At 38.0% G+C, this 135,000-nt stretch overlaps 5 protein-coding genes across 7 annotated transcripts in view; 3 read left to right on the top strand and 2 right to left on the bottom strand.

Moving 5' to 3' along the window:
- Window positions 1-3,053: 3,053 nt before the first annotated feature.
- LOC143021445 (putative oligoribonuclease) lies at window positions 3,054-10,457 on the top strand. The gene is made up of 5 exons (XM_076178913.1): window positions 3,054-3,233; window positions 6,097-6,258; window positions 6,499-6,592; window positions 9,847-9,973; window positions 10,299-10,457. The coding sequence occupies exons 1-5, from the start codon at window positions 3,075-3,077 to the stop codon at window positions 10,417-10,419; spliced, it is 663 nt and encodes a 220-aa protein (XP_076035028.1). The 5' UTR covers window positions 3,054-3,074; the 3' UTR covers window positions 10,420-10,457.
- Window positions 10,458-15,770: 5,313 nt separating this feature from the next.
- Window positions 15,771-65,785, bottom strand: LOC143021444 (calcium-activated chloride channel regulator 1-like). The gene is made up of 15 exons (XM_076178911.1): window positions 64,940-65,785; window positions 53,266-53,395; window positions 52,604-52,765; window positions 51,021-51,186; window positions 47,927-48,026; window positions 45,066-45,187; window positions 43,020-43,122; window positions 42,339-42,569; window positions 36,314-36,595; window positions 35,923-36,123; window positions 35,649-35,825; window positions 34,754-34,847; window positions 31,478-31,621; window positions 19,351-19,566; window positions 15,771-17,527 (listed from the first exon to the last, which is right to left on the bottom strand). Exons 1-15 carry the CDS (start codon window positions 65,168-65,170, stop codon window positions 16,554-16,556), a joined length of 3,333 nt encoding a protein of 1,110 aa, XP_076035026.1. The 5' UTR covers window positions 65,171-65,785; the 3' UTR covers window positions 15,771-16,553.
- Window positions 65,786-71,418: 5,633 nt separating this feature from the next.
- LOC143021342 (zinc transporter 6-A-like) lies at window positions 71,419-88,836 on the top strand. The gene is made up of 11 exons (XM_076178770.1): window positions 71,419-71,437; window positions 72,323-72,460; window positions 73,684-73,733; window positions 75,142-75,295; window positions 75,437-75,479; window positions 79,406-79,588; window positions 79,712-79,855; window positions 80,492-80,611; window positions 80,757-80,859; window positions 80,991-81,257; window positions 87,912-88,836. The coding sequence occupies exons 2-11, from the start codon at window positions 72,409-72,411 to the stop codon at window positions 88,434-88,436; spliced, it is 1,641 nt and encodes a 546-aa protein (XP_076034885.1). The 5' UTR covers window positions 71,419-71,437; window positions 72,323-72,408; the 3' UTR covers window positions 88,437-88,836.
- Window positions 88,837-88,994: 158 nt separating this feature from the next.
- On the bottom strand, window positions 88,995-94,890 carry Dhpr (dihydropteridine reductase). Its single transcript, XM_076178771.1, has 6 exons — window positions 94,747-94,890; window positions 91,682-91,784; window positions 90,271-90,357; window positions 90,041-90,181; window positions 89,718-89,910; window positions 88,995-89,585 (listed from the first exon to the last, which is right to left on the bottom strand). Exons 1-6 carry the CDS (start codon window positions 94,828-94,830, stop codon window positions 89,486-89,488), a joined length of 708 nt encoding a protein of 235 aa, XP_076034886.1. The 5' UTR covers window positions 94,831-94,890; the 3' UTR covers window positions 88,995-89,485.
- A 32,174-nt stretch (window positions 94,891-127,064) lies between these two features.
- The window catches only part of LOC143021791 (E3 ubiquitin-protein ligase KCMF1-like), a 36,302-nt gene continuing 28,366 nt past the window's right edge, over window positions 127,065-135,000 (top strand). For all 3 annotated transcript variants that reach the window (XM_076179527.1, XM_076179529.1, XM_076179528.1), the window contains exon 1: window positions 127,065-127,311. In XM_076179527.1, coding sequence (XP_076035642.1) covers window positions 127,296-127,311 — 16 coding nt within the window. In that variant the 5' untranslated portion in view covers window positions 127,065-127,295. The remainder of the gene's footprint in view (window positions 127,312-135,000) is intronic.

Here is a 135,000-nt window from a genome sequence, read left to right on the forward strand (position 1 = left end):
CCTCCCATAAGCCTTCCCAGTGACAGTTAACAAGCTAATCCCCTTGAAACTACTACACTCACACTTGTCCCCTTTTCCCTTGTAAAGTGGAACTATACAGGCATTCCTCCAGTCCTCTGGCACTCTACCCTCTCTTAAACAAACATTAAATAACCTCACCAGCCAGTCCACCATCACTGTACCTCCTTTTTTCAGACATTCTGCATGACATCCATCAACTGCCTTCACTTCATCTTTCCATATTTCTCCTCCATTTTCCTAACTCACCACAGTCATTTTCATAGCACTTCCCATTGCAACTACCTTTCCCTCTGTAAATTTACATATAACATCTCCCTAAAATACTCTGCCCATCTATATATACATATATGTATATATATATATATATATATATATATATATATATATATATATATATATATATATATATATATATATATATATATAGACTGAATATCCCACTATCAAAGAAAAGAAAGGTGTTTGAAGATATATATATTGTGGTCACTATATCCTTTTCAGCATGGTTTTACAGAGGGTGAGTTAACTTAGATATACAAAGAGAAGCTACACAAAGGGGATATAGGGAAGTAAGCATACTAGTGCATGGGCCGTTTGAGCCCAAGTCGTAATGACCCTAAGATCAAACTGACCCTGGGTCAAATGTTTGTGCAACAGGTGGTAGGTTCAGGTCTGGGCAGGCAACTTGATGTGTAATATTGTTGACAGCCAAACTGGTAATGGTATCAGGGGACCATTGTCTTTTGAAATATGGTTCCCCGACCCCATTACCAGCTTGGCCGTCAACAATATCATACATGAAATTGTCCGCCCAGACCTGAACCTTCCACCCGTTGCACAAACATTTGACCTGGGGGCAGTTTGACTTTGGGGTCATCATAACTTGGACTCAAATGGATCACGTAGTAGTATGCTTACTTCCTCATGTCCCTTTTATGTATCTCCTTGTAGTATATTTAAGTTAATCCACCCTCTGTAAAACCAAGCTGAAGAGGATCACATTTAATTACCACAATATAGGTATAATTCAAGTATCTTTCTTTTCTCCAATAGTGGGATATTCACTCTATCTTACCAATGTGTTAGAACATTCACCCACACATATATATATATATATGTATGTATACACACACACACTCATCAATTTCAACAGTATTTCTTATACTTTTTCACACATGTAAAGCTGAATACCAAGAGCTGCTCCTCTCCCCTTACCAAAGTTCCAGAGAGATCTGTGGGGTCAGGTTTTGCACTTGATAAAACTTGAGTCAAGAATTAATTAGTTACTATCTACACAAGTAAAATTGAACCTTATTTAATGTAATTTTGTTTTTACACTGCAAGAACAAAAACCATATTAGAAATAGAAAAATAGAAATGAAAAGATGTTTGGGGAATCAGACAGGCAAACTGTCCAAATTTCTTAAGTTATCCATCTTAAGATAAAGACATTGCTTAAGTCTATAGTACTTAAAGACTTGTTGAGATGGTGTTTGAGAACTGTGATAGGTATTACAAAAATGAATCTAGTGACAAGTGTGGGGAGGCAGAGAATGGGGATGGAAAGAAACCTGTTAGATAGGGTACTAAAAGATTAGCAAAGAGTGTATGGAAAGCAGAAGCAGATGGAATGAATTTAAGAATATGAGAATGAGATTAATAAATGGATTGATTGGTAGATTGCAAAGTATCAATATGAACATCCATCCATAGTTTGCTGCAAGAATTAGGATAGAATTCCTTGGTTATTCTTTAATAAAAGTAAATATTGTAAACATAATGTAAATAGTATGTTACGGTGCTTTTACATCTCATATATGGACCATTTGTAGAACATGTTAAATCTTGAAAGACCACTCAAGTTAAATTTGCACATGTTATATGGACATTTAAGTAACAGTGACCTCTTTCAGAAGCTTTTTGTCTATATAAGATTTTGTCAACATAGTCATCCATTTTTGGTTGTATTCCACACGTAAATTGCAATAGTAGTGTGCAAGTTTTTTTTCTTTTTTTATTATATGATAACATGACAGTTCAAATAGATTTGTATTTTCTCTGTATCAGAATATTTCAAAGATTTATGTATCTATTTTCTACTTTCTGATTCGAAGAAAATACAAAATGGAAGGGGTGATAAGTGTGTTTCGGATAAAAGTCGGGGGAAATGCCCTTTTTGTATGTATGTATGTACATGGAATGTTTTATACAGATACAGATATTATGTACATTGTAATCATACATTGAAATGTATTCATCTCAGTAATAAAAATGCAAATATATATATTTTTTTATTACTTTGACCTGTATGCGTAGGAGTCTCAGATGGTTTAATAGTAACGCACATCAAGAAGGCAAGTTGGGTAAAACAGCAGATATGATTGAAAGACATTGTGCAAATAAAGTTGATAAAATGGAATTGGGCAGGAAAGGTAGACAGAAAGGATGATGGGAGATAAAGCAAGTATGTTACTGACTGGACGCTACGAAATGGAAAGCTCATGAGGAAGATTAGGCTGGTGGATATGAGACAAATTTGCAGGAGTGGCGTGGCACAAATTGGCACACTCATGCGACTTAGAGAGATATTAGGAGAGACCTTTGTCCACCAATAGATGTCGAGCGGCAGATTGATGGAAGCAAGACCTTGGATGGAAGTACCCTTAGCAAAATAGTGCCTGTCAGAACGTTCCCAAGTAAACAGTCAAAACGTCCACGGGTAAACGTTCCTGCGTCGAAACATGGCATTACAATCACGTTTTTAAATTAACCACATTTCTGTAGTTTATCAGCGTAATATCCCAGGCCTGGTGGTGCTGTATTCTGTAACTTCAGCTGGTGATCGGGAAAACTGGCTCTTTCTTACAATTTGTTTCAGTTTCACGCAGCATTTATAGGATTTATTCTTCTGGTTAAAATAATATATATTGACATCAAATTTTCTTTTAAGTGCAGCATCATAATTTTCACACAAAATCTGTACATTTCTCCTGTTTAGTGATTAAAATATACGCGTGATCGATTACCGTCTATTATTTTCTTACGATGCTACAATGTCAAGGGTGGCAATAGCACGAAGCTTAACACAATTTTGGAATCTCAGGCAAAGGACCGTGTATTTGAGCAAGTTTGTTGGGACTATGGCATCAAATGGAGCAACACCAGCAAAATTTCCACGACTTGATGAGAGACTTGTATGGGTGGATTTAGAGGTATCGATTTCATGCAAGAATTATGTTAGTATTATGGGTAATGAAAGAATTGGACAGTCACAATGATTTTGCCAAGTGCGGCACTTTAAATTAATTGCTTGCTTTTCAAGTAACTCGGGAATTAGCAAGTTATTCTGTTTAGATATGGTCAATTACAGAATTATCCACAACATCACATATTATGATATTTCCATTACTTCTGTCTCCAAATTGATATACGTTATTTTAGATTTTAGATTTTATTGTATCATCATATCATCATCATGGTATGATGGTTACGGTATAGATAGATAGATAGATAGACTTTATTTGAGCTTTGGCAATGAATCAATGTACATGAAGTGCAAATAATGACAAGAACACATAGTTCGGAATAATAAATAATTTTACAGTACAAATCATTTAATCAGCAAAAGATGTGATTAACAAATGTGTGGAGTATAGACTGAGTTACAGATAACAATATAATAATGTACTAGGGGTATAAGTTAAAGGCCTAATTCTAATTATCTAATAAGGGGATTTTGGTAAATTTTTAGAGGTATTATTTTAGTTGTGCACACCTATGGCTATGCAATATTTATGGCATTAGAAAATTATAATACATGAATGTAATATGGGTTTTTCTTGGCCGAAATAAATAACAACCTTGCTACAAGCAAATCTATTAATCATATAATGACCAAAGCCATTAGGATACAGTCCAAACGCCATGTTGTTGTCAGTCCAGTCCAGTCACTGTCAGACGATGGCTTTCACGTGGACTGGGTAGTCTCCAACTCCAGGTGACATTAATTATACTTAATAAGTGCTGTTACAAAGACAATAGGGTTTCCGTGCCAAGGAAGCCCTATTGTCTTTGTAGCAATATTATTATGTTGGTGTCCAAGGTCTAAAAGCGATACAGAAACAAAATTGGCTGCTTGAGACTCCATCTTTGTTTTAGTAGATGCAGAGATCAAAGAAATTAAAATATGATAAATTTGTCTATTCTAACCTAACCTATCTACAAAAGCAGCATTTAATTTTCTAATGCTATATTGTGTAGGTGTGCACTTCTAGAAAAAATACCTTTGTTTCCATTGAGGTCCCTAGGAAAAGTTAATAAAAGTATACAAAAATGCAAATAGGAAATAGCACTGTAATACATGTATTGGTTTTACACCAGTATTAACTAAATTCAGAGAACAAAAAAGTTGACTAGACAATAAAAGTATAAATACGAATGCTATGACCAGACAATAACAGTTTTATGTTTTATTAAAACAACCAAAATCAGCAAAACGGCAAAACCCACCAAAACCCTCCACATAGTATTGTCATGTTTTTCTGAAACTTCCTATGTATATGTACTTTGACTTGTTCTTTTAAGTGGTGAAACTAGTTATTATTTATCGGATAATTTTTTGTGAAATGGCCAGTTTTGTAATATTCCACCAGTATCACTTGTAAAGCTCATGATCATGAAGTTTTCCATTTGTTAGGTTAAGATATATCTTAACATTTATCTTTTTTAGGAATGTCCCCTGTGGGGCTACAGGGAGAAGGATGCCTGGTCCCAATCCCCGTCCCATTTTTCTCGCCTTACGATCAAAGTGGAAATACTTGGTGGCAGTATGCTTTTCCCCCCACCACAGGGTAGAGGCCTTGCTGTGGATGTGCTGTGTCTTGTGACACTGCCTCTGACCCAGGGCAGTGGACAAGATGCAGGGATGACCCATCATCCAGGAGGTGCCAAGATAAGAGGAAGTGTAGAGGGTGGAGGGGAGTGGAGTGTATTTAGGGATGGAATGGATGGGAATGGTTTTTATGCCGGTCAATTTTATGCCTTTTTCATTTTGGCTATCTCCCTTGTAAGGGGGAAAAAGCCTTTGGTATATGTATGTATGTATGTTAAGATATATCTTAACATTTCATAATGTAACTATTTTCAATATTTACCAATTCAGTACGATGACCCCTGCATAGGCGTCACAAGGCATGAGTGGGTACAAGAGGATGCCAGCGTCGGCATCTTGATTATATATATTTTTTGTAATTGTACATAAGTTACCCCTGGATCCTGTTAACTGGTTTGATCATGTTTTCTGTGTTTATTATTTCTCCAAATTAAAGAGAATGAGTAATACAGCAGTGCCTTTAGTCATTCCATGCGAAGTGGTCCAATTTTAGAAATCTTCTTCACCTGACCATTTGGACAAAACAAACTAATTCAAGTGCCCAGGATGTAACACTACACCCCATACTATTCAACACGTCATGAAAGACTGCATTATACACAATCACGCACACAAACAACACAACATACAATCCATAAAGGATTTGTGGAAAAACCTAGTTTCAGCTGTGGCATTCCTTGGGGAGACCAGACTTCTTGGACAGACAATCTAGGGAATGACAACAACAGTTGCAGTGTAATAAGTAGCATCATATCTCTATAAAGAGAGATTTCCTCTATCACAGACAAAATGATGTGTGCCTCTGGTCCTTAGGGATGTCCCATATAGACCCTAAAGTATCAGCTGCATGCAATACTGAGCAGATTTTAACTTCACAATAACATGCAGCCAATACCCCAGATGGGAAATTACTTGTGGGCAGAGAAAAACTTATTTATTTAGTGAGTCACAATTACTTTTATATATAATGTAGCAGAAATAATTTATATGCTGCTTGTCGGTCATTTAGAGTTGCTTATCAGTCCAACTATATTACTTGTCAGTCCTTGTTTGCCCTTGTCAGTCTTTAGTATGACTGTTTCTTTTCTCCCACCTTGCCCCCCACCAACAGTGGAGTATATAATAAATAGCCAGGGTGACTTCATATTCATTCCAGTCATGTTTTGCATTATTTTCATTTGCAGATGACTGGTCTGGATGTAAGCAAGGAAAAAATAATGGAGGCTGCAGTCTTAATCACAGATAGTAAACTTGAAGTGGTAGCAGAAGGACCAAACATTATTATCCATGTTGATAATGAAACTTTGGATTCCATGGATAATTGGTGCAAGACACATCATGGAGAAGTGAGTTTAATTATTTTGACCACTTCACCTTAATGGCATTTCATGGACCTCATATTGAGGAGCTGCAATGTCTCTTGTAATAATAATGATAAAGAGTTTATTTGGCAATGAATTAAATACATGTAATGTTAGTGAGAAGTTGGTTTAGGTCTATTATGATGCAAAGTAATATTTTTATCTTTTATTGACATCAAGACATTCATAATGCATTTTGTTGATCATTTCCTTTTTACACAATAGTCAGGGTTGACAGAGGGATGTCGAAAGAGTAAAATCACTCTTGAGGCTGCAGAAGATCAGTTACTTCAGTTTGTTGTGCAACACACAGACAAAGGTCAGTTTCAAGTTTATATAAATGATTTTATATTGTCAAGGGATTTACTGAAATGTGTTATGCAATTATTACTTTCTCAACAGCTTCACCCCATCCATCCATCTCAGTCATCCCCTCAAATTTACTCCCTCCACCTCTGCCTTCTGAACCTCTTGTACTAATCTTTCTTCATTCATTCTTTCCATGTGTCCAAACTATCCCAATACTCTAGTAACCCCTACCATACTCTCTAGACATTTCATCTCAAACACATTCAAATTTTTCCTCTCTCCCTATCTTTATATGTCTCTATCCCATACAAACTGTTGGCACCTCCTTATACAATCTCCTCTTTGCATCCATTCCCAGATGTGTATTTCTCATGACACTTTAATCTCCTAAGGTATTTACATGCTTCTCTCAATCTACAGTTTACCTCCACCTCAACTCCCTTTCATGCCACATGCAATCCCAAATACCTAAATCTATCAACTTCCTCCAGCCTCTCTCCTTTAAGACTTCCAACTCTGCCATCCTCTCCCCTTGTATATCCCATCACCTTACTTTTACCAACATTTACCTTCAACTTTCTCCTATGGCATACCCTCCCAATCCCTGTCACAAACTCCTTTAATCCCCCATCTGACTCTGCCACAAGCACAGTGTCATTGGCAAACAGCAACTGGCTCACCTCCCACTTCTCTCCATTTTCCTTAACCATTTCCAGTTCCATCCCCATTACTCTCATATTTATCTCCCACATCACCTCATCCATGTACAAATTGAATGACCACAGCAACATGACACATCTCTGATGCATTCCTACCTTTACCTCAGACCATTTGATCTATCCATTTCCCACTCTAACACAGGCTCTACTACTCTCATAAAAACTCTTGACTACCCTTAACCACTTCCATACGGTGATGCCTACGTAGGCGGCATGAGGAGCAAGTGGGTACTTGATGATGCCGACGTTGGCATCTTGATTATATTTATTGTAGTTGTACCTACGTAACTTCCATTCTCTCTAAACTGGCTTCATCATATTTCTATGGTTATCAAAATACGGGTGAAAGAGAACGAACGATTGAGCACTGACTTTATTTTTTATAATGCGATTATTATGGCACAACATCTCACGTCGGGCAGCTAATGCTGCCAGACGTGCGATGTGCCCCAGAGTGAAGAGGTTAACAGCTTTCTCCCAGTCTCATATATCTGCAAAACCTTCCACAGTGCCTTCCTGTCTACCCTGTCATAAGCCTTTTCCAAATCCATAAAGGCCCAAAAAGCATCTTTACCTTTTCCTAAAGCTTTCTCACATATCTGCCTTACCACAAAATCTGAGCCAAAACCCACACAGTTCCTCACCAATTATTCCTTCTGTTCCTCTCATAATCCTTTCTATTAAAACCCTCCTATATGCCATAACTACACTTAACAGACTGATCCCTTTAAAACTACTACATTTACATTTGTCTCCTTTTCCCTTGTAAAGCAGAACTATACAGGCACTCCTCCAGTCCTCTGGCACTGTACCCTCCCTTAGACATACATTAAACAACCTCACTAGCCAATCCACTATTACTGTACCTCCCTCTTCAGAAACTCTGCATGACACATATTTAACCCAACCTTGCCAATTCTCATAATTTTTGCACAACTTGCACCTCATCTTTTCTTATTTCACCTCCATTTTCTCACCCATCACTGTCATTTTATGAGCGTGTCCCACCATTACCACCAATTCCTCCCTATCCTCCACATTTAACAGCTCTCTAAAATACTCTTCATCTTCTTACTACCTCATCTTCCATTAATATCTGTCCATCTGCACCTTTTACCTTTACTTCTCTACTTGATTCACCTCCCCTTCTTCTCTTAATTTCCTTCCAAAACATCTTTTTATTGCTTTCAAAATATACCACTGAAAATGCAATCAAACTTGTTCTTGATAAACTTCTCTCTTTCTCAAAATATAAATAATTAGCTTCCAAAATGAGGGTGAGGCATGATCAAGCCTGTACATATAATCAATTATTTCTCTCTCTCTCTGTCTAGTAAGATGTGAAAAAAGAAGTAATACACACAAGTCCACTATCTGTTATTACCAGCTGCCCAGTACACAATAACCCAACACAAAATGAGGGTGGGGCATGATCTAGCCAATTTACGTGATTGGTTGGAACAGGAGTGGTGGGTGGAGTAGAACCTCAAAGACACTAATCAGAATCTTTGGGGAGAGCTACACAGAATATGGGATCACTCAGCTACAACTACAAACTATATGTAATCAGGATGTCAATGTCAGTGTCCTCATATACTCACTCCTGCCCAAGGACACCAACATCAACATCCTGGTATACTAAGGGTTAAATCCTTGGTCTCCAACCCTTGCATCAATGCCTAGCCACCTCACATAGGGGATAACAGTTGAAAACTTGACATAAGTGTACAAAGTCATATTTAGTGACTTACAGTGAAGCAGGGCTCAGATACACAAAACTTTTCAACTACCTGTATTACCCTCTATGTGATCTGGCTAGGCATTGATGCGAGTGTTGGAGCAGATAGGCAGGGCTGATGAAAGAGTATTGGAGTGGTTCAGACACAGGGGAAGAATGAAGAGAGATTAGTAAAAGAGGTGTGGAAGGCAGAGGTGGGTGGAGTGAACTTGAGGGGATGACCAAGGACGAGATAGATAGATAGGGTTTTGAGCAAGGAAGGGAGATAGCAGGAGATAGGGAGAGTGGAGAATGGCCTTCTATAGATGTTACTTTGGTGCAAGGAAGGGAAGGGGTATGGGATGGGGGGGAGTGGGGAGCGTTGTGTGTGGATGATATTTTGATACAGCTTGAAGGAATTTCTCTCCATCTTTTCTATTTTCTGCAGGAGGGGACAGGGAGGGGGTCGCCGATTAAATGAAGCAACCTTGCTGTGGATGTACTGTGTCTTGCTGCATTGCTTCAGACTTAGGGCAGTGGTAGGGAGACAAGAGATGACCTTTCATTTAGAAGAACCTAAGATGAAATGGTGGTGGATTGGGTGGGAGTGGGTACATGCCTTTTGACAAGGCCAGTCTCTCTTATGAAGGGGGAAAGGCCTTTTGTATTTAGATAGAAAATATGCAATGAAACTGAACAGAAACTTGAAAGGTGAAATGCCAAAAATTCATCGCAAATCTTGCAAATGTAAAAGTTTTGTGTTTCTGGGCACATACTTTTTGGATATGAAAATTCTAATGTGTTATTATTATTTGTTTTTTCTTGTAGGGAAGGCACCTCTAGCTGGAAACTCTGTACATGCTGACAAAAAATTTCTAGACAAATATATGCCCAAGTTGATGAAGCATCTACACTATCGCATTGTTGACGTTTCCACAATCAAAGAATTGTGTAGGTTAGTATGAGATGTAACCCAATTTACCTAGAATTCCTTGCATGCCATGCCTTACAATTTCATTTTTTCTAGTTTATGTCTGTTAAATCTATGAATATGTACCAATTTGTATACCAAAATTTTATTTATTTATTTATTTTATTTTTTTTATTTTTTTTTATGGATAAGGGTATAGGGGAATAAATGCTACTAAAAGAAATGGAAATAGTTATCAAGATTTTTTATTCATTAATCAGAATATATTCATTAATCATCATTCCTAATATTCTATGCATTGGGTACAGGGACAGATGTTTTTCTTATCTGATGATGGACATTATTTCAGGCGGTGGTACCCTGCAGAATTTGAAGGAGCACCAAAGAAAAAACTTGCTCATAGAGCATTAGACGACATCAAGGAAAGCATAGCAGAAATGAAGTATTACAAAGAAACTATTTTTAAGTAATGATCTGTCTTTTGAAATGAATAAACCTAAAGAAGATGTGTTGAATTCTTGTAATTTCACCACAGTGTTCAAATAGAAGGTGAACTTCTATATCTATTCACTACTACCACCAATCCTCCCATCTCAACTCCTCATGGATGACAGGTCATCCCTGCATCTGCCAACTGCCTTGGGTCAATCTATATATATATATATATACACACACCAAGCCCACCCCTGACCCCGAAGTCCACCCACTCCCATTTCCCCTCTCACGTATTCCTCATGGATTACAGGTCATCCCTGTATCCCACCCACTGCCCAGGGTCAGAAGCAATGTAGCAAGACACAGCACACCCACAGCAAGGCTGCTTCACTTAATTGCCAATCCCCCCACCCCCCATCCTCTCGTGCTTAAAAAGAGAAGACAGAAATCCCTTCAGGTTGAGTGAACTTGAGGGGATGACCGAGGATGAGATTGATAGATGGTGTGAAAAGGGTGTTGATTAAGAAGGGAATGTCTGTTGAGCAAGAAAGGCAGGAGATAGGGGAGAATGGAGAATTATTTCTCTCTGTCTTCTATTACCTTCTGCTAAATTAAAAAAAATCCACACATTCTTGCAGTTGAAACCCAAGTAACAAGCCCTCAAGGTCGAGATGAAGTTGTAGGTGGGCTCAAGAGATAGGTAGGGGAGGGGAGAGAGTGGCATCAAAGATGGATACCAGCACAGTGATCATGTAAGGAGGATCTCAAGAGAACCATCTATGTGCTTCCTATTTTCAAATGCACACAATTCCTCGTCCATCTTCCAATATGGGTGGTCATGATCCAATTTCAACTTGTTCCTAGGGAAGGCAAGGATAAGTGTTCATAAGGCAGATGTAGGAGTCCTCTCCAGCTCATATATGCATACTGAAATACCAGGTAAGGGTAGTGCAGGGGGCTCATTTGTGGTGTGCAGCTCATAAGGCACCTATGCAGGCTGCTAAGTACACTTGACCTAACTAGCCAGCTTATTGTCCACTGTAACATCCTCTGGAGAACAATGAACTTGGGGCTCATATTAGGTACAGCATGCCCTTCTCCATTAGAGGGTAATGTAGGGATGTATTGTACTACTAGAAGAAAAAATATTCATGAAAATTTAGGGAAAAAACTTAATGACAGGAAAATGTACTGCTAGTATATATATATATATATTTACATGTACATATATACATACCAAGGGCTTTTTCCCCCTTACAAAGGAGGTAGCCAAAGTCAAAGGCATAAATCTGCTCCCACCCATTTCATCCCCACACACTTCACTCCCATTCACCACCACCCCCTCCCTCCCTTCTTGGCTCCCAGATAAGTGGAAAGGTGGTAAGGTAAACAAAGAACAGTGAGCTTTTATTCTATGATGTTTCATCCTTACTGGGACTTCCTCAGAGTACAGGTTAGAAGATGTCCTGGTAAGGGTGAAACATCAGTGAATAAAAACTCCAACTGTTCTCTGTGTTACCAAAGAACCTTTCCATTCATTTGTCTTCCTTATTTCAATATATATGTATATATTTTTTTATAACCAAAATGTGACGTTGTTTACAGATCACCCCTAATAGTGGATCAGCCTATATAAGGTGTGGGGACATACCATGCAGTTAACCCCTTCCATACGGTGCCGCACACGTAGGCGTCATGAGGAGCAAGTGGATTCGCGACGCTGCCATATCGGCGTCTTGATTATATTTATTGTAGTCGCCCCTGTGTTTTTACATTCTCCCAAATGCGCCCTTAATCCCATTCTCTGTGGTTTTCAAAATTCGCGGGTGAAAGAGAGAATGATCGATATAAGTGGCGACTATATTTTATGATGCGAATATTATTTCGTTACGTCGTACGGCTGGCATTGGCTGCTGCCCGCGAGATTTAAGTCCCGTATTGAAGTGGTTAAATTCATTCATACAATAGTTATGAAATGTGAAATAAAAGTTACTATCATTTAAAAAAGAATACACATAATGCAGGATGAGCCTTGCCACACTGCTAAGCTTTAAGAACTGGTTTGATTTTGTGCAAGTGGATTACATTCAAGACTGGCCTGGAAATTTGCCCGATTTAAACCCCATTGAGAACTTGTGGGCACAAATGAAAAACAAGTTATGTGACCAAGACACATCATCAATCCCTAAGCTTGAGGCAGCCATCCAAGATATTTGGAACAATATTGACCCTCAGTGGCTCCAGCACCTAGCACAGTCTGTCCTTAGGTACCTTGACAAGTGTGTCAAGCGAGAAGGGTACCCAACAGTACTAGAGAGGAGGTAAGTACCTGTATTTAGTTTATTATCAATTTTTTATGGCCACAACCCTTTCATGCCAAACATTTTGACTTAGACTGTAAATGCCCTGAAAGGTACAATAGCCTACCCTGTATTTACCTACCCAATTGTAGTAACTGTATACAGGAAAGGAACAACATTCAAGGGGTTCCATCTCCTACTCTCCAATTTATCATACCTAGCCCCAAATTCATGCAATGTTCTGACAAAGTATGTAGTTTACCTAATATTTACACAGTTGCCAATACCACTTACAATTGCATACATCTCAGATGAAGAAAGATATGTACCAAGAATTGATGGGGGAAAAATTGGATAAAGTGTGCATCTTATAAAGATGAGATGTGGCTTAGTCTCTCAATATCACCAACTCAGGACAACTCCAAAAATTGTATATGCTAGTATTTACCACATGCTATGGTGTGTTGAAAAACTCAATCAGCCATCTTGAATCCACTTCTTAACAAATACTTCTCTCATACAGATATAGTGATTACTTATAATTTTAGCATAATGTTTTGGCACTTTCAAACCTGACATATGAACAAAGACTGGCCACACTGGAATTGCCAACCCTGGAACAAAGAAGAGAACAAGGGGACCTACTAACCATCTACAGAATTATAAAAGGAAAAGAATGCCTTGATAGAGAGGACTTATTAAAGTGGTCCAGAGGAAAAACAAGAGGACATACAATGAAACTCAAAAAGGATAACTACAGAAGAGACCTGAAAAATAACAGCTTCCCACACAGAGTAATAGATATATGGAACAAATTGGATGAAAGAATAGTGTGTGCAAACACAAAACAAGAATTTAAGAACAAACTTGATCTTGTGACATGCAAAAGGTGGGTCACCACGAGCACAGCTCCCCTTCCCGAATAATACAACTAGATAAATGCAAAAAAAGTATATATATATATATATTTTTATAGGGAACATGATATTTTTCACAAAACAATCACAGTAAGTACAATGTACAATTAAGTCACTTATATCACAAATTGTGCCCATCTTGACATGAGACACCAGTGATATAGTTACCATTTTGATGCTGCTCACATTTTGTCAATACTGTACTATAAACCTTCTGAGAACTCAGTTTGGTGCACTTTTTTCAGTATCCACCTAAGTTGGCACAGCCATTTTGCAATTATCTTGTAAACAGTTGTCCACCAAACTGATGGGTTTTTCACTTAAGCCATAAAACAGAATTTGTGGATGACGCAAAGTTATTAAAGAGAATAAACTCCAACATAGACCATGACTCATTACAGAGTGATCTGAACAAAGTCTCAGAGTGGAGCAAGAGATGGGATGTAGAATTCAACATCAAGAAGTGCAGTATAATTGAATTTGGAAAAAGCAAAAAGATAATATCTGGACAGTATAAAAAGGATGGAAAAGAAGTAAAGAAAATGAATTCTGAAAGGGACCTAGGAGTAATCATCACCAAAGACATGTCATCAGGTAAACATAATTAAAATAGTTGAAGAAACATACAATTTGTTGAGATCAATAAAGGTGGCCTTTAAATACCTGGATAAGGAAATGATTAAGGAAATATTGCAAACACTGATAAGGCCAAAACTGGAATATGCAGCACTGATATGGTCACCCAGTACAAAAAATAATATAAGAAAATTAGAAAGAATACAAAGAGCAACGACAAAGGTGACCCCAACACTTTCAAACCTGACATATGAACAAAGACTGGCCGAACTGGAATTGCCAACCCTGGAACAAAGAAGAGAACAAGGGTACCTACTAACCATCTACAGAATTATGAAAGGAAAAGAATGCCTTGATAGAGAGGACTTATTAAAGTGGACCAGAGGAAAAACAAGAGGACATGCAATGAAACTCAAAAAGGATAACTACAGAAGAGACCTGAAAAAGAACAGCTTCCCACACAGAGTGATAGATATATGGAACAAATTGGACAAAAGAATAGTGTGTGCAAGCACAAAACAAAAATTTAAGAACAAACTTGATCTTGTAAGATACAAAAACGGGTCACCATGAGCATAGCTCCCCTTCCTGTATAATACAACTAGGTAAATACAAGTACCAGGAACATGCAAGTCATTGTGGATGGCAGGATCATTTAGGTAATGTATTTCATACATCAAATCCATATTGTATGTGTCCCCATGTGGTAGTTGGCTCAGTATTTGTGATTCTTGAAATTATCTCAAAATGAATGTGAAGGTGTCCATTGTGGTTTCAGCACTTTTCACTGTATATCTTTTGGCTACTTCAAGTTCGGTCAAATTTTGAGCATAATTTCTCATGGATCACATATTTCTTTTGTTGCCATCAGTTTTCCATGCAGCAATTGTTCCTTTTAAAACACACGAAGTATATATATTTTTACACTTTTGTATATTGTACATGTAACCTTATATTTATAATTTCTGACCACCTTGTATAGTAGCAGTTATTTCCATGTATGTATGGAGCTTAAGACTAGGCTAAGTGAACATTAAAATGAGTTTTACTTTATTTGTGTAGTTATATATACAGTACTACCTCTCATTAACGGACGTTAATTAGCTGTGTTTGCAGTGTTTTCGCTGTGTTTTCAGTGTTTTTGGTGCTGTTGTTTAGTGCGTGCAATCACTATGCCACCCAAAAACCACTCCAAATCAACGGATTATTCACATCAACGGACACCATTACCCCCCTTTTTGTCCGTTAATGAGAGGTAGTACTGTATATATATTATATATAAATATATATATATATATATATATATATATATATATATATATATGGGATAATTTTGAGCCTACAACCCTCCACAACCTAGCTGCTTCACTTCCACGTCGTCTTGAGGCTGTGTTAAAGCGCAAAGGACTCCCAACCAAGTATTAGGTGAGTAAAAATCCAATAAATATAATGATTAATTACATTTTTGTGCATTTTTGTTTAGATTCGCTGAGGCGCCGCGAACTTTTGTCGAGCACTGTATATATATATATATATATATATGTATATATATATATATTATGTATGTTTATATATGTATATGTATATTATATGTATATATATATATATATATATATCAAGGATATCTATCCCAATGAAATTGAGCAATTTTCAGTTTTCTCAAGTAAAATTTCCACAATTTAGCACTTAGAATAATAATATATGATTATGTAGGTTTAATATGTGAGCACCTTGTATTGAATTGTGTGAACATGTTTTTATGACATGAAGTGGAACCTCTGTACTACAAAGTATTCATGAGCTACACTCATTAAGGAATGCTGAGGTATTCTACAACTTTTATTATATTTTGTTTTTGCTGTCTTTCTTAAATGTTTTCTTTACCTCTCCTAAGACTCCATCTTGTCTTTTCTCATACTCCTGTTGCGTGGGGATAAGACTGCCACTGTCTGATTCCCATACATATCATAAAAAGAGACTAAATGGGATGGAACAAGAAGACTGTATTTACCACAAGGAATGAAGCTTGCTTTGATGTAACCATTCCCTTGCAAAGGGGGTAGACACATACATACATGGAGTACTGCAATGCTATTTTCTTTTTCTTTTCTTTTTTCTATACAAATATGAAAAAAATAACAGTAAAAAACCCAAGTTTATGACACATTAGGATAGTGTCATCAGTTTGGCCTATTCATTATCAAGTTAATTAGTAATTAGCTCCTCTGGTATTCTTCGTGGCATTGTATCATTTGCAGTTATGTATGAAGCCCCCAGGTGGCAAAGACTGAGATCAATTTGATTATGGGATTACCTTGTATTTTTCAGTGGTGATAGAATTATGATAACTGTTTTCTGCAGTAACATGGATATCTATTATACTTCCGTTTTCAAATGTGGTTTTCGATTTGGCAATACTGGCTGTATGTATGCTGAGGGTTGTACATAGTAACCATCAGCATTGGCAGGGTTTACAGAAACATAGTCTTCATTTCCTCTTGGGTCATAGGCATATGCAACTGTGCCAGGGTTGTTGTTTAGCCCATTATACGTAAATCCATTGTTGTAGCCTCCCTCATAACCTTGTTGAGCCAACGAACTAGTGCTACTCATTCCAGAATAGCCATAGTTATCATAGGCTGGAAGCCCAACAATATTTATTGGTAAATCAGCAGCTGTTTCATGCTGTGGTATTGATGAGTTCTGACTGCTTTGATCATTGTAGGGTGATGGTTGATCCAAATTGTTAGTGACCTGATAATTTGATTTTGCAAAACCTCCATCATCATCATCATCATCAGCTTCCGTATGTCCCTTGTGTTTAGCAGCTAGATCTGGCTTGGCATACAAATCTGCAACACTTTCCACAGGTTTAGATGGTGGTACCTTTCTTCGAATGACATCATTCTGTTTTTTAGAGGTACGATTCTTAATTCTCTCTTCTCTGCAAGATTTGCATGTCAACCATTTCCAAATCAGAAGTTCATCCAAGTGGTCCCGGTTGAGCACGAGGTACACAATGAGAGCAATGATGAGTATCACCAATAATACACCTATGATAATCCCTATAATGGCTCCAGCATCTAGCGTTTCAGGGCTGTTATCAGTAGGATCTGGCTTAGGGGGTGGAGGGGGAGCACAGGGAATAAGGGCATGAGCACGATTGGATGGGAGAGCCTCTCTATTTGACATTCCAATGGGAGAAACCGTGAATACTAGGACCATATTACAAGGAGGCTTGAAAATGATGGTTGTTAGGCTACCAGATGCGATACTGTTGTTGAACTGTTGTGATTGGTGTGTTCCTGTTTTGTTACCTAATTCCCAGTACTCCACTTTTATTTCATCAGCTGAAAATAAAACAAAAAAATATTAATGTCAGAGTTGGTACACTATATGTGGAGGATGGACAGAGACATCTAGTGGAAATGAAACTACCACCATTAATACCATTGATTCATCACTATTAAGATATCCCTTAGCTATAGTGACACTACAATTTTTTTCCTAGCTGATATAGAATTATTTTATTCTTCGGAAGGTAAGACCTCATGCTGATGGGATGACAAATATATATGTTAACCCCTTTTCTTTGATGATGCTTTGTACAGATTTGATCTGGCTAGGAACCAATAATGGGAACTTGCATGCAATAATGTGGCAAGATGGATATTGAAGAGAATCATCTGCCATTTGTCTTCAAATCCTATCAACATCTTCACTTCCACCTAGGTACTCAACTGCATGGAGCTAGTACTTATTCCCTGAACCAGGCCCAAGATCTCCTTTTATAAACTTTGACTATCTTTCCTCCTCTTTTTTTAATACAAAAAAAAAATGACGACAGGTGACTTCTCTCCTCCTCCTCCCACCAGAGTTAATTAATTGTTTATTTAATTTTACTGACAGGAAACTTGCACCCCCACAGCAGCTGCCAGTGGTACTTGGGCCTCATATTGATCTCTCTGGGAAAAAACCTTAGACTGCCTGCATTATATTAATATCAAGCTGTTTCTGTGTCATTGGCTGGAAGTGGCAGGAAGAGGGGAACAGTTACCAGTTGCCAGCTCTCCTTGTGTTTAAATGTGAAGGAAATACCAATTAGATAAAGAAAGATCTTGGTCTCCATCCAAAGGCTGAGTGTCAGCCCCCTCAAGGGTGCAAATCTAAATAGATATTAGAAGGTTGATGGGGTTTGAAGATGGAAATAAGAAGATGACTCTGATGTCCTTTTCACAGGATACCCATTTTCAGCACCTCCCTCTAAAGTGATTGGGTTAAATCCATTTCCATTAAACCTCTTGCAGCATCCTATGACTGGTTTTTATTCTAGCTGCCACAAGGTGATTGAATTCATTGGAAGGGAATACCCTCTACAGTGAAATAGTTAATATTATATGTTTGCATCTTTGTGACATAAAACATATCATGTACAGTATCCTTTTCTTGTTTTACGACATTCTGAAGATTTAATACATATATGCAGGAATGTCTCAGTACCAGTGATGCAATTTTTTTCTTTTTTTTTTCTTAGGAAATTGGTAAAAGAGGAAATCGTTGTTTACTTTAAGGATAGATGGAATAGTTTCAAGAGAGGAGCTACAAAGGATTCTAAGATAAGTTATATCTGAAAGAGAAAAGGAAACAGAAACCCCACCAGAACCCTAATATACCACCCCGGGGCAACATTCTTAGTGACATACCCACCATCATCACTTCCCATCACCACCACCCCTTACTGCCTATGACCTTAATTTAATGCAACATGATTATAAGATACCAGTATACATAATAAAAAAAAAAATGCATTTGCTGTGCGTGCCATACAATTAAGTGAAAATTAAAAAGTAAAAATTATTTCATTCTAATGTAAAAATCATTGATTACAGTAAAATATTCAGGGCTTCTTTGATTTCTTTTTTTTATTATCATTATTTTGTCAGCCTTGTGGGCAGGAAATCCAGGCTAGAATTGCTGCCCTCCTAAAAATGCTGCCCCTGGGCTATATATGTCTCCACCCCCACCCCATGTGAAGACCCTGAACCCATCAATATGATGTAATAAGATTGTGGGTGGAAAATTAAGAAAAGAGAGGGAAAGCTCATATTGTGCTTGACCAAAGTATTAAGTTGTAGTAAATTTTTAGTCAAAAAAATATTAGAGTAAAATATACCTGTGCCTTGATCCAAATTTTTACCAGATGCTGTGAAAGTTAGTCTTGCGTTATAATCAGCAGGTTCAGCTATCAGATCACGGACAGGGGAAGGGGGAAAACTAGAAGGTAGTGAATTCCTGATGTTTGCAATGACATTTCTTGATAAAGAGAAGGCTGCAGCAGGAACAGTATTGGTGATGTTTAGAATGCTTCCACAGCACACTGGATCCACAACTGTTAAAAAGATGCAATCATGATAACAATTCCTTATCAGTTCATAGAGCCCTATGGGATAAACTAACTAAATGAATGGGTTAGTAGTACATACATATACCAAAGTCTTTTTCCCCCTACATGGGGGGTAGCCAAAAAGAAAAAGGCATAGAAACCACTCCCACCCATTTCATTTCGTATATATTCCACTTCCCTCCACCCACCTCCCTCCCTCTTATCTTGGCACCTCCTGGATGACGGGTCATCCCTGCATCCTGTCCACTGCCCTGGGTCAGAAGCAGTGTCACAAGACACAGTACATCCACAGCAAGGCTGCTTCATAAGAAAATGAAAGTATAAACACTAAAATGCACAATGCCCATTATGTGAATATAGGACCCTTTAACCTTACCATTATCTTAATCCATGTTACTTCCATCAGTAGACAGGAAGGCACTGTGGGAGGTTATGCAGATATACGGGATAGGAGGAAAGCTTCTGGGAGCTGTCAAGAGTTTTTATGAGAATAGTAGAGCTTGTGTCAGGATTGGAAATGGAGAGAGTGAGTGGTTCGAGGTAAAGGTGGGACTTCGTCAAGGATACGTTATGTCGCCCTGGCTGTTCAACTTATACATGGATGGGGTGGTGCGAGAGGTAAATGCAAGGGTAGTGGGCAAGGGATTGGAGATGGTTAAAGAAAATGGAGAAAAGTGGGAGGTGAGCCAGCTGTTGTTTGCGGACAACACTACGCTTGTGTCAGGATCGGAGGAGGGATTGAGGAAGTTGGTGGCAGAGTTTGGGAGAGTATGTGATAGAAGAAAGCTAAAGATAAATGTGGGTAAAAGTAAGGTGATGAGATGTTCAAGGGGTGAAAGTGGCAGTAGACTGGAAGTGAGCATTAAGGGAGAGCAACTGGAGGAATTGGATAGTTTTAGATACTTGGGTGCAAATGTGGCAGGGAAAGGTGGAGTGAAAGTGGAGGTAGAATGTAGATTGAGAGAAGCGAGTAAATGCCTTGGTGGATTAAAGAGTGTAATGAGGAATAGACATTTGGGAATGGATGCTAAGAGGAGACTGTATGAAGGAGTGATTGTGCCAACAGCACTGTATGGGGCAGAAACATGGAGCATAAGAGAGGAAGAGAGAAGGAGTTTGAATGTGTTTGAGATGAGGTGTCTGAGAAGTATTATGGGGGTTACTAGGCTAGATAGAGTGAGAAATAAGGAGGTGAGGAGGAGAACAGGGGTGGAAAAGGAGCTGGGAGATAGGGTTGATGAAAGAATATTAGGATGGTTTGGACACATGGAAAGAATGAGTGAAGAAAGACTAGTAAAAGAGGTGTGGAAGGCAGATGTGGAGGGAGTGAACATGAGGGGACGTCCTAGGATGAGGTGGATGGATGGGGTGAAGGGGGCTTTGGGGAAGAGGGGAATGTCTGTTGAGGAAGGACGGGAGAGGACAGAAGACAGGGGTGAATGGAGAATGGTTGTATATGGATGATGTTGTGATTGCATGAGGTGGAATGGGCGGGTGGATGGGGGGTGAGGTAGTATGTGTGAGCAAAATTTGACGCAGCCCGAAGGGATTTCTCCCCGTCCTCTCATTTTATGCAATGGGGGGACGGAGAGGGGGGGTCACCGATTCAATGAAGCGGCCTTGCTGTTGGATGTGCTGTGTCTGGCGACACTGCTTCTGACCCAGGGCAGTGGACAGGGTGCAGGGATGACCCGTCATTCAGGAGGTGCTAAGATAAGGGAGGGTGGAGGGGTGTGGAGTGTATTCAGGGATGGAATGGGTGGGAATGATTTTATGCCTTTTTCTTTTTGGCTACCCCCTTGTAAGGGGGAAAAAGCCTTGGTATATGTATGTATGTACAGTACTTCCATCAGTATTTGATCCATGACCACATAGTCAATCATGCATCTTTGTATGTTCATCTATATACACACACACATATATACATACATTAAATGACATGGATGAAGGTGTGGAATGTTATGTGAACTTTTTCACAGATGATGCAAAAATACTAAAGAAAGCAAGTACAGGAGATTGTGAATCACTACAGAAAGACCTAGATAAAATCTGGAAATGGAGTCAAAAGTGGGAAGTGAACTTAAACATCATTGTAGTATAATGAAGTTTGGAAAAAATAAAAATAGAATATAGAGGAATTATAAAATTGGTGAAGAAGAAGTAAAAAAGTGAGCTCGGAAAGAGACTTAGGAGTAATTATCAGCAAAGATATGTCACCAAACAGATCAATCAAATATTCAAAGAAACCTTCAACTTACTAAGGTTGATGAAAGTGGCTTTTGACTATTTGGATAAGGAAATGGTCAAGAAAATATTAGCTACGCTGATAAGACCAAAATTGGACTATACTGCGACACTATGGACACCCAGTACTAAAAAGAATATAAAGAAATTATAATACAAAGGGCAACAACAAAGATGGCACCAACACTCTCCTAATTGACATACGAACAAAGCTTGTCTAAATTGGAACTACCCACTCTGGAACAAAGAAGTGAAAGAGGAGATCTATTATTTATAGAATTATGAAAGGAATGGAAGTCCTAGATAGAGATGAATTATTAAAGTGGGACAAGAGAAAAACAAGAGGACTTGAAAAGAAATTCAAAAAGGATAGCTTTAGAAGAGATCTGAAAAAGAATAACTTTCCACACAGTGGTGGATAAATTAGATAAGGCAACAGTGTGTGCAAATACTATTCAAGAATTTAAGAACAAACTTGATACTGAAAGATACAAAGATGGGTCACTATGAGCATAGCTTCCTCCCTGTATAATACAACTAGGTAAATACATAGGAGAGACTGGCTATATTGAAACTACCAACTTTGGAACAAAGATGAGAGAGAGGCAACCTACTGACCATCTACAAAATCATGAAAGGAATGGAAGTCCTTGATAGAAAGGACTTACTAAATTAGGACAAGAGAAACACAAGAGGACATGAAAAAAAAAGTTATAGAAAAGACCTGGAAAAAAAAAGTTTTCCACAAAGAGGGGTAGACATCTAGAACAAACTGGACAAAACAATAGTGTGTGCAAAAACCATACATGAATTTAAGAGCAAACTAGACACTGCAAGATATAAAGACTGGACACCACAAGCATTGCTCCACTTCCCGTAAGATACAATTAGGTAAATACATATACCAAAGGCTTTTTTCCCTCTTACAAGGGAGGTAGCCAAAAAACAAAGACATAAAAATCACTCCCACCCATTCAATCCCCACATACTCCACTCCCATCCACCTTTTCCCTCCCTCTTATCTTGGCTCTTCATGGATGACAGGTCATCTTGCCCACTGTTCTGGGTCAGAAGCAGTGTTGCAAGACACAGCACATCCACAGCAAGTCCGCTTCATTAAATTGGTGACCCCCCTCTCTGTCCCCTCATGCAGAAATGGAGAAGACAGGGAGAAATCCCTTCAGGCTGTGTCAATTTATTTCTCACACATACTCCCTCACCCCCCATCCCCCACCCACTCCCTTTCATGCATCACAGCATCATCCATACACAACCATTCTCCATTCACCACTATCTTCTGTCCTCTTCTGTCCTTCCTCAACAGACCCTCCCCTCTCTCCCAATCCTTTTACTCCTTCCATCCATCTCATCCTTGGTCGCCCCCTCATGTTCACTCTTTCCACCTCTGCCTTCCACCTCTTTTACTAATCTTTCTTCACTCATTACTTCCATGTGTCCAAACCATCCCAATACTCTTTCATCAACCCTATCTCCCAACTCCCTTTCCACTCTCATTCTCATCCTCACCTTGTTTCTCCATTCAGCCTAGTAACCCCTATCATACTTCTCAGGTACCTCATCTCAAACACATTCAAACTCCTCTCTTCCTCTCTTATATTCCATGTTTCTGCCCCATACAGTGCTGTTGGCACAATCACTCCTTCATACAATCTCCTCTTAGCATCCATTCCCAAATGTCTATTTCTCATTACACTTTTTAATCCCCCAATGCATTTACTTGCTTCTCTCAGTCTACATTTTACCTCCACCTCCACTCCCTTTCCCGCCACATTCGCACCCAAGTATCTAAAACTATCCACTTCCTCCAGTCTCTCTCCCATAATACTCACCTCCAGTCTGCTGCCACCTTCTCCCCTTGTACATCTTATCACCTTACTTTCATCTACATTTATCTTCAACTTCCTTCTTTTGCACATCTTCCAAAACTCTGTTACTAACTTCCTCCTCTGATCCTGCTACAAGCACAGTGTTGTCAGCAAACAACTAACTTATCTCCCACTTTTCTCCATTTTCTTAAACTATCTCTAATCCCTGACCCACTACCCCATGCATGTATAAATTGAATAGCCCAGGTGACATAACACATTCCTGATAAAGTCCCACCTTTACCTCAAACCACTCTTTCCATTTCTGATTCTAACACAAGCTCTACTACTCTCATAAAAACTCCTGACTGCTCCTAAAAGTTTTCCTCTTATCCTATATATCTACAATGCCTCCCACAGTGCCTTCCTGTCTATCCTGTTATAAACCTTTTCCAAATCCATAAAAGCCCAAAAATCATTATTACCTTTATCTAAAGCTTTCTCATTATATCTGTCTCACCACAAAAATCTGATCCACACAATGCCTACCTGTCCTAAACCCACACTGTTCCTCACCAATTACTCCCTCTGTTCCTGTCTTAATCCTCTCAATCAAGACCCTCCCATAAGCCTTCCCAACTACACTTAACAAACTAATCCCTATTAAACTACTACACTCACACTTGTCCCCTTTTCCCATGTAAAGTGGAACTATACTGGCACTCCTCCAGTCCTCCAGCACTCTACCCTCTCTTAAACAAACATTAAATAACCTCGCCAGCCACTCCACCAAAACTGTACCTCCTTTTTTTAGACATTCTGCATGACATCCATCCAACCCAGGTGCTTTACCTTATCTCATCATCTTAACAACTGCCTTCACTTCATCTTTCTTTTTTTCTCCTCACTTTTCTTCACTCATCAGTCATTTTCTTAGCACTTCCCACTGCAACTACCTTTCCCTTCCTATCCTCCTTTATATTAAGCAACTCCCTAAGATACTCTGCCCACCTTCCTCTTACTGCCTTCTCTTCCATTGTCATCTCTACATCTGCAACTTTTACCTTTTATTCTCTAATTGATTCACCTCCTCTTCCTCTCTTTAATTTCCCTCCAAAATATTTTTTAATACTTTCAAAATTTTCTGTCATACACTTACCCCATTTCACATCTGCTCTCCTCTTTGCCTCCTTTATCTTATACTTTACTTCTTTTTTCTTTGTACCTGTCATATGATTCTCTTGTCCTATGTGTATAACATACACACACACAATCGTCGGAGTGACGGTGAAGATTGGAACTCCGGAAAAAATGCAATTTTTGTGGATTTCAACAATTAGGGAGTACCTTTTTGTATATATAGGGAAGGGGAAAGCTTGTGGTGTAGTGGGAAGGTGATGAAAAAGAAGAAAAGGAGGGATTACTGAGGGAAATGGAAGGAAATGAGGAAGGGGAGGACTTGGTCCAGGCAGGCAGACACCATGTAAACAAATGCGGGCCAGATGAATTTAGTGACAAAGAAGGGATTAACAAAAATGTAAAGATTAGAAATATAGATAAGAGCAGCACAATGGAAAGTGAAGATAAGCCAACCCTCCCCAATTAGCAAGCCTAGAAGAAAAAATTGAGAAAATTGTCAAACATTGGGAGGATAGGTTCGGTGAACTCATGCAGATCACGCAGAGAGTTGAAAAATTGGAAGAATTAGAGAAGGTGAACCAAAAACTAACTAAAGAAATAGAAGTATTGAAAAGACAGTTAAAGGAAGTAAAAGATGAGAATGAGGAATCAAAGAAGAAGAATAAAGAGTCCAAGTTATTAAAGTGATGAGACAGAAGGAGAATATAGTAAGAGACTTAGCAGATAAAAAGAAATGTATAATTATATTAGGAATGGAAGAGAAGTATAATCTAAATAGGACCACAAGAATCAAAGAGGAAAAAGAAAAAGTAAACAGTTTATTAGAATTAGTTCAGGAAGATGAACCTGAAATCGGGAAACAAATTGAAGAAATGTATAGGCTCGGGAAATATAGTACAGATAAGACCAGACCAATTAAGGTTAAATTCAGGTCACAAACAACAGCAGAGAATATCTTAGCAAAAACAGGGAAACTAGCAGACAGTGAACAATATAAAAAGGTATGGATAAAAAGAGAAATGAATAAAGAGGAAAGAGAGGATGAGAAGACAAAAAGACAAGAAGCTAAAGAAAAAAACGAGATGAGATCAGAGTCAGAAAAAGAGGAATTCTATTGGAGAGTAGTGAATATGAAAGTGAGGAAATGGGTCATAACAGAGAAAAACAAAAGGGAAACAGAAAATACAATGGAAGTAGCAGAAAATTAAGTGTCTTACACAAATATAGATGGATTAATAACAGGATTGAACGAACTGAATGATTATCTGAAGGAAAAAGAACCGGACATGATGGGAATTGTTAAGACAAAATTAAAAGGTCCACTACCACCCAACAGTGTAGGACATGATACATATAATTATTGGATTAGAAACAGAGGTAAAACAAGGGGGTGGAGTTATGTTCCTGACTAAGAAGGATATAAAAGTGAGGAATGTTACATATGGAAAGAATAGAAATGATTATGATCGAAGTGGAAGACAGAGATAAGAAGAGCAGAAAGTTTATAATAAATTATGTGCCTCCAAGAACAGCCTCGTGGGAAGAGAACATAAAAGTATGTTAGAAGACACAAGGATAACATTAGATAAGATAATGGAAGATGGAGGAAGAATAGTTATGATGGGCAACTTTAATTGCAAAGAAGTCTGCTGGGAAGAGATGACAGTAAAGGGTGGAGACAACTCATGGAGAAATGTTCTACTTGAGATGATTATTGACCATACAATGACACAATCGATCCAAGAGAACACTAGGTATAGAAATGAAGAACCATCGAGACTAGACCTAATAATCACATCGGAACCTGAAATCAACTCATGGAGAAATGTTCTACTTGAGATGATTATTGACCATACAATGACACAATGGATCCAAGAGAACACTAGGTATAGAAATGAAGAACCATCGAGACCAGACCTAATAATCACATCAGAACCTGAAATAGTGGAAAAGATTGAATATAAGACTCCAATAAGTAAAAGTGACCACATACTGATTGAACTGGAACTAAATGAGGAAAAATACATGAAAAGAAATGAACAATATAGAAAAGGAAGATTGATATATGAAAAAACAAATTTTGATAAAATAAGAGAATTCTTTCAAAAAGAAAACTGGGAAAGAATATACAAAGAGGATACAACAGTGGAAGAGAAATGGAATATTTTGACAAAAATTTATAAAAAAAGGAGTGGAAAAGTATGTCCCAAGACAAAAACAAGAAAAAGAATATGTAAAGTGCTGGTATAACAAAAGTTGTAGGGAGTTAAAAGACAAAAGAGATAAAGCTTGGACAAAATTGAAAAAGACAAAAGACCTGAAAATTTTCAAATATATACTAGTTATAGAAATGAATATGTACAAGTGTGCAGAGAGGAAAAGAGAAAATATGAAAAAGATGGCATAGAAAAATGTAAAGATCAACCAAAACTATTTTACAGATTTGTAAACAACAAACTGAATAACAAACAAGAATTGGAGAAATTACAACAAGAAGTTGAATACACAGAGGAAATGGAAATGGCAGAAATTATGAACAAGCATTTTAAATTGGTGTTTACAAGTGAGAACATACAACCTTGAGAGATTGAATGGGAAGAGAAAGTCCCCCCTATGAAAGAAATAGAAGTAACAAAGAATGAAATAATGAAACACTTTAGTAATCTTGATGTCAGAAAATCGCATGGACCAGATGAAATAGCAAACTGGATTTTGAAAGAATGCAGGAATGAACTGGCAGACAAAATACATAGCATAATAAACAGTTCCTTGAAAGAAGGAAAAGTTCCAAAAGATTGGAGAAGATCAAATATAGTACCTATATATAAAGGGGGAAATAAAGAAGACCCTACCAACTATAGACCAGTCTCTGTAACAAGTACATTAGCAAAAATTTGTGAAAGAATTATCAATAGTAGATGGGTAAGGTATTTAGAAAAAAACGTGCTAAATCCAAGGCAATTTGGATTCAGACAAGGATGATCATGCGTCACCAATTTAATATGTTTCTATTCAAGGCTAATAGATATAATACAAGAAAGAGATGGATGGGCTGATTTTGCATTTCTAGACCTAAAAATTTTTTTTTGACAAAGTATCACATAAGAAGTTGCTTAAGAAATTAGAAACTGAGGAGGAATACAGGGCAAACTGCTTAAATGGATCGAAGACTTGTAAGAGAGACTGGTCTATAGTTTGTAGGATCTTCTTTGTTTCCCCCTTTATATATTGGTACTATATTTGCTCTTTTCCAATCTTCTGAAACTTTTCCTTCAATGAACTGCTTATTCTATGTATTTGTCTGTTGGTTCATTCCTGCATTTTCTCAAAATCCAGTTTGCTATTTCATCTGTACCATGCAATTTTCTGATATTGAGATTACTCAAGTGATTCATTATTTCATTCTTTGTTACTTCCATTTCTTTCATGGGGGACTTTCCCCTCCCACTCGACACCTCTAAGCTGTATGTTCTCTCTCGTAAACACTGATTTAAAGTGCTTGTTCATAATTTCTGTCATTTCTATTTCCTCTGTGTATTCTATTCCTCCTTGTCTTAGTTTCACTAATTCTTGTTTGTTTTTCAGTCTGTTGTTTACAAATCTATAAAATAGTTTTGGTTGATCTTTACATTTTTCTATGACATCCTTTTCGTATTTTCTCTTTTCTTTTCTGCTCTCTTGCACATATTCATTTGTATAACCAGTATATATTTTCCATTTTTCGTTTTTTTTTGTCTTTCCTCCATTTTATCCAAGCTTTATTCCTTTTATCTTTTAACTTGCTACATCTTTTGTTGTACCAACATTCTACATATCCTTTTTCATGTTTTTGTCTTGGAACATATTTTTCCAAGCCTCCATATAAATTTTTGTCAAGATTGTCTATTTCCCTTCTACTGTTGTTTCCTCTTTGTGTATCCTTTCCCAGTCTGCTTAAAAAAAAAAAAAAAAAAAAAAAAAAAAAAAAAAAATCATATATATATATATATATATATATATATATATATATATCTTTTCATGCATCATTATTCTCTTTCTATATTGTTAATTTTTTCCCATATATTTCTCTTCATTTAGTTCCAGTTCAACTAATATGTGGTCACTCTTACGTAGTGGTGTCTTATTTTTAATCTTTTCCACTATTTCAGGTTCTGATGTGATTATTAGGTCTAGTCTCGATGGCTCTTCCTTATTTCTATACCTAGTATTCTCTTGTATCCATTGTGTCATTGTATGTTCTATAATCATATCAAGTAGTACATTTCCCCATAGGTCATCTCCACCCTTTACTGTCATCTCTTCCCAGCAGATTTCTTTACAATTAAAGTCGCCCATTATAACTATTCTTCCTCCATCTTCCATTATCTTAGTGTTATCCTTCTGTCTTCTAACATATTCTTGTGTTCTCTCTCCTCCCACAAAGCTGTTTTAGAAGGCACATAATTTACCACAAACTTCCTGCTCTTCTTGTCACTGTCCTCTATTTCCATCGTGATCATCACTCTATTCTTTCCATATGTAACATTACTCACATTTATATCCTTCTTAGTCAGGAACATAACTCCACCACCTTGTTTTCCTTCTTTGTTTCTAATCCAATAATTATATACACCATGTCCTACACTGTTGCGTGGTAATGGACCTTTCAATTTTGTCTCCACAATTCCCATTATTTTTTGTTTTTTTTTTTTTTTTTTTTTTTTTTTTTTTCCTTCAAATAATCATTCATTTCATCCAAGCCTGTTATTAATCCATCTATATTTGTGAAGGACACTTAATTTTCTGTTACCTCCATCCTGTTTTCTGTTTCCCTTCTATTTTTCTCTGCTATGAACCATTTCCTCACTTTCATATCCACTACTGTACAATAGAATTTCTCTTTGTCTGACGATGTTCAGTTCTCGTTTTTTTCTTTAGCTTCGATTCTTTTTGTTTTTTCTTCTCTTCTTTATTCATCTCTTTTTTTTATCCATACTGTTTATACTGTTCACTTTCTGCTAGTTTCCCTGTTTTTAATAAGACATTCTCTGCTGTTGTTTGTGACCTGAATTTAACCATAATTGGTCTGGTCTTGTCTATACTGTATTTCCCTAGCCTATATATTTCTTCAATTTTCCCTATTTCCTGTTCACTTTCTTGAAATATTTTCAATACCATGTTTACCTTTTCTTTCTCATCTCTTACTCTTGTAGTCCTATTTGGATTATGCTTCTCTTCCATTCATAATATGATTATACATTTATTTTTATCTGCTAAGTCTCTTATTATATTCTCCTTCTCATGACTTTAATAAATGTGTCCTTAGTGTCCTTCATCTGTTGTTTCACTATATCTCCAGATTCAATTCTATTATCCTCCTGAACTTTTCTCCAATCCTTTACCTCTTTTGCTATGGACTCTTATTCTCATATTATTCCTTTTTAATTCCTCATTCTCATCCTTTACTTCTAACTGTCTTTAATTCTTCTATTTCTTTATTTAGGTTTTGGTTCTCCTTTAGTTCTTCCAGTTTATCAACTCCCTGTATAATTAGCATGAGTTGGCTGCACCAAACCTCCCATGATTCATTCATTTTGTTAGTTTTTCCTCTAGACTTGCTAATTGGGGGAGGTTGTCATCTCCCTCATTAAATCTATAGAAATAATTTTTTCCACTTTCTATTGAGTTGCTCTTATCTATATTTCTACTTTTGATCCCTTTGCTGACTTCTTCGACTTCACTTGTGTCGTCTGCACCCCATCTGACTTCTGAGGCCTGTTCCTCCCCTTCCTCATTTTCTTCCATTTTTCTCAATAATTCCTCCCCTTCTCCTTTTTCTTCACCTGCCCACTACACCACGAGCTTTCCCCTTCCCTACTAATACAACACAGGTACTCCCTCAAAGATGAAATCCAAAAAAAATTGCATTTTTTTCTGGAGTTCTAATCTTCGCCATCTGTCCGACATGTGTGTGCATATGTGTATGTATGTATGTATATATACCTCAAACCACATAACTGACTAGGTGGACCTCAGAAATAGGCATCAGGAATAACCACAGCAGTGGATCACCAGAACTGAGGTATACACCTCTAAACATTTCCAAGAATTCAAGAATATATATATATATATATATATATATATATATATATATATATATATATATATATATATATATATATATATATATATATATATATATATATATAGAAACTAGTCAACTTTATTTGTAGGAGTTAGTGGGCACAGACTCCTGTGAATAGCACACCCCTGTAAAAAACCTCTAGACTTGCAAAAAAAGCACCAACACATATTCTACACACAAACTGTACCTGATAAGGCATTTTGGGGACATAAAACTAGCATAAAATATCATAATAACAAATCAAGTATCCCTCTTCAGATATGCTTTAAACCATATTGCAATTTATCTAAAATTCTTATTGAAATGCACACAAGATGGGAAGCACAGGTGGCACCATTGTGTGCTGGTGATGCCAGGAATGCTGGACTGCAACATGTTGATCTATGGACAGACTCCAAATGTTTGGAGCAACACCATATAAATCCCTTTGCAGCCAATTTTGTGCCATAGGAGAAAAATTCTCACATATATAAGTTCACAAATGGGGTACCCATGAATATGAATGGAAACCTGCAGATATATATTGTTGAAATATGTTCTTCAACCAGGAGTTTCTACTTACATGGTGGATTTGGAACTGCTCTTGTGAGTTGCACTACATTTGCTTGTCCCTCATTGTTATTAGCGGTAACAGTGACTGATATTTCCCCTGCTGTTGACCCCAATATGTAAGCAGAATAGATGCCATCATTCCCCGTAATGTCCGCTGTGTATCAGAAGAAGAAAAAAAAAAAAAAAAGGATGAGTGTTGTAGGAACAGAATGCGCCAATCATGTCCAGTAAGTTTCCTTTGAACTAGGACATCAATTATTGTATTATTAGGCCTCTTTTTTAATATTTTAGTGTTAAAGGTAAATGTTGCAGCTTATGCATGTGTAAGGTTGTACATTAATCTTAAATAGCTAATTGAAAAACTGGTTTTCCTAAGCTATGTAATGTGCCAAGTTAGACTATAAGCAAGGATTCTTTATGCTTTACTAGAAAATCTCTGCCATGATACCTCCTGCATTATATCTGACCATTTGCCTTAGTTTTTAGGAAAATAAACCCATGTTTTTTCATTTGTCTTTCACAGGAAAAGGGGTTCATGTAGGGAGTTTCCATTTGAAGAAATCAAGAAAAAAAATTTAAGGGCTTTAGCAAAAACAAGCATTTTTATTTCTCCATTTGGTTCTTGGGTCATACTTGTATGTGGTATCGACATGGTTATCAACACTCATTCGAAGAACAAAAAGTGGCAGGCAGCACCATTTGTTTACTTCTCAACATTTTCTTAATAGCTGCCATCATTTCCTGGAAGGAGTCTTCTCAAGAACTTCCACCTATCCTTCCTTATGTAACTTCTCCAGGAATCTCCTTTGCTTTTCACTGATTTCCTAATCACATCTCCATAAGTGTGCACTGGTTGCAGAATGGGAAGTACAGGTAAACGTCGACTTACGATGGCATTAGGTTTCGATAGAGCCATCGTAAGACGATCTCATCGTAAGTCGACCCCCACTCTGTTCCGTGGTCACTGTACCTAGCCTACCTGTATATTAACCACCAGAGATACTGAATATAGCCTATTAAACATGTACAGTAGTTTATTTAATTATTTTTATCCTTTTTACCATATTCAAACACTATAATATGTATTTTCAGTACGGACCTTAAATCTCGCGGGCAGCAGCCAATGCCAGCCGTACGACGTGACGTAATAATACTCGCATCATAAAATATAGTCACCGCTTATATCGATCGTTCTCTCTTTCACCCGCGAATTTTGAAAACCACAGAGAATGAATCATTTGAGAGAATGTAAAAACACAGGGGCGACTACAATAAATATAATCAAGACGCCGATATGGCAGCGTCGCGAATCCACTTGCTCCTCATGACGCCTACGTGTGCGGCACCGTATGGAAGGGGTTAAATTATCATATCGTCGTCGTCGTCGTCGTCATCGTAAAGTCGAACAATCGTAAGTCGCGGCCATCGTAAGTCGACGTTTACCTGTATGTGGATCTTGCATCTTCCAAGTTATGGATATAAGTTCCATATTTATTTCCAGTTCCCTTAAATGACTTACCAGCCCCAACAGTCTAAATGCATTGGACAAATATGAGGACTTTACATCACTATGTGCTTTCTGGTGTATGCTCCTCATGTACTTTTCCAGAGGTATGTGCTCCTCTCCTTCAAAAATCTTCTTCACCCTGGAAACTTTCTCTTCTTCAGTATGGGATTATTAACTATAAATTTAATGCATTCAATATATCAGGGTCTTTAGTGACACCTCTAACAACGTAAGTAATGTAGAATTATTAATGACTGGAGATTAACTGTTACTCAAGAATGGTATTACTTCCAGCTTTTACACTTCCTTCTTTTTGCCATCCCTGAATCTTTTACATTCATGGTGACTCTATTTTTTAAGTGCAACACTGTTTTTAAGGATAGAAGCACTGTTTATTGCCAGTAAAATAAAAATACTCTTCCTCTTCTTAAGAATCTTGCTTTCCGATCTCCCTTCTCTTTCCAGAAATGCACTTCTCTACTTAGGAACTTCTTTCATCTCCAGTCTTTAGGAATCTTCACTCTTTAGAAACTTACTACTCTGTTCAGAATCCTCTCTTCTCTTAGGAAAGTTCCTCTTTTATTCTTAGAACCTAGGATTTGTGAGTCTTAGTCTTTCATAAACTTTGTTATTCATGTTTAGGAAAAAATGGTGTAATATTTCACATATTCCCTCCTTAATTATAAAAGTCTAAAAAATCTATGTGCCACATATTACTTGCATTTCATGGACCAACTTCATAGTCCTACAGTAGAATCACATAATCCTTACCATGGCTTGAATAGAAAAAAAGGGACACCTTCTCATAAAACAGTATTGTGCACAGGAAAAAATGTGTACTTTTTGTGATGCACATATATCTGTACATTTAGAACTATGTCCTATATACCTGTTTGATAATATGGGCATCTAGCTTTGGTGTAATAAGATTGTTTTTCTTCATAATTACTGTACTTATTTCCTGAGTTTTCTTTCATGTACTATATGCCATCACATAAACTTTGGTACATGCTAGTTAAATTTAGAACTTAATCTGTTAACGAGTTCCTTATGGCATAGGGAAATAACAGCACCAAGGTGATTAATCCCCTCACAACAATGATGTTATTACAGATTTTGTTTTGGCTAATGTCATACAATTTCATTCAGCTATTTATGGACAGGACTTTGTGCCAAAGAGTTAAGGGCTCTCACAGTTAATCCCTTCAGATAGTTCTATTCAGCTAAGGGCAGATGCTCATGCTTAATTTTAGGTGAAGCTATCTCCTTATTCAGAATCTCTATTGTCTTTTATGTTTGGTCTGGTTGCCACCAGAAAAATGTATTTGCATAGGAAAAAATTCCTCTACTAAAGGGTTGACACACATATGCTGCAATGTGAAAATCTAACAATATAATAATATCAATTCAATTTTCCAATTTTTCTTTAGTGATCTTTCATGTATACATTTTACATATTAAGATTTACTTTGACTCATGTAACCATTTGTATAAGAAGAAAAAAGTATTAATTTCCTAGGAGCTTTTACTACATATTCTATGTATAATTTCTACTGTAACTGATCAATTATAACAGGATTTTTCATGAAATTGTTCATAATTCATGGCTGCAGCAATGTACTGGAAATATTAACAGGTTATGACACTAAAAAAAGAGAAAAGTTATGTTGTATAGTAATGCTAAGCAAGTTTAAAGGATACTTAATTATAATATGCAAGTAACCAAGCTCAAATATTTAACCAATACCAGTAAGCTTAAAGAATATCCAATCACTTTACCTCCCAAACCATTGTCCTTCAGTCTTGTTTTTGTCCCATCTATTGCTGCCTCCACATAAGCTCCCAGCACAATTTGTGAGCTCTGATCTATTACCTAGAAATAAAAGTGATGAGATACAGTCAAACTAAATGCAAATAGTTGTTCATTTGATGATGTGTACTTTGTTCTGACCATCTGCTGCTACCCTCTTTCTCTACAAATTGACATGGTTGAGTTGTAAGCCATTTCTATTTTATTTGAGATGATGAAAAAACTCATACTTAATCTAATCCACTCTAGATAACACTGGTGTGATTCACCATGGTCTTGGACCATGTCCTGGACTTGTTTTTGACAGCTATGGGTAATGGTATGACCTTACACAAACACCCAAGAGAGTTGGGATGCCAGCTCGCATTGCAGTAATACCAAGATTATTTCAGCCCTGGGCAGAAATCAAACTCAGACTGCTGGATTAGTTGTTACAAACAGTACCACTGTGCCATTGAGCTGTGTGGTATGGTCCTCATAAAATGAATGATCAACAAAGAATAACAATTAAAATTGTCCTAAGTCTAGCTGTTTAAGGCAAGCTTAGAAAAAGCAGGCTCTCCTTTCATAAGAAGAAGGAGATAATATAATTGCTGTGTTTAAAACCCTGAAGGGAATAGATAGATGTGACAATGCAAGAAGTTACAAGAAAAAAAAATGTAGCCTTTTCCTGCACATTACAATTAGGCATAGTTAGGTAAATACCCCTTTCAGTTGAAATATCACTTTCATGGAACAATTCATCAACTCAGTCATATACACATACCTTCATTTGTTTTCCTGACCACATGTTTTTAGTTTCATTCACCCTACCCAGAAAGAAAAAAGTATATATTGTTATAAGAAAACTTGCAAATTACTTACAGATGTGAACAAGATTGGTGCACTTTCAGAGCTGTATTCCAGGTTGCTGAGGTCCTGAGATGCCCATACTTCAAGAGATGCATTAGAGGGAATAGCTGCGGGGATTTCACCAATAATATCAACATAAACTGTATCCAGTGGAGGTCCCATTTTTATTTTAACTGACCATGTGCCTTCCTGAAAGAGGACTCTGTGGCATCACAAACATATACATGATTAAGTATTCCTCTATGTTGTATTATAGATCACTAAATATGTAAAAATCTGAACTTACTAGTGGATCAATTTCAGCCCAATGGTAAGTATTATATTTATTCAAACTCGGTGCTTTCGACTCAGGGCCAGTAACTTCCTCTTTCTCAATTCCACTGAGGTCTATGCTGTTATAGTAAATGCTGATCCAACCTTTTCCACCCCAGTTATTGCCAACATTAAGTTCTACAGTACATGCGTCTGAGCAATTGCCTGCATCTACCTGAACAGGGGAAATGAGTCATAATATTTCCAAGTTTGACAGGATGTGGGAAGATGTGAAAATAGGGAATAAAATATTTTTAGCATGGACTATCCATCCATGACTTTTGTATCAGTTCTATGACAATTAAGAACAATTAGTTTCATACACTACACAAAAAAGGAATATTATGAAATTATGTATTATATACCTGTTGAATAATGCCAGAGAGTACACTCTGGAAACATCCACTAAGTGCCATGTAATTAGTTGTATTCTGTATCTTCCCTGATAGCTCTTGAGTGACAATGCATGATTGACCATTTGTCTGACTGGCAATATCCTCATATGGTTTAGTTACAACATCACCATCCCTTGGGTAAAGGATAGGCCATACTCTGTGGACACCAGCTTCATGGGCAATGGTGTCAGTTTTATATACTTTAAGACAGTCCATCACCAGTATGATTGTCCCTACATCCGATCCTAGCAACTGCAAAAGAAAAACAAGTTTTATAAAATATAAAAATGTATATAAAGGTGGTGATGAGCCTATGTCAGGAGGTGCATAGCCATGGCCCTAGCCATCACCTTTGCCCTATGCACTTGGACTGTTAAGGCAGGTAGCAGTCACTGCTGGGAATCAGAGAAAAGAGCAAGATTCAAACCCACAATTAAGCTAATGCAAAACCAGCAGAATTATGAAAGGGATGGAAGTTCTCGATAGAGACGACCTATTAAAGTGGGACAGAAGAGAGACAAGAGGACATGAAAAGAAACTAAAGAAAGACAGTTACAGAAGAAACCTGAAAAAAAATAGCCTCCCACATAGAATGATCGATGTCTGGAACAAACTGAACAGAGAAACAGTAAATGCCAGAACTATACATGATTTTAAGAAAAAACTGGACGTGGAGAGATACGAAAACAGGTCACTACGGGGATAGCTTTCATCCCATAAAATACAACTAGGTAATACAGCAAGAGCTTCTTCCTCCTCATAATGGAGGTAGCCAGTCAAGGCACATGCCCACCCCCCACCCATTCCACTCCCCTCCGTCACCCTTTTTATAATATCAATTATGAATATATATATATATATATATATATATATATATATATATATATTTTGTTATCATCCATTGCTCATAAAGCAAAGTGGCTAGACATGGGAAAGGAATATCTTCACCCCTTCCAATGCTTCCCTTTCATACCTTCCAGCTAAACCATGCAAGGATTACACCTCATTACTTTCCCAGCAAAACTGCTATTTCATCTCAAATGCATCCCTCTCATGAAACTGGTTATCACCTTAATCTATTAATTTTTCACAAAATGGACTGAAAATACTTTACACCATGTGGCTAAACTTTGGGATCATTATTCACTTAATGAGATTTAAGAATATTTGCCACAGTCCAGGAGTACAGTGGTCTAAGTAACTGCTGATAGAACTGACATGTGAAACCCTTGGTAGTACATCTGGTGATGTTCTTGACTTGCAGTAGGAAGTTTACATGGGTCAGGTCTATATTTGGTGAATGCTTTGTAATGATAACTTCAAATAGTGTATTAGATGTATTTAATTTTTTTAGTAAGACTGAAATGGCTTCTTTCAGGTTTGAAAGTGACAAATGCCATAAAATATAATTTGTCAGGAGGAACACCATGTGAGAATGAAGCCATTATGGTGGAACTTTTAGTTTGTGGAAGAGATTTAATCACCAGAGAGAAAGGTTTCCATACCCATCTTCATCATTAATGCATTTGACTCTATTGGCAAAAAGAAATGCTTGTAATGGACTTTCAAGGGTCTTGCAAAAAATCTTTAAGTATACCACGGGTTTCTGACTAAGGAGAAAAATACATTTCCTGTTCAGCTAAATAATCATATATCCATTCTGTACCAAGAAGTACTTTTTTCTGGCTGTTACTAGAATACTTCATTTATCTCCATGGCACCCCTTTTCAAGGAGAAAAAGGTCTTAACCCCTGCTGTACAAAATGGCATTTTTTCCTTATTGTGACTGCCACCAAGCTATTCAATTCATAATATTGGTACTTGTTTTAAGAGCAAAGGTTAAATGCCCCAACTCTCTCCCAGTCTCCAGGTTCATTTTTCTTGCAGTTTCCAGGACAAGCATGTAGAGAAATCTCCCATGAGAAGTCAAGGTATAAGAGGGTCTGGGAGAACCCAATCAGAACCCTAAAAATTGGGTCATTAAATGTGTTTGTGGTACAGATGAGAGTAAAAGGGAAGAGATTGGCAGTTTATGAGAGGGAAGATGGATGTGTTAGCATTAAGTGAGACTAAGTTGAAAGGGAGGGGTGATTTTGAGTTTGGTAGTGTGGTCAGAAGAGTGTCAGGAGTGATGAGTGGGCAAAAGAGGGAAATGATGGTAGATGCTCTCCTTGTAAGTGATGAGATAGGAAAGTGTCTTCAAGGTTAATGTGGGTGATGGTAAAAATGGGATGGGAAACATGGGTTTTTGTGAGTGCATAAAGACCTGGTAGTGAGAAAAATGAAGAATGGGAGGCTTGTTGGACAGATTTAAATGAGATTTTTGGAAGGACCTTAATGCTAGAGTAGTGGATGAGCCAGTAGATGGAGCAGTATGGAGGTTCCGGGTACCAGGTAATAATTTTAGTGGATAGATGTGTTTAAGGAGTTGATTGTAAAAAGTGTTTTAGAAGAGTCAAATATAAGTATACATGGGAAAGGGTGGTTGATAGGGCAGTAATTGACTTTGTAGTGGTTTCCAAAGGAAGGATAGGAAGCATTTTGGCCATGCATGTAGTGGTTTCCAAAGGAAGGATAGGAAGCATTTTGGCCATGCACATTTTCAGGGGAGACTCTTTGGTAGAAGGGAAATTGAGAGTGTAGAATATATGGAGGAGAGAGTAATTAGTGAGGAACAGTGTGAGTTTAGGAAAGATAGATGTTAAAGGGATCATATTTTTGTGGTAATATATGCAAGAAGTTTTTGGCAAAAGGTAAGGATGCTTTTTCGCCCTTTGTGGATCTAGATAAGGCTTATGACAGGGTAGACAGGAAGGCACTGTGGGAGGTATTGCAGATATATGGGATACTGTGAAAGCTGTTAAGGGCAGTCAATAGTTATTACATGAGTAGTAGAGCCTGTGTTAGGTTTGGGAATGGTAAGAGTGAATGGTCTTAGGTAAAGGTGGGGCTGTGCCAGGGTTTTGTTGTCACCATATCTGTTTAATGTGTACCTGGATGGAGTGGAACAGGATGTAAATGTGAGGGTGACAGATGTTTGGAGATGGTTAGAGTGGAGAGATGTGGGAGGTGAGCCAGATATTGTTTGCTGATGTGACACTGCTTGTGAATGGTTAGAAAAAGGTCTAATACAGTTAGTGACAGAGGTTGAGAAAGTTTGCAATATGAGGAAGTTGAAAATAGATGTGGGTAAGGGCAAGGTTGTCATATTCCATGATGTGTCACTGACACATAGGATGCGGGTATGGCACCAAGCCACATTATAGCTAGGGCCACAGTGCCCACCATCTAAGTAAATTGATATTGATATCAGGTTACCTTAAATTTAGGTAATAAAATAAGTGTAACATAAGTAACTTATACAGGTTGTCCAGTTGCAGGAGATTTGTTATCTGTATTTCTTCTTGTTATAGATAACTATAGATTAGTAAATCGTGAACCATTTTCACACAAAAATAAAGAAACGGGTAGATTGTGTAGAGCTGGGCAAATAGTGATGGAATAGGCTATATTGGCACACATAGGCACCTGTGCCTGGCACTGGTGTCATGTGGTCATGGTATAAATTAAGATGCACAGGCATTGAGCTCTCTCAGACTCCTGCACTTGCATTCTGTTCACACCCAACTTCATTGTAAGTTAAAAATCAAATTGTAAGTTATGTAAATTAAATTAGTTGCACTCCACCTTTTCTTATCCCAGTTAGACTAAATTGATCCTATAAAAAGGCAAATAGATGTTTTAGAATCTGGACTATAGGACCTGTACTGATCACAGCCAAGATTTGATACATCAACTCAGATACAGAGTCTAGTTCATGACAAGGTGATGAGATAAACAAGGGGTACATGTGGCAGTAATTTGAAGGTAAGTCTGAAAGGACTGAGGTTAGAGGGAATAGATAGTTTTAAGTATTTAGGGTCACATGTAGCAGCAAATGGAGGAGTGGGGGTGGAGGTTAACAATATAGTAAAGAAAGTAAGTAAATGTTTTGGGGGATTGAAAAATGTTATGAAAAATAGGCATCTGGGAATGGATGCAAAGAGCAGATTACATGAATGGGTGATTGTGTCTATGACAATGTATTGGGCAGAGACTTGGAATTAAGGAAAAATTGAAAGGAAATTTTTAATGTATTTGAGAATATGATGGGAGTTATGAGGATGGACATGATGAGAAATGGGAAGGTGAGGAAGAGAGCATGGTTGGAAAAGAAATTGGCAGATAGGATTGATGAAAGAATACTGGGGTAGTTTGGGCATATGGAAAGAATTGAATATGGAAAGACTAGTAAAAAGAGTGTGGAGGTCAGAGGTGGATGGAGTGAACTTAAGGAGAAGATCAAGAATGACATGGATGGATGGGGTGAATGGAGACATTGGATAAAAGAGTAAAGTCTGTTGAGCAGGGAAGGAAGAAGGGAAGAGATAGGTGTAAGTGGAGAAGGGTTATGAATGGTCTATAGATAGACAAGGCGCAAAGAGGATTCTTCTTGTCTTTATTTTTGTATGAGTAGGAAGGGTCACCAAGTAAATGAAGCTGTGAGGCCCTGCTGTGGATAAGTTGTTGTTGTTCCCTAGACTGTCTGTCCGAGCAGTCCTGTCTCCTCAAGGAATGCCATGGCCAAAACGGGGTTTTCCCACAAATCCTTTATGGAGTGTATGTTGTGTTGTTTGTGTGCGTGATTGTGTATAATGCAGTCTTCCATGACATGTTGAATAGTATGGGGTGAAGTGTTACATCCTGGGCATTTGTCCACAATGTGGTCATCCAGTCTCTTCTGGTAGCTTAGAAGGGCTGGGTGGTGGCCACATCATAGTCTGGCCAGGTGGACTCTGTCCTTTCGTGGGAGAGAGGATCCAGAGGGATGGCTATCAGGGGGTCTGGCATGTAGCAATGTGTTGTTTTTTTAGCATGTTAATGGAGTAGTGGGTGATGCGATTATGAATATGTTTCTGGAGGCTGGTATTTGGTGGTTTTGGAGGAAGAGAAAAGAGCATTTGTGTGTGATATAGATATTTGGGTGTTTTTTTTTTATATTTCTTGGTGTGTGTTGGTGTTCTGCTATGTAGTGTAGTAGGTGTGCTGTGTTTGTGGAGGCTGCAGCACATGTTTGTGTGCCTCTCATGTCAAGGTGATCTTTGACTTTGAGGGCTTTTGTTTCATAGTGTAGGTGATCTATAGGTGCTGTATATGTGCAGCCTGTAATTGTTTTTAATGCTTTGTTTTGTATGGTCTGAAGGGTATTGTGGTGTGTCTCATTGAGATTAGGTGCCCATGTAGGACTCGCACAATTCATCACTGAGCGTTTGCATTGTTTGTATTTTGTAGTATTAGTTTCTTTGTCCTGGTACCGCATTGTCTTTGTCGTGGGACCACCCCCCAACCCCAAGAGTTGGGGGCCAAACAGCAGCAAACATCCCTGACCACCAGTGCTACACAGGTGGCACCTATCCCCAGGAGGGGCTTCAGTCACCTGTGTGAGTACCACATTCCTTTCACAACATGTGGATAAGTTGTGTCTTGCTGTATTCCTTCTGACCTAGCAATGGGTGTGGGACAGGGATGACCCTTCATCCAGAAGGAGCTAAGAAGGGAAACAAATGGGTAATAGATGGGTGGGAGTGGGTACATATTATTGCAGGCCACCTCCCATAAGGGAGAAGAAGCCTTTTAGTATATAGATAAATTGAATTAATTAGTTTCAGTCACAATCTTGCCTCCATAATGTTACAAACACGTATTGTGTTTTGTTGCATTGAAAGTTTGAAGTGTCTTGTGTAAGAATGAGAAGGTATTCCATATAGCAGCTCTTATTCTTAACAATGATTTTACCTATTATGGAATGAAGCAGTTAGATATTAAAATAGGTATCATGGGATTCCATGGTATGATGACATGGCATTATTGGTACTAACCATTTCTTTTCTATAAGAGACAACAATTACATGGTAAATCAGTGGCTCTTTCATGTATTAGATGTAGTCCTACTTACATCTGCAGCCTTTTTTACGGCTTCATCAACACTGCGACCAGTAGAATCCGAAGGATGTAAAGGCACCTTAGCCACCAATTTTTCCCTTTCACTAATGTCGCTCAATGTTCCTTGGCCATCAGCAGTTACAGTTTCATCAAAGGTAATGAGATATACAACAGCATCATCTGGAAGCAAAAGTCGTATCATCTGTTTCGTGATGTCTCGGAGGTATTCCCATCTACTTCTTACCTGGGGACAAGATAGATACATTAACCACAATTTTTCAAATTTTAGATATATGAGCACATAAAGCAAAGTCCTCTATTGTATGCTAATATTATATATATATATATATATGTATATATATACACACACACATATATATATATATATATATATATATTAGGAAGGTATAATGTAGTAGCACATTTATAAAATGAGAGTGACCCACTGTCAGAGAATGAGATAAGATGGACAAGAAATCTGTATATTTCGACCACTATATGTGGTCCTCTTCTGCTGAAGAGGACTACAGATAGTGGTCGAAATGTACAGATTTTCTGTCCATCTTATCTCATTCTCTGACAGTGGGTCAATAAGTCTTATATATGTATGCATATATATGTATATATATATATATATATATATGTATATATATATATTTTTTTTTTTTTTTTTTTTCCCACACATAGTACCAACCTCTTTCATGACAGCATTCTTTTGTAATACAATGGCATATCTGACCAGTGCCACCTTAGCTTGGACAAAACGGAAGGCTGTATTTACTTCTTTTGGATCCGAACTGAGGATAGAATTGTGTTTGTTAGGTATACATCACCTTGTCTTTATGGTTATTTCAGCATCATTTTAGTTAATAATTACTACATAGTGATCATAGTTAAATTAAAGAACATTGATAAAGGTCTTTCTTTCAAAGGTCTCTTAAGTGCACAGTGTTAGTAAAAAGTGAACAAGATTTCCATATATCAGTCAATCATCATGGTATCTAACAGAAGGCCTATGGCTCCTAGGTAACTGGTAACAGCCACTGGATTGGTTCTTAAGTCACTCAAGGAAGAAATATTGCACTGTTATCTGGATATGGGTAAGGTGAGGCAGTGTAAAATGAGGTGTTTGGTGTCTTCTATGTGATGGTTGCTTCTGGGGCAGGTTGTTTTTATGGCCAGGACTATTCTGTGTTAGCACTGTCTTAGTGCTGGATAATGGACTGAACACAGTTGGGATAGTGTGGTTTTTGCTTCTCTTTGGAGGGATTTTTCTGTGAGGCTAATATCTGGAGGAGTTTGAAAGAGTAAAGTAATTGGTAGACATTCTTGGAGTGCTTGTTTTGTGATCGAGTGTGAATGTAATTTTATATAGATGTATTGTGTATTTACCTAACAGTAGTATACAGAAAAGAAGCAACACTCATGGGGTCCTGTTTCTTACTTGTTTTCCAACTTGATCTATATCTTTATTTTCCAGTGATCATGCTTAGATTTGAATTAATTTATTGTTCCAGCTTGGGTTATATCATCTAAATTATTACAAATATTTATGCATCTGTATGGAAAATTGTATTTCGTCACATACTTTAAACACGTCTTTCTCAATTTTTTCTCATTATCTCTTAAAGCCCTCTTAGCCATAATCTAGAAATCTCTTCTGTCAATGCAATGTATCCCCTTTAGTAACCTGAATACTGTAGTCATACCACCTCTTTCTTCTTGATCTTCCAACACTGATAGATCCAGTGCTTTATTTCCTCCTCATATGGTTTATCTGCCAGGCAAGAAACCAATTTGGTTGCTGCCCTTTGTATTTTCTCAATCTTGGTTATATCCTTCACTCTGTGTAGGGACCATACCACTGACACATTCTAGTCTTGGATTGATCATGGTTTCTATGATTTTTTTCCCATTATCTCTTCATCCGTATAGTGAAAAACCACTTTTTCTGCATCAGTCTATATGTTTCTCCCACACTTCTGCTATGTCTGTCAGGTAAAAAGTTGTCTTTTATCAATACTCCCAAATCTTTCTCCTCCTTTCCAGTACTTTGCATCTTTTTATTGTATTGAAATTCATTTTCTACTCTTGGCTCCATGCAAAAATGGAATCAAGATCTTTTTGCAACAGCTTACATTCCTTGTTTTTCACTCTTCTCATAATTTTTGTATCATCTACAAACATATCTGTCTATCAGCTAAGATTTGTTAGCCATATCTTTTTGTTGTGGGTATCTGTCTCTAAGCTCTCTTTTGACAGTATAGTATATTTCTAAGAAATTTATCACATGCCTCGTTTAGATCTATTGCTACTATTACCGTTCTTTCCAGCAGTGATTTCATGTTAATTCCTTCCAGAACTTGTGTGATGTTTGTAAAAAGTGGGGCAATAAGCTGTTGGGTTGTTTTTGTAATGAGAATTCTCTTCAATTTTTTCAGTTGGTACACTTGTTGTCTCATATACTGTAAATGGGAAATCTGTTATGATCAAGGACCCATATCTATAAAAAGACCATGGAATAGTCTCCATACAGATGAAAAGTGTTTGAGATTGGGCCAACAAATTGAGAAAAAAAGAGAACAAAACATTCAGTCTTAATAGTTATCTATAGCACCTAAATTATTACATGTAAGATATTTACTTTAAAATTTATGCTTATTTATTGATTTTCATAATTTCTTTGTTACTAATGTTTATTATAGATACACTTAAGTTTTTTATTTACATTCAAGTGTACCTTTGCTCTTTTATGTCAGGATGTTCCTTGATTACATCCCAAGTGCTCAGACCATTACACATCGCATTCTGCTTACTAGGCAGATCTTCATTGTGGACATCATTTGTACAGAAATGCTCTACCTGCAAAAGATAGTCTCATTATTATACATATATATATATATATATATATATATATATATATATATATATATATATATATATATATATATACATATATACATATACATACCAGTAATATAACAAAGAGAAAAACACAGTAAATTACAAATACAGTACTTATAATCCAGTAACAGCCAATGACTGTTGCACAAAGTATATAATATTTCGCCATTAGTCTTGGAGTTTATTATCCACCTTCCATCAACAATAATTTTTTTTGTTTTTTTTTTTGTTAGCCTTGTTCTTATATTTCTACTACTCTGCATTCCCTGTTTATTTCACAGCTTATCAGTCAGTCTCAAACATTTATAATGACCTAGAACCTGTATCACACAAAATACCCACACAAAAACATATACTTGAATCACTAAACAAATCCTTTAAGACACTACCAAACTCAATAGCACTCCAACAACACCCATAGACATAATACCAGAGAAAAATACCCTCCCATATCTAGTAAGAACCACACTGGGATGATTACACTTGGGACACCATCCAGCATTAAAACTACCAGCACAGAATAGCCCTGGCCACAGATTCAAACTGCCCCAGGTGCATGCCCATAACCATGGGGGAACTATATATTTGTATTTTTCAGCCATTTTTCATATACACTGGTTGTCAGAATGAAAATGCAAATTAGTTTGCAGTTCAGTGCAAACTAATGGGTTTCAAGTACTGTATATTCTTTGCTGCAAATAATGTCTTTCATTTATTATCTTGTAACTTGCCACCACCTGCATATGCTTGTACTGCATGACCTGTACAAGATGTCCCATGCACTGGTAGCCCTGATTGATGATCATAGTCAGTGTCTGATGATTCAACAGTGGTGTCACAACACTGTTGTGTAACAGTTTCCATAAGTGCTATACAAGATTAGTCATCTTTATTATGTTCACCCTCCCCCCCAAATATATAGGAAACTCCCCACCCCCAAGTCATAAGTTCTGGCTATGGGCATGTCCAGATGCAGCCACCACACAGAAGACACAAACCTCATACTGCAATAACTGACACTAACAATCCATAGACAACAACACAATATATCTTCCCTGAGTGACTTGTGGACCCACCCAGAGGTTGTTGCCAGGTACCTGAAGGCTGCGGATCTTCTGCAAGAGAGACCAGGAATAATGGATTGAATGACTGATTAGTCAGTCAATCCTAAGCCACAGACCTCTGATGCAAGAGACCTGCAGCCCCAAGGTTGGTCCATGGGTCATTGAGGGAAGAAACTTTGTAGTACAGAATTCTCTGAAATGGGTACCGTATATACTCGTCTATAGGTCGAAATCTTAAGGAAAATGTTTAGGCCAAAACCTAGGGGTCGACCTATACACAAGTAATGATCTTGTTAGATTGAAATTCAGACATGACAAGAAAGGCTAAGAAGAACTCTTACCTTTTCTTTAGGTTCAGAAATTAAAATATTTACCTACTAGTTAAATATCTCACTTTAGATTCGTACATAGTTCTAGTGTGGGCTATATCATCTTCTTGATAATTTATTTATTTATTTACTTTTATTTTTTTTTTTCTTTCTAAGCTTGTTCAAATTATCTCGGTATCAGTACTTGCCAAATACACCATTATCTGTTTATGTGCCCCTGGTATCAATTTACTACCTTGTAATATGCCTTTATTTAGTTTAAATATTTCTGCTTTATTTCCTATATATATATGATTACAAATTCTATATCAATCAATTCTGCTGTAAAAAATCAAAACACATTAACTCCAAAATCTTTATTTTGAGAATTCGATGGCAAAGGTTTGAATGCTCATTGCTTTTTTGCTACTGATATCTGCATCTTGTAGTTTTGCAAACCTGGGGATTGACATTAGAACTGTTGCTTTATGAAGTTGGATTCACACAAAATGCTAAGCAAGTAATCAATACGTTATGCCTTCTAACAACGTAGAAAATATGTGGAATTGATGCAGTCTGCCTGTTGAAACCTTGATATAATAGTAAGACAAGATTAACCCACCTTAAGAATAAGGCTTGTCTCTTTCTGCTGATTCCATAGATACCAAAGTTGTGGAAAAAAAAAAAATCTCGAGTTAATGTGTTCTTCCTTTTTACAGTAGAATTTACTTTCAAGCTATTGCAGTGCCCTCTGGATTATACCTATCCATTTCAGATCCAGTAATATCATGTGACTACATTCAACACAATCAAACACTGCTGAAATTGAGCTTGATCAATACTCCACTTTCTGCTATTTATTATTCTTAATAAATTGTTGGTGGCTAGGCATTATGTTACTGCCATTGAATTATTATTTCTATATGCTGATTATTTTACTGGTATAATCTCATTGTCTTTCAAGCTATGTAACAAGTATTCACAGACTGTTGTTTCTATGATTTTGAACAAACATGAAACATTTAATGTTGGACTATACAAGTTCAAGAAGTCTTCTTGGTATCCTAATCCTTTATATGTAGGTCTAATGCACTCAATTTTTCTGATATGTGGGACCACTAGAGAAAGGTATTTACAATTATATTTCATTAATGTTTTCAAGTGTATCAGTTCAGCTATTAGAAATGGGTTGTTTTCATCGTAAATATAGGTATTTTTGTGTTCACTTAATTACAGTAAAGTTATAAGCTTTGTGTAACTAAAGAAAAAAGTGCTTAGAATTGAACTCTGGACATTAATAGAAAACAAATAAGTATAATGCTCACACTGGAAAGAAAGGGAAGAGCCATGAGTGATGATGTGACATCAGTGTTGTCATCCTCATTTATATCAAAAAGGCATTCTGATGCAACTTGGCAGTCACTTCTGGAAGAAGAAAATAAAGAAAATTTTATTAATTCCAAATGCATTAATTTCTATTTTTTTTTCTACATACATGTGTTATTGTAGTTACACTTAAAACTAAGGAAAAACCCATATATCTTGGGTGTAAATGCCTGTGCCTTACTTATGTGTCAGTATAAGTGGTATTTACAAGTGAATATTACCCACTTTATCTACAGTAAGCCAAGTCAATTCCTTGGTTACCTCCCTTGTAAGAGGGTAAAAGCCCTTTGTACATAGATCTACAGTAAAATATTGCATCATGATATCTGTGCCAGGGTTGTGTAATTTCACCATGGTTGTTCGATGTGTACAGGGATGGGGTGGTAAAGAAGGTAAATGCAAGAGTTTGACACTAGTAAGAATGGAGTGAAGTAGGAAGTGAGCCAGTTGTTGTTTGCAGATGATACTGCACTCATAGCTGAACTGGAGAAAAGATTGAAGCATTTGGTGGCAGGGTTTGGAAAGGTATCCAAGAGGAGAAAGCTAAAAGTAAATATGGACAAAAGTAAGGTAATGAGATATACATGGGGTAAGAATGACAGTGAGGTGAAGGTAATAGGTGGGACTGGGTAATAAAGGAGCAGAGGAAGAGGTGAATCACTGAGTAAGGGAAATAAGTAAATATCTGGAGGGATTAGTGTGATGAGAAGTAAGCAGTTGGGGATGAACACAAAGACAGGGCTGTGGAGAGCAATTTTGCCCATGACACTATATGGAGCAGGGACTCAGAATTTGAAGGAGGTAGAAAGGAAGTACTTAAACATGTTTGAGATGGAGTATTTAAGAAATATGGTGGGTGTTACATGGATAAAATAAGAAATGTGACGAGACAGAATGGAGGTTGTAAGGGATCTGGGATGGTTTGAGCATATAGAAAGAGTTTGTGAAGAAAGCCTAACAAAAAGAGTGTAAGAAGGTAAAAGTGGATGGAGGGAACTTGAAGAGAAGACTAAGAATAAGGTGAATAGACAGGGTGAAGGGATTATTAGATGCAAGAGAAATGTCTTTTGAGCAGGGAAAAGAGAAGACAAGATAGATGTCAGTGGAGGATGGTTGTGAATGGATGAAGAAATGACACAATCCAAAGGGATTTTTTTTTTCTTGTCTGCTCTGTACTTTCTTGAATGAATGAAGGAAGGGCAGATTGCTATATAATGAAGTAATGGGGGTAAACCAGCATTGGCTTTTGTGCCCTGCTGCACTGTCTCTTACCTGAACAGTGGGTATGATACAGCAATGACCTTTCATCTATGAGGAGAGAACTAATATATAATGTAGAACTAATGATACCTATGAACTAATATATTTGATAGTTAAAAAGTAATATTAGCCAAGTGAGAGAGGTAAAGAAGGGAGGAAGTGCTCTAAGAGTGGTTTGGAAAAATAAAAGGATATCAATGCAAGAAATGAAAGGTAAATATGTTCACTCAATTCATTGCCCCAGATCTCTTCCAGAAGACCTATGGCTCCCATGTAACCAGCAACAGCCACTGGATGGGCCCATAAGTTATTCAAGGAAGAAATATTGTGTTAATGTTTGGGTGTGGCTAAGTTGGGGTAGTGAACGATGAAGTGTTCGGTGTCTTCTGTGTGATGGTTATACATGGGGCAGTTTGTTTCTGTAGTCAGGCCAAGTAAGTATCATACTGCTGGGGAGTTCAGTGAAGTACAGAATTTTGTAGTCTCCAGATGGAGGTATCAATTATTTATCTGTTTCTAATAATGGGTTGGTGAATGGCTCCTCTTGCAGGGCACCTATGAAGTACAATCCTCCTCTGTTGTCTCAGTCCCACTGCATGAAAAGATTCATAAATGGACTGTGATATAGATAGGATTGGGAGAAAGAGTAGAACAGGCCCATCTAAGGTGGAATGGTCATGTTATAAGAAGACTCTTCATCCACAGAGCTAAAACAAGATGGAAACAATGGGTGGTGTATGGGAGTAGGTGTGTGCTGTGGCTAACTACCTCCCTTTCTTCTAAGAGTGAAGAGGCCCTTGATAGAATAGATTCATTAGTCAGAGGTAGATCAAGGAAAAGATGGATGGGTGAATGAAACCATAAGAACTTGTGGTCAGGATGTTAGATGGCCAAAAATGTGTGGGTGACATAGTTGAAGAAGATTGTATAGACTAGGGGTTCTCAAACAATTTTAGATTGTTCCTTTAGTCACCCTTACATGTCCTGTGTCCTCCATGATGATATTTTACCAGATTACAGGTTTTAATTGGCAAATGGCTGATGCAGTTTTTAACCTGCTGAAAAAGTATTGAGAGTCACTAGCATCAGTTAAAAATTTAAATAAAAAAGCTTTAAATGAGACCTGCTGACATACCCACCTGGAAATTGTGAGAATATCCCTGGGGGTGCATGATTTGAGAACCAATGGTATGCACTAAGGCAACAACACATTCCATGAAATGGATGCAGTGGGAATGAATTGGCAGTATTGTATGGTGGGGGGTAGAGATGAAGAAACAGTTAAATTTCCATATGATGAAAGTGGGAAGGAGTAAAAGGAACACATGTGATGGGAGTGAAAAGGGTGATAATTTTCCTTTCCCATGCCTAACAACTATGCTTTATAAATAATGGAATGTAAGCTGGGGAGACCATGGTGACCATCATAAATGTAACACTAAACAAGTACAATCATAACATGTAATAACCACTTAAATTTCATAGAAATACAAAAATATATACATACATATATATACCAAGGCTTTTTCCCCCTTACAAGGGAGGTAGCCAAAAAGGAAAAGGCATTAAATCATTCCCACCCATTCCATCCCTGAATACACTCCACACCCCTCCACCCTCCCTCTCATCTGAGCACCTCCTGGATGACGGGTCATCCCTGCACCTTGTCCACTGCCCTGGGTCAGGGCAAAAATATATGCTAATAGATATATGACCAAGTGGTGAATAAGGAAGTTTCACAAAGTGAGTTAAACTCAATTTGCGCAGTCTTACCTGATCCAATTGTGAGGTGTGGCAATCAGTGGGACATTAGAACAGTAGTTAGGCTTCCAGGAGGTGTTAACAGCCAGGCCAGGTGGATAGATAGAATCAAACAAGTGACCATATTCCTCAAACACACCCCAACGGTATTTGGCCCATTCATGCACCATCACTTGACCTGAGAAAGAAAGGACAGAAAAACAGATGTTTTCTTGCAATATTTCATAAGATCATTACATATCAAAATAATGAGATCTGGATCATGCAAACAGATGGCACTAATACATAAGAACATAAGAATGAAGGAGACACCAAGAGATCATAAGGCCTACACTAGGCAATTCCATTTCCATTACCACCTGTCATTCCCATCCACAGAATTATCTAATGTTTTTCTTAAAACAACTGATGGTTTTAGCACTCACTACATGGTCAATATGTCTATTCCATTCATTAACCACTCTTTTAGTAAAACAGCTCTTGCCTATTTCCTTAAATCTAAATTTGTCCTATTTAAATCCATTACTGTGAGTCCTGCCCTGTTGTCTTAGGATGACTTTGCATCAAACTAGTTAAAGCCATTGATACACTTGAACACTTCTGTTAGATCACTCCACACTCTGTGTCTTTCCAGAGAGTGGAAATTAAGATGCCTAAGCCTGTCCTCATAAGATAAATTTTTGAGCCCATGTATCATTTTGGTCATTCTCTTTTGTACAGATTCTAGTGAACTATCCATTCTATAAGATGGAGACCAAAATTGTACTGCATAGTCCAGGATGGGTCTAATACTGGATGGAGTTTGATAAGTACCACTGCCCTTTTATTTGTAATCATCCTAGCAATGAAACCTGGTAACTCTATTCCTGGTGCTAACGCACTGTTTCATGGATTTATGTCCAGGAATCACTAGAACTCTCAAGTCTCTCACACTCAGTGTTCTCTTACAAAAAAAAAAAAAAAAGCTTTCTGGGATGTGTAAACCTACGTTTAACACATTGCACTTTGAGATATTAAAGTTTATTTGCCATTTCGCCGACCATGTGAACAAATTGTTAAGCTCTTCCTGCAGTATCTCAGCATCTTTTTTTTTTACCTAATTAAGCATCCTATTTTAGTGTTGTCCACAAACTTACTAACATCACTATTAATCCCATTGCCCAAGTTGTTAATATACAAAATGAACAATAAGGGGCCCAAAACAGAGCCCTGGAGAATTCCACTAGAAACACTCCCCCATTTGGATTTTACACCATTTATGGTGATCCACTGTTTTCTGTCACTGATCCATGCTTTAATTCACTCAAACACTTTTCATCCTATGCCATGGGCTCTGTACAATAGCCTCTGGTGGGGCACCTTGTCAAGCGTTTTGTTAAAGTCAAGGTAAATAACATCATAACTATCATTGTTACAGTACATGAAGTTAATAATGCCTATGTATTCCAATTACTGTAGTGAATGTGAATAGAACAATTTGTGCACCTCATACCCATGCAAAAGAAAATTGACACTAACACTAACATATTGATTTATTTATCTACTCTGAAAGTAAATTCTAAGACTTATTGACACTTAGAAACTGTATTGTATACCTTTGGGGCCATATTGATCCATATTGCTGGTGATAAAATCTTCTGAAATGTAGATGAAGTCGCCTTCTTGTCTACATCCACGTGGCTGTCTGGTCCAAGGGTTGTTCTTAAAGATTGGGTGTTTGCTACCGACTTTTACAGTCGCCATGGCCCATGATTCACCTACACCAGATTTCAAAGTGTCAGTACCCATTGTGCATATGTGATGTAACCATTATTTCATAGAAAACAAGCTTCACTAGAAAGCTGAAGCACTACTTCAAGGTACTTTGAATCCAAATATGTAATAGGTCAATCAAATAAACGAGTGCTTGAAATAAGTATCTCATATTATCTTTGATATATATATATATATATATATATATATATATATATATATATATATATATATACACACATAGGTTAATCAAATAAATGAGTACTTGAAATAAGTATCTCATATTATCTTTGATATATATATATATATATATATATATATATATATATATATATATATATATATATGTATATATATTTGTGTGTGTGTGTGTGTATATAATACATTCTTGAATGCCAGCAATGTGAATGACAAAGCTTCCCACTTTCAGATTCTGTCAACCCTTTGCCCGCCACTCATTGTTCAGTGGATAGTCTTTGCTATTTGGACATTTGTCCACACTTACCAGACTGTGGCAAGGAGACAGAGATGTCAGGACACTGCCAACCAATTGGCAGCACAACTGTCACACTCTGGAAGTACACTTTGTCCTGTGTAGCGTTCTGCAGCAGAGTTGATGCGTCTGTCATAAGATCCTGAATAAGAATGAAAATTAATAATAGAGGGCGCTGCAGGAATGATATTTAACACCTCAACACAAGAGGAGGGTATTCATTATTCTATTGAGGTTCCTGACAGGTTATTTTATCCATCTCTACAGAGCCCTTTTGGTAATAAAAATACTAAGAATAATGATTAGAGGGCTGTAGAAATGTATTGCAGTATGTGCACAATATATCATCAATTGGGTCATATACCAGGGAGTAAATGATAGAAACTATCATCAGAGATGCTATCGAACATCATTTAGAAAGTAACTACAGACGCTCCTCTACTTACGTTCATTCGTTTTACGTTTTTTTCGATTTTACGTTTGAACTGACTGTAAAAAAAATATATATATTTTTTTTGTGAGTGAATTTTTGAGTTTAGCGCGCTCTCCGTAGTACGAGACGTTCAAACGATACTTACGCATGACGCTGCATCCATTGTTTACACGGCACAAACGACAGACTGAATGTGCCTTGCCTCCCTCTCCTCCACCATCTCACTTTATGTTGCTTGAATTTAATTTATTTGAAATTAATATTATTTTACAATGTTATGTTTATAATTAATGATTTAGGGGTGTTTTATAAGATACGGTAATAGAATTTATGGATGTACTGTATAGTACAGTATGAACGGTCATACATTACTGGAACGTACAGTAACAACTTACGTTCATTTTCACGTTACGTTCGGCCATTCGGAACGTAACTAAAACGTAAGTTGAGGAGCGTCAGTATTTGATAAATGATAGCCAGCATGGATTCAGACGGAAATATTCTTGCGCGACTTACTCAAATTCTACAACACAATCATCTCGATTTATGACAAAAGAAACAATATATATTTAATATATCTAGACTTCCCAAAAGCTTTTGATACTGTCCCCCCACAAAAGGCCTATTAAGTTGGACTAGAAATTGGTTGAATGATTGAAAACAGAGAGTTGTTATGGCAAAACTTCTAGATGGAAAAATGTTAAGAGTGGAGTTCCTCAGAGTTCCGTACTTGGGCCACTTCTATTCATAGTATATATGATATAGACCACGGAGTAAAATCTATTGTTTCCAAATTCACTGATGGTACAAAACTGTGCGGAATGGCAAATGATCACTTAAATCAATTAGATATTCAAGAAGAGTTAGATAAATTACAGCAGTGGTCTGAAAAGTGGTTAATGAAATTTAACACAAATGCAAGGTTATGCACATAGGTATAAATAACAGTAAATATGATCACAAGGTATTTGGAAATCGTTAACAAAAGTGGATAGTGAAAATAATCTTGGCGTAATTATCAGTAACGATCTCAAATCATCCAAGCAGTGTATTTCAGCCTCTGAGAAAGCAAATAAGATTCTAGGACTGATTGCGCGATCTTTTGACCTCAAAACTCCATTTCTCATTAACAAGCTATATAAATTGTTATACTTCCATTATCTGGTGACCCATAGGATGTAGCCGGCAAAACCAGCAGCGTTGCCACGTCTAAATCATCTAAGAAAACGGGGGAGACACAATTTTCTTTATAATTGCATTACCGGTGACTGACAAAGTATGAATGAGTGACCCGCACACCTGTGACTCAGCGACCCAACCCCACGGAAATTCCTAGGTCGGGAGCCGGGGCAACGTCGCCTGACCTGAGATGCCACATCGTTTAACAAGTCTCTTTTTTTTTCTTTACATGTATAACAATTACTCATATCACCCACCATTTAATGAAAAAAATCAATATGCATTTAGAATATTCCATTATAACATAGGCCTACTCAGGGTAGTGGACAGCTTCCGGTATATGCTGAATGTTTTGACTCGGTATGTGACAACACGGTAGACAACACCTTGTGGGTCACGAGATAATGGAAATAGCATAGTTCATCCACATTTGGAATATGCTGTTTCCGTATATGATCACCGAATCTCATTTAAAGACATTGACAGATTGGAAAAAGTACAATGGCGAGCCACAAAAGTGATTAAAAAAATAGATCATACGAAATTCGACTAAAACATATAAATCTGTTTTCCCTAAAAAAGCGTAGACTCAGAGGTGACTTGCTACAGGTCTTTAAGATTCTAAAGGGAATTGGCAACAGTACAAGTGACAGAATTTTCACACTGAATGAGAACCCGACAAGAAATAGTAGTCTCAAACTATCAAGAAATATATTTAATTTGGAAGTGGGTAGAAACAACTTCGCCATCCGTGTAGTTAATGAATGGAATAAACTTCCTGCAGAGGCAGTGCAATGTAGTTCAGTTCGAAGCTCTAGGATTAGTTTAGATAAACACCTAGGTAAGATATGCTGTAATGATTGCTATTTATTTTATATTATTTGTCTATTTGTTTATTATTTGTCTGTTTATTATTATTTGCTTGATTTTCATTTATTATTAGTTATCTGTCAATTTAATATTATTTACTATTTACCTGTTTGTTTATTATTTAACTACACCTATGCATTTATTTTATCTATTATTATTTTTATTATTAATTTTTTTATTTGTTTTTATTTATCTATCATTATTATTGCATCCGACTTAGTTATGGACCAAAAGGTCTCCTGTCGGCATGCTCTGCCTTTGTAATCCTTTGAGTGCATTGTTTCACTCACACGCGGGCGCAGGTCCCTACTGCCTCAGAGAGCAGGCACCCATCTAGCCATCCTTCCCACTCCAAACAGCTCTTGACAGATTCGATCAACTTGCCCCAGCCATGAAATCTGTGGACGCCCCCTTCGTCTCCTCCATCAAAGATTATCTCTTGTAGAGACAACCCCCCGTGAAGGCACACCAAAGACACCGAGGCGCCTCTTCATGTCTCATAACCGCATAGCAAGACAAGGAGCACAAATGACGAAGATTCGAATCTTAGTCCTTCGAAATAAAACCACAAGTGAGGACAGAGCCTTTATTAGTATGACATTTCGCTTATTACAGTTTTTTCAAGTACATAGTCGTAATACACATGACTGATTAAATAAGAACGGGGGGAGAGAGGGAGGGAGTATCGGGGGGTGGCTCACTGAATACTACGAAAGGTTAACCCATTAAACTCTGATGACAAGATTCTTGTCATTTGGTCAAATAAAACAAAAATCATAAAACACCAAAATGTTCGATCAAACACCAGAAAAATATGACGTCAGTCCTCGCACGAAGCGAGGACTGACGTCATACTTTTCTGGTGTTTGATCAAACATTTTGGTGTTTTATGATTTTTTGTTTTATTTGACCAAATGACAAGTATCTTGTCATCGGAGTTTAATGGGTCAAGGGGAAGGTGGACCAAATGTCTGGGAACAAGAAAAGTTAAGGATAAGGTAGAACAATTGGTTGGGTGAAGGACATTGGCTCACAACCGAGGAACAAAAGGAAGGAGAAAATAAGAAGGCTGAGTTGTCTACTGAAGGTGGATAACGACTTTGAGAGGGAAAAGGGGATTTTGGAGGGCAACTAGGGATAGCTGAGAATTTTGTTGGCAATGGGTATTAAAGGAATTAGGTGGGTTGAGATATTGAATATGCCCCTATTTTGTTCAATTAAGTTGGTTCCTTGTATGATAGCTGCTTCCAGACATTTTCTACGGATCTTGCCGGGCTCACATACCAGAAGTTCTGCATTCTCACAGCCATCCGGTGGTTGCTACTGTTCCTGTGTGCAACACACGCGTTGGTGGTGACATCGTATTGATGTTCTCGGATCCGGGTTTTTAGATCGCGTAATGTTTCCCCGATGCAGGATTTTTCACATCTCGAGCACGGAATCTGATTAGCGTCGTCTTTGTTGTCCGGCGTTTCCCCGATGATTTTTCTCGTCCTCGTTCATGTTCAATATTTCACCCTACCTCGTTCATGTTCAATATTTCACCCTACCTCGTTCATGTTCAATATTTCACCCTACCTCGTTCATGTTCAATATTTCACCCTACCTCGTTCATGTTCAATATTTCACCCTACCTCGTTCATGTTCAATATTTCACCCTACCTCGTTCATGTTCAATATTTCACCCTACCTCGTTCATGTTCAATATTTCACCCTACCTAACTCCTTTAATAACCATTGTTAACAAAAATTTAAGCAATTCCTGGCAGCCCTCCAAAATCCCCCTCAGTGGACAATTGTTCACCCTTCTTGTTTTCTTCCTTTTGCTCCTCGGTTGTGTGCCAATGTCCTTCACCCAGCCAATTGTTCCATCTTATCCTTAACCTTTCTTGTTCCCAGACATTTGATCCCCCTCCTTAACATTTCCTAGTATTCAGTGACCCCAACCCCGATACCCCCTCCTTCCCTCCCTCCCCCTCGTTCCTCTTATTTAATCTCAGTCATATGTATTACGACTAAGTACTTGAAAAAGTTGTAACAAGGTAAACATCGTACTAATACAGGCTCCGTCTTCACATGGTGTTTATTTCGATAGACTTCTCGGCAACTGCCACTTTCATACAATCTTAAACCTGTATAAATAACGACAATGTCATATACTCTGGTTGAGCGAGTCCATAACACCGTGGGCAATGCCAGTCATTTGAAATATTTCCTGACATGATTCACCGTCGCTATGAACTACACTACCAAGGAATGTAAAGCTTGCCAAGACCTCAATGTCCTCGCTACATGCATGGACAGGCTGAACTGTGTTATGCAGTAAGCCCCCAAACTCTTGGACCTTAGTCTTGGTCTAGAAGACCTGAAGTCCAAGCAGTCTCGCCACTCTGTGCAGTGACTCAAGGGCTGCAACCAGGACCAACGACTCCGTAGAGAGGACAGCATCATCAGCAAATACAAGGCCAGTGACCTTGGTGTTCCCAATAGGACTCCGCAACGACAATGATCGACAACTCTTTCCAATACCCAGTCCATGCAGGTGTTGAAAAGTGTTGGGGCGAGGACACATCCTTGCCTCACTCTTGAATTAACAGGAAAGAAACTATGCAACATCTCCTTCATACTTTAAGACACTGTCCCAGAGTATAAACCAGATATCAAGTCAATAATCCTTGCAGGAATCCTACGGATCCACAAGAAGATCCTAGAGCACTCCAAAATGCACTGAGGGTTCAAACACCTTCTTGAGATTAACATGAGCTGCCAGAAACCCTTTTTGAAACTCACGTTGGCGACCCACAAGAATACGAAGCACTAGGAACCGATCAGTTGTTGACCTACCTGGCGTGAACCCAGACTGTTCAGGCCTCTGAAAATTTAGCAAATGTGAACGAACCCGTGTCAGCAATAGATAGGCAAGCACCGTACCAGACATACTGAGCAGTGCAATGCCGCGGTAGTTATTGCAGCCCTGCCGGTCACCTTTCCCCTTCCGGATAAGGACAACCTGACCCCTTTTCCAGTGAAAGGGAATAATATCGGACTGCCAGACAGTAGGCAGTATCACAGGCAGCCTGCTGATCATGGTTTCACATTCAGCTTTCAGCAACTCCCAGATGCCAGATGCCTTTCCACCCTTCAACTTACAGCCTCTTTGACCTCTATCAGAGAGCGTTGAGATTCGTTTATCGGTGGATGAAGAAATACTACCCGAATACCATCATGGGGAAGCTGTCCGCTTGGAGAGTCACCCATGAGTAACTGTTCAATGTGTTCGGCAAAGGGGCTACACCCCTCAACACCTGACACTAGCCCGCTATCTGTTGTTCGGATTGTGTTCCTCTGGATCAAAGATTTGAAGTATTTTTTTCAGGGCTCGGTAAGCAGCCCTGATGTAATTTTCATTAAAATGGCCCTCGACATCCTCAACGATTCCCCTGATGTGCCTCTCCGTATCCATTCTCATGAGAACTATAGTCCACCGTTTCTGAGTCCTGTGTTGGTCCAGGTCCCCAACCATTCTGGCAGCACGGTCTATCTTTATGCTCTCAGGGGTTACCGCGACGTCACATCACTCTACCTTGGGCGCTTTCCAGCACACTCCTCGGCAGCTCTCAGGTTTTCACATTTAAAAGTGTCTCAATTCTTCAGGGTCCTCAAGAGATCCAAGTACTTCAAACCGATTAGAAATTGCGACCTCATATTACTGGGTACACGCATTATCCCTGAGTTTCTTTGGATGAAACCAAGGTTGGTTACACCTTGAGATTCTCCTGGGTTTGATAGGCAATCTTAGTGTTGTAGCCACAAGTCTGAGATTGATTCTAAAGAATTAATCACTTTGGTAAACCCTCCATATCTGTAGGACCTCCCAATGAGTGGTAACAAGTATGTGATCTATCTCCTTGGCCACTCCTCCAGCATTACTATACCATGTCTATCGGTGTGCTTCTCGTCTTTGGAACCCAGAAACGCTAATCCTCATCCTTCTGGACTCTGCAAAGTTCAGGAGAGAATCGCTGACGTTCCTGATTCCAGAGCCATGGGTGTCAATACATACTTCATAGCAAGCTCTATCGGTGCCAGTAACAACATAGAAGTCACCCAAAACAATAAGTGTGTCTCGTGGCGGACACTGGTCAACTATAGATTCAAGGCTGGCATAGAACATTTCCTTCTCTTTAAGGTTATATGCCTCAGTATGAGCATATAATGCAATAAAAGACATGAAACCCAAAGTGTGCTTCAGCCTCACCAGCATTATACGCTCATTAACCGGAGTAACCTTTACAACGGTGTGCTGTAGTTGGCTAGATATGCCTACAGCTGCTCCCGCGTGGTGGGTCCCATCGGTCCGGCCTGACCAAAAGTAGATGTGACCATCACTGTTGATCTCGCCGCTGCTTGGTCTTCTTAGCTCTGAGAGAGCCACTATATCCGATCTAAGCCTCCTGAACTCCGCCTAAAAAGGGTAATCGGTCATCCTGTGAGAAAGAATGTTCCAGGCGCTCACACGGAAAGCCCACCGGAGGTTCACCCTAGGCCTGGCTCGAATATATTTGTGGTTTATTTGCGACACCCCGGCGCCCCGCACAGCGGGTTTGGTGATTTTTATGGGGGCATGTTGTAATCCCGCCCCCATCATATGTGTCCAGTATGGTTACCACGAACATAAGCCTGTGATTCGCCCTCTCACGCCTCCACCCACCATCGAGCCCAACAAGGGGAGACAAAGGTTTGGGTATAAATATTCAATAGGCCCATGGGTCATGGGAGAGTATACGCACTCATCACCTTGACACTAGGGAATGAGCCACGGACCGTGCGGTGTCAGCTCAGACAGTAGTTTCTTGACTCTGGCCATGTCTGATAGGCAAATTCAACTTAACCCGCCAAGCCGATTTGCCTCTCTGAGCCAAGAGGGGTCACCCGCCCTGGCTTAAGTAGAGGACCAGGAGGGCGTGTTGCTAGTCCCAGGGGGGCACCTCAGTGCAACCACGACACTGGGACATCACTCAGCCTTCAGGACTCCCGTCTCCAGGCTCTGTAGGGATGCCACGCACGGCAAACACGTGGGTTAGTGATCCATGACGGGGTTGGATGGCCATCGAGAGTTCATCTGCATTTTTCACGGCTTTTCACTCCATTGGGATGTCCAGTAAACCCTCTTCACTGGCGGGTCTCCAGTAGGGGGAGCCGGTTTAGTAGCCAATAATCCAACCGTGTCACACCTATCCAGCACCCATTTGTTTCCAGAACTGGGCGCGTTACCGCCAGACAGGTAGTGCATTACCGATATACAGTAGAAGACCGATTTAACGAACTAATTCAGCCAAGGTCCAGTCCGCTAAATTGAATTTTCCGTTAAATTGAGCGAGTGAACGTTGGTGTAACAGTGTTGCCAGAGCGGATTATAAAAATGATACGTACCTAAAAATTCCCTAGTGTACACACACACACGTACAGTACATATATTATTGTAAGCGAATTATAGGCAGCACAATCGTGAATTGCAAACGAACAGCAACGTGCAGTAATTTGTTGCAACGTGTGTGTGTGCGTGTGTGTGTGCGTGTGTCGTGTAACAGTGATATGAGCTGTCTGTGAATTTCGCGGAATATTAGTCATAGCTTCGTGTTTGGTTCGATGTACATAATTCTAGCGATTAATAGGACTGGGCAGTTGGTTTTTGGATAGTGAGCGTTATTGTTGTGTTGTTGCAGAAAACGTAGTTCGTTGTTATAGAAGTGTTTTTCGCGGTGATTACTCTCGCGTACTGATTTTGAATTTTCCCATCAACTTACTGTTTCATTATTTTGTTTTCCTATTATACCGTCTATTTCTACTTGAATATATTTCTGCTACAATTATACTTTATACATATACTGAATTATATATTATTGTATATATATTATAGTACGTATATATATATATATATATATATATATATATATATATATATATATATATATATATATATATATATATATATATATATATATACCTCCAAAGTACTAAATTATAAATTTTTCCTTGACTCCACCACCACAATCTGGTAACATCTGGTAACATTGGACTCTGAGACACGCATGTGGCCAGTTGACGGAAAATGCTCAACTTAGCTTACCGTTCCCGCTAAATTGAGCTATTTCCGTAGACGCGCGTCTGGCCAGCTAGCGGAAAATGGTCAACTTAGCGGACCATTTTCGTTATTGCTATTTGCAGTTCGCAAATTTGAGCTTCCGCTAAATTGAGATTCGTTTAATCGGGCTTCTACTGTATATACATATATATATATATATATATATATATATATATATATATATATATGTATATGTATACATATACGCATTGTATATACATATATATGTAAATGATACGCATTGACGGAAATGCACCCCAGATTTTTCGGTAACGCACTACTTGTCCGGCAGTAACGCACCCAGCTTTGTTCATTTTCCTCTTAGGCTCTTGTGGATAAAGAATCACCCCTGGACACAGCACACCCAACAGTACCCGAAATCCAGATTATTATTATTATCATTATTATAAAACTAATAACAATAATGATAATATTATTATCATCGTCATTATTTCATACAGTGTAAAGGCATCTTGATTTCATATAAGCATATCCATATCATCCCAGTTTTGAGCGAATGATCAGTGTCCCTAATGGAATTCCCCAAATGGGATTGTCAAAAAAAAAAAAAAAAAATCTTACACGAGGTTTTAAGGAAATGTGCGTTGATGCCATTATCTTGAATGTTCGTTCAAGCCTAACAGACTACCTGATAGTAGAGGTGATATCAGGGACCAGTAACAAATTACGGTGCTATCTCAGAGAACTTGTACTTTTTTTTCCAACAAGCAACCTTCGATAAGGTAAGTGCGCAATGCTTGACATCATATTCAAGTTGTGTTTCCACTTTGGAATTCCTAATCATGGCGGATTTCCGTTAAATAACAAAGAAAACAATATAACGCAGAACAGATCTAGTACTATTAGTATGTATACATGTGTTGTATGAATGTTTATATACCTGAGTAAATTTATCTTCTGTGGTCCGATAGATCAAAAGTGTAAAGCAAGTTTCGTGTATTCATGATTAACGTATTTATAATTATTGTCCCAAAATCCTTAGACAGTGGAAGAAGAAAAGGTATCAACCAGCATGAGAATTTCTTACATAGAGAAGGGCGATAGCTATAGTTGGGCACTGAAGTCTAGGAAACTTCGGGAACAAGCCGGGACCGAGAACGCCCCTTCATTAGGAACATGTAGTTTCGAAGGACCAGATAAGTAATACTTCTCAGAGAGGGAGTGGTGTAAAATGTGAGAAAAGGAAAGAAATAAGTGAAAATATCTGTGTATGTTGCTCACGACATCAAGCGCAGACCCAAACGAAGTGAGATGATGTCCTGACTAATGGATGAGAACGTGTCTATTATTTTCAACTAATAGAGGAAATCGAGAATGCCTAGACTCAATAAGGCACTGTCAACCAATTGGAGCCAAACTCACACAACAAAATGCTGCGGGGAAATGGGACTCGAGTAACTTTAAATCGCCTGAGAAGGTTTAACAAAAATATAGAGAAGTAATCACTGGATGCTTTAAGACTTTCAATGTCTTTACTGAGCGAAAGGAAAAGTAATAGATGAAGGGCCACCTAATTCCTGAGCCGAAAAGAAAGGGGAGTGCTTACTAGTCTGCATATAAAGGAGAGACCGAAGCCTAAAAGAAAATGGGAAAAAACTAGGTAGTGTTTCGCAACACCGAAGTTGTGACATTTATTATTATTATTTATTATTATTTATTATTATTTATTATTAGTAGTATTTTTTTTTATTATTATTATATATATTTTTTTTATTATTATTTTATTATTATTATTATTATTATTATTTTATTATTATTATTGTTAATTATTTTATTATTATTATTATTATTATTTTATTATTATTATTATTATTTATTATCTGTCACTAGACCAGCTCAACAAATTTGAAAATTAAGTGGGACGTGTTCTCACGCGTATCAGATCCAGGCCTAACTTTACACGGATCTCACTGATCCGGCCTCATAAACAGTCATGGCACTTTTGGGCATGAGGCCAGATCTATGATGTTCTCCATAAACTTTGTTCTGGCTGGTGGCAGGCAATTTCTTCCAGCTATGGAAACGTCACCACAGCAAAATTTTAATTCCTCACACTTGGGTCGTGAGAAATACAAAAGGCTTTTATCACAAAAGAAAAGAAAATACATTAGGGCCAGTATTTTCGACAAGGGATTCAAATGCTAAATAACAAATAAATATATAATAAATATATAGACTAGAAATTATTTCCATGTACAGTTTTCTGCGTACAAATGCAGAGGGACATCCAGAAACTACTTCAAAGTTGGTGACTGAAAAAATAGTTTTACAAATGCATGATAGCGCTGAGATATGTTTAACTTTACAATTAATTAATGGTTAGTGTGATTGGTGTAATAAATTAACTCGTCTGTCATGCTATTTAGTCGCACATGAAATGCAGTATGTATGCACATAAAGCATACACACACATAATAATGTCAACATTATAGAGATCATGTCTTATATGAGCTCTGATCTCTCACCCGGAAGGGTAATCATTATATTATCATCGATCACGAGTCCATCACGTGAGTGAGGTGATCCAAGACAGTTGAACTTCCATCAGCCCCAAGCTTTGACAGCTTATGTTGTGGAAGTATTTTGAATGATTTTCCCAGTTCCTTACGATGTCTTTGTGCATTCTGTACTTAAAATTCTGACTGTTATTCTGTATTTTGTGAAGATGTCTGAATAGACGAAAGCGTTTGGAACACGTCTCTTATATTTCATTAGTTTTATATGTATCATATTGATAAACTATAATTGACAAGTATATAAGCCTTCTGAAAGTGTACCAATTTTTCACATCGCTGATACATCATCTTAAGTTTTAAAAGATTAATCATAGCAGAGAGCTATATCTATCTATCTATATATATATATATATATATATATATATATATATATATATATATGTGTGTGTGTGTGTGTGTGTGTGTGTGTGTGTGTGTGTGTGTGTGTGTGTGTGTGTGTGTGTGTGTGTGTGTGTGTGTGTGTGTAGTATGACATACAAGTTTTCAGTGGTTGCATATAGATTATTGTTGCGATATTCTCACCTGTATCTTCTGAATGTAGTCCCCACATTTGGATTCTGTGAGATCAGGGCTGATGGCCATAACGATGTCAGTGTAACCTCCATCAGATTCGATTTTTGGCTTTGCGTGGGCCGCCCCGAAAAGGACGACGACAAGTAAAGTTGCTATTTGAATTTCCCGCCACCACATTTGGCGAATGTGCAATGGAAAAGACGTAGTATTCTTCATTTTAACTTTACTATCTTGAGTCATAGGCTTTTGTTCTTGATTTGAGAGTACGGTAATGTCGACTTTTTAGAAGAGATTTACAGATCACCTGACTTGCAGTCTCGATTTTTACGCACTAATAGGTCGGGGTAGATATGAGTGTTAATATTTCGAATAATATACTATTATACTATTTGAATGTAGTATCTAATCATTCACATTTATTTAAAAAATTAATTAATTCACTCATTCACAAATCTTATAATTGTCACCAGTTTATCAAATGAGCTGTCCATATTTCTATTGGAAGTATTTCATGTCACTAAGTACATTCCTTCTGTATTCCTATATAATGTTATTAAATTCCACATATTCTTCAGTAGCTACAGTATCCACGAATAGCAATATTATGTTTTGTCACTTTTGAGTGAATATAAACACAAGACAAGCCTGTACTTGCTCTCATAGGTACGAAGGCAGTGTCTATCCAAACCTCTGTTAGATTTATATTGTCTACGAACTGAAGTATATCTTCAAATATCAACACAACGCTCAACTTTTCACTTTAAATAGATATATGCAGAACAATTGTGTTGTCTTGGCGTTTGCTCCTGATCACTACTTGAATGATGATGAAAGGAGTGAGACTAGTAATATTGTGCAGCCTGGGCGCGGCCATGGAACTGCTCTATCAGCAGATAAGCCGATACCGTCGCTGATAAAGCTTTTCTTGCAGTATAACGATCTTTTTCCACTCTGCTCGGCACACAATAAAACTAAGAGATGAGAAGGCATTCTTGTTACTTTCAAGTAAAAGTCCTAACCTATGTACATACTTTGGCGTTCCTGCAATTGTGATCTACAGAAGTTTACGTTGTGCACAATAAGATTCAAATTCCAAACCGGACCTTTCCTTCAGATATGTCTAGTGTGGGCTACGATAATGCCGTTAAACCTCGTATATCTTTCAAACATCAGTATTTGTTTTCGTCTCTTTGGGTACCACGTGAATCCAACATCTTCCCACAGATCGCCATCAGCATCACCTAAGGATATCTGAAGCCATAATAAGAATTATGGGAAAAAAAATATGGAAGCATACATACAACTCCGCCTTGGGCATTGCAGTTATAAGATGATGATGGCAACATAGAAAATGATGAATGGATTTAACATCACGGACTTATCTCAGAGGTGGCCAGAACAATGCATTTTACTTATATATATATATATATATATATATATATATATATATATATATATATATATACATATATATATAATGTATACACACACACACACACACACACACATGTACATATATATATATATATATATATATATATATATATATATATATATATATATTTATATATATATATATATTATATATATATGTACATATATATATGTACAAATATATATATATATATATATATATATATATATGTACGTATATATATATATATATATATATATATATATATATATATATATATATATATATATACTGTATATATATAGTCTGCCCTTCCTACGAACACGCTTTCTGCCGGTAGGCCTCTATCCACTTCTATTCCAACTTCGCGTTCAAGTAGCGACGCTCCAATCAGCTCCGCCAACGAAATTATCACATAATATTTTCATGCATACATACATTACACACAGGTCTCATGTGAATGGACAGAGATGCTTTAGGGCAGTGTTTCTCAATCTTTTTTTTTTCAGTACGTAACCCCTTTTAGACGAAACCATGACCCGCACCTTCTGAAAGTGTACACATTTGTTTTATATCCCTGATACATTATTTAAAATTTTAAAAGATTAATCACAGCAGAGGGTAACATTTTTTATTATTGTTTATTGATGCTTATTTTAAAAACTGATTTAATTATACATTTTAATAAAAAGGATGTGTTTACTTTTTTAATACAAGCAAATCAATGCGCGGGTCTGTGTAGCTGAATGTAAGCCTGCATACAGTTAGACGCTGGGCATGAGCATACTGGTTCTAGGGTTAAGGCTCTATGAGATTCCATATCGCGATGAGTGGGGTGTGATTCACCATGGTCTTGGATCAAGTGTTAGACCTGTGATCAACAGTTATTTCCCTCCCAGGCGAGATACCATAGCTCACATATGCCCGATCTATGGGTAATGCTGTCACCTTACACACGCATACACCCTACAACCCCGCCCATTCGAGTTGAAGTGCCGGCTCGCAGTGCAGTAATTCTGAAATTATTTCTGCACTGGGCGGGAATAGAACTAGAAATGCTGGAACGCTACCTCTTCGCCAATTTTACTTTCATATTAAGTGGACTTTAATTATATTATTCATTTATTTTAGTTTGTATTGATCTATTTTATTTTTTATTCTTTACCTATTTACCGTCTTATATTTATCTATTTATTTGTTAATTTACTTGTCTATCTATATTTATTCATTTACTTATCTATTTTACTCAATAATCCTCTTCACTTCGGTGCTGGTGACTGGTAGGACTGACTGGGTTAGATCACGACTGCCATGTCGTTTCGTGGAATCAGTTTAGTCACTGATTGTGGTGCTTGGGTTTACTGATAACGTTCATGACGACGATTATTACTCTAAGGATTGTGGGAAATTGATACGGTGGGTTGTGACTGGATGCAGCGATAAGCAAGTGCATTCCAGTGAGAGAAATCAAGGACAAAATGTCATGAAAAAGTACTAATAATGATCTGCCAATATATAGGAGATTGGACAAAAATTAGGAGAAAGAAACGATACAAATAAAATCAATACGGTATTGACAATACCGATATACACAAATAGAAGAACAAGAACAGAGAGTATCAAGAAGTGGAGAAAGAATACAGACAAATGAATAATCAGATCAGAAGTGAAACAAGGAGAGAAATGATGAATAATGAAAAGAATATTGCCAAACATATTAAAGAAAACCCTAATATATTCTGGAAATTGTATACAGGCTCGGGGGGTTGGTATTCCAGATCTATAAATTTACAATACAGAGAGATTTAAAAAAGACAATAAGAAAAAGAAAACGACAATACGAAATGAACATCGCTGAGAAATCCAAAGAGAATCCCAAAGAATTCTATAGTTACATTAGAGATAAAAAGGTTGTTAGGAATCACATTGGTCCACTATTATCTGCTGACGGTCAACTTGAATATTCAAATGAAGGAATGTGTAATCTCTTAAACAATTATTTTAGCTCGGTATTCGTAAACGAAACACCTCAAAGTGAATTCCAAACTGAAACCTGTGAAAAGTCTGGGGTAAACTTACTCACTACGGTAAATATAACAAAAGAAACAATTAAAAGGTGTATAGACAAACTCAAAGTTAATAAAACACCAGGGCCTGACGGTTGGCATCCAAGAATCTTAAAGGAAATGAAAAATGAGATTGTTGTTCCATTAGAAATTATTTTCAAGAAATCCATCATATCCGGAGATGTCCCAAGAGAATGGAAGCTAGCTAACGTTACTCCCATATTCAAAAAAGGTGACAAAAAGAAACCAAATAACTATAGGCCTATTAGTTTTACTTCGATCGTAGGAAAAATAATGGAAACTATCATCAGAGATGCTATCGAATATCATTTAGAAAGTAACCGTTTGATAAATGATAGCCAACATGGTTTCAGACGGAAACGTTCTTGCGTGACTAACTTACTCGAATTCTACAACACAGTTGTCTCGAATTATGACAAAAGAAACAATATAGATTTAATATATCTAGACTTTGCAAAAGCTTTTGATACCGTCCCACACGAAAGACTACTTACTAAATTAGCTTTGCATGGAATAAGTGGTAGCCTATTAGGTTGGACTAGTAATTGGTTGAAAGGTCGAAAACAGAGAGTTGTTTTAAATGGAAAAACTTCTGGATGGAAAAGTGTTGCAAGTGGAGTTCCTCAGGGTTCCGTTCTTGGGCCACTTCTATTCATAGTATATATAAATGATATAGACCATGGACTAAAATCTACTGTTTCCAAATTTGCTGATGATACAAAACTGTGCGGAGTGGCAAATGATCACTCAAACCAATTAGATATTCAAGAAGATTTAGATCAATTACAGCAATGGTCTGAAAAGTGGCTAATGAAATTTAACACAAGTACATGCAAGGTAATGCACATAGGTAAAAATAACAGCAAGTACGATTACAAGTTATTTGGAAATTCGTTAACAAAAGTGGATAGTGAAAAAGATCTCGGCGTAATTATCAGTAACGACCTCAAATCATCCAAGCAGTGTATTTCAGCCTCTGAGAAAGCAAATAAGATTCTGGGATTGATTGCGCGATCTTTTGATTTCAAAAGTCCATCACTCATTAACAAGCTATATAAATCGTTAGTTCGTCCACATTTGGAATATGCTGTTTCCGTATGGTCACCGAATCTCATTAAAGACATTGACAGACTGGAAAAAGTACAACGGCGAGCCACAAAACTGATTCCAAATATCAAAAATAAATCATACGAAAATCGACTTAAGCACATGAATCTGTTTTCCCTAAAAAAGCGTAGACTCAGAGGTGACTTGATACAGGTCTTTAAGATTTTAAAGGGAATTGACAACATCAAAAGTGACCAAATTTTCACATTGAATGAGAATCAGACAAGAAACAATGGTCTCAAACTGTCCGGAAATAGATTCAATTTGGAAGTAGGTAGAAACAACTTTGCCAACCGTGTAGTTAATGAATGGAATAAACTTCCTGCACAGGTAGTGCAATGTAGTTCAGTTCGAAGCTTTAAGAATCATTTAGATAAATACCTAAGTAAGATGCTGTAATGATTATAATTTATGTTATATTATTTGTTTTTGTTTTGTTATAATTTGTCTGTCTGATTTTCATTTATTATTAGTTATATGTCAATTTATTATCATTTACTATTTACCTGTTTGTTTGTTATTCAACTATACCAATGCATTTATTTATGTATTTTAATTGTTATTTACATTGTTATAGTTTTAATTTATTATTATTATGATTTTTTTTTTTTTTTTTTTGCATCCGACCTAGATATGGATCAAAAGGTCTCCTGTCGGCATGCTTTGCCTTTGTAATCCTTTGACAAAGACAGACAATGAAAATGCAGATGTTTTAGCAGATTTCTTTAGCACGGTGTTCAGAGGAACCACAGAGGTGCCCTCACGGCCAATACAAGATGTACCTGAGTTGCCCTCCACGGAACTTACAGTGGTAAGAATTAAATGGTTGTCACATTGGAAGTGTGACAGACAATGCAGCAAATGTCACCAAGATGAGAAAACTCTTGGAGGAATCGAGTGAACTTGAGCATACTGTCCTCACATACGGCTTATACCGTTCCTTATATCGATATGCTAAAAATGTCCTTTAGCAATCAGATCGCATATCAGATAGCAATCCCACAACATTTAAAATCTATTAAAAAATCTATCTAAATAAAATAAATCTGATTTAGATAAAAAAAAAAATCGATTTTTTTATATATTTAAAAAAAAAAAAAAAATCGCAAACCCTGGTGTCCACTAACCTCATACAATAATACCTGTTAAGTCCGGCTAAAATTGGCATTTCAAAGCATAACAGTGCCTTAAAATAGTTTCTTATTTCACTATAGAATTTTCTATTAACTTATACTGCATTTAATAAGTCAGTAGTTGATATATTTGTCCTATATACAATGTTAGGTTTCTAGTTTTGATATATTTGTCCAATATAAAATGTTAGGTTACAAAGAAAGCAATGGCCTCCGCTAGCGGACCCAGGGATCTGGGTGCGCACGTTCTGTGTAATAGTAGTCCTTGGTCCAAGGTTATTTATTTGTTTATTTATCTATTTATTTATCCACTTTATTTACTTTTTTGTAGTTTTATTCTTATTTATATATTGATTCATTTATCGATCCTTTTTTGTCTTACCCCAAGAAAGGAGGACAAATGCATTTCCGGTATGAGGTTGCGACGCATGGAGGACAAGGTGCTCAAAGGGAGGACTGTCCGGCTTAAAGCCGGACGTCTGGTCACCCTAGCAAGGCATGTTCCATAACTAATTGTATGCTTGGTTGACTCCGCCACGCACAATCGCAGACTATCAGTTGGAAGAATATAAATGTGTTTAGTTAGTTGGAGAAAAGTTAGATAGTAACTCATTACACTGGCTTACCTCCCGGATGAATTTCTGTCCTGGGTTAGAGCTGTGCGGTGACACCGTTCTTGACCGCTAATTCAGATGTCCGAATTCGAGTCCCGTCCAAGACTGAGGATTTCGGCATCGCTGCACTCCGAGCCGGCACTCCAACTCTGGTAAACAAGTTGTTGTGTGTGTAATGTCATATACCCACTGGTTGGGCTGCATATGCATTCTGAGCTCATATACGGAAGGGTAATATATGTTGATCACGAGTGCAGCACGTGATCCAAGACCGTGGTGAATCCCAACCCCAACCCCGTATACTACAGTACAACTACGTACAGTGCAAGAAAGTTATGAGACAGCAGTTGGCTTTCCTTTATCTCATTTTCGAATCCCATTCCGAGATCTTGCCTCATTATTGCTAAGGTGGAGATGGAAAAATCCACACAAAAAGATGTTTGGAGTAAGAACCAACGCCCATCCTACAAATTATTGTTGATAACGTGACTATGCCCTCCAAGGAAGAATATTTAGATTTCTGTGGGAGGGCAGAAAATTAAAACCAAGGTTGAAAATTCAACATCCATCCATTATGCAGCGTGCGTTTGAAATGATTATATATGAACATATATCTAATCAGTTGTGGAAAAGAGTGTTATTCCTCTATAATGTAGTGTCGAAGCTCTTCACTTTGATTTCGCAATCTTTCCACACCTTCAGTGTGTTGAGTATTATTTTCACTGATGAAGATATATCTTATTTCTGTCATTACACGAATGAATTTTTCTTGTCAATAGCTATATTTGATTACCTAATGATAGAATATTATTATACAAGTACAAATATCACATCTATGAAGTTGTGTATGGAATTTTATTGAAAATTATGATACTCCTGCCACTCTTTTTTCAAGGATATACGTTTTTATAGATTTAGCAAATAATCTTAGTTAATATAAGATTAACATTAGCAACTTTAACCCCCATTGTCTTATAGCAGGTAAAGTGGAGAAAATCAAGTGAAAATAACTTCATTGACATTTGTTTTGATTGTAGGCTTGCTGAGTTGGAACACATATGCCTTTTTAACTACCTTGGGACGCTTTTATCCATGGCGGGATCCGTTCATATACTCATCGGATATGAGGAACAGAGATGTTAAAATCGACGCAGAAGACGTAAAATGTCGGGACGGTAAAGTCGTGTTATGTTGAAAATAAGTTTTATGTTAATTTGTTCAATTTTCCCCAAAACCCAAAGACTGAAGGAGTAAATTTTTACGTGCAACTTTTTTTCATTTTATTTCCCCATTACTTGCGTTGAGGAGATCTAAGTAATTATTTGTTTTCGAGTTGGAATCTGTTTCCTTAATTTTTTATTATTTACACAGACAATGTTTATTATAGACTTCTGAACGAGGCAACCCAAGTAGGCCTGTTATATGATTCATTATCTCCTTCACTAAGCCAGCTCAGCAGCTCTAACACTTCACCATACATCATCCCAGAAGGAAAATAGGATAACAGATTCTGCAGGATCACTACAAACAAGTACCTATCATTGGTCCCTTTTCAACTTGATTTATGACATTTTGTTCAGAATCCAGATCATAAGGCTTGGTCTTAAGACTTTATTCTTTTGAAGTAAAACTTGATGAATTGAAACTTATTTCCAATATATTTCATATTAGTTAAGGTTTATTTGTAATTTTTTTCCAAGTTCTCATGTAAGAGATATGCATTCCAAGGAGAGAGTACTGCTCAGAACTATCTTGTGATCAGCAAAACTGGGCACATAAGTCATCTGTTCTCCTAGAGAGCCATTACCACTATAAGTACATCCCTGCACAGAAGGAGTTGTGAGAAAGATGCGCACAGCCTGATGAAGGAAGTTATTTAGGTTCTGGAGTAGAGGGTTAGGTTGAGTTGAATTAGGTAAAAGCTGGATCAATAATTGATTATCTGTTACCGTGGAATAGATTAACCGTTTGGAGTCTGCTCTGGGGAAACATGAACAAGTGCTTGAACTATGTTGCTTTTTATATTATTAATATCAATCATAAGATTGAGGAAGAACATGGTTCCTTGCAGGACAGAATTGATGATGTCTTCTGGGTATGGCATGGGGAGGTCTTGTATGAATAAGTTAAATGGTGATCGTAAAGGAAAATCAAAGATATAAACTATTTATCTCAATTTTTCATTGCTAAGGAATTTTTCACAGGATAGAGAGGAGAAACTAGTTTACTTTGTGTAGGCTTTTTCTTAAAGGGTATGCTTAAATAGTTTTCATTAATCAGAGGAAATTAATGACCACAAGCAGGATAGCTATTTCTAACCAAAATTAGCCATGTTTTTGTGCCCCGACTACTTCAATGGAATAAAAGTTTGATTTTACTATACGTGTTTATGTTGCAGGTGCGACAAAGTGCAGCCATACTGGAGAGGCTGTTGGAATGGAGCCCATTGTGAGTGTCATTTATAAATTGAACACAGATTTACCTCTCCACTGTACCCTTCTTCCCCTTTCCCCAATCCCTCCCTTCCCCCCACCTTCCTTTCCTCTGACTACAAGCACATCATCATCTGCAAACAACTTACCCACCTCACACTTCTCTCCACTCATTCAGTATCTCCAAAACCATGCCTAGTGTCCTTGTGTTAATCTCACTTACTGCCCTGTTCATGCACTTGTTGAACAACCATGGTGATATTACACAACCCTGTCACAGACCCACCTTCTCAAACATCTCCATCTTTCTCCACTCTCAACCCTCACACAAGCACTACTACTTGTATAGAAACTTTTACTGCCATCAGCAGATTTCCCCTTGTCCTATACCATCACAATACATTCCAGAATGTTTATATGTCTACCATATCATACACCTCCTGATCTATGAAAGCCCAAAAGACATCCTTACCATTTGTCAGAAACTTCTTGCAGATTGTAGTACAAAAGTTTGATTTATATACCATAATTTTTTCCTAAAGTACTTATTGCTGGTCTCCAGTTTCTCTCTTTCCCTCCTAATCCTATCAGTTAATACCCTCACATTATCCTTTCCAAGTACATTTATCCAACTGATCCCTCTAAAATTACTACATATTTGTCCCCATTTCCCTTGTATACTGGAACCATTAATGTAGTCTCCAGTCTAGGCCAAAGCAAAGTTTACACCCACCTTACACCCTTCCCACATGTATACAAAAATAACAATAATAAAGAATAAATAGAATTAGATAAATGAATAAACAGATAAAAATATTGTTCCACTGATCTTAGCACTTCATAAGTGAAGGGCCATCACTGTCTCCACCAACACTGCTTGGATCACAAGCAATGCAGCATGACACACCACTTCAATAGCAGGATTCAACAGCTAGAGCTGGTTTACCCCCACCATTTCATTGTGTGTGCTACCCCCCGTGTAAGGGGGAAAAAGCCTTTGGTATATGTATGTGTGTGTGTGCATGTGTGTTTTAAATTAAAGTTTGTATGAAAATCTAACCTGCACATAGGTGTAATAGAAATTCTCATAGTTGTCACGTATTCTAACTTCAAAAGCACATATTATATGAGTGCTAGTAATGCTCATATAGTTTGAGCAAGAAGAAAAATGGTCTTCAAAATTATATGTTTTAAGTACTTTATTTCTTTTCTTTTTCTTCTCTTTATTTTTCCCCTTTTATTTTTATTTTTCTTTCTTTTTCTTTTTTCCTTTTCTTTTTTTCCCCTTTTTATAATCTCCATTCTTACTTTAGTTTCTTAATATCAGTTTCCTATCTCTTTTAAGTTTAAATTTTTTCATATATATTTGAGAAAAGTTATATACAAGATTATCTTCATTTCAGTTTTTCATTCGTCCCTTTAAGGAAACTAACCTGTTAACAGTTTTGCGTTGGGTTGCGGAAGAGCTGTTGTGGCTCATGAAGCAGAAGCATGCAAAGTCTAGTCTCTTTCTGGGTTTCATCAACCTTAGCTTCACATTTGTGCTCCTGTCTTGGTGTCATGCATCTGAGAGTATGGGTGAGTATTTGCAGTATGTTTACTAGACATTAATACAAAAAAATGGACAAATGTATATATGTATATATATATTAGAGGACATTTTTGTGCTATCTTAACATGAATTACTTCTATAGAATATGAATTTCCTTTTTTTTTCAGCTTTATTAGCATACACCTACCTTTCATGGTTTAGTTTGTTAAGGTAAGTTAATGGGTGAACCTGTGCAAATTGTATATAAGATTTTGTTTTATATTCTGTACTTGATCACACTTCTGAAACTCAGTCATTTAGATAATAATGAATGATAGATTGGTGTTACTGATGTTGCAGAGAATATTTTGTGTTATTTTGTGCAAAGTATCCCTCTCAGAGTTGAAAATTGGTTATCCTTATTTTGCATATTATTTGACAAATATTATAATAGCCTTCTTTTAGTCTTAAGGTACAGACCTTTATAAAGAACACACAATCCTATTTCTTATAACACTTTTCATTCCACCCAGACATTTACTTGCTTCCCTTACTCGATACTTGATTTCCACCCCAGTTCTTCCATTCCCTACTACATTTGACCCTAAATACTTGAAGATCTTCAACTTTTCCAGCCTCTCTCTTTTGAAACTTACCTCCAACTCCCTACCACCCTCTCATACATCTCATCACTTCACTCTTGCCTACATTACTTTCAGCTTTCTCCTTTCCCATGCTCAGCCTCCCCTTTGACCCAACCACAAATGCAATGCAAACATCTGGTTCAGTTCCCACTTGTTTCCATTCACACTTACTGGCGCAAAACCCCTGCTCATCATCCTCATGATTACCTCCTATACCACCCCATCCATTTATGTATTGAACAACCAAGGTGACTTTTCATAATTCTGGCACAACCCAAACTTCACCGCAGACCATTGATTCTCACCATTCCCAACCCTAACACAAGCTCACCCACTCTTAAAAACATATAACCACCCCTTCCCCCTATCCCATACATCTGCAACACATCCCACAATTCCTGTCTACCCCGTCATGTGCTTTCTCCAAATACATAAAAGCACAAAGGACATCCTTACCTTATGCCAAAAACTTCTTGCATATCTACCTAACTACAACAATTTTATCTATGTACCCTCCTCCTTGTCTAAACCCATACTGTTCTTCCCCAATTACTCCCTCTGTTCCCCTCCTAACCCTCTCAGTTAACACCTTCTGATATGTTTATCCAACTACACTTACAAGACTGATCCCTCTAAAGCTATTGCAGTCATATCTATTTCCTTTACCTTTTTTATAGTAGAACACTACAAACACATTCCCCTCCCTTAGGCACACATTAGACATCCTTACTAACCAATCCACTCTAACCACTCCTCTTTTTGTCATGGAAGTGGTAAAATACAAGTTCAAGAGAACAGCATAGAAGCAGTAATGGACAGGTTCAGGTAAATAGTGTAGAGGAGGGACAGCAGCAGTACAAAAGTATCATCATCCATGAATGAGAAGAGATTTGAAACTCTTAACATGATGAATATTGTGTGGCTCTGTCTGTTGAGGAAGGAAGAGATAAGACAGAAGATAAGGATGAGTGGAGAATGGTTGTATGTGGATGATGCTGAGATGCATGGAAGGGATCTTTCTCTGTCTTCTCTTTTTCTGTATGAGGGGATGGGGAGTGGGGGTCACTGTGTGCATGGTTTGTGTGTGCGTATATGTATGTGTATATATATATATATATATACACACATGCATACACATACATGCACACACAAAAAGCTACTAAGAAAAATTGAAATAATAGGTGGTGTACAAAGTTATTGGAATGGATGGAAGATTCCTAGAACGGGAGAAAAATGAGGGTGGTATTTGAGACAAAAACTCGACCTGGGAAGAAATGATAAGTGGAGTTCCACAAGGTTCTGTATTGGTTCCAATAATGTTTGTCATATATATAAATGACATGAAGGTGTGGAATGTTATATGAACTTCTTTGCAGATTATGCAAAACTACTAAAGAAAGTAAGTACAGAGGAAGACTGAATCACTACAGAAAGACCTGGATAAAGTCTGGGAATAGAGTCAAAAGTGGGAAGTGAACTTCAACATCAAGAAATGTAGTATAATGGAGTTTGGAAAAAGTAAAATTAGAATATCAGGGCAATATAAAATTGGTATGAAGGAAGTAAAAAAAAAAAAGCTCGGGAAGGGACCTAGGAGTAATTATCAGGAAAGACATGTCATCAGACAAGCATATCAACAGAATAGTTGGAGAAACCTTCAATTTACTAAGATCAATGAAAGTGGCCTTTGATTCCTTGGATGAGGAAATGGTAAAGAAAATATTAGTCACACTGATAAGACCAAGATTGGAGTACACTATGACACTAGGGACACCCAACACTAAAAAGAATATAAAGAAATTAGAAATAATCCAAAGAGCAATGACAAAGATGGCACCAACACTCTCTAAATTGACATATAAACAAAGGTTTTCCAAACTGGAACTACCAACCCTGGAACAAAGAAGAGTAAGAGGAGATGTGACCATTTACAGAATTATGAAAGGGATGGAAGTCCTCGACCGAGATGATTTATTAAAGTGGGATAAGAGAAAAACAAGAGGACATGAAAAGAAACTCAAAAAGGATAATTATAGAAGAGATCTGAAAAAGAACAGTTTCCCACACAGAGTGGTATAGATATCTGGAACAAATTGGATGAGGCAACAGTGTGTGCAAAAACTATACAAGAATTTGAGAACAAACTAGATGCTGAAAGCTCTCTTCCCGTATAATACAACTAGGTAAATAGACATGGTAGCCAAGTGAAAGACACGCACCCATTTCACTCCCATCCACCACCCTTGTTTCACTCTCATCTTGGCTCCTCATGTATGAAGGGTCATCCCTGTCTTCTGTCCACTGCCTTGAATCAGAAGCAAAGCAGTAAGACAGAGCAATTCCACAGCAAGGCTGCTTCATTTAATTGGTGACCTCCCCTCTCCATCCCCCTCATGCAGAAAATGGAGAAGACAGGGAGAAATCCCATTTTGGGGTGCGTCAAAATATCGTCCACACACAACCCTTCCCTACTCCTCCCCCCATTACCTGCCCCCTCCCTTCCTTGCATCAAAGTATCACCTCTACTCAGCCATTCTCCCCTCATTTCAATATCTTGTCTTCTCCCTTCCTTGCTCAAAGCCTCTTTCACCCACATCCATCCACCTTGTCTTTTGCTTCCACCTCATCTGGGTCATCACTTCTTATTCCTTACATAACTATAGTAGTTTCTCATCTTTCAATAATTTTTGCCACACACAGTGCTTAACATTGAAGTGTACCATTGAATGTCACCTAGTACACTTCAGAGACTAAACCAGTGCCCCCTGCCTTGAAAGTCGTCAGAAAAGACCATGACATTTGCCAACCTACAGCTATTAGTTTGCCATTACATTCTGCATAGCAACAGACTTCCTGCACATGCTGGATTTGTAGTGAGTGATAGGTTTTTGTCCATAATAGTGATAATGATCATTGCCTTGAGTTTCAGTGACAGGAATTCTGCAACCATGCAGTGGCTTGCAATGGCCCTCCAACCCTCATATAGATTTCTTTTGGAAAAAAAATTGGAGTTATCTGTGTTTTAATAGTGTGGGACTGTTTCTGTCACTAGTTTACATTAGCAGAAGGAGGGGAGCAGTCACAGTTGCCAACTTTCCTCATGTGAAGTGGTGGAGGAGATACAGTCAAAGCTGATAAAGATCTTAGGCTTAGTCTGGAGATCAAATGCTAGTCCTTCTGGGCTGAGGTGGGGAGCAGTTAAGGTTTTCTGCTTGCCTTATGTGAAAAGGTGAAGGAAATTCAGTTGATAGAGAGAGATCTTGAGCCTGATCCAGAGATCTAATGCCAGCCCCTCAGGTTCACCTCAAGATGGAGGCGAGTGTTGATGGGTTTTGAACAGACAGGAGAAACATGATTCTCTTTAATATCAGTCTTGTAGGACGTTTAGTTGCAAAGCAACAAGCCTTTGTTTTCTGAGTTCAACACTGGGAATGTTTTGTGTTTGAAGAGGCTATTGCTGTCAGTAGGCATTCATGGGTTATATATTTTTGTATTGTATGACTTTTTTTACAGCCTGCTTACAAGTGTGATTTGCATATGGGTTGAGGGCCACACTGCTACTGCAAAGTACCTCTTTGGATTTACAAGATGTGAAGCTTTAGCTGTGTTTACCACAGTTGTCTTGTCTCTTCTTGGAGCACTTTTCATAATTAAGGAAAGCATTGAGAGGCTTTTAAATCCGGTTGAAGTTCATACGTAAGTAGTTGAATGTTTTGTTATTCAATTGTTTTCTTTTGGAATTTGATATTATCATCAGTAGTATATAAAAAAAGAAAAAATAGTTTGTGTATTCACTGTAATTTACATTGTTACTTCCAGGGGCTTACTAACATTGGGAGGTATTGTGGGCCTTATACTACACATCAGTATGACTTTGTGTACACACAATCCTCCTTTGGCGTATGTACTTCAGTCATCTCAGTCATCCCCTCTACAAGAACATGTGGCAGATATATGCCAAAGGTAAGATTTTATTTATTTATTTAATTTATTTATTATTATTTTTTAGGCCTTGAATAACAATGTACATGGTTATACCAGAGTACTTCTATCTCCACACCATCTTTATATCAAAGGCTTCTTCCCTCATATGAGGTAGGTAGCTAGCTGAGGCATGCACCCACCCTCACCCATTCCTGTACTAGGGTATTAACTGCATTTTACCATGCAGTAATGATTGCATGGTAGCATGCAGCCAATGATTTAGGGACTGATTTGAGGTGTCCCTACAGACTGGAGTTGTACACAGTTTTATCTGTTAGTTAAATTTGTATTCATAGAGGAATGATGATGCTTTTGTACTACAAAAAGGGACAAAGTGGGATGGAGTGATGGGACTAGGGTCCTGCTGTTAAATGGAATGGTTCTCTACAATTTAGCTTAGTGATGCACAAACAAGTTTTGATAAGATTTTTTTTTTAATCTTAAAAAAAAAAACTATACCATGTATGATTTTTTCCAGTACTTCTCTAGTTTTAATTTTCGAAGATTGCATAAGTTAAAACATCAAGAATGTGTCATGAAGTTTGAAGTTCCACACTGCTTTTTATATTGTGTTTATCTTATTCTGTAAATAACTAATTATTTGTGCATTTTCAGCATTTGCATCCACATACCAGCACTCAGGCATCTACTTCTGCCACGTGTCAATCCTATGGTTCTTATATCCATTGCTGGGTTTCTCACCACTGTCATAGACCACATTATAATACAGCTATAGTAAATATTTAAAGGATACATTTAATTTGGAGATATTTTGCTGTACATGAAATTGAATGTTTAGTATTGTGACATATGAAAATATATATTGAAGTGGTTAAAAATGCAAGCTTTATATATATATTATTATTTTTTTCATATATAGTAGTTATCATGGTGCGGACACTGTCGCTGCCTTGATTATAGCATTTTTGACCATTACAACCATGTTACCCCTTGGACTGTGTTCAGCAAACCTACTTCTACAGGTAAATAGTTTCAAGCTTTGTTGATAAAAATTTGGTGAGAGTTGAAATTGCAATATTTGGTTTTCATTACAAGTGTTTTTATTATCATAGTTATTATACTGTTTCTTAAGTTTTGGTTTCTTTATGAACAGTCAACTCCATCTGGAGTTGTAGCTCAACTAGACAAGTGTTTACGAGAAGCCCTGACTCTAGATGGGGTATTGGAATTCCGCCATGAACACTTCTGGTTCTTGGGAGGTGACTATGGCAGTAAAAGGAATTCAACCATTCCATTAGTAGGGGGAGGAATCTTGGCTGGAAGTCTTCATGTCCGTGTCAGGCGTGATGCAAATGAGCAGGTGGTCCTTTCCCATGTTCGTGATCGGCTGCTGCCCATTGTGCCTCTCCTAACCATTCAGGTAATTTATTTCATTTATTTATTTATTTATTTATTTTTATGCTCATTGGCCGAGCAGGTTAGGGCGTCGATACATGTGGCAAAGGTCGAAATGATGATGATTCAAACCCTTGGAGTGAGTTGAACTAAGGGCATGGTTCATTAAATTTCATACTACAAAGTCTACTGTAAGGTACACCATCCTAGCCTCCTGATAGGGAGAGTTTGTGACATTAAACTTTAATAAAAAATATATATATATATATACAGTGCTCGACAAGGAAGTACGAATGGTTAGCGAGAATGAGTGATGAGGAGAATGAATGGTCATAAATCAATAAACAAAAGCTCACATCGTACCTCTAATACTTTGATGGGTGGCCTTTACGTGCAACGATCTTATGAAGGCTGTTTGGAATGGAAGTGGCGTACTTGGCAAGATGTGCAGGGGTTATACTAGCCCAGGATTGGCGAATGGCTGCATCGAGCTTGGGCACAGAGTTCGTATCTTTACCCTGCAGGTCTTGTTTAATATGGCTCCACAGGTTTTCTATTGGGTTTATGTCAGGACTTTTGCCTGGCCAGTCTGCTATGTAAGGTATATGACAGTCTTTAAGCCACTGAGTAACACTACGAGCAGTGTGGGCTGGGGCATGATCTTGTAATGGAGGTAGCCAAGTCAAAGGCATGCACCCACTCCCATCAACCACCATTGTTTCCGTTTCCCCTTCATTTTAGTAATAGTAATGATAATTTCATATGTATTTTATCATATACCAAGGGCTTTTTACCACTTACAAAGGAAGTAGCTAAAGTCAAAGGCATGAATCCACTCCCACCCATTTCATCCCCACATACAGGAGTCCCTCAAATAACGTGGATTCGAATAACACGGATTTTATCTCAAAACAATCTCAAATGTAGAGAACCGTTTTAAAATTCGCGCCGAGTCGGGTACGCATACGCACACACGCGGCAACATCGCAAACATTTGTGGTGACTGCTTTCTATTTTACTTTATACAGTCGATCCTCATATAACGCGGTCAGTATGTACTTTGGGAACTGCTCAAACAAGGGTGTTGGGCGAGGGGATAGCCGTGGGTGGCTGCCTGCGGTCACGTGTCAACTTACAGGTACTGATGCAGGAGGGAGGGTGGGGAGGAGAGGGTGGTAGGGGGGTAGCCAACAGGCTTTAGCTTGTCGCTTCCACCATCTGCGCTGTGCTATCGTGAAATTTTACCGCCCTAACCTGTTGAAGTGTAATGTTTCTTTCGTTTGGAACACAACTAATAAGTCTGATAATGAGTGCTTGTCATGTCTTAATTTCTCTTATGAGGTTCTTGTTACTGGCAGTGGTGGTTTGGGAGATCAAAAACAGACATATACACCCTTACACACATGTAGACACACACACGTAGACATGTGGTAGACAACCAGTGTATGTTGTGAATGCGCGTGCGTGTACACACAAATACGAACACAGACGTGCACGTACATGCTTACCGGTACTTGTACATGTGAACACAGACACATACATGCATGCACACACACAAGACACACACACACACACACACAAGACACACACACACACACATACATATACCAAGGCTTTTTCCCCCTTACTAGGGAGGTAGCCAAAATGGAAAAGGCATAAAATCATTCCCACCCATTCCATCCCTGAAAACACTCCACACCCCTCCCTCCCATCTTAGCACCTCCTAGATATGCCACATACACACACATATACATATGCCACATACACACATGTGTATATGCCACATACACACACATATGTATATACCCCACATACACATACGCCACATACACACACATGTATATACACACAAACACATACATACATGCGTGCACACACACACACACATGTACACATACATACGGTTCTCAGTATTTAATATGGAATGTCAGCATACGCGGATTTGGTCATACATGGTAATTTCAGGAACCTAACCCCCGTGTTATTTGAGAGACTCCTGTACTCCAATTCTATTCACCACTCCTCCCTCCCTCCTTTCTTGGCTCCTCCTGGATGACAGGTCATCCTTGCATCTTGCCCACTGATTTAAGTCAGAAGCAATGTAGCAAGACATGGCACATCCACAGCAAAGCTGCTTTGTATAATCAGCACCCCCCCCCCCTTCTCTGTCCCCCTATGCAGAAAAAGAGAAGACAAGGAGAAATCCCTTTGGGCTGTGTCAAAATATCATTCACACATACTCACTCACCCACTCCCATGCATTACAGCATCATCCATACACAACCATTCTCCACTCACTCCTATCTTCTGTCTTCTCCCTTCCTTTCTTAACAGACATTCCCCTCTTTCCCAATGCCTCTTTCACCCTATTGGTCCATATCATCCTTGGTCGCCCCCTCATGTTCACTCCTTCCACCTCTACATTCCACACCTCTTTTACTACTATTTCTTCACTCATTTTTTCCATTTGTCCAAACCATCCAAATACTCTTTCATCAACCCTATCTCCCAACTCCTTTTCCACCCCCACTCTTCCTTGTTTCTCACTCTATCTAACCTAGTAACCCCTACCATACTTCTCAGGCATTTTATCTCAAACCCATTTAAATTATTCCCCCCTTTTGTTCCATGTTTCTGCCCCACACAGTTCTGTCGACACTATCACCCCATCATGCAATCTTCTCTTAGGATCTGTACCCAAATGTCTATTTCTCATGACACTTTGTAATCCCCCAAGGCATTTAGTTGCTTCTCTCACTCTACATTCCATCTCCACTTCTCCTTTTAATGCAACATTCACCCCCAAGTATCTAAAGCTGTCCCCTTCCCCCAGTCTAACAATAATTATACATACATATATCAAAAGCTCTTTCCCACCTAACAGGGGAGGTAGCCAAAAAACAAAGGCATAAAATCCACTCCCACCCATTCCATCCTCACATATTTGACTCCCATTCAGCTCCCTCCCTTCTTGGCTCATCTTGGATTATGGGTCATCCCTGCATCTTGTCCACTGCCCTATGTTGACACAGCACATCCACAGCAAGGCTGCTTCATTAAATTGGAGGACCACCCCCACATCGTCCCCTCATGCAGAAAAAGAGAAGCTGGGAAGAAATCCCTTCGGGCTGCATCAAATTATTTTTTCACAAATACTCCCACTACACTCCCATCCTGTACCTACTCCCCTTCATGAATCACAGCATCATTCATACACAACCATTCTCCATTCACCCCTATCTTGTCTTCTCATGTCCTTCCTCAACAGATGTTCCCCGCTTTCCCAATGCCCCATTTACCCCATCCATCCATCTCGTCCTAGGTTGACCCCTCATGTTCACTCCTTTTACCTACCTTTCACACCTCTTTTACTAATCTTTCTTCACCCATTCTTTCCATGTGTCCAAACCATCCCAATACTCTTTCATCAACCCTATTTCCCAACTCCCTTTCCTCCCCCATTCTTCTCCTCACCTCATTTCTCACTCTATCCAACCTAGTAACCCCATCATACTTCACTCAGTTCTATCCCCCACATTATTTAATCTATACATGCATGACTTACCCACGCCAGACACCTCAGAAATACAAATCTCTTCTTACGCAGACGACATAACAATCACATGCACACATCGTAACACAGACAAAGCTGCAGAAATAATCCAGCCTTACCTTGACACACTCAACACATGGTTCATCACAAACAGACTCAAAATAGCTCCAACCAAATCTACAGCAACACTTCTCACCAACTGGACAAAAGAACACAAATACATACCTCATCTCTACATCAACAACACTCTAATACCACACACAAACACACCGAAAATTCTTGGTGTAACATACGATACATCCATGTCTTTCAAACAACACCTCACAAACATAAAAAACAAATGCACACCTAGACTTAACGCACTTAAGTCAATCACTGGAACAACATTTGGACAAAACAAAGAAACTAATATAACAATATACAAACAATGTATACGCTCAGTGATGAATTATGCGAGTCCTGCATGGGCTCCTAATCTCAGTGAGACACACCACAACACCCTTCAAATCATACAAAACAAAGCCCTAAAAACAATTACAGGCTGCACAAATACATCACCTACAGACCATTTACACCATGAAACAAAAGTCCTCAAAGTCAAGGAACACCTCGACATGAGAGGCACACAAACACTTGCTGCAGCCACCACAAACACATCACACCCGTTACACTACATAGCAGAACACCCACACACACCAAGAAACATTAAAACTACACCCAAAGACCTTTATTACACAAAGATACTCTCTTCTCTTCCTCCACAACCACCAAATACCAGCCTCCGGAAACATATTCATAATCATATCACTCACCGCTCCATTAACACACTGAAAGACAACACACTGCTGCATGCCAGACCCCCTGATATCCACCCTTCTGAATCCTCTCTCCCACGTAAGGACAGAGTCCACTTGGCCAGACTGCGATGCGGTCACCACCCAGCACTTCTAAGCTACCAGAGGAGGCTGGACGACCGTGTTGTGAACAGCTGCCCAGGATGTAACACTTCACCCCATACCATACAACACATAATGGAAGACTGCATTATACACAATCATGCACGCAAACAACACAACATACACTCTATAAAGGATTTGTGGGAAAACCCAGTCTCGGCTGTGGCCTTCCTTGGGGAGACGGGACTGCTCGGACAGACAGTCTAGGGAACGACAACAACAACAACAACTTCACAGGCACCTCCCTCTCATCTTAGTTCCTCCTGGATGTGTTATTCCTGTATCCCACCCACTGCCTTGGGTCAGAGGATATGTAATAAGACACAGTACATCCACAGCAAAGCTGCTTCACATAATCAATGACCCCCTCCCCTTGCTTCTCTGTTCCCTCACGCAGAACAAGAGAAGACTGGAGGAAAATTCCTTTATGCCGCATGAAAATATCATTCACACATAAATACACCTACCCTCCCACCCTTCCTTGTATAACAGTATCATCTATACACAGCCATTCTCCACTCATCCCTATCTTCTGCCTTCTCCCCTCCTTGCCCAACAGAAATTCCCCTCTTTCTCAATGCCCCCTTCACCCTATCCATCCATCTCATCCTCAGTCATCTCCTGAAGTTCACTCTCTACACCTCATTTACTAATCTTTCTTCTCTTGTTCTTTCCAAGTATCCAAAATGTCCCAATACTCTTTCATCAGTCCTGTCTTCTTAGACATACAATGAATCAGTGGGGGTAAACAAGCTTTGGCTGTCAGGCCGTGCTGTGGTGCTGTGTCTTGCAGCATGCTCTGACCTGAACAGTGGATGGAGGACAGGTATGATCCTTCATCCACATAGAGCTTAGAGAGAATGGACAAAAAATGGGTTTTGGATGGGTATGGAATGGATGAAGGGCAGGTGTATGCTTTGATTTAGCCACTCCACATACAAGGAGAAAAGGTATATTGGTGTGTGTATATATATATATACACACACACATACACCAAGGGCTTCTTCCCCCATGTAAGGAAGGTAGCCAAGTCAGAGGCATGCACCCTCATCCACACATTCTATTGAATGCTACTAAAGATAACATTATTTCAAGTGGTTAGATTGATTTGGTTTAACATCTCAAACTCCTATCAGGTTTTAAACATTGCCCATTATAGAGGACTTTGTGGTGTGGAATTTAATGAACCATGTCCTTGGTCCAGTGGTATTTGCTCTTTCTTTTTTATTATTAGGCCTAATGCCCTATGCTCACATTGAAAAATGCATCGGTCTTCCTTGTTGCAAAAATATTTTCCAGCTATTTACCTTTAGTTCTTCACTCTTACATTGGTGTTTAATTCTTCTTCTTCAGCTCTGCTGATTATTAGTAGTTGTGTTTCTTCAACATTTATCGTTTCATATAAAATTATACTCCTTCCCTCTTTTATCCTCTGTCTGTTCCCATCTTTACTATATTCAGTTGTCATCCACAATATCCAATATCCTCTTCTCTCTTCCTTTTGGCCCTCCTTGCTATCACTGCATCAAAGTATGCTGTGAATAAACCCATTTTCTTGACAGTCATTGTTCTGACACTCTTGCATTAACTGGGACCATACAAGTTTTTTATTACTTTCTATTCTTGTCCAGTTACTTCATACTTTTCTTCCATAAACACTCCTAGATTTTTCTCTTCTTTTGCCTTTGCAGACATTTTGCATGTTTTGGTATTGAAATGATGTACGTTTGGTATTGAATTTAATTTTTTACTCTTGGCTTTAAGCATGTATGGTATCCAGATTTTTCTTGTTGATATGTGGGCTGAAGGATGCATGAATATCTAAAGTGAGGCCTGGTTTTTCAGGATTTTGTACACTGGAAGAAGTTAGCCATTAATGTTTACTGTTGGATGTTTCTCCAATTCGTTGTTGACTATTGATTTTTACTGTGGGATGTTTCTTTGATTCATGGTCATCTGGGGTGAGCAGTCATTAATAAATGTGGAGGGGAGGCTGCCATTCTGTTATGTCTCAGCCACAGTTTTTATATGTTAATATGTGTATGAAAGTTCTCAGTAGCTGTTTGTAGTTGCTGCAGTACTTGTAAGGGAGATTGAGATCATTGTATATATGCACATATACTTGACATATAAATGGCTCACTAAGGTTTAATTATTGTAACCTCTACAGGTATTTAAGGATGACTGGACAAGGAGTTCCACAACTCTGCAGCTGCTCAATGACTCAGCTCAGGCACTTAAAACATCACTATCAAAGTCCTCCAATTATGTGAACATAAGTTACCCACCTCCATATACATCATATCACATTCCATCATGCCCTCCTTCACATCCTAAAGTCACCAAATGTGCAAGTCAAGAACATGTTGGTGGTAATGAAGCTCCATATAGTGTTATGAATGCCCACTCTCATTTGTGTGAAGATGAGAATAAGGGTCACTCACATCAAGAAGCCTCCATATCACAAGGGTTTTGTACTACTGTAAATGGTCTTTATGATATTCAAAAAAGTAATGACAATCATATAGATTATGCTAATAATGCTTTATCACAAGCAAAGTCCTACTACTCACCAAATTGTGTGAATATGGACTTCACTAATTCAAATAGACATACCCCTGCTTCAAAAAACCTGTTGGTTAAAGGAACAAGCACTTTTGATCAAGATGGAATCACAGAGTTCCTGCCAAGATAACAAATATTTCTTGTATTTATTTCATATGCAAATGCTAACAGTTACAGGGGATGGTAGAAATGCATGCCCCATGGGGTTTCACTTTTGTTGGGATCTGTCCATCTCTCCTCCAATGCAGCATTGTACAGCTGCAGTGGTTGGCATTATTCAGACCAAAATTTTTAGCTTTCCGTATATAGCTAGATTTAACATTTTGGGTCTGCATAATGTCTCATACAATTTGTTATGAAATTGTACATTCTAAATAATATAAATTGATATTTCCTTATAAGTATTAATCTGATAGAATAAAGATGTTTTCCATGTGCACTATTACATTGCTTTTGATGAAATGATATATGTTATTATGTGAAGAGTGTTCATTACCCTGAATAAAATTATTCTTTATATTTGATCTCAAGATCGTATTAAATTCTGTTCCTAAAAGCATTTACTTCATACACTATTTTTTGAAATGTTCCTTGAAAGAAAGTGGAAATAATATACTTTGTTATACTTCCCTTCTTGTAAAGTAAAAAGAAAAGAGGACAAAAAAAAAAAAGTGATTACAAGATACAATTGTTTCTTTTATCCATTTAATTGGCAAAGCACAGATACATTATCTTAAAACTAGGGAATGTTGCCTAGAACATTAAACTTATACCAATTAAACTTACTGAAATATATCCCCAAGACAAGCAACAAAAAATACATTTCCCATCAAGAGGAAAAGCCAAGTCTCTACCTTCTCTGCAGTCTAATAGGAAGCTCATCTGACTGGGAAGCAGAAACTGCAGAGAAGCAAGGGACTTTTAGTATGCACAGTATTCAGATTCAACACTGAATACATGCATGCTGCACCATTTTCAGTATTTCATTAATGTAATCTGGTCTCCATATCACTTCCCATGAGGCACATTGGTAGCAAAACGACTCATTAACATTAAAAAATATTTCCTAACTTCTGCAACCCAAAACTTGTGCAAGACGTCTACTTCAATTACATTCTGCAAGTCTTGTAAAAAGGCTAGCAAATGTTAAGTAGTAATCATGAAATGACAATTGATGCATTAAGCCATAACCAGCTCTGTCTTCCCATCTTTTGTTATCAACTGAACCAAACTACCTGTCTTGGGCCGTTCTTGTCCATTTGCCCACTTGTAGAAGAGGCTGTAAAAGAAAAAGTGTTAAATTTTTGTATCAACCATGAGTTTACAAAGAATTTTTTTATTAATTTTTGTATCAACGAGTACAAAAGTACTGTTTACATGCATATAAATTTAATAAAAATTATTAGCATACTCTGAAACAAATTCAAGAGAAGTCCATGTGGTTGTATCTGCTCCTGACATCCACTTGCGATTCATAGGTGTGTCAAGGGTGGTGGGAAGGATACACAGAGCTGTTGAGCCTTTTGGAAGGCCAGATTTTTCTTCTCCTAGACTTTTAGTCAACTGGTGTACAGCTGCCTTTGCCAGACCGTATCCAATCATACCTAAAGGAAATGGACAATGTCAATAAAATAACCCTGGCAAATAAATGCATATATGTCATGAATAATTTTTGGTACATTACCTCCCTTGTAAGGGGGAAAAAGCCTTGGTATATGTATGTATGTACATTACCTGGAGTTCCATTTACTGCTGGAAATGCCCCAGGCAGTGTAAGTAAACCACCCTCCTTCAGGAAAGAAGATGCAGCTTGAGCAGAAATTGTTGATGACCATACAGACTGTTGCCACATCATTTCACAACTCTTCAGGAAGTCTGTAAATTAAATGTTACATAAAAATGTATGGGAAGATTTAATACAACTTTTTTCATATGCAAAGTAATAAAACTACAAGATCTATTACCTTTGTGTGCTGCATTACCACCTGCCCAACCTCCTGCAACATTGATGATAGCATCAACCTTTCCATCCGCAAGAACCTTCTCAAGCCCTGTTTAAGGTATAGAGGTATTATTTTTGTGTATGGCTTCAGACACTTCATGTGAATCCATGTTTGACAAAAAATAATAATAATTTCAGTAAACCCTTAATATAACAAACCCCATTATAGTGAATTTCAGATATAATAAATGTATTATTCCTTCCTAATTACCCAATAATATAATGAACCTAGTTCAATATATAATTTGGAAGTTCATAAGCAGTGATGCTGTCTATCACTGAGAGTACCTAAGTATGACTTTTTTCTATTTCCGCAGCCAGCATACCCAGTTTACACTTCAGGCACCAGTAGTACACCTTCCTCACTGCCATTAGCTACACTAGAAATTCTTTTTGCTGAATTGAATGATTAAGTGAACAGTGCCAGCATACAACTGGTGTTAAATGCAGTTAGTATTAAGTGCAGGCTGAATTGCAAGTATACAGTTTACAGCTACTGTAAGTGTAAAATACAACAGTAAAGTGCACAAAGTTCAAAATATAAAGTGATACAGTGTAATACAGTACTCTAATATATTTCCCTAGTTGTAGTATACATAAGAACTGTGGAAGTAGAGGTCCATTTCTGCATTCCCATGGTCAATTCTAACCTTAAATTGTCCTTTGTGATTTTATCTTATTACTCCATTATCCAACATGCTCATCTGTGCAGATGAGCTGACAAAAATACCCCAGCATAGCGCTATAACTACAAAATAGCAGTTGTAGATATCTAAGCCTCTTCAAACTAGAACAATGGCTGACAAATAACAGACGGTAGCCCCCCCCCCCCTTAAAAATCACCAGCATCATCACTCAATCCAAACAACCTTGAATCAAAGAATCATCCGATAGTAAAAGTGAGTAACCAAACCCTTCCATGGAAAAGATCACAACAATTATGGGCCTCAATTTTGGCAGACAGCATCTACAGCTTCACTTCCTGGCATGGTTAGTACAGTGCAGTACAGTACTGTAAAAATACATTATACTTTATTCTCTTTCTCTCTTTTTTTTATTGTTGCCCAACCAGTTCAGAGCATTACTACTTGAATGTGAGGTCATGAGTGGAAGCAATTCAAGGCTATCTGGCAGAGTTCATAGTTAAGGTCCTGCTTCAAAAAGTCCCACATATTAATTACAGAGGCACCATCTTCGCCCTCTGTGAGAGGGAGAGCTCATGATTTTAAACCAAAATAGACATGTACAACAAAATATGTATTAGTTACATTTGAACACGTGAGAGCAAGAAACCTTAAGATACACTGTCAGACCCTTCCTCCCCAAATGGTTCATTATATCAAGGGTTTACTCTAAGATGAATAAATACATACCAGAAAGGACAGACTGAGCTTGCTCTGACCAACTTGCATCTCGTGGAACTGTGATGCAAAAGTCTGCATTATCATTGCTTACCAGGTCAATGCTACCAACCCACTGGAATTATAGTAAGACATATGAGTACTCAGACAGATCTGAATTAAAGTTCTTTATTTATCTATATACCAAGGGTTCCCCCCCCCTGATATGGGAGGGCTATACATGTGGAATAAAGGAAAAGAGTTGAGTTTTAAGTTGTTGCACTGGATGTCATCTGCTAGAAAGACCAGGGACAATGGATTGATTGAACTGATTGTAAAACTGTTACAAAAAAATTCTTGTCTATCAATCAACCCATTGCTCAGGGTGTCTCCTGCAGGAGACACACAGCTCCCAGGTAACTGGCCAACCACCTCCTTCTCTATCTGGCTGGTACACCAATAAACACATACACAAAGACATAAAAAAATATATATATATATACATATATATATATATATATATATATATATATAATGTATGTATAAAAAACAGGAATTCCCTGTCACCTCACCATGTGGTCACCATTTACAACATGCAGGGGAACACTGTAGTAGGATTCATGTCCCCTACTAAGGGAAAAGTAAGGGGTGGAGTCCAAGAAATACTCATACATTTGGTGAAGACAGGAGAAAGGAGGGATAGTGCACATTAAAAGTGACACAGCATTTCTCTTTGACTGAGGATTAGTTTTTGATCATAAAAAAAATGCCACTGGACACTGGTCTGTGGGGATATCACTTAAGTTCCTAAAGTACAGATGGCAGAAAACTTGTAGAGTCAAAACTAGATCAGGTCATATATGAGCTCTGAGCTCTCATCTGTGAGAATTATTATTGATCACAAGTCCAATGTGTGATTCAAAACCAAAGTGAATCACAAGGAACACAGCATGACAAAATAAGAAAGGAGACCGTGAAGGATAGAGGTGATAGGAGAGAGTGTAGAAGGAAAAAGAAAGGGAATCAGATGAGAAAGGAGGAAGAGGGAGATAGAGGGGAAGGGAAACAGGGTAGAGGGAAAGGGAGAGGGGAGATAAGGAAAGGGAGAGAGGAGATAAGGAAAGGGGAGAGAGGAGAGTGGAAGGGAGAAAGAAGAGGAGGGGAAGGGAGAAAGTTGGAGAGGTTTGAGAGAGAGAGGAGGAGGAGGGGGATTGGGATGAAGGAGATGGATGAGGAGGTGTGAGTGGTTGGAGGGATGAGAGGGTAGAATGTACAAAGGGGAGGGGGCAGGAGGTAAACAAGAAAAGGAGGGAGAGGAGGAAGAGGAGAGAGGGTAATGAGAAGGAGAGGAGGGGAAGGGAGAAGAGGTGTTAAGGGAAAATGTGATGGAAAGGGGGATGGAGCAATGAAGAAGGAAAGTATAAGAAAAGGAAAGGGAGAAAACAGGAAACTGTGGCAATGGTAGTCAGGTTTCACCCCCTGGGGAGAAATTGTTGTGTGTGTGTGTGTGTGGGGGGGGGTTTAGAGCCAAGCTGTTTTCTAAAAGGGACCACTGTACAAGTGAATTAAAAATTCTAACTGAAGTAACAGATTATAGCTTCTAAATGTGGCCAATGGAGGGGGGGGGGGCAACAAGGGTCTGCCAGAAGGATTGGTCAATTTACCAGTTTCTATCTTTTTGAACAATATTCTACCATCTGTCCTTAAAGCCATTACACTCCAGGGTATAGGGTATAGAGAACTGTGACACATGAACTGAATACAGAGAATGAAGTGTGAGGGGAAGGGATGATAAAGAGGGGATGGAAGCAAAGAAAATCAAATAAATACTGAAGAAGTGAAGAAGGGAAGTTGTTCTTCAATCTCTTCAACCCCTTGTTGAACAAAATTGCCTGGGATTAGCCTTTAAAGGTTGGAGAGTTAAACAATAATTAAATGAAAAATATCTGTCATTAAAAAAAAATCAAAATAGCCAAAAGACTACATCAAGAAGTGGTAGGATGTTGTGGAAAAGAGGACATGAGAAAATGAATGGAAACTGAAGGATTAGCTGGAGATGGTAGGATACCAAATTAATGGAAAGATGGTGAAGACCTTGTACACATGTGAAGGCTTAGAGCCAAGAGCAGAGGAAGAAGTGAGGAGGAGAGGAGATGGTGTGGTTACTGGGTGCTGTTTACTGCCTGGGGACAAGATTCCTGGCCAAGGTCACAAACAGGCCTGGGCTGATCACATGTTTGTCCCAGCATGTCCACTCCTATTTTGGTAAACATGCATAAAGTAGATTCTCCATGCTACTGCCTTGCACAGCATACTACTACATAAGACAGAAATGAGTAAAATTGCCATGTATCCATGGTCTCTGAGGAATGGCATGATCTGAATAATAATCATCACTTGGGTAACCTGTTGTTCCAGACTATTAGAAATTTACATATTCCTTTTCCCTAATAATAAAAAAAAGTCACTGGATGAAAATGTCAGTGTCTTCATAAACATTATCATATGTCCCTGACTTGTATGTAAAAGTTATTGCCATACATTTTAAATACAAAAATTGTATATTCAGCACAAAAAAAACCGGAACTTTATTACTTCTCCAATTGTAGTGCTCCCCTTGAGCATCGTTCGAGGGAAGCAAGGTACCGTACACTAAAATGTACGCTTATTTTCCAATAAAAATCACTGGTTTCTCATCTATACTATGTATAAATTGAAGATAAAATCGCTATGGCCTCTACAGCCATTTTACTAATACTGTTTATGTCAGTATATAAATTAAAATAGAAAAAATGAGATAATACACTCTTCTGCATCTGCTTGTATGCGTGATCCTTCTCAAGTCCGTTAATCAATAAATCTTTCCAGAAGAGATGACATCTGAAGGACTCTATTATGCCTAAAACTGTGACAAGATTGCTTCCTTTGAAAATTACTCTAAAGCATCTACTAAATTATTCAGATGTACATGTGACTTAAATTTGTGAGATGTAATTCTCGAGATAAAAGCACGAAACGTCAGATGACGCAAGTCAGTTCGTCGCCTTCTGGGCGACTATGATATGAGTTATAAACAAAGTTCTAATTATTACACTTACCCAGCCTTTTGCTTTAAAGTGACTGGCTATTGCAGAACCCAATGCACCACGACCACCATAGATAATAACTTTCCCAGCAGCCATTTCGACGTTCGTCTTCCTCTTACCGTCGTCTGCTACGGTCTGATCACCTGACGAAGCAAACTGTTGCTTATTGTAGTGGAACAAACTTAAAACTGTCGTATAAGAAAGATGTTTCTCCAACTGCATTTGTGATTATGAGTATCATCTACACAAACATTCTTGAGGTCAATATTATATCTAATATTTTCTAACCAAATAAAATTTACAAGTTCGTTATGAGAAAAAATACAAGTTAATTTCGGACAACGGACAATTTTCGGACAATGTACTCTGATTTTTGGCACACACACATACTCATATGGATATTTATTTACATAAAGGTACATCACAGGAAATTAATGTGGAGGTTAGGAAATGAAGGACATGGAGAAAACACTCAAGAATGGGTGAAAGATTTCCTGGTGACAAACTCATGAAAACAGTGATGAAAGATGGGAGGGATTTTAGAGGAGTGGCTAGTGGGGTTACACATAGATTGGTAATTATTTTAACAAACATCAATGGCACGATTCGCGGAACAAACAATTACACTAATATAGTACCAAAATGGCAACTATGATAGACTATCAACGAATTGGCTAATCCCACTGCTGCTATACAAAATATGTGGTGCACCAAAGGACACAATATCTCTTTAATGGTGGATGTAAATCACACCATCGTGGGAAATAAAACTTTGTTAGGCCACGAATACCACTGGTAAAATTAGTGGCTATATATATACATATATATATATATATATATATATATATATGTATATATATATATATATATATACATATAAATATATGCATATATATATATATATATATATATATATATATATATATACACACATACATACATACATCTGTGAAATAATACGTTAACTGAGATTTTTAATTGATATTCAGAAGGTACTTAATCATGATCGCTACCACCATAACAACAGAATAACTTTTATACGAACACGCAGTATTTCGTGGAACACGGTTTTATTTTATACCCTAGGTCTTAGATATTACGCTGCAGTCACTGAATTGAGAGCGGAGGAAGGACATTTCATCATCATCATCGCCCGAAATCATTTGTTGCAAACTTCTAAGCTGCTGGCGTTGTGTAGCGATACCAGTTATTCTTCCAAGAATCCAAAGTTCATCCAGATCTTTTTTAAAAGCATCCAAACTTGTGGCTGTGATTACTTTGTTGGGTAGAGAGTTCCAGTTGATAATAATTCTTGGACTAAATGAATTTTTCCTCACTGTTTTATGCCTGTGGTTTTTAAATAATTTCCTGGAATGACATTGTGTTGCTGATTATTCCTGAGCTGTGAAGAGCAGACGAATCTATTCTCTCTAATCCATTTAAAAAATTGTAAACATGTATCATGTCACCTCTTTGATGTAGCCTCTCATCGTATTCAGATTTCCAAGTTCTGGAAGTAATTTAGTTGCTCCTCTTTGTACAGACTCCACCTTCACTTCATCAACAATAAAACGTGGATGTCAGATGATGTTACCATACTCTAGATGGGGACGAACTAATGTATTAATTCACAAAGTCATAGATTCACTGGTAAATGACTCAAAGGTGTTCTTTATGATTCCCAACATTTGGTTTGCTTTTTTAACAGCAGCAGATACATGTGAATGGAATTTCAATTCTGAGTCAATAATCACACTGAGATCTTTTGCTTTCTTAACTTGATCCAGATTTTCACCGTCCATAGAATAAACATTGTACTGATTATGGAATCCCAAGTGCATAACCTTGCATTTTTTTGGCATTAAACCTTAGCTGCCACAAATTTTACCTGTTGCTCAGTTTCTCCAAATCACCCTGCAGTTCCTGGTAATCTTGTGATGAATTAACTTCATAGATCTTTGTGTCGTCAGCAGATATTTTAACTGTGCTTGATACAGCCTCTGGAAGATCATTAATAAACGGAACAAATTGTAGCAGACCGAGCACGCTTCCTTTTCACTGCCGTCCAGTCGGATTTGTCTTCATTTACTATCACTCGCTGTCCTCGGCATCTCAAAAAACTCTCTATCCAATGGTAAAATTGTCCTTGTATCCCATAAGCCTTTAGTTTACTTAACAGAGTCTTATGAGGAACCGAATCAAATGCCTTCTCGAAATCCAGGTATATAACATCAAAGTTCTTTCCTTGCTCTAAAAACAGTCCATTCATCCAAACACAAAAGCAGTTGTGTCATGCACGATCTATCAGAAACAAATCCATGTTGCTGGTCGGCAAATAAATTTTTATTCATGTGTTTGACTATATCCTCATTTACTATTGCTTCCATGATTTTACATACAAACGTGCCTCCCATGACGTAATGGAGGGGTGGAGTGAGAGATGCCCCCCCCCCCGCTACGAGATTCGATAAGTAGCGTAGACCTCCAAAAAGCGGAAAAATAATACACAATTAAATTATCGGCCTATAATTTCCGGGCTGCCTTCAACTTCCTTTTTTTTAAATTGGGATGATGGCATCTTTCCAATCTTGTGGCATACCACCTTTATCAAGAGATTTATTGCAGATCATTGTTAATGGTCACTTTCGGGTGATATCCATCAGGTCCAGCTGATTTATTTTTCCGCAGTTTACCCATTTTCTTTTTAATTTTTTCTTCATCAATTTCCACACAATCTTATGGGTTATAACCGGCATACTTAGTATCTGTGGTATATTACTTTATTCTTCCTCAGTAAAAACACTACTAAAAATAATTCATTGCAACTGCTTTTTCCTTATCACTCCTCGCTATATTATTGTCACTGCAGTCCAAGTCATTAACTTTAGACCTTGTCCGGAGTTTACTGTTAGCATATTTCCAAAATATCTTAGGGTTGTGTTTGATATCATTGGTCAACTTCTTCTCAAAGTCTTTTCTTAAACGTCTTGTTAGATTTCTTCGTGCACTCCCTTCATTTTTGTATATACTGTATTGTTGTGTGCCTATAAAACGCTTCTACCTTTTTAACTTACGTTTTCTTATTTTTCCACACACACACACACACCCGAGCAAGTGGGTCTGCCCCACACCTATCAAACTCTAACTTCCTTCCATTTCGTTCTTTCCTTGCACTGGCCCTCCAAATCCCCCCTCCCCCCTCTTCCCCGTCTTATCTATCCTGCCCTTTACTACTACTACTACACACACACACAAACCGAGCAATTAAGTGGGTCTGCCCCACACCTATCATAACTCTAACTTCCTTCCATTTCATTCTTTCCTTACAGCTTACACTAACCCTCCAAATCCCCCCTCCCCCTCTCTCCCCCATCTTTCCTACCCTGTACTACCTCTTCATGGTTTATGTATGATTTTTTGTTCTTCTTAGCCTTCACTATCGGTATGTTCTCATCCATTTGCTCTTTCGGATGGTTATTGAAAAAGTTCCATGCCTCATGTACATTCTATTGTATTCAATAATTTTCTTCAAGCTCTGATGCCATTTTTTTATATAAAGATTCATAACACATTTTTTTTTAATTAACCTCAACACTTACAACATACAATTCCTCCATAACCTACATACAATATGATTATGGTAAATTAACACATAATTTCAACCAAGGGGAAGGAGTTAGCGTGGGGGTGGGAATGTAACACCCTCGAACGTGTATACTCACTTCCTTTTTCTGATTCCTTTTACACATTTGCATAAGTATCACAGATCTACAACCGATGGTTATAATTACGAACCACTATACATAGACAATTAATGCACAATCTTTACAATGGACTCCAGGGCAAGAATAACAGAAAAATAAAGAGGGGACGGTGTTAATTTACCATAATCATATTGTATGTAGGTTATGGAGTGTTTGATGCTCTCGACTGCGCGATTGAATTTTTGGGTTTACGCCGCTAAGCTTTCCGGCCAGATGTTTCCTTATTTCCACTAAGATACCTGTTGACGGTTGGGAGGTTTCATCAGCGAGTCGTCATACCCACGCGCTATACTTCGGGCGCCTTGGGCTCGTGTTTGCATCCCCGGAGGAGTCCCCGTCTACCACTTCTTAAATAAAACTAAGGTTCGCACCAGGGCCCATAAGAGTCTAGGGGCCCATGAATATCAAAATTGAAAATTGAAATGGGCAATTATGCATGATTTTTTTTATTGTTGCTTTGAAGCTGATTGGGATTTCCATGTGCCAAATATTTAAGCGACAGCCAACATACACTATTTCTTATCTGTGACAAGCAACATCAGACCCCACCCCTCAGGGGCCTTACACTAGCCGTGGCCAGACCAGTCCAGACTGGCTGGTTCTAAGACAATAGTATCACAGACATAGGTGTACATCATCTAGATCTATGTTATACACAACGTTCTTACATGGGTAATGCAATATTTTGAATATTTCAGCATTTAACGATATTATCAAACATTTTACTGTTAAGCATAGCAGCTTCCCTAATATGATATGGTGCAACACAATCATCTTGATATGACTAGTGTTGTAAATGGGGCCCAGAAATTATCTCGCACCAGCACATTTTGTTCCTTTCGGGGGGCCCTGGTTGAAGCATCAAGGTAATCTAAAACCCTTAAAAATGCTTCTCTACTGGAATCCTGAACTGGGCGGTGGGAATTTTTTTCCTTCGCAAAAATCGAAGGTTCCTAATCGGCCAATACATACAAACGTGCCTCCCATGACGTAATGGAGGGGTGGAGTGAGAGATCCCTCCCCCCGCTACGAGATTCGATAAGTAGCGTAGACCTCCAAAAAGCGGAAAAATAATACACAATTAAATTCCCGTCCTTACACAAACATATTCGCATACGACGCCAAAAACAAAAGTGAAAGGTAAAGAGGATTGTAAACTCCTAATTAAGATCCAGTCGATTTATAAATGGATCCAGGATAGGAAGACGAAATCTATCTTTCCATGTGTTTTTTCTTATAAACAAAAGTAAAAAGAAATTATATTGAATTTATAAAATGAGAAATGAAATCATCAACAAAGGAAAGGAAAAAAGGATATGTGAGTAATTGTTACAGATGAGTTGTTGACTGAATTAAAGACATCAGTAGAATAGCAGTGGAATATTGGCCTTGAACGTAAGACTGCCATTTCACCATAAAAAAAAAACGGCATCATGAGAAAATCTTACCTTCAGACTGAAGTCAGCAGTCGTCTTGGTCTCCACACAGAAAAAAACAACAGATACTTAAAAAATGGGCGGCAACTAAGATTATCCTAATCTTGGCTAAATACGAGTAAACATATGAAGAAAAAATAGATAAATTGGAATATCACACACTAAAGACAGTGATATGATTGCAGTCATTAGAATTATGAAAAGTGGCAAAAAATTGACAAAAAGATAATATATAAGTAAGGGATGAAAGAAAACATCAACAGTTTATCAACAAATAAAGTTATAAATAAATTAACTAATAGATAAACTAATTAATCAATAGGTTTGTTTATTTATGTATTTATTTATTTGTTGATGAATTAATTAATCAATACAAAAACGGAATGCTTGAAGGTTGTAGAAATACTAAAGCTTACTTATGACCGGAAAAAAGCCCAAACATCATGCAGTAATAGATCATCCACGAATACAGTTGTAATTAACATGTATGATGACCTAACCAGTTGGCCAGCAGGTATAAATAAAATCTTAAGAGATTACTTAACAATGAAAGGTCCTCCTAATATTCCGGTGAACAGCTTTCCAATTAATAAAAAGGGACAGTGCTTTTCAAAGTTTCACTGTAAGAGGAAACTTCCAAATGGGGAGTGCTAAAAGACCTTAGATGATATACTCTCAGTCTGTTGATAGAATTGATTGTTTTTGTTGCAAATTCTTTAGTAAGAACACAACCGTTGCATTATCAACAAATTTATTCAACAACTGGTCTAAACTTCATACAAGGTTATGTGAGCATGAAAATTCAAAGAACTATTTGGAAATCACATACAGTTTCTGGGAGTTACACCAAAGACTTTGTAGTGGACAGACAATTGACAAAGAACACGAAAAATGAACATGCAATACACTGACAGCAGGTATTCAAAAGGTTAGTAGCAATAGTGTTGTTTCTTGCTGAGAGAAATTTAGCATTTAGAGGAACAAGAGAAAATGTTAGTAATGAGGGTGTGCAGAAGTGGTAACTTTTTAGGTCTTGTGGAGCTACTTGGAAATTTTGACCCTGTTCTTGATACACATTTGCGAAAAATCAAAACACACAACATTCAAAATCACTATTTAGGAAAAGATACTCAGAACGAACTACTAAACATCATGGCTACAGCTGTTTTGAATGGGATACTGAAACGTGTAAAAACAGCTAGGTACTACGCCATTATTTTAGACCAACACACCTGATATGAGTCATCATGAACAAATGTCTCTAACGATCAGGTATGTATCTGATGGTAACTTGGCTCCTTCAGGTGTTTATGAACATTTCATAAAGGTAGCGCAGAAGATTTATATAAAACGTTATGAAACACAGTGAGAGAATTCTAGAAGTGTAAGACAACGGTAGCAACATGAAAGGCCACACGTCTGGAGTACAAGTACGACTGTTGAAGAATAATTCTAGAGCAATTTTTGTAACCTGCGCATGTTACAAATAATTAAAACCTTTTACTCAGAGATGTAGCCAAGTGTTGTCCAGATGTTATAAATTTGTTTGGGAGTCTGCAAACGATCTACATACTGTTCTCAGCATCAACAAAAAGGTGGACAGTTTAAAAAAAAACATGTACTCGAGTTGTCAGTTAAACTCTTTAGCAATACAAGGTGGGAGTGTCGGATTGATAATGCTAAAGCTATTCGTTATCAGGTCGGAGAAGTATATGATGCTCTTCTGGAAATAGAGATAACAGATGAGCCCAAGGTAAACGCAGAAGCTGAATCTTTAGTAAACCAACTAAAAGACTACAAATTTTTATTTTCTTTGATATTTTGGTATGAAGTACTTTTTAAAGTTAACTATGTAAAGCAAGGAACTACAAGGTGAAATAAATGACATTAATGAAGGCTTGGAATCACCTGAAAAACTATTATCATGGCTAAGAATGTATAGGGAGGAAGGTTTTAATGATGTTCTAGTAGGTGCAAATGAATTGGCTGAAGCTGTTTAATTACCACTGGAGTTTAGTTAATTAATGAAAAAAAAAGAAACTACGTAGAAGGAAGACAATGTTTTCATATGAGACAAAAGATAATCCTTTAGATGATCCAAAAGAAACATACAGAGTTCAGTGCTTCAACTTAGTGCTAGACCAAGCTATTCAGTCCATGGAGTGTAGATTTGAACAACTTAAAAGCCTAGTCAAATCATTTGGATTTCTAAATAACTTTCAAAGTATACAGAAGGCGGGAATAAGGAAACACACAGCAAATCTTGAAGCAGCATCAACAGATACTATAATGAAAAAGAGCAGATGGAGAGGCAGTTACTGTAAAAACTGAAGACATTGATGGCTATCTGTTGACTGAAGAACTCGAAGTTCTGAAAACTTTTCTTCCCTCCAGTAGTGGTGGGCAGCTACCGGTAAAGTTACCGGTTTTATCGGTAACAACCTTAACGGTAGCTTACCGGCAAAAATTCTGCTACCGTTAAGGTTCCGTTAACCGATAAGCTATACCATAACACTCGGAGAGCGGTAAGCACGTCTCGGCTTGGTGGTACTGAGTGACGGTACTGACGGTAGTGGTGGGCAGCTACCGATAGTTACGGGTTTTATCGGTAACAACCTTGACGGTAGCTTACCAGCAAAAATTCAGCTACCGTTAAGGCTCCGTTAACCGATAAGCTATACCATAACACTCAGAGAGCGGTAAGCACGTCTCGGCTTGATGGTACTGAGTGACAATACTGACGGCCCACTGTACCGCTAATTTTACTGGTTAAACTTTTACCATTAAGCAAGTATGTACCGCGAAGGTCTCGGTAATTATTTTACCATTAAAATCGTTTTTTTTTTTTTTTTTTGCATTTTTGTCAATTTCTATATAGAATTAATGTTATTTCTGTGATCAGCATATGAAATTATATTAATTGTGAAAGTTTCATCGAAAAATTCCGCGTGTCGCCAAATTAACTCATATATATATATATATATATATATATATATATATATATATATATGCGGAAAAACCACCAAGGAAAAAGAAAAACTGATGACCAAGCGCTTTCGTCTATTCAGACATCCTCAGGGTACCCTGAGGATGTCTGAATAGACGAAAGCGCTTGGTCATCAGTTTTTCTTTTTCCTTGGTGGTTTTTCCGCATATTTAGAATCACGAGTTTATGTGATTTCTCATGCATATATATATATATATATATATATATATATATATATATATATATATATGCTAGTGATGAAAATGCCAATATGCTTCTGTTTTTAAATAAGAATATGAACTAATTTGTATGAAAAGATAATTGAGGAAATAAATCAAAAAGATGCTAACAATGAAATCTAATATATCCTTGAGTATTCACCTTGGTCTTTGGATCACGTGCTGGGCTAATTTGTATGAAATAAGTATTAAAACAAGGGAACATTAAAAGCAGTTTTTAGGAAAACATCTATTACAAATTAGTCAGTTTAGGTTAGTTTTTAAGAAGAAAATTATTACAATTTAGTCAAAGCTTTATATGTGTATGTGTGTGTATTAACAAAACTCCCACTCCCACATGCACCCTCCAAACATAGACCCATGCATGCAGAGGCGGACAAAAGTTTATACACCACACCCACCCTCAGACACCCTCCTTTCACTCACTTGCGCGGTAGATAGCATACTAAAGTAGCACCAATTAAAGTATGACTTTTTCCCTTTACAATGACATAACAATCAAAATAATATGTAAAATAGAACCAGACATATAGCTTATTAAAAGACAAAAACATTGATTTTTCAGGAGAGACAGTTAAACTGGGAGGCTGGATACTGTAGATAGGCGGCATGTTTTTACCTCTAACTTTGATAACGCACTGATATCTATAAAATTCAAAATCATGTGTTTACTGTTGAGAATCATAGCTTGCTTCCGATTGGTGGGAGGAGTTGCCAGATATCTCCATAAACACAATATCGTAAACAAAATAGAACTGGCTATCGAAATTTTTACTTTATTTCAATATACAGAATATGCAATGGGGTTGTGACTACACACCATAGTAGGATGAAATTTGTTTAAAGATTTAAGTCATAAAGGCGACTACAACCTCACGAGTCTTTTACCGGTAAAATACCGGTAATTCCGGTAACGGCATTGTTGTTTACCGGTAATTCCGGTACTGAGATTAGCGGTATTTGCCCAGCACTACCCTCCATTATCATTAAGACTCATGCTCTGTTTGAATATCTGGTAGTAAACAATGGATTTACAGCATTTCCTAATTCTTCATTGCTTTGAGGGTTTACTTAACGATGCCTGTAACAGTCGCATCAGGTGAAAGAAAATTTTCAAAACTAAAAATGATTAAAACACGGTTAACAATTTCACAAGAGAGACTAAACAACTTGGCAATGCTATCTATAGAAAATTACATTGTTAAAACCATTGACCTTGAAAATATTTTGAGACTAAATAAAAAAAGCCAGATTTTTTTCTAAAAGACCTGTGTATTAGCAGATTATCTGTAATTGGCTTACTTTATATAAAAAATCATATTGTTTTTCAAAAAAATTATATATCAATCATTTACTTTTTAAGACGAGTATACTACACAAAATATGAACATACGTAAATTTCTACATTTGTAGCGTAGGTGCCCCGCCATCAGTTAATCAGGTCCCGCGTTTCGTAGCACCGCCCTGCATCGACCATCTATTATTATCAAATGCAGACATATCGTGACATTAAAGATACTTTTAGTTCGAAATTCCTTTTGTTTCTAAAAGTAACATTTTTCGCTGTCTTCGCAGGTATGGCAATGGCATACGTCGTGATTTACCACTAACCATGTTGCCAAATCAACCTTAGTACATGCCTCTGTTTCTCTTTTATTTCCCATCTATGTGCTATTTGATTCTTTATTCTAAATATAGTAAAGGAAGCTATAAAGTATAATGAGCAACACTTCTTAGGATTATAACGATTTTAATATTATATGAACTGGCTTGATCACATTTTCTGTAGTTATTAATATTCAGAGTGAAATAGATCGAGTAGCACACATGTAAGTTTATATCGGTGCCGGTTTAGTATGTGGCCTACCTTTTGGATGTGGCCTACGATTTTTTTTTCTGGTATATTATGTGGCCTACTTATTCAACGCACCGAGGAATGCACCCAGCTCTGCAGGTTAGGTTAGGGTTAGGTTAGGTTAGGTTTGGTTAGGTTAGGTTAGATTAAGTTTAAATAAAAAAAATATATATTGTTGTTTGTTTTATATTCTTCCTGAGGTAGGACACATTCAAATAGGGTAGGCCACATACTAAACCAGTTTCAAAAAGGTAGTCCACATACTAAACCGGCTCCTTTATATCTTATAACGCGAGTATTGTGATGCATCATCGAATCATCGTACATCAGGCAGGTGATGCTGTCCGCGAGAATTTGACCCATATTGAAAAGGTTAGTAAGCAATGAGTATCCATCATGTCAGTAAATTGTTTTGCATGAGGGTCATAAGTATTATCCATTCGAAGGTTAGAATATATACAAATATAACCGTTGTTACGTCGTTAACCATCGTTACGTCTCCGTTATATTCGTGATAACAATATTGTGTCTTTTATCATGAAAACTCATTAGGTGTCTTGTTTCTGTTTCTGGATGTAATAATAAAATTTCCAAATTTCCTTCCGTTTACACACACACACACACACACACACACACACACACACACACACACACACACACTTCAACGAATGGACGGCTTAGAAGACGTTCTGAAGAAAAGTGAAGTCTGTGGATCCCAACGCAAAGAGAAGTGCCTAGTGTTTTTGCAGGGTGGGGGGGAAATTGCTCGTGGAGTAGTGGGAACGTAGGGAAAGAGGAAAAGGGGAGGGATTACTGAGGGAAATGGAAGGAAATGAGGAGGGAGTAGACTTTGACCAGCCAGACAAGCGGAAGGTAAACAAAAGACTTAGCGAGGATCAAATGTCTAATAAAAATGTAAAGATTAGAAGTATAGAGAGGAGCAATACAGAAGAAAGTGACGAGAATATGTTCCAGGGATTTAAAGAGGGTGGGGGGGACACAACCCCCCCCCCCCGACTGATAAGACTAGAGGAGAGAGTTGATAAGGTGATCGAGGACTTGGAGCGTAAGTTAGGTAACGTAGACTCCATTTTTCAAAGAATTGAAAGGTTGGAACAACTAGAGAAGGCTAACAGAAACTTAACTGAAGAAATAGAGGACCTAAAAAGACAGTTAGGAAATGTAAAGGAGGAGAATGAGAAATTGAAGAAGAATAGTAATGAAAACAGAGAGAAACTAGCTACAGAAGCTAAAAATTGGAGAATAACTCAAGAAGGGAATAAGGTTTCATTCACTGACATAGTCAAACAGCAATTGAAAGAACATAATGAAGACTCAGTTATTAAAGTGATGAGACAGAAGGAGAATATAGTAAGAGAATTAGCTGACAAAAAGAAATGTATAATTATATTAGGAATGGAAGAGAAACATAACCCAGATAGAACTGCAAGAATCAAGGAGGAAAATGAAAGAGTAAGCAGTTTATTAAAATTAGTCCAGGAAGATGAACCAGAAATTATAAAGGAAATTGAGGAAAAATTCAGACTCGGAAAATATAGTACAGATAAGACCAGACCAATTAAGATTAAATTCAGGTCACAAACAACAGCAGAGAAAATTCTATCCAAGACAGGGAAACTAGCAACAAATGATCAATATAAAAAGGTATGGATAAAAAGAGAAATGAATAAGGAGGAAAGAGAGGCAGAAAAGCAGAAAAGAATTGAAGCTAAGGCAAAAAACGAGGAAAGAACGGAGTCAGAGAAAGAGAGATTCTATTGGAGAGTAGTGAACATGAAAATAAAGCAGTTCGACATACTAAAGAAAAACATAAGGGAAACAGAGAATACAATGGAAGTGGCAGAAAACTAAGAGTGTCTTACACAAATATAGATGGATTGATAACAGGATTGAATGAACTGAATGATTATTTGAAAGAAAAAGAACCGGACATAATGGGAATTGTAGAAACAAAATTAAAAGGCCCACTACCACCCAACAGTGTAGGACATGATACATACAATTATTGGATTAGAAACAGAGAGAAAAAACAAGGGGGTGGAGTTATGTTCCTGACTAAGAAGGATATAAACGTGAAAGGTGTCATATATGGAAAGAATACAGTAGAGATGATTATGATAGAAGTGGAAGACCGAGATAAGAAGAGCAGAAAATTTGTGATCAATTATGTGCCTCCGAAAACAGCCTCATGGGAGGAGAGTGAACATAAAAGTATGTTAGAGGACACAAAGATAGCATTAACTAAAATATTGGAAGACGGAGGAAGAATAGTTATGATGGGCGACTTTAATTGCAAAGAAATCTGCTGGGAAGAAATGACAGTAAAGAGTGGTGATGACTCATGGGGAAATGCTCTACTTGAGATGATTACTGACCATTCAATGACACAATGGATACAAGAGAACACTAGGTATAGAAATGAAGAAGAACCATCGAGGCTAGACTTAATAATTACATCTGAACCTAGAATAGTGGACAAGATTGAATATAAAACACCAATAGGTAAAAGTGACCACATATTGATTGAACTGGAACTTAATGAAGAAAAATATATGAAAAGAAATGAACAATATAGAAAAGGAAGAATGATGTATGAAAAAACAAACTTTGATAAAATAAGAGAATTCTTCCAACAAGAAAACTGGGAAGAAATATACAAAGAAGAAACAACAGTGGAAGAGAAATGGAATATTTTGACAAAAATTTACAAAAAAGGAGTGGAAAAGTATGTCCCAAGACAAAAACAAGAAAAAGAATATGTAAAATGCTGGTACAACAAAAGTTGTAGGGAGTTAAAGGACAAAAGAGACAAAGCCTGGAACAGATGGAAAAAAGACAGAAGACCTGAAAAATGGAAAATATATACTGGTTATAGAAATGAATATGTACAAAAGTGCAGAGAGGAAAAAAGAAAATATGAAAAAGATGTTATAGAAAAGTGTAAAGATCAACCAAAACTATTCTACAGATTTGTAAACAATAAACTGAAAAACAAACAAGACTTAGAGAAATTAAGACAAGGAGGAGTTGAATACACTGAGGAAATGGAAATGGCAGAAATTATGAACAAACATTTTAAATCAGTGTTTACAAGGGAAAATATACAACCTGAAGAGATTGAGTGGAAGGAAAAAGTCCCCCCTATGGAAGAAATAGAAGTAACGAAGAATGAAATATTGACACACTTGGGTAATTTTGATGTCAGAAAATCGCATGGGCCAGATGAAATAGCAAACTGGATTCTGAAAGAATGCAGGAATGAACTGGCAGACAAAATACATAGCATAATAAGCAGTTCCTTAAAAGAAGGAAAAGTTCCAGAAGATTGGAAAAAAGCAAATATAGTACCTATATATAAAGGAGGAAATAAAGAAGAACCTACCAACTATAGACCAGTCTCTCTAACAAGTACAATAGCAAAAATATGTGAAAGAATTATCAAAAGTAGATGGGTAAAATACTTGGAAAAAAACAACGTACTAAATCCAAGGCAATTTGGATTCAGACAAGGACGATCATGCGTCACCAATTTAATATGTTTCTATTCAAGGCTAATAGATATAATACAAGAAAGAGATGGATGGGCTGATTGTGCATTTCTAGACCTAAAAAAAGCTTTTGACAAAGTACCACATAAGAAGTTGCTTAAGAAATTAGAATATGAAGGAGGAATACAAGGTAAATTGCTAAATTGGATGGAAGACTTTTTGCAAGAAAGAAAAATGCGAGTAGTGATAAGAGATCAGCACTCAAAATGGAATGAAGTAATAAGCGGTGTCCCGCAGGGAACAGTTCTGGCCCCAATAATGTTTGCTATATATATTAATGATATGGATGAAGGAATTGAAAGCTATATGAGCTTCTTTGCAGATGATGCAAAATTACTGAAAAGAGTGAAAACTGAAGAAGATTGTGAATCACTACAGAGAGATCTAAATAAAGTACAAGAATGGAGTAGGAAGTGGGAGATGGAGTTCAATACAAAAAAGTGTAGTATAATGGAATTTGGAAAAAGCAAAAACAGAATAACAGGATCATATAATTTGGGAGAAGAAGGAATAAAAAAAGTAGAAAATGAGAAGGACCTGGGAGTCATTGTTATGAATAATATGTCACCTGAGAAACATATAAATAAGATTTTTGGAGAAACTTATAATTTAATAAGAACAATCAAAGTGGCATTTACATACCTGGATGAAGAAATGGTGAGGAAAATCCTAATCACCCTGATAAGACCAAGATTGGAATATGCAGCAACGATATGGTCACCAAGTACAAAAAAATGTATAAAAAAACTTGAAAGAATACAAAGAGCAATTACAAAACTGGCACCAACACTCTCAAAACTATCATATGAAGAGAGACTACAAAAACTTAAACTACAGACACTAGAGCAAAGAAGAGAGAGAGGAGATTTGATAGCTATTTACAGAATCATGAAAGGCATAGAAATTACTGATAGAGAGAATCTGATAAAATGGGATGACAGAAATACAAGAGGACACGGAAAGAAAATAAAAAAAGACAGCTATAGAAGAGATTTTAAAAAGAACAGCTTTCCTCACAGAGCAATAGACAGTTGGAACAAGTTAGATGAGAAAGTGGTGTGTGCAAAAACAATACATGAATTTAAAAATAGTTTAGATAAAATGAGATATGAAGACGGGACCCCACGAGCATAGCTCCCCTTCCCGTAAAATACAACTAGGTAAATACAACTAGGTAAATACACACACACACACACACACACACACACACACACACACATATATATATATATATATATATATATATATATATGTGTGTGTGTGTGGGTGTGTGTGTGTGTTTGTGTATCTATATATATATATATTTGTTTATATATATATAGGGTTATTTATATATATATATATATATATAGATATATATATATATATATATTCTGTTGATAGAGCGTCGTCTTACATCTAACAGTTTTCATTGATATATCGAGAGTTGCCAATGCCAAGTGCTCGCTATGTGAGGTTCTTGCCGTTTACGTGAGGTCAGATAATTAGTGGCAGTGTCGACCTCACCGGGTAGGTAGGTAAATGACCACGGCTGGCCGACTACCACCATACCACCTAGTTGGTTCGCGCCTCGCACGTGATTGGCTCAGTCGCACATCGCCTGAGCAGATAGTTTATATAAATAGCCTGTAATTTGGCCAATAAACAATTCTGACTAGGCTCACAAAGGAGACGCTACGGGACGTAATCCCTTTCATCAGCACTACCCCGATGGCGAGGTCCAGTTCAACGGTAGTTCATCCTCCTCAGACTGCAAAGTGCACATACTCCAAGTCCCCACGGCTAATTAAGTTTCCTTCCAAAAACTCCGCCCAACAAGTAAGACTCACTATACCCAACTATTCCTTTGGATAGACTGAATTTATGTGTGTTTTACCAGCACGTCCGAAGCTGGACCCCACAAAGGACCAGCACCTTGTTAGAGATTGCCAGATACGCTCCTGATGCCATTTGTTTGACTTCGATGGGTGATCCAGCCCCCGACTCTACCCAAGATCTAAGGTTTCAACACATGGAGTCGAGGGTCTTACTTTGCACTCAGGCGTCTGTATTCTAGCCAGGGAGTCCCTTCAGGCAACTATACTTGATCACTTTCACTATGAGCAAATGCTCGCAATCAAGTTGATCACCAATCGCGGTCCCATCCTCCTGTGTACCCTCTACCGCCCTCTCCGTATCCCATTTCTCCCCTTTGTTGACATTGCCAAGGTGATGTCATACATAGTCCCAACCTTCTTCATTGGCGACTTCAACTCCAGGCATGCTGACTGGAGCCCTGGCACGCACAGCAGCAGCTCATTGCGTCGGTAACTGCACTCTCTTACGGCTGAAGTTCCTAGGTCTGGACTTTACCACATTCATAGACCAAGAAATGCAGGGTAAGCCCAACTTGGTGTTCTCTAACAGCCGTGCTTTATTCCTCAACTCTATTATATCGCCCGGTGCCCCCACCCTCTCCTACCACCTACCCTTGATCCTTCACATCTCCACCTCACCTATCTTTATCCCCAGTGAGCCTCGGTTACAATACGGTCAGACCGACTGGGAAGGCTTCAAAAACACTCTTATGACATACACCAACACCAACATGAACAACGCTTCATATGCAGCGATAGAGCAGGAATGGCGCTCACTCACGAAGTTTGTTTAAAATGCGGTGAAAAAGCACATTTGACGTCGAAAGGCAGCTGGGATGAGGGGTCATGGGAGGCCAGTACTGATGTCGCAGAGGATGGTGTGCTTGTCGTGGAAGGGAACGTCCTGCCACTTAAGGAATGTAATGAATGTCCTATAGGCAAGTGTTTCAGGATCCTCCCGTTGCTCTCTAGCGATGGCTTCGTAGTCGAGGTCGAGTTGAACTATGTCGATTGCTATTCGGGAGAGGCCGCGTTGTTTCGTGAAAGCGTACACCAGAGGTTGATGGACGGTGTTGATAATAAAGGACCCTTCGAGGAAGTGGCGGGCAGTATGGTGGATGGCGACGAGCTCTCTGTCGAAGGTGCTGTGGTTGAGCTCGGCCTTGGAGAGTTTCCTGCTGAAGAAACTGAGGGGTGTAGGTGTGCTATGGACGAGTTGTTCGAGCACACCCCCTATGGCAAAATTGCTGGCGTTCGTTAAAAGTTGTAGCTGGGCATCTGGTGCAGGGAAGGAGAGGGTGGTGGCACGAACATTTTTTTTTTTTCGCTGAGAAAGGCAGCTTGCATGGCGGGGTTCCACTGGAGGTCCTTTGGTTTTCAGTGAAGGGCGTTATAGAGTGGGTGCCGCGTTTGCACGATGTTAGGGAGGAAACGGTGGTAGAATTTGATCGTCCCAATAAATTCCTCCAGAGCTTTGATGGTGATTTGGTCCTTGACGTCGTTAGCAGGATAGAGGTGCTGGCCCCTTCCTGCGGCGTCGTGGGCGTCGGCGAGAAGGTCCGCCTTCCGTGAAACCTCGTCCACGGTCATGTTCTCGGCTTTGCCAAGGACGGATCAGACGGACGCTGGGAGTCGCAGGAGCCACATTTGACAGAGCATATCGATGCTCCTGCTGGTTCTGTTGGCTGTGGGTGGGAGGCCGGCCATAGACAGCATCTCGAGGTATGCTTTACTTGGTTTAATGTCCCCCAGTTGCTGCTGGGGAGTTGGATGTTTTTTCCGGCTCTGGAGGCCGCTGACGGCGTGAATTCCGGAAACAGGTACTGCTTCAGAGCATCATACTGGGTGACGTCGCGTCGCCGTGTTGATCGAGCCATTGGGAGATAAGCGGGAACACATCCTCGGGGATCGCCTCGAGGACGCATTCTGCTTTCGTTTGGGGCGTGCTGATTTTCCAAAGGCGGAACTGGATCTCCGCCCGGCGAAACCAAAAGGGGCCGGCAGCTTCAGGGAGACGGTATTGATGGCGTTGGTAGTGGGCAGCGTGGCGTCGGAGTTGGCAGCGGTAGATGGGTCCATTGTCGCTCCAAATGGTCACCAGTGTAGTGACGATGCTACTGTGAGAAGAGAAAGAGGTTCGGTGAGTTCGTCTCCTTTATTATTGTGGGATAGCTGAACTAACTGAGTGGACTAGTGGACTAGCTAGGTAAGACCACCCGCTCGCGCGGGATCGGTTTTTGTGGGAGGGGAAGAATGTCTATATAAAAATAAAAAGATGGTAGTGTATAAAAGAGGACTATTGCCAAAATGCGTTTTTTCGTGAGCGAATAGGGGCGGTTTATGGCCGTGGCTCGGGAGAAATGGGCAGGGATCTTGGACGGCGGCTCCGACGCCTGGGATTAGAATCACCAAAGGTTGGGAAAATGGTAGGAGGCGTAGTAGTAGAGAAAGGCTGAAAAACAGAAAAATCTTTAGTGGGAGGTAAACTGAAATGAGAAGATGGAGTAGAAGAGAAAGTTAGAAAGGAAGCGAATTTTAGTCGAAGAAAAAGTGTGTGTAGATGTTTGTGCATGGGGCGTGGCTATGTTCGTGAGAGGTGTGTGTATGTATCTTACGGGAAGTGAGTAGAGTTCACTTCCCGCGTGTGGCGATGCTGATTAACCCCAGCTAGGTAGCGCGGTCCTGATTAGCCCCAGGTTGGGCATGAGCGGTCCTGATTAGCCCCAGGTTGGGCTTGAGCGTTGAGTGAGCAATATCCAAAGCGTAGTCAGAAGAGTGGATCCGATGGCGGTGCGAGGAGGGCAGGTGTTGTTTTATCTTTCTCCTTCCAAGCACAACTCTGAAAGCAGAGAATTACATGACTTGGGAATTGTATGTAAATGTCAGAAGTGTAAACCCGTTCGCCAGCGTCAGCGAAGAGGCTAGGCGTGGGTGCGGGCCGGTCGACAAGAGAGGCTCCCAATTCCTCTCCCACGACCAGCCGGCGAAGAGTTAAGGGCTCTGAATCAGAGTTGGATTAACGGCCTCCGCTAAGCCAGCAAGCAAGTGTGCGTGTATCTCTTTTCTTCCAAGCACAACTCTGAAAGCAGAGAATTACGTGACTTGGGAAATGTGTGTATTTGTCTTTGGTGTAAACCCGCCTGCCGACGTCAACAAAGAGGTCAGCCTTGTGTCAGACCGGTAGCAGCAAAGGAGAAAAGTCTCCTAGCCGCCACCGGCAGGCGAAGATTGATGGGCGCTTGTTGAGAGAGCTGAAGTGGAGAGCGACGTCTGACCTCTGCGGAGTCTGTGTTGGTTATGAACTGATTTTACATGCGGCCAGGAGCTGATATATATACCGCATGGGTAGTCACCCGTGGTGCGTAATTACATAATTACACTGGATTAAGTTGGGTCGGGTCAAACAGGGTCGCACTATCATAGGTAGGTGTGTGTGGCTGGCGCGTCAGGTCTAGCCGCGTGGGCGACATCAAGATCTAAGAATATAAGGTCTAACCACTTCCGACCGAATTTCGAGGGAGTTGGCGCAGCGGGCCCGTGAACGTCACCTGGCTGTTCAAAGTGGGGTTAGCGGGTCCTATAGCTGTCAGTTGAAGCTGGTCCGTCGTTCGAAAATGACGTCGCCTTCGCTCGCATCGCTCCACGCAATTAGTTATATTCTGACAAATATTATATAAAATATATATATAAATATATATAAAATATTATAGTTCCTGTCTATATATATGAATAATATATATATAAAATATTATAGTTCCTGTCTTCCTTGGCGTTTCACAGTTTTCTTCAGTGTATCACAAAGAGAAAATGGACTCAGCCAAATGACGTCAGAAGCTGCGCAGAAGAATGTAAACGGTCTGACCTGTATATTTAGACCTTGGGCGACATAACGCGCGTTCCATGCCACGTAGTTATTGTGGTTCGTACAGGCTATACCTAACTGTCGTACGTTAAACATGTAAACATTTCACCGTATTAGTAACAATACTCGGCCGACCACCGTAACCATTAACGTTGAGCCATGTTATGGGTTGTTAACAATTATTCTTTCCTTGTATACAAGGTTTCCCTTGGTTGATTAAAATATTTGGTTGGCAGTCAGAACAAATGTACAAGTGCAAGTGTTACCATCATGGGGGGGAGCGGCTACGTCCAGCAATCGAATGAAATCGCTTGAAGACATTTGTTAATTAGGAATAGCAGCGAAAGGGACTAAAACTGGGACGGTCTAACCCCAGATTTTTAGTGGCGTTTACAAATAAGGACATCAGGCTTATAGGATTTTGCCCACCATTCGAATGCCGGTAAAGGTAGGGTTGCATCCACCACTAATTTTAACAGAAATTAAAAATTGTGTAATCTAATTGTTGGCCTTAATTGAATGACATATCAAAAATCCCAGAAATTGGAGTATTGGAAGAATGTTTATTATGAGGTACAAGCATAGTCTATTGAAGGTGCCGGCTAAATTAGGACACTTTGTAAAATATATCAAAATATCCTCCATCTCAAATATATTAGGAACTCATTTTAATTACTGCCAAGGCATCATATTTTCTTCATTTTTAAAACGGTATGATTTGGATTTAGCAGTCAATAAATTGGGGGTGAATGTACGATCTACCCTTAAACCCGTAACCGTCAACATCACACTCTGTCACAAGGACAAATAAACAAAATTACAACCTGGTCCTGTTCCATCTGTCTCACTGATTCCATCATCTCACTTTTCCATATTCTCACAAATGCCTTTGGATTCACTACATGCATTTGTGCAAGGTAAGGCTAGCTTTTTGCATCCACATTTGTTGTGGCACATATAGATGTACAGTTCCTCTTAACGACGCTGAGTAATTGAGTAGGTGCAATGTCTAGGTTGGTTTGCAGTGAAACCATCTGTTCATCTACAGTTTTCCATACCCATGCTTCAGTATCCAGAGCCACATTCTGTCATTTTTTAATTTGATGATACACTCGAAAGCTGTGATGATTCGCATCTGGTGAAGTAGGTGGTAGATTTCTAGGTTTAATTGCCTTTTCGCTGGTCTTGAAACCTCTGCCTCTTCGCTGGTTCTTGAAACCTTTGCAGCCTTAGCTGGCCTTTGCATTGTTCAGACACGTGATTGTCTTTTCATCAGTGGCAATGACTTCATCCTGAGTGCATTTTTTTTAACCATGGCTTGCTCAACGAATGTCTTGTTATGGGTCATTTTCAACCCTACATATTTCCAAAATCCGAAGTGTCCGCGTTGTGTCACAACCAAGCGCAGAGTGAATTCATAACAAGTTTTGACACACCTGACCTCCAAGAGACAATATGGTTCGTTGTACGTAGTAGGTACCATGTACGTACTATTTTGTCCGGATTTTGGTTCTGGGTGGAAATTATATATTTCTTGTGGTTATTTGTGGCATGCGGTCAGTATTATCACTGACAACAAATGTGTTGCCTTTTTTAGCAACTTTCAAGGCAGTTGACACCATCGACGTGTCAGCGTCACCATCGTGATGAACTTGGTTACCGGCCTTTTTCAAGGTACTACTGATCGTGATGATGAATAGTTGCTTATTCTCCGTGTTGGTCAAGAAAATATCCTCTTCCATTCGGAGTTGCATGTTTGGGAAGAATTCGACATTTCTAGCTGGTGGTGCTGCTCCAGTACGTCTGAAATGGTAATCCCTTGGTGCTGGCCGACAGTCATATCCGTCAAACACTATTGTTGGCTGCTTATAGTTCTTAACTATGTAAGAAACATAATCGCGACAGACGACTTCATAGGTCTGCCCGATTTTCCAAGACACCCTATGCAGCAATGACCCTCGGTCGTGGCGATAGTTGCTTGGACTAGAAACATTTATTATATCCATGCCATGAAATGTACTACTGTCATCTTTATAAAGTGGTCCACATTGTCAGCAGTATGTTGAATATAATTGCATGGTACGTGAGCTGGAATATCAATTCCACTTTGAATGGCAGCACTCCTTTGGTAATTCTGAATTTCAATGGACGAACAGGAAAATTCATGCTTATATAAACCATCGACAAGAAAACGAGCAGAGTGCGTATGCATTTGCACACCTAAGCTTAACTCTAGTGGGGCTATAAGCTCTTTAGGGCTAGTTGTCTGGATTATAGCTATTCCAATGGAAGACACCTAAAGTGCTATGACATCTTTGTTCTTACCTGGAAAAAAAAAAACAGTCCGAGAAATGTCGCAAGGAGCCTGGCAATAATGTCTTATCAATAGAAGACATTTCCAACGTGGTGGGATAAATGGCTTTACTCTGAACTATGTACTTGATATCTGAATAACTTACAGCTGCGTCTATCAGCCGGAGCTTCTTAGCTTCAGGATCAGTTATCCTAGGTTGACTGTGAAAGTTACTAATAATTGAGGATGCTTTTTGCCTAAATGTCACAATGTTTATCTTTCCATTCCCTTCTGCAATGACGATTTTGTCAACAAAATGTTTTAACAGTCTTTCTTTTATATGCGTCGTCCCACACAGCTCCCTCTCAGTATCCCCCAGCCTGCTGGTAGGGTGGCCAGATGTCCTCTTTTGGGCCGGACAGTCCTCCTTTTGAACAGTTTGTCCTCCATCCGGCGCAACCTCACGCCGGACGTGCATTTGTCCTCCTTTCTTGGAGTGTGACAAAAATAAATAAATAACCCTAGGTATACAATAATGCCGTACATATAAATTATGTGGGAGTACCCAGGCCAAGGTCAACGTCGGAACTCGGCAGCCGAAGTAGACAGGAACTGCACAAGACCAATGGTGTGAACGTGTGATTGTATGATTCACATCTCATACATTGGGCTGCAGTCCTGATGTGGCCACGGTGCAGTGTGGTTTGGCAATTAATCTATGAGGTTAAGGAGTCTGAAAATGCCGAAAAGAGGGCAGAAATACAAAAAGTAGAGGGCAGAAAAAAAAAAAAAAATAAACCTCCAGGCAATCAATGTGAGGATACAACTAGATTCTGTTTGTGTTATAACTTGGTAAGAAATACAGGTATTTGTTTTCTGTCGGTTTCATTAGAGGTGAAAAATATTATTCACTTGCAGTTTTTTATTATATAATATATATATATATATATATATATATATATATATATATATATATATATATATATATTATAATCGTCGATATGCAGTGTCCTTTTTGGAAATTTGGAAATGGCCACCTTACCTGTCGGCCATCTGTAGAATAAGATCTTGCACAATTGCGGGCTCTTCATCATTGCCCTCCAGATCTTCAATCACTTTCAAGCAGGCCTCTTCTCTCTCTCTCTCTCTCTCTCTTCACTGTCACCGTCACGTTGAATACATTCGGGAATTGGTCTGAATGTTCTAAGTTTACACTACATAATTGGTGATAAACCGCATCAGCTGCATACAGGAATAGAAGTTATGGGGAATTTTTATTCTCACATTTATTTCTTACAGTGTCTTGGAAAACCATAGTTCGAACGTGAATAATCAATTCATCTATATATTTCCCTTGATATTTGGCCCCAGCTCCAGAAAACAGTGTTCTTTGAATGACATTGTTGGTTCACTTGAACGCGGACTTTGACGCGAGTCTGGATGATTGATGTTTATGTCTCCCACCGTCTCTGTTAAAATCCTTTCTACGTTCTGTATGCACATTACCCTGGCTGAACCCGTATATTACATCATCTGCAATTGTGTTACAACCTTTTAGTCTCAGCTGGGTCACCTGTGATCCATTGGAAAGCGATTCATCGCAAAATAGTCACCATCCATAGTTTCCATGAATAAAATGGAACAGGTAAAATTAACACATGGATTAGGACCCTAATTCTGGGTATATATGGTAAACATTGAAAAATTACTAACATGTAAGCACTAAGTCGAGGTTTTATTAGCCATGCGGAACCTTAAAATGCAACCTTAGAATTCATATTGTTCCAATACTTGGATTGATTGGGATCTTTTATTTGTAATTTGTAATACTAATACACACAAAATACGTGTGATTTTATTTCTGTTGCAATTGTCAGTGGGTTTGGTCATTTTTGTTCCAGATTAACTGGATTACTTGGGCAGAGCACGGCTACTCCATGAACGACGCCGGTCGATCCACTCCAGAAATTCAGAGAATCATGGTGACAGAAAGCTTGTGCCCGGTTGTGGTGATCGGTCAGCCCTTCCCTGTACCACGATTACGTCTCGTAAGCCAAAATGAAATTTGTAAAGTGCAATACTATGGCGAAATTCAGCGAGAAGACCTAACCCAGTCCCCACTTACAACGATACCCCCCTTTGAAAGGGTTTGTCTGGCAATAGGGTCACAATATATATATATATATATATATATATATACATATATGTATATATACATATACATATATATATACATACATATATATATACATATATGTATGTATATATATATATATATATATATATATATATATATATATATATATATATATATATATCCATTACGACACCGGATGATGAAAAAACGAATAAACAAACAAATAGATAATAAATAGGTGAATAGATAAATAGATACAAGTGATAAATAAATAAGTAGATGCAGATAATAAATCAGTGTATAGACATAAGTCATTATAAACAGTTATAATAAATTGTTATAAACAATTATAATAAATTATTATAAACAATTATAATAAATTATCATAAACAATTATGTTGAGTAGAGATGTGTAGATGAATTATAGAGTAAAGGAAGAAAGTAAATGTCAAGGTGGAGTGCATTTTTATGAAAAGAAAATAAATGTATAGAGAAGTGATTACAGCTACCATGCTGCATGCTACAAGTACACCAGCAACGGTGCCTACATCCGAAGTTTTGGCGCATTGCGGTACTTGGCAACAGGTACACGAAGAAACAGCAATATTTGTTAATGACAACTTCCTCGAGAAATGAATTACACGATGCATATCAAACATAATAGTTAACTTGTACAGCAATAGTAACAGCAACAATAAAGACAGGTAGAAAGATAATATAGACCTGTATTGCAAAGCCACCAACTCAACAACACATTAAGAAAGATGCATGAAGACAATGGTCACCGGAACATCAAACCAACAGACCCAGACGAGATACAAAGTTTAGTCAGACTACGTTCAAACAGGAGACTGTATGAAGGAGTGATTGTGCCAACAGCATTGTATGGGGCAGAAACGTGGAACATAAGAGAAGAAGAGAGAAGGAGTTTGAATGTGTTTGAGATGAGGTGTCTGAGAAGTATGGTGGGGGTTACTAGGCTAGATAGAGTGAGAAATGAGGAGGTGAGGAGGAGAACAGGGGTGAAAAAGGATTTGGGAGATAGGGTTGATGAAAGAATATTAGGATGGTTTGGACACATGGAAAGAATGAGTGAAGAAAGACTAGTAAAAGAGGTATGGAAGGCAGATGTGGAGGGAGTGAACATGAGGGGACGTCCTAGGATGAGGTGGATGGATGGGGTGAAGGGGGCTTTGGGGAAGAGGGGAATGTCTGTTGAGGAAGGAAGGGAGAGGACGGAAGACAGAGGTGAGTGGAGAATGGTTGTATATGGATGATGTTGTGACTGCATGAGGAGGAATGGGCGGGGGGGTGGGGGGTGGGGTAGTATGTGTGAGTAAATTTTGACGCAGCCCGAAGGGATTTCTCCCCGTCCTCTCCTTATATGCAAAGGGGGACGGAGAGGGGGGGTCGCCGATTAAATGAAGCGGCCTTGCTGTGGATGTACTGTGTCTTGCGGCACTGCTTCTGACCCAGGGCGGTGGGCAGGGTGCAGGGATGGCCCGTCATCCGGGAGGTGCTCAGATGAGAGGAAGGGTGGGAGGGGTGTGGAGTGTATTTAGGGATGAAATGGGTGGGAGTGTTTTTATGCCTTTCCCTTTTTGGCTACCTCCCTTGGAAGGGGGAAAAAGCCTTGGTATATGTATGTATGTATGTACGTTCAAACAGACAGTCCAACTCCTCAGGAACATCCACGATCTAACAGATTCCAAAAACTACATGGCATATAAAGTTCATTTGCAAAAGTGAATTCTTCCCATTTTTCTATATTGGCAAAATGACAATGAAACTTTCTCGAAGATTATCTTACCACATTACATCTAGAGCACTAAAGAAGCATCTGAAACAAAAAAAGTATTACTCTTACAAAAATGAATAAATAAATAGATAAATAGATAAATAAATAAATAAATAATGAATAAATAAATAAACAAATAAATAAATAAATAAATTAATTAATAAAAAAAAAAGATAAGACAAAAATAAAGTTGAACGGATTGAAAGTGGGCAGCTCCGTCGTCCATCTTGCAGGACCATTACAGATGTTATCGTCACTAGCCCCTCCTTATGAAATAGATAAATGAAAAATAAATAAAGTAAAACTCATAAATCCTTCAAACACATTTCTAGTCTGTAACCAAAGTCAAACAATTACAGCAGAATTGATAATATACGTTGTCTTGTCTGAAATCAATACCCCTATTTTACAGTCCCAAAGAACTTTATCCACGACTCTGTGGACATAATTTAGGCGGGGATGGAGTTAGAGATGGGATGTTCGTTGGCTGAGCGGTTTAGAGCATGCTATTTTAGCTTGTAATCATATTGGTGGTGGATCTAGTCCTACTGACAACAAACAAATCATACAAATACACTAGACTCATAACGTACATGCACAATTTACATTGAAATACTAATACAAAACCACATGTACAAATATAATGAACACATGTACATGCACTAACACTGAAATAAAAATATAATCCATAAAGTACAAGTTAAACGAAAACAAGAAATATCCACTTGCTAAAGCCAAGGCTGTCGGTATAAATGACTTACAGAAGTTGTCAAAATTGTACATTCTATATTTATATAAGTTTCATAGAGATATTAGTACAGGTATTGGGGATGGGGTTGGATATATGTGGCAAAATAGCCACATATATTCACGCTTCCTTACATATTCCAACTTTTTGACATTGGAAAAAAGTTACTTGCTTACACATCATCAGTGAATAAATGAGCAAAAACAATTAAAGAAAAGACGAGGAGAAATCCTTTCGGGCTGCGTCAAAATATCATTCATGTATAACCACTCCCTATCCCCCAACCCACTTCTTGCATCACATGATCATTGCCATGCCCTTAGCGTGAATAGAGTCCTGTGGTTGCGCTGTGTCACACCTTTGCTTGAATAAAGTCTCCTATTTGTATTTTTAAGGCACGCCTTGCGCAAATATGATGTGTTGTGTATTATCATTAATGTTGTTATTGTCACGTATGGAAAGAATATATATATATATTTCATGATATGTATATAAAGTAAACCATTGCGCAATACCAGTCTGTTGGGGCGCGCTTCGAAGACGTTCTGTTAGATGACATCAAGCTCGGAAAACGTAACATAATTTGGTGTGAAAGCATGTTCTTCTTTCCCATTGGCTGGAGATGGCTGAACTACCTAGTACGAATCGACATCCAGGAAATGTAATTACCAATTCCCGGGCTATGTAAGGCCGGGCATAGAGCGACTACATAGAGAACCAGAGCAGAGACCCAAGCAGAGAGAGACAACAGAGATATAAGAAAGAAAACTGAGGCCAGAAAAAAAAATATACAAGAAAAGAAGCAGAAGTCCACGGTTCATCTGAATCTACACAGAAAATGTTCTACGTTCGTTGGCTACGACAACTCATCTAAACAAGTCTGTTGGACCTCTACGGTTGCACTAAGCAATCTTCAAATACTGAACCCGTGAATTGGCAATCTCCACGCGAAATACCAGCCTTTGCTTTCCCGAATTATTTTGGACATCTAGACTAAAGTTAAGTACGACTCTACACACTCCTCTCTTTCTCTGTTATTTCTCCACTACGAAACACCAACAAATCTCCTAGGTGTTTCCAAACTAGCAGAAGATTACCCTACTAGAAGTTGTCATGCACCAGTCTCTTCTCAAACAACTCATTTGTTCCCGAAACTTGAAGATCGGACCAGACGACTTTCCGTTGGTGCGTCTTCTAGCAACTAGGGTCAAGACTCGTCTACACCATATTCAAGGTTTCATTTAGCCCACCTGTTCTTACATACTACATACAAGCGCACAACTAGCTACTTTACCTGGTAACTGTTTAAGTACCCATGTATAATTCATGTAATATATGTGCAGTTACATGTTAATGCTTGATGTATATTGCTAATATTTTTCTTATTTTATGGGGACTTATGATGTTTGTGTCTATTTTACTATTGTCACTCGTCCGGGCTGCGCACAGCCTCTTTTTTTATTCATATCGCGACTAGCCTGGTCCATGGGTAGGTCGTGACAATCATCTATACACAGCCACTTTCCACTCATCCCTATATCCTGCCTTTTCCCTTTCTTGCTCAACAGACATTTCCATATTTCTCAATGCCCCTTTCACCCCATCCATCCATCTCATTCTCGGCCGTCCCCTCAAATTCACTCCATCCACCTCTGCCTTCCACTTTTTTACTGAGATTTCTTCACTCATTATTTTCATGTATCCAAACCATTCCAATATTCTTTCATCAACCTTATTTACCATTTCCTTTTCCACCCTCGTTCTCCTCACCTCCTCATTTCTCACACTATCCAGCCATGTAACCCCTACCATGCTTCTCAGACATTTCATCTGAAAAAAAAAAAAATCTTCTCTCCCTCTCTTAAATCCCATGTTTCTGCCTCATGCAGTGCCGTCGGCACAGTTACTCCTTCATATAGTCTCCTCTTTGCATCCATTCTCATATACTTATTTCTCATGGCACTTTTTAATCCCCCAATGGGTTTACTTGCTTCTCTCAATCTAAAATTTACTTTCACCTCCACTCCTCCCTTTCCCGCCACATGTGACCCCAAATACTTAAATTCATCCACTTCCTGCAGCCTCTCCCCTTTAAGACTTACTTTCAACTCGCTGCCATCCTCTCTCCTTGCACATCTCATCATTTTGCGTTTACCCACATTTACCTCCAACTTTCTCCTATCGCATAACCTCCCAAATTCCTTTAATTCTTCCTCTGACCCTGCCACAAGCGTAGCGTCGTCAACAAACAGCAACGCGCTTCCCACTTTTCTCAATTTTCTTTAACCATCTCCAGTCTCCTGTCCATTACTCACGCCTTTCCCTCCAGCACCACCTCCATCCATGTACACACTGTAAATATCCCTCTCGTAGTCCCACATGTACCTCAAACCATTCGCTCTCTCCATACCCAATTCTAACACAGGCTTTACTCTCGTAAAAACTCTTGAGTATTCTTAACAGCTTTCCTCCAATCCCATACATCTGCAAAAATTCTTACTTACAGATACTTACAGAAGGCTTCTGGAAGAGGCTAATGCGCCTGTGGCTCCAGCTCTTAATAACTATCCTCTTATATCCTAGTCTAGTGGTCACTGTGGTCGAGGCGGATATTAACAATTAATGATTCAAAATCATATTTCTGCTCCTGGTTCTTCCACACTCAATCAAGCTTCCTCTCAAAATCCACCACTGACTTAGCATTCACCACACCCTCGGGCAGCTTGTTCCAATTATTCACCACTCTATTACTAAATGTATATTTCCTTACGTTCAACCTTGTTCTTTGTACGAAGATCCTTTTATTATGTCCTCTTGTCACTATCTCAGACTGCCTCACAAATAATCCTTCACTCACACCTTCATCATACACTCCAGTTATTATTTCAAACGTCTCAATCATATCGCCTCTAGATCTTCGGTAAGTAAGAGTTGGTAAACCCAGCTTCTTTAGTCTCTCTGGATATGTAAGAGTCCTCAAGCCCGGTACCATCTTTGTTGCTCTCCTCTGTACTGCCTCAACTGCAGCTATGTCCCTCTTTTTGTATGGGCACCACACTTGGTTTGCATACTCCAAGTGTGGTCGAACTAAACTCACAAACAAGTTCTTAAACATACTCTCATCCATAGTAGTGAATGTTCTTCTAATCAGACCAACCATCCTATTTGCTACATTGATCTTCTCAGCCAAATGTCTACTGAAATTTAATTCATCATCCACAACAACACCTAAATCCTTTTCCACCCTCACTGCATTTAGTTCTTCTTCCATTATGTATTGAAAGTTCTCTATTCCTGTCCTCCCTACTCTCACTATTTTACATTTCTTTGGATGAAACCTCAACAGCCACTTTTCCGACCAGTTCTTCATTCTTTGTAGATCTTCCTGTAGCTTCCTGCAATCCTCTCTCCCTTTGATTTCTCTGTATATCTTTGTATCGTCTGCATATAGAAATATCTGACTGTTTAATATAATATCTGGCATGTCATTAATGTATATAACAAACATCAACGGCCCGAGTACTGAACCCTGAGGCACCCCGCTAATCACATCTATCCATTGAGACACTTCACCATTCACTATCACTCTTTGTTTTCGATCTTTTAGAAACTCCTCAATCCACTTCAAGACTTTCCCCTTGATGTTATAACTGCTGACCTTTCCAATCAATCTCGGGTGCGGCACCTTATCAAAAGCCTTCATAAAATCGCAGTAGGCTACATCAAATCCTCCTCCCATATCCAATATCTTTGTCCATTCTTCTATTACTGTGATCAGCTGAAGCACCGTAGAGCGTCCATTCACAAATCCGTACAGCCTTCCACTTATTAGTTTATAATTGTTCAAATGATCTAACACCTTTCCACGTATTATCGATTCCATCAGCTTACAGATAACACAGGTCAAACTTACTGGTATATAATTTTCTGGTTCACTTCTATCTCTCTTTTTAAATATTGCTGTAATATTAGCTATTTTCCAATCCACTGGTTTCTTACTGGTCTGTAGTGACGAGTTAAATATAAGCTTAAGTGGGCTGATGATCTCTGCTTTCACTTCTTTCAGAATTCTAGGATGTAATCCGTCTGGGCCGGGTGATTTGTCTCTCTGTAGTGCCTTTCTGTCTAATCTTACACAAGCATTTTACAAATCCATAAACCCTCCCCATAAAAAAAAAAAAAAAAATGCTAAAGCTTTCTCACATATCTGCCTTACTATAAAAATCTGATTCACGCAACCCCTCCCTTTCCTAAACACACACTGTTCTCACCAATTACTGCCTCTGTTCCGCTCCTAATCATCGCTAAGATATAATATTGAATATAATTTGCAGACAAAAGTAACCATTGTGCTTACTTAGTACACAGGACCACAGGGTTCAGGGCTGACGCCTGTAGATTCTTGTTGTACATAAATGACATAACGAATGAAAGAGATGTATGTAAACTTATTTGCAGGTAATGCCAATATTTTGAAGGAAGCGAAAAGCGAAGATAATTGCATACAGAAGAGATTTGCTGGTATGGAATGAAAGATCAACAAGAAGTCATAGCAAAGAAAAATATATAAAGCAAACTTGTTTGAAAGATATTAGGAAGTGCTGCACACATAGATGTGTGGACAGTATGGAACAAATTGGATGAAAATATAATACAAGCCAACACCATTAATGATTTTGAGGCAAGGATTGGCGAATGGAAGCAAATAGACAGGAGACATGAGCTGCTAGGTAACTCGTTATGATTTCAATAAATTTACCAATAATGTGAGGAATTGAACAGAAATTTAGCAGTAGGGGCAGACAGGAACTGGGGAATATTTAGAGATATAACTGAACGACATTTGATGTGAACTTTAAAAATATATTATTAGTAAAGCAAATACGTGTAAGTGTGGTTTTCGGAAATAATGTATGGTGTATGATTACAGCAAGGAGCAGTTGATTTCACTTCCTGTGTGCTCAACATGGAGCATATACATGACTACAAAATATATAACATTTGCTGGATATGTCAAAGCACACGAGATAAAAATTGTACATATAAATGTCTACTGATAACCCAATCATAGTTGCAGAGGGTCCTGCGACTGATATAGCGTGCGAGCTGATCTTAGCTCATTCGAATAGAACCTGTACGATATGGGTGACTTAGACGGATTTTTATCGCTAAATCTTTTGCAGTCAGATTATTAACCTCCCCCAAACATCAGTATGATCTTGAACAGAGAACTAAATTATTCCTCTAAAATATAAACAATAAAGTACACACATGTTCAGTATACATCGAAAATAGACTCCAGCTTGCATAACATATTGAATTTGAAGTTTAAACTGAAATAGATAAACGAAATTTTACAAAAAACTCGATTCGAAATCCCTAAAATATTAATTGGCACATTCTCGTAGGATTTCAAATGTGCATACCATCGCACGAGGGCAAATGCGAAAAAATACCCTTAAAAGTAAAGGAAACTACGGTACATAGTTGTTAGTCATCGTACACTTGTGCATTAAATAATAGACAATTTTATCAAAAGGGAATATTACAATATATGCATTCAAATATGTTTTTGTTCTTAATATAATAATTTTATATTTTGTTTATAACATTATAATAGATGGCTAATGAAATAAACTCAATAGAGGAATGAGCATCTGATACATAACGCCTCATCATTTATACGACATTTTGGTAGTGGTATTTCTGCCATTGCCATTTATATATATTTATAATTTTGAACAAAATATTTATATTGTAATAAACCGAGATGAATCAATTTATTTAAATAAGTAACAGATGTAGAGGAAGTTCCAAGATCGAAGGTTAAAAGTTTCATGACGTCACTATGGCCTAGATGGAGTACTGTAAACGAAGAATTTAGGTGGAAAATTCAGTAGTTCTATGTGTGTGTTCCAAAAATATAGCCGTATGACATTCTACAGTGTTTTCAGGTGCCACAGATAACACTCTTAGTGCCGTAACAACACAAGAAGAGGAGATCGAGCCCGGAGAATTATGTCTCGGCATGAAGGTACGTCTGCAAACTGGGCAAGAGCCAAAATAGGTGTATGTTTCCTTCTTCCAAAATAAAATGATGGGAGTAGGTTTTCGCATTGGTAGGGTCATAAACGAATAGTCATGTTTATGTCTGGTTGATCCAATGGTCTATTATTATTGGCATATGTTTTGTATTTAACGAGAAATTAGTGAAGAGCTGTAAGTGTACGAGTTGTATTGGAATGGAAATGGAGTAGTCAGCTGTTTCAAGTTCAATTTTGCTGTATCATACTGCAGCCGACAGTATAGTATCAATTATCATTAAATATATTAACAGATATAAGGTATACTTAACGCGTGTACCAATTAAGATAATCACGGGTGTAAAATGGCGGGGGCACTGTTGAAAGGTGGAATGACAATGGGGGTCTAGGATGCAGTGACTGATAAAGTAAATTAAAATTATGAAGCTGCTTTTGCAGTATACATGTATGGTAAAAGTGTTAAGAGAAAAATAGCCTTCCGAGTTTGAATTTTTTATATCCTTTTGAAAGGTTTTATTTAAAAAAAAGATGGTTGGAAGACAGTTGATCAAACCAATATGGTTAGCTGCATAAGGTTAGGAAATGCCTAATAAAAGAATAGGTTAAGTTCATGAAGCTTGAGATATAGTGGATTTGTGGCAGGAATTGGGTTGGAATGTAGGCATTAAGTTACAAGAAAATCTGTCAGCATAGCCATAGGGAGGATGTTGGTTGTGTGATTTTTTCATACTATAAATCATGAAATATATAGGTAATATAATTGAAGAAAGGGAACTACATGAAGGGGTTGAACATGTTGAGAAAAAATAAGAAATATAAGTTTTGGCATTGGGTAAGAAAATCTTGTCAAGTGATGATGGAACAGATTTCACTTTTGGCAACCAAAGACAGTTATTCCAAATGAAATGGTTTATAAGATTTTTAAATATTCCTTATTTGTACATTGCTTTTGTGTATTTTGCAATTGAGAAATACTAATTTGATTGAACCAATAACTTGTCTGACCTGACATGCCAATAGAGAGTGGAGCCTGTATGAATTAAGGTATGCCAGGTGTTACTACGTAACTGGTAATTAAGGAGTCTAGGGGGCAGAACCTGAAAGTAACAAGAGGTTACTTATTCACTTGATAACTGATGAACAATAAAAAAAAAAAAAATAATTGCTATAAATTGAGAGAAAATATAATAATTGTTTTCAGAAAATTTAGCTAGAAAAAATAGAGGAATTGTGTCGTAGCCCAGATGACCTGTGGTTCTATACTGGAGGACATCATTTCAGTACGATGACACCTACGTAGGTGTCATGAGGCGCAAGTGGTGACACAGGGATGCTGGTGTTGGCGTCTTGATTAAACAGTTTTTATGAACTGGTTTGATCACGTTTTGTGTGTTTATTATTACTCAGTGAAAGAGAATGAGTAATACAACAGTGACTTTACATTTGATAATGCGAGTAGTGTGATGCAAATTACATATGGCAGCTAATGCTGTGTGCGAGAATTTGAGTCATACTGAAGTGGTTAAAGAGGTGGAATGATGTAGTTTAAGAGAGGAGGGATAGTAAAAATCAAAAGTGATCAGGATTTTATTTTATTGAGTACAGATCATTCTCCATTCTTTAAAAGATACTGCATGACTGACCTGTAAGAGTGTCAAAAGTTGATAAAATTTTGACTATGCATAACTGTGCAAGTGGCGGTATTTGCTCTCACCCCTTTCATGTTAAACCTAGCAAAATTAGATATCAACCGTCCCCAGTATGTTCATAGTAAGGTAATTTGAACATTTGATTATACAGTGGATTGTTGGTAATTTACTTTGTTGCATCTTGTATAGGGAAAGGTGGGGGTGTCTGGATGGGACCATGGACAAGTCTCACCCATAAGTTGTGTCCATAGAATTTGTGGTGTCATTACCTCATGCAGGGCAGATATGTGGGAATAATCTTGGAGGAAGAGGGGGTTAAGCATTAGTAGTAAAATGAGAAGACCATTTAGTCACAACCTCAAGTTTTTTGGATACAGTTGGAGTAGCAGTCTTGATTTGCTCCTTTCCCCCTTCCTTGTGAAATGCAGCAAAATGAATTATCAACAATCAATTGTATTTTCAAACTAAGGTCACCTGAAGGCTGTGGGTCTGCAAATGAAAGTGGTTTGAACATTTGGTGACCATGTAGATGGTTGATGATTTATTTTGCTATGTTTTGTACTAGTAGTGGTGGGAGTTTCTGGGCAAGACCATTTTATGTGCCACAAATACCTATTCATTGCAAGTATGAGAAACAAGACATAAAGAAAGTTAAGACTTAATAAATGCATGATTCTGCTATACAATTATTGAATAATACTTGTTTCACCAACTGATCATTTTAAACTGGTTAGCTCTTTTCACTGTAAAATGATTAAAGAATTAGACAATAGTGCCACTGTTGCTGTAATGGGTTCTGGTGGTATGTTCACCAGAAACAAACATTATACCATGGTTTTTCTGCCAGTGTCATAACTTGGCAGCCATATTATGCAATGTAATTCAGTGTTGGGAAAAGACTGGTAACCTGGTTTTACCCATCTGGTGGGGGGATGAAAATACCTATAGTTTTACCCACTTTAATTTTTTTTGTCGGTCATATCTTCAATTTTAAATTCTTGAATTTTATATAATAACACACAATATCAAAATTAAATCATAGATACTTGGTCTTATTCTGCTTCATTGGTTAATCTCTTCATTACAAGTAAAATATTAGCATGTACATCAGGTTGCCTGATGTACAATGATCAATGCAACACAATGTGTGTATTACAAAATATAATGTTACTGCTGATATATTCATTCTCTTTCATCCTGGATAAATATGATGTCACAAAATTTGATCAAGCCTGTTCACAGAACACAGGTGTCACTCAGCTCCTACAAAATGAATATAATCAGAAAGCGGATTCCAGCATCCTCGTATGTACTTGTGGCTCACGATGCATAATTAGGCATAATCATATTAAAGAAGTTAAGGAAAGATTATTAAGCATTGCAAAGTATCTTTAATCTATTAATATGGGAGTATAATCATCACAGAACTTGAGTTTTTTGTAAATAAGAATGTTCTTGACTAATAGAGACAAAACATATTTCTATTGTAGTGACAGTTTTTATAACTAATATTTTGCGTCTATTCAATATTTTTGGCTTATATTATTGTAATACAGAAGAACCTGGAAAATATAGACACTGAAGCAGCGGACTTCGGTGACTATAGGCAAATTCTGGAGAATAAACATTTCAACTGATATATGAAAATTCCTGCGAAAATGTGGCAACACTGAACACTTGTTAATTTAGTCTGGTCTACATTACTGAATGTTCTTTTAAATGATAATGATATTATATTAATACTGTAAGAAATTTAGGGCATAGTTGTATGATTATGTGTTTATTTGTGGTCATAAATTATCAGCAACTGTCAACAACTCCGATGATATTAATTGTTTTTTGTTGATATTGGCATGAATGAATTATTTGTGCCATAGTTTATCATTTCTGTAATCTTTAAAGCATTTGGCTGCATTTGTATCAAGAAAATCAAGATGTGATACTCATCTGACAACTTCATGTAAGTTTCTAGATGCCATGAACTGCCTCATAGCTCATGTTGTCAGTCAAGTCTGTATATCCAGGGCATATTGGAAATCTTAATTAATATCTCAATATTGAAGTGGCCACTTGCTTTCAAACTTGAAGATGTGATCAAATATGGTGCAATATTTACTTAAAAAATATGAGCATGATGGGAGTTAACTGTAGTAACAGAACTGCCTCATAGCTCAGGTTTTTTTCAGCAAGGTTAAATTGTACTCATATAAGACCATGTATTTAGTCCAACTCAACATTCAAGATAGGTCTATCCAGACTTCCATTAGTTCGTCTTCCACAACAAACACAAACAAACATGGTATCTCAAAACTCGTGTGGAGCTACAAGATTTTGGTAGTTATCATATGAATCTCGATATGTCCAAATGCTTTAAAACTTAAAGATGTGATAAAATATAGCACAAATAATTTATGCCAATATTAACGAAAGACAATAAACATCGGAGTCGACAGTAGTTTTCAATAATTAGTACAACCCTTTATTTATATGTTACATTCAATTTACAGAACCTATAGACAGGTGGCTTTAATGGACCAGTAGTCTCCCCCCCCCCTTTAGTCTGTAGTTTCAGTACATATACCAAGGCTTTTTCCCCCTTACAAGGGAGGTAGCCAAAAAGAAAAAGGCATAAAATCATTCCCACCCATTCCATCCCTAAATACACTCCACTCCCCTCCACCTTCCCTCTTATCTTAGCACCTCCTGGATGACAGGTCATCCCTTACACCTTGTCCACTGCCCTGGGTCAGAGGCAGTGTCGCAAGTCACAGCACATCCACAGGATCCGCTTCATTAAATCGCTGACCCCCCCCTCTCTGTCCCCCCATGCATAAAAGGAGAAGATGGGGAGAAATCCCTTCGGGCTGCGTCAAATTTTGCTCACACATAATACCCCCATCCCCCCACCCATTCCACCTCATGCATCACAATTATTTATTATTATTTCAAATGAGGAGGTGCCAAGATAGGAGAGAGGGAGGAGGGTGGAGGGGAGTGGAATATATGGGAAATGAAATGGGTGGGAGTGATTTCTATGCCTTTTTCTTTTTGGTTACCCCCCCCCGTGTAAGGGGGAAAAAGCCTTTGGTATATATATGTATGTATTTCAAATGAGGATGCCGATTTTTTATCTAATGAAAAAAGTATCTTGCAAACATGATGAAATTTCTTGACAAATAATAATACTATTCCTTACTTCAAAGAAGAAAACAAATTTGTAGTATTCTTCACCATTTTAGTAATATATTTTATAGCTTTCCTCCTGAGTTTAATTTCAGATTTGTTTTAATTTTTGCAACAGTGTTGTTCCTAATCTCGGTACAACAATAATTATGTTCCACATTTTAACTCGCTTTTCCCTTATTTTAAAACCTTGAAAATGCCCTTTTTTCCAACCGTGATGTAATTTGACATGATTGAACTTAACCTCTGATACATAGTGTCATAAGGAGCAAGTGGGTATATGGGGATGCTGGGATTGGCGTCTTCATTATATTTATTTTGTAGTCGTAGCGGAGTGACCTCAGAATTCTGTGAACTAGTTTGATTATGTTTTCTTTGTTTATTATTACTCTGGGTGAAAGAGAATTAATAATACAGTAGTGTGATGCATCATACATTAGGCATCCGATGCTGCATGCAAGAATTTTACTCTTAAAGAGGTTAACCAAACCTAGCCCTAGCATAATCAGTGAAATACTGCCAGGCCTTTTTCTTCCCAAACCTAGCTATACAGTGAAAATAGCATGTTTTGCTATGGTTGCTCTCCAGTGTAAATAGCCATCAATTACTTTCTTAGAAATAGCTGGATGCACTCCTATAACAGTGTTAGGATTGGCTGTCATTGGTTATTTAGTTATCTGTACACCACCTGTAGACTAATGTGACACAGTTGTTGACTTGTTATCCTGTGCCAACTCCATTGTTCCCAATAGTGGTTCAGGAATTAGCCATGGGCTAATTGCCAACTTTCTGCTCTCTTAACTTCTTTATAAGTACATAATTTTCCTGTTTTATTTGTAATGCGTACTAGCAACCCCACATTCTCCTGCAGGGTCCTGGGGCAATAGAGTGATTGATTGATTGACTAGCTACCCCACAATCCGCTGCATTCCATTGCCCCAGTTCTCTCTTGCAGATGTTTGGCCATAGTCTGTGGTTCAGCCTACAAGTAACTTGGTGTATATCTTGTCTGTAGGGAGAGAATGAGGGAGAGACAATGTAGAATAAGGAGTTCTGTGTGTTTATGTGGTGGTTGCTTCTTTTGGCATTAGGAAGTCTGTTGCCAGGCCTCCACATATAAGTGTGGCAGCCACCCCACAAAGCAAGAAGAAGAATTGTCATAGATTCGCATCTTTTCCTCATAGATTTGGCATTACTGTCACATGGAATTGACCATACATGTGTCAGCAACCTTGGCTATAGAATTTCTGCAGTATGATTTTTCCCTAATAAAGAGATTCCATCAAAAGAACTTCATTATCAAGTTTCTGATAATGTTGAACACAACTTTAGCTTTCTCTCAACAAGTGCTAGATGGATTTAACTGAGAGTGGAATGGGTGGGAGTGGATACATGCCTTTTGATTTGGCTACCTCCTTTATAAAGGAGAAAATTCCTTGGTATATAGATAGATGGAAAGAGCAGTAATGGTGACAATAGATACAAATAAAGCATTTCATAAAGTTTCTAGACATGTCCTATTGAAAGATATAAAAAAGACCACCAAAACAACAAGACTTAACCAACAAACCTCTTCTGTAGAGTATCTCAGAACAACCATCAGAAATGAAAATACTATAAATGCCCCTCAAGTAGCAGTGATATTGTCTATGCTATTTAACCTCTTTGCAAGAGACTTCTCTTTTCCAAATCCAGAGCATAACATCAAAGCTGTCACCTATGTGGATGACCAAATCATAATAGCTCAGCACAACAATTACAAAACAGCTGTGAAGGAGAAGGACACTCAAACATATTTAGACAAACTGGAACAGTGACTGAAACAAAACTATAGCAGCCCCTCTCCAGAAATCATGACCTTGCTCACTCCAGACATTCATGAATCAGCCCACACACCAAGGACTTGTTTGTGAAAATTGACAAGAAAATAAACATACTAAGATCAGTAGCAAGCACAGGTTTTGGCTAGAAGAAACTAATCACAGTCTAGAGGCAGGCTTAACCATGCTTGACTATCCCTTGCAGCATGGTTCATTACAATTGCTAAAAAGGTATCCTAAAAACTAGACAAAACAGGGCATTAAGGATCATAACTAGTTGCACTAAAGCCACTCCAATAGACCATTTATACTCAAACCAAAATCTTCCCCACAGAGCAGCTGAACCCCACTGACCCATCCCATAACATCACACAAGCACAACCAACTGAATGTAGTAAAATGGTTACACCAACAGCATACTGCTCAAACATCAACAACAGCCTACCACCTGCACCATGCAACACATTTGCAGTCAGATCACTAAATGAGTGCCCCAAAACCAACAGTCTCCTTACTCCATCAAACGCATTCAGATGTTAACCGCACAGCAACATCCCTCCCAAAAGAAAGAAGAACCATACTAGTATGTCAATATTCAGGTCAGCATCCAGCACTAAGGCAGTACCAGCACAGAATGGGGTTTTTCACATAAATTGCTAAAGATTCAACCATCACACACAAGACTTGGAGTACCCCATCTTAAAATGACCTACCCTAATCATACTCAAACAAAATATTTCTTTCTTAAAAACTTGTGGGCCAGTCTGATGGCTGTTGTTGGTAATTTGGGAGATATGGATCATCAATAAAAGATGTGTACCATTGGATTGATTGATAAGAACACTACATGAAAGAGAAGTTTACAGGTCTATGCAAGCTTCAACACCACTCATTCATTCTATTTCATAACACAAATGCAATCAACAGAATGCAGCAAAAAACTGCAGCAGCATACTACTAAAATGTCTACAATAACCCACCACCCACAACTTGTAAAGCATCCATAGAAAAATGTATGCAAATTCAG

Source organism: Oratosquilla oratoria, chromosome 42, assembly GCF_046742065.1.
Source record: "Oratosquilla oratoria isolate Oo_2021 chromosome 42, ASM4674206v1, whole genome shotgun sequence".
Taxonomy (NCBI): domain Eukaryota; kingdom Metazoa; phylum Arthropoda; class Malacostraca; order Stomatopoda; family Squillidae; genus Oratosquilla; species Oratosquilla oratoria.

What these genes read in the sequence shown, in the direction of transcription:
- LOC143021445 (XM_076178913.1), top strand. Translation starts at nt 3,075, where the DNA reads ATGTCAAGGGTGGCAATAGCACGAAGCTTAACACAATTTTGGAATCTC. An exon ending in GCAAGACACATCATGGAGAA is followed by an intron (nt 6,259 to 6,498) that starts GTGAGTTTAATT and finishes TTTACACAATAG; the next exon opens with TCAGGGTTGACAGAGGGATG. An exon ending in ACAATCAAAGAATTGTGTAG is followed by an intron (nt 9,974 to 10,298) that starts GTTAGTATGAGA and finishes ACATTATTTCAG; the next exon opens with GCGGTGGTACCCTGCAGAAT.
- LOC143021444 (XM_076178911.1), bottom strand. Translation starts at nt 65,170, where the DNA reads ATGACTCAAGATAGTAAAGTTAAAATGAAGAATACTACGTCTTTTCCA. An exon ending in TGTCTCCTTGCCACAGTCTG is followed by an intron (nt 52,766 to 53,265) that starts GTAAGTGTGGAC and finishes AATCTGGTGTAG; the next exon opens with GTGAATCATGGGCCATGGCG. An exon ending in AAATTTGGATCAAGGCACAG is followed by an intron (nt 17,528 to 19,350) that starts GTATATTTTACT and finishes TTTTATTTTCAG; the next exon opens with CTGATGAAATAAAAGTGGAG.
- LOC143021342 (XM_076178770.1), top strand. Translation starts at nt 72,409, where the DNA reads ATGAGGAACAGAGATGTTAAAATCGACGCAGAAGACGTAAAATGTCGG. An exon ending in CAGCAAACCTACTTCTACAG is followed by an intron (nt 80,860 to 80,990) that starts GTAAATAGTTTC and finishes CTTTATGAACAG; the next exon opens with TCAACTCCATCTGGAGTTGT. An exon ending in TGCCTCTCCTAACCATTCAG is followed by an intron (nt 81,258 to 87,911) that starts GTAATTTATTTC and finishes TAACCTCTACAG; the next exon opens with GTATTTAAGGATGACTGGAC.
- Dhpr (XM_076178771.1), bottom strand. Translation starts at nt 94,830, where the DNA reads ATGGCTGCTGGGAAAGTTATTATCTATGGTGGTCGTGGTGCATTGGGT. An exon ending in ACTTTAAAGCAAAAGGCTGG is followed by an intron (nt 91,785 to 94,746) that starts GTAAGTGTAATA and finishes CTATAATTCCAG; the next exon opens with TGGGTTGGTAGCATTGACCT. An exon ending in TCTCTTGAATTTGTTTCAGA is followed by an intron (nt 89,586 to 89,717) that starts GTATGCTAATAA and finishes TTTCTTTTACAG; the next exon opens with CCTCTTCTACAAGTGGGCAA.